A 140,896-nucleotide genomic window follows, 5' to 3' on the forward strand; every position below is an offset into this window, starting at 1 on the left:
TGATTCACCCAACTTTCACCTTGTGATTCCAAGGTGCCTCATTATGCCTCATTATGTGCCTCAAACCTGTCAGTGAGTTAGGGAGATATCTATCCCAAGCATGTGAAGATTTTCTCCAGAGGATTGATTGGATGTGAACATTGTTCCAGTATCCATGAAAAAGGCTGAAGTAGGCCTTGTGGAACATTTAACATTTGGTCTAACACTGAAGATGCTAAGATCATCCACTGCATCCTAGGCCTTAACTTTTGTCTTGCCACTGGATCTAAATGATTCTGGAAGAAAGAGTGAAGTTGATGACTGTGCAACTCTGCCTCAAATCCAATTCGGGAGCAAGACAAGATCATTACGCTATGATATTATTGATCTTCTTCCAAAACAAAGGACAAATAACAACCAAAAAAGATTTTTGGGAGCCCCTCATTGATTTCATAGCTGCAGCTCATGTCAATTTGTGTTCCCTCAGTTTTAGAGGTTTTCTGCAACATAAGTTCATTTAACCATTGAACAGCTTTTGCAGAAGAATATTCCATATTTCATCTCAGGCTCTGGGCAGGAGAGAGATAATGGGTTCACAGTTTTGATTCACTTCCTATATATCATGGTCCCACCAAACTCCAAATACAAATACAGGCCCTCTGGACCTGTATCCAGGTACCCTTTCTTGGTTTCTTCAATTGCTCTGGTAACAACAATCTATCTGGAATATTGTCCTTCATGGTTTCCATGGATCAAACTCCTGAGTCCAGAGACTCCTCTTGTGTCTCTCCCTAGAACTAAAAAAGACAAAATCAAAAACCCAAATTTGATTCTTAGGCCATGGGGTCTAAAATGGAGAGGGGGAAAACTCTTCTCTCACATCCAGCTCAATGCATGGTGCCTATGCTTCAGGGAAATAGCATCTTTACTCCTGGTCATGGCTGGAAAGAGAATGAGATAGTCTCAGTATGGTAGGTTTAAAGATATAACCTATTCTGGCTACATAGCTAATGGAAAGAGGCTGTTCCTGAAATGGGAAGCCTGAAGAAACTTACTCTCTCAAGGAGAAAGCCTCCTTGAATTGTGTCTCTGTACCCCACCAGAGGCAATCAGTATAACCAGCTTTATTCTGTTGGACCTGTGGGAAAACTAGGCTTATTTCTAAAAATTTGTCCCAGAAGAAGAAAGAAAAATCATTATTAGCAAGTTGGCTTTCATGGAATTAGAGAACAGAAAGTTTAAGAGGGCTAAACTTGGGTGGGAGAATTGGTAATTGTTTGTCTGCAACATCTGATTAATAATTTTGGGAACTTACTACATTTTAAAGAGGTACTATAATTTTGAAATTGGGGGAAATAATTTTATTGTTGCTTTGCACATGCTAGATTTAGTCTGAGTATAAAATCGTAAGAATTGTTTGAATATTGAGGCCTTTACAACTGAAGAAAAAAAAATTTTTTTTTTGCTTTATTTGGTTGGACTTCAAATTAAAATATAGATTATTAAACAAAATGCCAGTAGCTTACTTTAGGGAAGGTTGTGTTTATATCTCCCTACTTAGATGTTGGAGAAGGTTTGAGCAAGTAGGCATTGGAAGGTATATGTAAGGAGAGATTGGGAAAGAGAAAAGAGAGAGAGTGACAAGGACAAGGAAAAGGGGAGTCACAGAGAGACAGAGACAAGATGTGTTTCTGGGGAGATAATGTTGGTAAGAGAAACAGAAGGAAAAGTATGTAGCAAGAGGGAAAGAGGAAGTTGAGTAGAGGATTGGGAAGCCTGGTAAACTTGGTGAGAAACTTGATATTGGGAGAAAGTAAATAAACTGATTGGCTAAATCCCAAGAAGGATTCCTGCATTGGAAAAGAATTTTTTTTTTCTTTCTTCAAGGATAAAGATTTAGCTGACTTCCCCTTCACTCCTTAAGACTGCTTTTTTGAAAGTGAGGTGGGGGGAAGGGCAGCAGCAAAATAGTTTTTTCTTTTGTTTTTTTTTTTTGCCTTCATCCTTTTGAAAATGTTTTTGTTATGGACAATATGTAGTTTGGGATTTTTCTGTGTATTGGGTATTTTAAAAGCAAAATGACTGGTATAATATTCAACTTAATGAAATATCTACTTGGGTATGTAAGAATTGTGTGAACTTTCTGGGATAAATTTCTTACTGTTATCACATGGTAAATAAGTGTTTGGGATTTATCTGACACTTTAGTTCGTGGGATTTGTTATTGGATATAAAAATTTCTTGGGCTTATAGTTAATACTATTTGGGAGTTTTAAAGCTCTGCCCTCTGAACAGTTAGTGAGACAATTAACTGGAATAAAACTGAGTTAAAGCTATCTTATCCTGTTTTGCTGAAAGTTAAGTTTCAACTGCTTATATTATGTTTGCATTTTTCCTCCTATGACTGATTTCTATAATCAGAACAATGGTCAATAAAAAATTGTTAATGCAATTCAATTATGTCATACCTTGCCATTTCCAACCTGGTTATATGTAATCATTATATCCTAAATACTTGAGCAAATAAGTATTTAGTCTGATCATCTATCTATTACTGGATATTGTGTTTATGATATTTAAGTGTTTTTCAAAAAGTTTCCAACTAATGAGAGGACAATTATCCCAATGAGACCTAACTGCTATTTATATGGGACTACAGCTGACAGCCATTTGCCTGCCCTGTCAAGCAAACTCAGCTGCTGGCTCTTCACATTTGGCAGCAGTCTGGTGAACCAAGTCTTTCTGTCTCAGACTGTTCTAACCTTTATTTGTTAGATTTGGGTTTTTTTGGTTGTTGTTGTTCTAGATTTTGGTCAAATTACAGATAGTTGAATCTTTTCTGGGATATGGATCGGCCCACCTGAAGCTTTGGTGGCTGTCAGAACGCCACACCCACTCCCTGCATGGACTGAGAGCCTCTACCCATTCTCAGCCTGAAGCAGGTTAGATTGAGACCATCGCCCCTACTCCTGATGTAATTTGGACTGATATGGGGGGAGTAGGAAAGTGGTTGATGAATTATTGTTAAAATTACAACTGTGTTACTGTGTGTTTAAGATTGGGGATAGAAATTGTTAAATTGTGTCACTATTGCTGTTTTGGATGTATAGGAACTTTATATGTGGGATGGTTACTTGATGCTTTAGCTTTGAAATCCCTTATTCTGTTGGAATTGCTCTGGCAGACTATTCTCTGCCAGTTTTTAAGAAATCTCCAAGTTATAGATACCTATCTTGGGACTGGCAATCTCCAGTCCTGTAACACCAGTTTCTTAATTGGTATCTCAGCATTCTCAAAGGACATTGCAATTTTGAGATCAAGCCTCTAAAGTTCGGGGTTTGCCTGCCTTTATGGTCTAACTGTGCATATTCCGCTCAGAAATCTGGATCTTTTCTGGATCCTAGTAGCAGCTCCTGTTCTTCTGAACAGAGACAGGTGGAGCTACTCCAAGCCCCACTCTTTCTCTCCTTTGAAATCCCTGACAGACTTGGAGTGCCCCTCCTAGCATGGGCAGCATGACTGTCTTGAGCACTGTTACTCCCTATATAAGCAGAGGCTGAGTTAAGTGCACAAATGACTGCAGACCACCTAACACAGTGAACTGTCCATCTCAAATTGGATTCTCTGGCCGAGATGAGGGCCTTTGTACTGCTGATAACTCTGGGGTTGTCAGGAAGAGACTTGCCCTTGCCATAAATCCTTGCATTTTCTAGTTTTATTTTGATTTATTTGCTTCACATTGGGTTGGCCAAAATTATGGGGCTGAGACCTCCCAGGTATCTAGGGGGAGGTAATTCAATAATTCAAATATTCAGAAGGAGAGTGTGTAATGTTGTGCCTCAGTTTCCCTAGATTATTATCTTTATTTATCTTTGTATTTTTATGTCTGCCAAATGCCAACCTGTTCTGTGATAACTGTTTCCATGACAGTTGGTGGAAGCAACTCTTATGGTATGGACTTATTGCAATCAGTGATATTATTCTGTTGCCACTGTCTACCCTGTATAATTATATTAGTAACCAGAATAGTTCAATAGTCCCTGTCAAAGATACTGCATACAAGACAAGATTAGAAGGGAAGCAATAAACTGGGAAAATATTTTTACAGTCAAAGGTTCTGATAAAGGCCTCATTTCCAAAATATATAGAGAATTAACTCTAATTTATAAAAAATCAAGCCATTCTCCAATTGAAAAATGGTCAAAGGATATGAACAGACAATTCTCAGATGAAGAAATTGAAACTATTTCTAGTCATATGAAAAGATGCTCCAAGTCATTATTAATCAGAGAAATGCAAATTAAGACAACTCTAAGATACCACTACACACCTGTCAGATTGGCTAAGATGACAGGAAAAAATAATGATGATTGTTGGAGGGGATGCGGGAAAACTGGGACATTGATGCATTGTTGGTGGAGTTGTGAACGAATCCAACCATTTTGGAGAGTAGTTTGGAACTATGCTCAAAAAGTTATCAAACTGTGCATACCCTTTGATCCAGCAGTGTTACTACTGGGATTATATCCCAAAGAGATTATAAAGAAGGGAAAGGGACCTGTATGTGCACGAATGTTTGTGGCAGCCCTTTTTGTAGTGGCTAAAAACTGGAAACTGAATGGATGTCCATCAGTTGGAGAATGGTTGAATAAATTGTGGTATATGAAAATTATGGAATATTACTGTTCTGTAAGAAATGACCAACAGGATGATTTCAGAAAGGCCTGGAGAGACTTACACGAACTGATGCTGAGTGAAATGAGCAGGACCAGGAGATCATTATATACTTCAACAACAATACTAGATGATGACCAGTTCTGATGGATCAGGCCATCCTCAGCAACGAGATCAACCAAATCATTTCTAATGGAGCAGTAATGAACTGAACTAGCTATGCCCAGAAAAAGAACTCTGGGAGATGACTAAAAACCATTACATTGAATTCCCAATCCCTATATTTATGCCCACCTGCATTTTTGATTTCCTTCACAAGCTAATTGTACAATATTTCAGAGTCTGATTCTTTTTCTACAGCAAAATAACGTTTTGGTCGGGTATACTTATTGTGTATCTAATTTATATTTTAATATATTTAACATCTACTGGTCATCCTGCCATCTAGGGGAGGGGGTGGGCGGTAAGAGGTGAAAAATTGGAACAAGAGGTTTGGCAATTGTTAATGCTGTAAAGTTACCCATGTTTATATCCTGTAAATAAAAGGCTATTAAATTAAAAAAAAAAAAAAAAAAAAGATACTGCATACAGAGGATGCTATTAAGATGATGGGTCTCCAGAAAGAAGGCTGGAAGTATTAGAGAGGGATGTTTTTGATGGTGAGCTTGATAAACAATGTGTAAATATGTTAATTGATTTTGAATGGTGTGTAAGTTTTTCATAGAAAAATGATGAAAATAATTTACACATTACAGGGGGAATTGTGTGGAATGGAGAGATGAACTTACAGTAATGTATGAATTCTTTTTCTTTATTTTCATTATTCCTGTTTTTTCCCTATGACCTGCATAAGTACAATATGTGCAGATCTATATTTACTTAATCTAAGTTGGTGACATTTATCAATATTTAGTCTGTTAGTTTGACCACTGTCAGCTCGATTATCTAAAGCCTGAAGGCCTAAGCCAGAAACCTTCCATTCCAATCTCTCCGGATAGCAACAACCAATTAGATGCCCCCCCCCCCCCCCCCCCCCCCCCCCCCCCATGCTCTCTTACTTGTAATGTAATCTCTTCTAACAAAATCTATAAAAGCTGTGTATATTCACTGATTCTTTAGCCCTCCTGCTATGAGTACTTTCACTTTCCTTTATCTCTTGCAGCTGGACTGCCAGCCTCTCATGAGAGGCTACAATAAACAATCTTTCTGCTTTCTACTTTGAGTGATCTCTGAGTAGTCATTTTGGGTAGGGGTCTTCCACATCCCACACATTACTAACCTGCTTCATTGAGGACATGAGGAAGGGAATTAAGAAGCAGGTTAATCTATTTAACATGTATAGGACTGCTTGCCATCTGGGGGAGGGGAAAAATCGGAACAGAAGTGAGTGCAAGGGATAATGTAAAAAATTACTATGGCATGGGTTCTGTCAATAAAAAGTTATTAAAAAAAAAAAAAAAGAAGCAGGTTAATTACAACAAATTTAGGGAGATCACCCAAAGAGCTGAGGAAAATCCTGCCCTCTTTCAGGGCCATCTTGTAGAGGCCATGAGGAAATACACTCATCTGGACCCCACTTCTCCAGAGGGGATCAATATGTGCTCGGCATGCTTTTTACCAACCAATCTGCCCCAGACATAAGAAATACATACAGAAATTAGCTTTGAGGCTCCAGACTCCCATGACTCAATTATTAGAAGTCACTTTTGGAGTGTTCAATAATAGAGACTAAGCTGCAGCAGTGGAGGAGGATCACAGGGCCAAAGCAAGAAACAAAGAGCAGGCCCAACTTTTAGCTGCTGCTATTTCCAAAGAACACAGGGGTTCGTGCTTTAGGTGCAAAGGGCAGGGTCATTGGGCACAAAAATGCCCTTGGAAGCCCCTCCCCCCTTGCCCTGAATGCAACAAGGAAGGGCACTGGAAGAAGGACTGCCCAGAGAGGGGTAGAACCACCGCCTCAAACCTCGCACTCCAGTCTTCTCAGGACTGGACCAGGAAGGGGCTCGGGGTTCGCCAGGCCCTCCCTTATTCCATCACCGCTACTGAACCCAGGTTCACTTTGGACATAGCAGGTAGCCCATCTCGTTTCCTTTTGATACTGGAGCCTCTTTTTTTGGTTCTGCTCTTACACTCGGGTCCCACTTGCCCCTCCCCTAGTAAGGTAATGGGAATTGAAAGGAAACTTCAGAACTGCTTGGAAACCCTCCCACTGCCTTGCTCGTTTGGGGACCTATTGTTTCCACATTCCTTTTTAATTATTCCTTCCTGTCCCACCCCATTATTGGGGTGAGACTTGATAGTGAAACTGGGGGCCCAATTCTCCCTGCTCAAACCTCCAAATAATCTTTTTGTGCTCCTTTCAAGACCCTCCCACATTCCCTATGAAATCTGGGAGGGCATTGACTCCTCTGTCTGGGATCAGGGCATCCCTAGAAGAGCCCTCATTAAGCTTTAGGATCCTAGTGTATTTCCTCATAGATGCCAATATCCTATTAAACAGGAAGACAGGATAGGGTTACAACCTCTGATTGAAAAGTTCCTTAAGTTTAAACTCCTGATTCCCAGCAATACTCTGATTCTTTCTGTTAGAAAAGTAAATGGTGCATGGTGCAGGATCTCAGGGTAACTAATGAAGCGGTCATTCCAATTCATCCTATAGTGCCCAATTCATATACGATCCTCACCCAGATTCCTGGAAATACACAATGGTTTTCCACCCTGGACTTAAAGATGCCTTTTTCTGCATTCCTTTACATCAGGACTCCCAGTTTCTCTTTGCATTTGAATAGGCTAAGCCAGGAGAACACCCCTACCAAATTAACCTGGACTGTTCTACCTCAAGGCTTTTCCGCCAAGCACTAGCTAAAGATTTGAGAGACCTTGAGCTGCCCAGCAGTAGCTTTATCCAATATGTAGATGATATTTTGCTCTGCAGCCCCACCAGAGAGGAGTCCCTAAAAGCAGTCACAAAGACCCTAAATTTTCTAGCCTCTAAAGGTTACAGGGTCTCCCTACCAAAGGCCCACATAGCCTGCCAGTCTGTCAAATATTTGGACCACAATCTCACCCCTGCCTCTTGCTCTCTAACTAAGGAGAGGAAACAGGCTATCCTAAGCCTGCCAGACCCTGCCTCAAAGAAGCAGCTGCTAAGTGAAATGAGCAGAACCAGGAGATTATTTATTATACACTTCACCAACGATATTGTATGAGGATGTATTCTAATGGAAGTGGATTTCTTCAACAAAGAGAAGATCTAATTCAATTTCAATTGATCAATGATGGACAGAAGCAGCTACACCCAGAGAAGGAACGCTGGGAAATGAGTGTGAACTGTTTGCATTTTTGTTTTTCTTCCCAGGTTATTTTTACCTTCTGAATCCAACAAGAGAACTGTTCAGTTCTGCACACATATATCTAGGATATACTATAACATATTTAATATGTATAAGACTGTTTGCCATCTAGAGGAGGGGGTGGAGCAAGGAAAGGGAAAAGTTGGAACAGAAGTGAGTGCAAGGGATAATGTAAAAAACTGCTCATGCATATGTACTGTCAATAAAAAGTTATAATTATTAAAAAAAAGAAGAAGCAGTTGTGTACTTTTTTTAGGCATGGCTGACTTCTGCAGGATCTGGATTCCCAATTTTGGCATTATTGCCAAACCCCTCTATGATTCTATTCAGGGTCCTGATAACCTTCCTCTGGACTGGGGACCTGATCAGGCCAAGGCTTTTAAAACCCTGAAAGCCAAACTGACCTCTGCCCCTGCCCTTGCCCTCCCTGACTTACAGACACCTTTCACCCTCTATGTGGATGAGAGGTGTGGGCAGGCTTTGGGAGTCCTTAGCCTCTAAGACCTGATCCCAGGCCTGTGGCTAATTTCTCAAAGAAGCTGGACTCGGTTTCCCTAGGATGTGCTTCCTGTCTCAGAGCAGTAGCTGCCACATCCCTGTGAATTGAGGAAGCCTCCAAACTGACCCTGGGTCAGCCATTAGAGGTTTTTAACCCCCCACAGAGTCCAGAGCATTCTAGAAGCCAAAGGGCATCAGTGGCTCTTGAGTGGGAAGCTCATTAGGTACCGAGCCCTCCTGCTAGATACCCCTGACCTGACTCTCCTAGTCTGTCGCACTTTAAATCCTGCCACTCTTCTCCGTGACGTCTCTCAACCAGGAGAGATTGTCCATCATTGCGAGGAAGTCATAGATTCTGTCTACTCCAGCAGATCCGACTTAAGGGACACCCACCTTGAGAACCCCGACGGGGAGGGGCTCACAGATGGGTCTACTTTTCTTGGGAATGGGGAGAGAGAAGCAGGTTATTCAGTGGTGTCTCTTCATAGCCCCTTGGAGGCTAAGCCATTAGCTCCTGGGACTTCTGCCCAGAAGGCTGAGCTCACAGCCCTGACCAGAGCTTTAGAATTGGGGAAGGGGATGAGAGGCAACATCTACACTGACTCCAAATATGCTTTTCATATCTTGCATGCTCCCGGAGCTATTTGGAAAGAAAGGGGCTTGTTGACAGCGAAAAACTGTCCCACTAAACATGCGGGAGAAATTCGGCATCCATTGCAAGCTGTCCGTGAGCCCAGAGAGGTCTCGATCATGTTCTGTAAAGGGCACCAGAAGGGAAATTCTCTTCAGGTCAGAGGAAACGGGCTGCAGATTCAGCTGCTGAAGCCACTGCCCTTTCCCCACTGACTGTCCCTGGGTCTTTTGTTTCCTCCTACAGCTCACAGGATAAAGCTCTTGCGGAGGAAAGGGGGCGCAGCCTTTCTCCCTCCGGTAAGTTTTAAATGCCCTCGGACACCTCTTAGTCCCAGGGGCAAGTCAGTGGACACTGATCTCTGGTCTGCACCTGGCCATGCACCTGGGGAGAAACGCTCCGCAATCCCTGGGGAAGCGTGTTTTCTCGGCCACAAGCTGGGAGAACGGTCGGACAGCTCTGCCCGGCCTGCCCAGTCTGTGCCCAGGGGAACCCCAAGGGAGCCGTTAAACCTGCCCCTCCTGAAGCCAGTCCCGAGGAGAGGCCGGACCCTGGGGGGGATGGGAACCAGACTTCGCACAGACGCCCCTGTGGAGATTTTAAGCTGCTTCTGGTGTTTGCTGACACAGTCACTGACTGGGCAGAAGCTTTCCCTTCCAGGACTGAGAAGGCCCAGGAGGTATCTAAGGGCTCGCTGCAGGAGATCATGGCGGGCTTTGGCCTGCCTCACTCCTTACAGGGCGATCACGGCCGGCCTTCATTTCTCAGGTAACCCAAGGGGTCTCCAAGGCCCTTAACATCTCTCACCATCCCTGCTCTGCCCTCAGGCCCCGGGGAAGGGGGAGAAAATGAACCACAGTTTGAGAGTCCTCACTAACCTGTGCTTAGAGACTTGCAAGGACTGGATGAAGAATCTCCCATTACTTCTTAGCGTTAGAATTGCCCCTCAGGAGACCATCAAGCTGAGCCCTTTGGAACTCCGGTATGGACGGCCTTTCCTAACTACTGACATTCTTGTTGACCCAGAACAAAATCTGGTCACTCAGTTTGCCACACAGCTTGATGCAATCCCACAGGCCCTTTCTGAATATGCAAACGAGCATCTCCCTAAACCTACAGATGCTCATGCTCAGGTTGACTCCCCTGTAAATCCTGGAAGCCCCAAGGGTCTGACCCCAGGTATAAAGTGGAAAGGTCATTCTGACCACTCCAACATCAGTTAAACTGGAAGGGTCCCTCAGCTGAACTCATATCTCTAAAATTTAAAATGCTGCTTCTGTTACCTCTCCTTCAGATACCCCAGCGTATTCCTGTGAGCCCATAGAGGACCTGAAGTTTCTCTTCCACAAGACTCCTGGAAAAACCCTGGAGAAAGAAGGCTCTCACTCTAATCTCCTTCCCTCCTCATTATGAGGACTCCACTCCTCCTGCTCTCTCCCCAGCTTTCAGTCTTACTCTGTGGGCCCTCGCCAACAGGGTGACAACTTCCTGGTCTGACTAGGGAACTCTGGGAGGAATGGAGGCATCCAGGATTGCTGGTGTGCCATCACCCCCCCCTCATCCCCAGGGTGGCCCACAGATGTGGCCTAATGCATTCTTTGCAAAGGTCCCATTCCCATGTGTCACCATCTCCTCCCTGGACACTTCCCCATTTGCACTGGCCAGCCCCCAGGGGAACTCCTCTGACCCCACTGTCCCCCTGCTTCTTGGCTGGGAAAGATCTTGCATCTACACATCACCACACCCCAGAGACAGGGGCTGTCACTGTTTCCCATAATGGCCATCCCTGATGTGGGGACACTGACCTGTACCACCCATACTGTGGATGCCAGTGAGTGTGACCCCTCTCAAACCTGCCGCAATTTCACTTCAGCAACTTGTACCAGCTGCACAGGTGGGTCACAAGTTAGGTGCACTTATGATTATGCACCTCCCCAAAGGGTAACGGCAGGGAACCCATTCCCGGATTATCCTGGCAAACTCACTCACAATGCTTCTACATCACCTTCTATGAAGCTGCTTTATAACCTCCTGAAAACTAACATCCCAATTGATAGGATGCTATGGGGACAAGCAACCAGGAGACGGCTACAGAACCTGACCTCAGGTACCATCTGTGCACCCAAGGGATACACCTTTCTCTGTAAAGTCCTTCATTCCACCTCAATGTTTCTAAGGGGCCTGTTAGGGAAATGCCTCTGATTGGGACCCTCCCCCACCTGTAATTCTCTCCACTTGCTGCTTAACACTTTTTAAACACTATGGTCCTGCACCTTAGGTTACTTAAGTACCCCTTTCACTGTATATAATGCCAGCACCTCTTATCCTACTCCTTCAAGGAGACAAACTCGGGGATTTGGGGAAAATGTTCTATTGTACTTACAGAAAGGCACTTCAATGCTAATGCCCTGGGTGCTGTGTGGGAAAAGGTGAAGAATTTACAGATTAAGCACATATTGATCAGAGACTGTGAGCTAAAGTAGATCAAGCCTATAGACCCCAGTTTTGGCTTCTCTGGAGTCATGTGATTTTAGATAAGGCCTGGACTACATTCCATTGTCCAGTGTGGCTGAAGAAGCTGTACATCACCTTGTCTACTACATTCCACTGACCAACTAGGAGAACAATAGATTTATGTGACCAATCACAACATATCGAGGGTGGGATTTTGGAGGTTCTTTGTCTGAAATGTATAAAACCTGTAAGCATTTTCAAGGCTCTAGCCCTATCCTGCTGTGAAATTTTGCTCGCAGACCAGGATGGGGTCCACTTCTTGAGATTCTAATAAATAATTCTGCTTTCTATGAGTGATCTCTGCAGTAATCAAATTGGGTAGGTCTTTTTGTCCCGATCAGTGGGGTATTTAGAACATGAAAATGTTCCCTCCAACCTAACGGCCACCATCAACTAGACGGCCAACAAAACCACGTATTCTCTCCAGGAGATTCAAGAATCCCTAGATTCTCTTGCCAACGTGGTTTTAGATAACCTTATGACCTTAGATTATCTCCTTGCTTCTAGTGGAGGTGTCTGCACCCTGGTCAATACTTCTTGCTGTATATATATTAACAATTCTAGAGAGGTCCAGCTTCAACCAATTGAAATGAGCAATTTCCCTCATGGGTACCTCCATCATAAGTAATTTGGGCATACCAGGTAAATATCTATTTGATATCTTAGAGATGGATCACTGCTTATGAGGAGATCCTCATCTGAGGTATTAGATTCCAGTTAGGAGGGGGAAGGAAATTGGCAGACACAAGCAGAGGAGAAAACTATACACAGTGGGAATAAAGGACATAAGATGCAAGAAGCTGCAAGAGTTGTTCAGTCATTTTATTAGTTGGGTCTGACCCTTTGTGACTCCATTTGGGGTTTTCTTGGCAAAGATACTGCAGTGTTTTGCTATTTTCTTCTCCTGCTCATTTTACAATGAAGAAATTGAGGCAAACTATTAAGTGACTTGCCTGGCATTTGAAGTCAGGAAAATGAGCCCAGCACTTTGTATCCACTGCACTAACTAGCTGCCGGTTACAAGAATAGCTTAAAGAATTAGAAATACAGAAATTAAGGAGCTAATCAGAATCCACAAAGAATTCCCCTGCTACTTGAGGAGGCTGAGGCTGGTAGATCAGGAATTCTGAGCTGCAGTAGGCCAAGCCATTTAGGTCTTTTGCTCTGTCTTGTTCTAATCCCTTGTTTCTAGAGAATTCATTTCCATATGTAAACAAGGAGAATGATAAGACCAGCTTGCATAATCAGTCAGGATGAGTGAAAGTAAGAGCTTTATAATCTTAAAATGCTCTGTAAGCCATTTGAAACATCTTCCTTGTCTTACCTTACTACTATGGCCTCTGAAGGAGCAGCACTGGCACTTGGAATTTGATGTATATAATTTAATTCTGTGACATGGGATGCTTTAATTGTACATTGTGAGGAATCTGAGGTACAGCAGTGCCTCATATTGACTTGGATGCTGACTTCCCTAAGCTTCCAGAGAGGCTCCAGAGATTTGCGATTATGTCAATCATTCAGTAAGGGAATCCAACATCGACCAACAACCAAGCAGTCCAAACAGAGGTTTTCTCTGTTTTTTTTTTTTTTTTTTTTAAATTTAATAGCCTTTTATTTACAGGATATATGCATGGGTAACTTTACAGCATTAACAATTGCCAAACCTCTTGTTCCAATTTTTCACCTCTTACCCCCCCACCTCCTCCCCCAGATGGCAGGATGACCAGTAGATGTTAAATATATTAAAATATAAATTAGATACACAATAAGGATACATGACCAAACCGTTATTTTGCTGTACAAAAAGAATCAGACTCTGAAATATTGTACAATTAGCTTGTGAAGGAAATCAAAAATGCAGGTGTGCATAAATATAGGGATTGGGAATTCAATGTAATGGTTTTTAGTCATCTCCCAGAGTTCTTTTTCTGGGTATTAGCTGGTTCAGTTCATTACTGCTCCATTGGAAATGATTTGGTTGATCTCGTTGCTGAGGATGGCCAGGTCCATCAGAACTGGTCATCATATAGTATTGTTGTTGAAGTATATAATGATCTCCTGGTCCTGCTCATTTCACTCAGCATCAGTTCATGTAAGTCTCTCCAGGCCTTTCTGAAATCATCCTGTTGGTCATTTCTTACAGAACAGTAATATTCCATAATATTCATATACCACAATTTATTCAGCCATTCTCCAACTGATGGACATCCATTCAGTTTCCAGTTTCTAGCCACTACAAAAAGAGCTGCCACAAACATTCGTGCACATACAGGTCCCTTTCCCTTCTTTATAATCTCTTTGGGATATAATCCCAGTAGTAACACTGCTGGATCAAAGGGTATGCACAGTTTGATAACTTTTTGAGCATAGTTCCAAACTACTCTCCAGAATGGTTGGATTCGTTCACAACTCCCTGGTACATACTGTTAAGTAAAATCGCTTCCACAGAGGCTGCAGGATCCTTTCTGGCCACCATAGATGACTCAGTTTGTCAGTACCAAGATGGTACCATCACAACTGCACAATGATGCAAGATGGAGTGCTCCAGATTAAATCTTTGCCAGTTGGATTAAGAATAGCTAGACTACCATTCTTTTGAAAAATGGAATGTTAATCTAGCCTCCATCCCACATGACCTCCTCTCTCAGCCTACATTCAAAAGACATAGGTGTGCATCATATTATATCCACATAGAACATAATGAAAATAAGAAAAATGTTTTTAAAAAGTTACTAATTCCTACATGGACCCCTCTGCCTCCCACTTAACCTCTCAATTCTTGAGGTGAAATCGGAGAATTCCCAAATTTTCCTCATTCACAAATGATATAAATAAGGAAATAAGGGGAAGAGATAGCTATTTAGAAGGAAAGGCAGAAAAGTACTGGAATGGAGATAGGTTAACCATCTACAATTCATCAATTTACTGTGCTTTTTAACAGCTGACAGGCTCAGGTTCTTTGGGATTTTCTCTTCTCCTCTCATGCTAACCTTTTATCTTCTCTCCACGATTATAAATCACTTTAATAATACATAATACTACTCTTTCTCCCTGGGTATTAGTCACCAAAAAGAGGATATTGGGTCATGGTGATGAGGTTTGGTGCAGGGCAGAGAGTTGTGGGAACCCCTTCTGGTCAGCGCAGGTCCTGTGTAAAAGAATTTACAAACCGAAAAGTTAGACTGGCAAAAAGCAGTTTATTGGCACTGAGAAGTTGGCCTTTGCTAGGAGGCTGATTTCCTTAGTGGCAAGGTCCCGACAGAGAAGTAAAGGTCTAGCAGAGGAGTCCTGGCACTAAGATAAAGAGGGGTTAACGCTGAGAAGAAGGAGTCTCATCACAGTGGGCAGAAGGTCCTTGAAGGCAGCTATGCCACGAAGAGAGAGAGGTTCCTTGGCATGGCATGTCCCGCAAGGAGTTTAAGGAAACCTGTTATATGGGTAGCTCTTGGTGGGGGGGCTGGGACAGTCTGAGCTGATCCGACCAGGATTTCTCAATTGAAAGAGAATTTAGAATTTCAAAAGGATCAATGTGAGTTGATTTGCCCTTGAATAGTGTTGCTTCTCTCATCCTGGGAGGATGGGCCTGTCTCTCTGCTCCTTGGAGCCTGGGAGATCCTGATCTCTCAGATCAAAAAGGGGATACAATTTAATTTTAAGAGTAACATAGTTTCAATAAAGGGAACACAATTTCAGAGTGATAATATATATATATGTATATATATATATTTCAGAGTGATAATCTTAAAAGGAAGTTTCCCTCCCACGTCAATGGCAGCATTCAACTGAAGCTATCCACAAGTCCCAAAAAGTTAGATGTTAAATCCCACGATAAAGAAAATGCCGTATTACAATTAATTGTTCTTGTTCTTCTCTGACCGATTCTAATATGTATCCTGATTTGCACCTTTTTTCATTAGACTTTAAGGCTCTTGAGAGTCAGAAGATGAGAAATGGATCCATTCCCCACTCACCCCCATTATCTGAGAAGTCTCCCAATTTCAAAGACAAAGTCTCTCTCATCAACCCCTGCTTTTTTTCCTCCTAGTACCTAGCAGTGTGTGTTTTCCATATAAGAAGTGCTCCATCTCAAAAAAAAAAAATGTAGATAAAAACATACATAGACAAAGTTATAATTTGGATTTAGGCATTGTTTTAAAATTGGGCTGTTTATAATAGGTAAAATAGAATGTTAGAGTGCCTGATTGAAGCTAGCCAGGAGGAAGGGAAGATTGGGGCTTTATATTAGCGGCAGAAGCTAGCTTGGACCAGCTTTTTCGTTTTGTTTTGTTTTAAAGCAGTAGATTCCAGATTCACTTACAAGGAAACCTTGGCAGGGCACCAAAGCCTTCCTTTTTGTCTCATTTAGCCATACTCCTGTGTGGGACAGGTCGGGTGCGAGACCCCCTTCCCGCTCCAATTAACTAATCAGAGACATCATCAGGTACAAAGAGAAAACATTCATTTAATCCCCGCAGGGAGAGGCCCAGACACACACGCGGAAGATTTCCTGGGCTCCCGCCATGTGCTCCTGGAACTTGACCAGCTTCCGGCTTGTCCAGGGTTTAAAAGCAAAAGACTTGAGCCTTCTCATTGGATGGACCAAAAGGATGTAACCATCCTTGACCAATGGTCACTAAAGCTGGCTGCCTCCCACAGGTCATGTCACTTCCTGCAACTTCCTGTATCTCAGGTTCAAAGTTCATTCCTCCAGAGAGTAAATGACCTCCCCAAGGTCTCATTCTGGGAACTTGTGACTCAATACTGAGAAACACTTTATCCAATCAGTCCCATTCATTCCCAGCACATCAATACAACTTGGTACTTCTCTGTTTGGTTTATTGAGCTGCTTTAAGTACCAACTTAAATCACAGACCATCTCACCAGTAGCAGACCAGGCATCAGAACTGTATAAGAAATGATCACTGAATCCCTTGAGAGCAATGGGACAATGGTGGATCAATTCAACCTCCAGAAAGCTCTTGACACTCCAGAATTTACCCATTACTTTTTAATTACAACCATCCAACCCAGTCACTGCAATTCTATATCACTATGAAACTTGTTTAGTCCTGTCCACCTCTTTATGATCCTATAGATCTTGCCAATTGTTATCCATGGGGTTTTCTTGGCCAACATACTGAAATTGCTTGCCATCTCCTTTTTCAATGGATTAAGGCAAACAGAGGTTAAGTTATTTGCTCAGGGTCATACAACTAGTTAGCATCTGAAGTTTGACTCCCAACCCTTTGTCCACTGTGACATCTTATTGCCTCATGAAACTAACTCCTTAAAGTACTTGAATAGTCTGTTACTTGAAACTGCAATAATAAAAAAAAAAGAAGAAGAAAAAAGAGCTTTCACTCACATATCTTTTGAAGATAAATTGCTTTCCTCACAACACTGTCAAGTAGACCCAGTGCAAACTAGCTGCCTTTGATTAATTGAAGTATATGGTAAGAGCATAGGTGCAGGCTGTTTGTATATTTAGAAGGGTAAATCTAGTGTCATTTTATTAATTATCCAGTGAAGGGATGCAATACATAATTTGTCCACCAGATAGCACTATACTTCAGCTACCAGCCAGTGATTTGTCAAAGTCTTATTGACCTATGGACAGAAGGTCCCCTTTTAGTGTTAGCTGTTCACTTTGCCAAACCACGTGGGTCCAAACAGCTGGGTAAGAAAGAAATTCTTGCCACTTGGAATGTCTGTAAGAAGAGAGAGGAGAAGGAATTTATAACAAAAATTGCCTCTCCCCCTTTTTAAAATTGTTTTCTTTTTTTTTCTGGCTATACATGTACATTAATTTTTTAAAAATACACATTTCTTTATGAATCATGTTGGGAGAAAAAAATCAGAATGAAGGAAAAACCACAACAGAAAAAAAAAGAAGAAAAAGGAAAAAATGGACGTAGTATATGTTGATTTACATTCAGCCTCCAAAATTGCCTTTTTTTTTTAAATTAAAGCTTTTTATTTTCAAAACATACATGGATAATTTTTTAACACTGACCCTTGCAAAACCTTGTGTACCAAATTTTTTCCCTCCTTTCCCCTATCCCTCACCTAGATTTGCCTTTTTTAAAGTAAATTTTTAAGTTTTTTTTTTTTAACATTTTTATATTCTGCTGTATTTCTCCTTCTATCTCCTAACAGAGAGCTCTCTCTTTTTTGAATAAAAGAAAAAAAGTTGTGAAAAGCTGAATTTAACAGAGACTTTGCTCAACTGTTACCATTTCCTGTTCTATACTTGTCCTCATGGTTTACCTTAGTTTCAATACTCTGAGGTTGCTCATCAACAGAGGAACTAAGGACCCTCTCCACACACACACCTATATACCTCACCCCAACTTTCTCATACTTCAATTCCATCCCAACTCAAATCCTGAGGAACAATTCCAATTTTTGGTTTAGTCTAAAGTGGACGTCCTCTCCAGCAAAGGATAGGAGGGAAAAAAAAGAGTACCCAGAGTAATAAATATGAATCAGCTTTTGGAAAAAGGAATGTTAAGCAATGATTACCATTATTTGAAGAGCTTGAGAATCATTGAGAAGTGACATTTGAAAACAGATGTTTTTAGGACTTTACCTGCACTGCTTACACATCAACCCTAACTGGAATCTTTTTGTCTGCTAGTCTGTCTGTCTCCTTTCCTTTCCTTTAGGCTAGTCTTTGTCTACTGTTATTGCAGCTCCAACTGCTCCAGGACTGACTACCCAGTTTGGATACTTGGAAAGAGGAAGGCCTCTGTTGCCTTTAAAATCTCACACCTATGCCAAAGTCAAAGGAAAGAACACATAAATGGGAGTCAGCCCTATCCCACCCTAAATTCATCTAGGACAAAGCTTCTTAAACTGGGGTTATGGGGTCATGTAATTGAATGTGGGGATTATGAAATTATGATTTATTACCAGTAAATATTTGATTTGTATGCATATGTTATATACTTCAATATACCTGGGATGGAGAAAAATTTCTCAGGCAAAAAGGGGTCATGAGTGAAAAAAGTTTAAGAAACCCTGCTCTAGCAGGCCCATGAACTCAGGAATTTCAAGGAAATGGTGGAAATGTAATCTCCCAACCTGATGCACTGCACAGCCAAAAAAATCATCCTGATAATTCAAGACTGCCAGAGAAAAGAGGTCTGGGATTTATATGTACGGATATAGGATGGAGTGAACTGAACCAGAACAACATCTCAAAGACCAACAGCTTTGAAAGAGTTAAGAACTCTTGATTTCCCCTTTATATATACAAGTTTTGAACCAACAGTCAAATCTAAAAACTTTTTGTCATCATACAGTATGAAGTTCATTACTCATCATAACTGACATTCGGAGATTATTTAAGCCTCCTTGAAGTGTTAAAGTGCAAGGAGAGTATCCCTCTGATGTGTCTCTAGAAGATTTATCCCAAGGTTTCCATGATGTGAATGCCAAATGAGCATGCTCCAAAGGGTAGAGAAAAGAGGGCTATATTAAACAACATCTCACACCCAGAGTCTTTCACTTTTGCAAAAGAGGGAGAGGTATCTTTTTAAATTAATTTTTTTCTCTATAAAAATCTCCCTTTCCATCTCATCTCTTCTGATCACAATTTGAAAAAAGAGAAAAATCAAGATATTTATAACAAAAATACATAAAAAAATACATTCCTTCGTTGGCTTTGTCCAGGAAAAGGTCTCAATCTGTACCATAAGTCCATTTAAATAACCTATCAAGAAGTGGATATCGTTTTTAATCATTAGTCCTCTTGAATTACGGCTGGTCAGAATTCTTAAATCTTTTAAAGGTGTTTGTCTTCACAGTAGTGCTATTGTATAAATTGTTCTCCTGGTTCTGCTTATTCACTCCTTTTCGGTTCATACAAGTACCTCCAGGTTTTTTAGAAAACATTTAATAATTTATTAATATTTGATAATCATTTCTTACAGCACAATAACAGTATTCTAGCACACTCATATACCATAAGTTCCCATTATTTTCCCAATTGATGGGCAGAGAGGTATCTTCTCTGGTGTTTCTTTGGGGCCAAGCTTGATCTTTGTAATTCTACAGGAGTCAAGTTTTGTTACTCTTCCCATTTACATTGCGATAGTCCTGGTGTATGGTTTTCTTAGTGCTACTTATTTCAATTTGCATCAGTTCATGTATCTGTACTGCTTCTCATCATGTTGTTTATTGCAGCACAAAATATTATATCCACGTGCCAAACTTTTTTGGTCCAAGGGATGGGCGACGTTTCTTTTGCTACTACTAGAGTATTATTATAAATACTTTGATGTATATACCACCAGCCTTTCCTTTTTGTCACCGAGATAAGTGTTTTACAGAGGTTCTGGCTCAAAGAGCCTGGGCACATTAGTCACTTTTGCATAATTCCAGATTGCTTCCCAAAGTACTTGTGCCAATTTGCAATTCAGCTATTTATCTTATGTAAAGAAACTTTTTTCCAAAATCACCAGGCCTACTTTCACAAAGCAGAATGCACAGTTTGCTCACACTCGTGCATTTTAATGTATTTACACATTTATGTTAGTGAAACAGCCTTCATAGTTACCATAGAACTATTTATGGGTTTTTGAAACAAGATCGCCTGAGGCAACTTCACTCTAGCTTCCAAAGTTCGGCTGGTCCGGGGTGAATAAATTGGATTAAGGAAGCAGGGAAGAGGGGATTCCGCCGTGCACATGCTCATTGAAAACTCAAGATGAGATTGGAAAACGACTTCACACCGTACGCAAGTGTGCCCAGGGTGCTACTCGGTTTAGCCAGGGGTGCAGGGCGATAGGGGTGGAGAGATACATTGCGGGCTGATTTGTGCACATGCGCAATAACAGCAGTTCAGAAGCTTGGGTGGGGCGTTCTCTACTGGAGCTAGAGTGGGAAAGTCTTTTCAACATACAAGTTTGCTGGCGACGTCGACAGAGGAAGGAGAGGACGGCCTAACACGCATGCGCTCTGAAGGCGCGGACTTCCCTTAGGAGGGTGTGGCGAGAATGAAGCTCACTGCGCAAGCGCAGAGGCTACCTGGTTGGAAGAGAGTTTGAGAGGAGAAGGCGGGGGACGGGGAGCGGGGGGCGGGAGGGAGAAAACGCGCCTGCGCATTGTTTGAAGATTGGGAGTACTGGACGACTTCGGAGGAACAAAATGCGCAAGCGCATTATTCTATAGACGGGTGGGTGGAAGGGGGAGGAGCGGGGTGTGAACCGGTGCGCCTGCGTAGTGCGGGGGTGGAGTACGGAGGGGGTGGGGGGAGAAGAAGTGGAGAGCGCCTGCGCGGCTGTCAGACGGCTGCTTGGTTGGTCAGTGGGGAGCCAGCGCCTGCGCACTAGGACCCGTGTGCAGCAGCAGCGGCAGCGGCGGCGGTAGCGGCGGCAGCGGCAGCAGCAGCAGCGGCGGCGGCGGCGGCGGCGGCGGCGGCAGCAGCAGCAGTAGCAGTAGTAGTAAGCTTGGCGGTAGTGGTTGAGCTTGCGGCGGACGGACGGGGGTCCAGTCGGTACGTTCGCACGAGGTGAGGGCGGGTAGTGTGCGCGTGCGCAAATGCCCCAGTTGGGGAGGCTGTGGAGGGAATGGAATGGAGTGGAACGGAGGGGCCGGCGGACAGGCGGGGGAGGGGAAGGGCAAGCGGTCGCCTCATGGAGCCCGAGCTTGGGAGGGTTGGGGTGAGAGCGCGAAGGAAAGGGCGGGAGCGCGCGCTCACCCTGCGGGTCTGGCGCGTGGTGCGGCGGTTACAGTCCGGGCGGGTGACGTTGGCGCGACGCAGGGTTAAGGGGGGTGTTGGGGGAAGGTTGAACGGCGAGCGCGGGGCCGCCACGCTGGAGAACCTGAAGCAGAAGACCACGAGGGGACCGGAGATTGGTTTCATCTCGCGGGATGGGGAGGGATTGAGACCACGTGGGTGAGTCGGGAGGGGGGGGAGGAGGAGAGAATGAGCCACGCGGGACCGTTGGGCTTGGGATTGGGACTTGGGGAGGGATTTGGGGTCGCCCCACGCACACACGTGAGCTGGGGAAAGATTGAGTCGGGGGTTGGGCACGTGAGGGCCGTGGTGGGGCACGCGGGAGAGAAGGCATAGGAGAGCTAAGAGACTTGGGGGAGGGGCTTCTGGGGTACAGGAAGTTGGATTTGTGGGGGGGGCGTTGGGGGAAATCCCTCGGTTTCCCTCTGCTGGAGAAGGTGGCTTTGAGTGGGAGGGAGGGGAGCTGTAAAACCACATGGCCTAGGTTAGGTCTTGAGGGAGGGGGCAGGAAATCCAAGACCGGAGAGGGACCCCATGGAGGTGGCTAGAACTCTGCCACATCGTGGGTTTGAGACCTCTGCCAGAGGGGTGAGGGGCCCTGGGTAGGGAGAGGCACCAAAGGAAGGGCAAGGGAGAAAGTGGGCCATTTTCCTATCTCCCAAAATCCCGAGTGAGGGTCCAGAGGATAAGCAAAGAAGAGGAGGGAACATTTAAAGGGGGAGGTATATGAGACAAAATTAAGGGGGCTAAATTGGCGATCTAAGGTTGATTTTAACATTTAGTGTTTGAAGTAGACTGGACAGGGTCCTGTTCACATATGTTAACTTTACCACTTAGGCTTCATACCTATCATTATATAATCAATACCGGTTATTACCTATCTATCCCCTTTCTTTTTTGGAGTGAGGAATTTGTATTTTAAGTAGAACTATCCAAGAAATTGGAGAAGGTAGGAAGCATAAGGAGAACTATTTCAGTGTGATGATCAGGAAAGGAGTGGTGGTGACTTTACTACTTAAGCTCTGGCTAACTTAATCTGTGCACTATATAAAGGGGAAATGGAGCAGAAAAACATCTTCTTTAAAAGATTTTGGGCTAGTACTTGGAAACCTCTGTTGAGTTCTCAAACCATGACATAGAATATCCAGATGGCCACTGTTTTTCTTATATAGCCATCTTTTTCTAAATCAGGGATTTTTGCCTCCATGTTAAATGTTTAAATTTATACTTAGTGAAACTTTTTTTTACTACCACGATTAGATTAGCCCTTTGATTGGATTTGTACACCCAAACTTAGCCCATGTGCTGCCTGGGCCTGAGGCCTATTATAGTGCAGGTGCATGCTGGGAAAAGTGGGGGGAGGGCTCCTGGGGGGGAGGCCTGGTATTTGGGTTTTCTGAGGGAACTGTACCTGGTTGCTTGTCAGAAAGTGAGTGGACCTTTTTCCTTTTTTACTTTTACCCAGAGAAAATCTGGTAGGTTAGGTTTGGGTGGCTGGGAATCTCCCTAGCTAAAGTGGCTTGAGCATTCTTTTACCACTGGTAGGTGTAGGGGTATGTGTGACAACTGTGGGTGGAGTCCTAAACTCTTGAGTCTCCACCCAGTCCCCTAGCATTAGCCCAACTCCACCCAGTTGCTCAGAGCTCTTTAATTATAGCCCTGACTCCCTTTTGGGGGGGGGGGGGGGGGGGGGGGGGGGGGGGGGGGGGGGGGGGGGGGGAAGGGTGACACATGGCGGAAAGGGAAATATGTTTTTATAAGACTCTTCCTATCAGTAATATGACAAATCTCCCAAATTCACAGAAAGAGGTATCATTAGGGGAATAGACATAGGGAACCATAAAGAACTCTTAATAACACTCTTTATTTCTCTCTCCCTCTCAGTTGGAATAGAAGTCTCTCAAAATGGCAGATGACCTGGACTTCGAGACGGGGGATGCAGGGGCATCAGCTACCTTTCCCATGCAATGCTCTGCCTTGCGCAAAAATGGCTTTGTGGTGCTCAAAGGCCGGCCCTGTAAGATAGTTGAGATGTCCACCTCCAAGACTGGAAAGCATGGCCATGCCAAGGTCAGAAACTTTACCTCTTTTGTCTTTTGCTTCCAGCCTGCTTTGTTCTTCCAAACCTGTATTCTTTGCCAGAAAGCCTTCAACCATGCCATTCTGACTTCTTGGCTAATCAGTACTTCTTTACCTCAGTATTTTGCCTTTCTATTCCTCCATCTTAACCTTCCCATTCTTTTTCTCTCTTTCAACTTAATGGATACCTCTGAGAATCTTCTTTCCACCATTTGGCTTCATTCAGTAACCTCTTTCTATCTTACGTGATTGGAAGTTCATGGCTTTCTCTTATTTGCTGTTCTCCCCACCCTTCAAACCCTTTTTACATTCTTTTCTTTCTACTTGAGTAGCTTAGCTTTTTCTTATTCTTAGATGTAACCTTCTCTTTGTATGATGCATCGAAAGAGCTAAAGGAACACTATTTTTAATATATATTGAAATTCCAGGTTTTGTCTGTTTTACTTGTATTGATCCTTTTCTTAAAAGCTTCTCTGATAATGAGCCTGTTCAACATAGACTTTTCCTCAATATCATTCTTCTTACCTAAAACCTAATAATTTCTTTTAAAGCAGTTTTTCCATTTCTTGCCCAGGTTTCTGCTTTTCTTCTATTCCTTTAATTACTTCAGGCATAGTCTGTTTATTAGTCTCTTCCACCTTTTACCTCTTGGTAATCATTTCTCCTGTTCTTGGAGGTTGGAAACTATCTCAAACTTTGCAGTTTCCCATATTTCTAGAAACATATTCTTTCCCAAGTGTCCCAGTCTCTTGACTGTCATCCTTAAGTTTTGGTTCTACTCTTTCCATTATTTATATATGCTTTTCTTCTTTATGCCTCTTTTCCTTCTTGGGACCATTAATTCTGACATGAATCACCTGACTCATTTGGGGAAGGAGGGAAAGAATCTGTACTATCTTAATACACTCTATTTGATAAACACATATGTATATGTGTGTGTATAAATATAAATATATATACACATCCAGGTTCATCTGGTTGGTATCGATATCTTTACTGGGAAGAAATATGAAGATATCTGCCCTTCAACCCACAACATGGATGTGCCCAATATCAAGAGAAATGATTTCCAGGTATTTGAAAAGGGGTTGAACCCAGAACATCTAAGTTGTGGGGAAGTAAAGTAAGGAGATGTGGAAGAAAAAAAGTCTAAGGCTGAGTAAGGGGTGGGATTCATGATGGAAAGTGGAAGAATTGTTTAGATTATCCATCCCTTACTCTTTGTCCTTAGCTGATTGGAATTCAGGATGGCTACCTGTCACTGCTTCAGGACAGTGGGGAGGTGAGGGAGGACCTTCGTTTACCTGAGGGTGACCTTGGCAAGGAGATTGAGCAGAAGTATGATTGTGGAGAAGAGATTCTGGTAAGTCCTAATCTCGATGTCCTACCCTCATTTTTCATTTCTAACATTCATAATCTTATGGTAAGAAATTTAGACCCTGATCCCCTTTTCCTATAGATAACAGTGCTGTCAGCCATGACAGAGGAAGCAGCTGTTGCAATCAAGGCCATGGCAAAGTAACTGGCCCCCAGGTGGGTAGAACACTTTTCTTGGCCTGTGGGTTACCTCCACTCCCAAGTCCATTGCTTTATTTGTGTGTTGCTAGTATGTATTAATTTTTTTTTCTTTCCATATTCAGGGTGGTGGCAGCTGCAGCAGCAGCAGCATCAATCTGCTCCTGAAGAGGCCTTCCCTCTCCTCCCCAGCCTGGTCAGGCTTTGGCCCCGCCCTGGCTGGACGCCTACTCTATTTCTTTGATGTTTTATTTTGGGTTTTTTCTCTCAGTCCGGGGAGCTCCTCCCACCCCCTCCCCTTAGGTCCAGCCCTATCTCACCCCAACCCCTTGGACAAGATGGGGGCAGGGCCTTGGTAAAACTGCCCCCTTCTTTCCCCCACCTCACACTACAGCCCTGGTGGGGGAGAGGGGATGGGGGCTCCTTGAGATTTAGTGTTGTTGTTTTTTTTTTTTTTTTTTTTTTTAAATCAATCTGGAAGCAGAAAGCTGTGGATTCTGGATTCTGGCAAAAATCCTCTGCCCCATCTCCTATCTTCCTGTCTGGCCCCCTGGTTCCCTATACCTCACCTAGCACCAATCCCTCCTCCAACAGGGGACCAGACTATCCCCCCTCTCCCACTCTGCCTGTGTCTTTCCCCAAATCTCTAGTGGGAGAAGAGACAGGAGTGGGGAGGGGCTGTTCCCCTCCTCAGGCATCCAGGAGGGCCTCTAGCACCCATGGGCCCCCACCCCTCCTTGCGGTTTTCTCCCTGACACATTTGTTAAAAATCAAACCTGAATAAAACTACAAGTTTAATATGACTGCCCAAGTTTCATATACTTTTTTTTTGAATCCCAGGAAAGGATTCAAAGGTGTCCAGACGCATTTCGAAATTGGCCGTTTTCACAGGGGAGAACTAATTTAAAAAGAAACACAGGGAATTCAGACAGCAGGAAACAAGGCACTGATGACAGTATATAACTTTTATTAGTTGGAGATGGACATTACCCTGAATCAAGTCACTTGTGATAAAAACGCTGGTTCTGGCTGTGCTGAATAAAAGGGAGCCGGGGGCCTGATTGGCTGGTAGCTGCAAAGCTTGACTGTGGGGAACAAAGTAGGGAAGTATAAGTGTCAATAACCCCATTTTCAAAATTTTTTTGAGTACCACTTGAGTTCTTACCTTTCCTGATGGTTGCATCTGTACAGGAAGTTGGGGTGTCGCTAAGAGCCCGGGAGTTGGGTGCAGAGCCTGGGGGTGCATGGGGCGCAGAGAAGACTGTAACATACAACAATATGTCAAGCACTCCAGGATTATTAAACTTCATATAAAACTATCCCCAAGAATAAGATTCTCACCGAATCAGAGAAGCCAGACTGCTGATTAGCATGTTCCAGCTGTTTCTGAAGAGACAGAGCATTGCCAGGTTGCAGGAACCCTAGGATAAGAGGGGGAGAATCTCAGTGACAGTGAATACAGAGAAGAGAAATATGGGAGCCAGGTTAAAAGGATGCACATACCTGTTTGTGTTGGCTGATAGTGGCCATGTACTGCATAGGACTGTGGCTGAGGTTGTGACAGGTACTGAACAGCAGGAAAAGCTGAAGGAGCTGAGGGAGGGGAGGTGATTAGACATAGATAAGAGCACTCACATTTTTACAACCTTTTCATTTTAATTTATATTCCTTTTGGCCTTACCTCTGAGCTGTTGGCTGGGACTATAGCCTGGCTGGGTAGGTCCATAGTGAGGTGGGGGCTGGGCTGCCCCATAGGCCCCTCCAGGGCTACCCTGGAATTGCCCATGTTCTGAGGTTCCTGCAAAAGCTGTTGACCCCACAAAATGACGGGTCTGGAAAAGATTCAAAGATTTGGTGATCTTGAGATGACAGCTTGCAAAGCAATTTCTATATTTTAAAGAGGTAAGATAAGGGAACATAAGCAAGTCCTGGTTCTGGACACCTCTAAAGCATCTTTAAACTTCTTCAAAAGCTACAATTTATGATTAGATTCTTACCTTTAAAACACCACAATGTTGGCACTGATGTTGGGTATTCCTGTCCACTTACCGTGAGCACTTGGGGTCCAAACATCTGCTTGGCCCTATCAGCAGACATGAGAGTTCCTGGTCTGCTGTGTCCTCCAGGGCTTCCTATGATGAAGTGTGGGATTCTGAAGGCTGCAGGCTCTCGGGACTTAATATTCTCCACGATCTTTTCCCTACTTGTACCCACCCTCCCTGTCCACCTCAATACCTTGCATGCTGAGAAGATGTGTCCCTGTGTGCACAGCCAGGCCCTGTTGATATGCTGCAGATGTAAGTGTTGTCAAGTCACTAAAAGGGAAGTAAGATTACAGATTTAAAACTGGAAGGAATCTCATCAGAAGGTTACAGAAGATGAAATGAGTCCAAAGGAATTGAAGTAAATTTTAAAAAGTAAAATTAGATAAGTATAATACAGGTGGCACAGTTAAGATAAGAACCTGAGTTCATACTTCTTTAGTGTAAGCCTTGTCCCTCCATGTCCCCACCTTTGCTCCTTACGGCGCCTTTTCTCCTCCTCGTGTAAAACTTTCTTGAGTTGTAGGAAGAGCTGGTGCTTCTCCTCTTGTAGGGCCAGGAGCTTCTCTTGCAGTTTAAGGATCTGGGAGGAACACAAGAGACAGTGAAAGGAAAGTCTGCCAGAATGGGGGGAGGGCAGGATGAAGAACAAGAGGGTGTGTATGAGTGTGTAAATCTGCTTACCTGTTCTTTGGTCTCTTCCAATGACATCCTTTCTTCCATTTCCTTTTTCTTCCTCCTCTCCTGTTCCTCCTTCATTTTCTGTTCCATCATCTTGTCCACTTCCTCTTCCTCTGGGGAAGGAGCATGGGATTAAAACCTTAAAGTTAAAAGGAGTCTCTGACATCAACCCCCTCATTTTAAAATAGGCCTAGATATAGATAGGGAAAGTGACCCCACAATTTAAGCTCATAGTGGAAAGAGGCAGGAAGGTTAGTTTTCAAATCTGGCTTCAGACACTTCCTGGACAACTCAATAACCTGTATGTCTCAGTTTCCTTAACTATGAAGTGGGGATTCCTTTTAAGAATGCTTTATAGGAACTATTCCTCCCTTACCCACCGACATAACTAGGGGACAGATCTCTTTAACATGCAGGACTACAATGTGCTGCTGCTCCTTTGGAGTCCTGAGCTAGCCAGCACCCTCACTCACCCTGTCTCTTCCTCTCCCGTTCCATCATTATATGTCGATGCAATGCCCTAGCCATGGCATTAGAGAGCTTGGGGCGTTCCAGCAAGGCCGGCATGGTGACCGGCAGGGTGCTGTCACACAGACTGGGGTGTAGATCCTGATTCTTGATCACTGACAATCCAGTCCCCGAAATGAATCTGCAGAAATCTGGTTCGTTGGGGAATAAACATTATCACAGAGGTGTAAAGGGGCACCTGCTCTTCGGAAGGGCGGATCTGAGGGTCCTCCCCACCAGCCGGAAGAAACGAAGTGGGAAAACCAGGTTTCATCGCGATCCAACGGCCAGGAAAGAGGGAGGGAGCCCAGACCCCAGCCACCCCCACTACAGCCCCAGACCCGGACTCCCAAGGTTGAGGGTGGGGCCCGAGAGAGCATCTGGGCGACACCGCTGGGGCATGTGGGCAGGTCACGTGCCTCTCCCGTCAGGAGCCCCGCCACTCCCTAGAGTCCATCTCCTACTCTAGCCAGCGGGGTTGGGGTCGAGGGCCACCCTGGGCTCCCTAGCCTCCCCCACTTATCCAGAGGCTACCAGTAATGACCCCGTTTTGCGCAGGCGCGACCAGGGTCCGAAAGTTTTTAGACTACCTACCTCTTCTTCCTTCTTACTTCAGCCCTCCTACAGGCCTCATGGACATCATCATTTCCTGATTCATTCGCAAGTACTTCCGGGGGCACTGATGAGCGACCGCCAAACGTTGTACGCTGCCTGAGTTGGGAGGAGGGGAGGGGCGGAAGCAAGGTTTGGCAAACTACAGCGGCTGCGCGTGATTCAGAGCTTGGCGCGACCAAACTACGTCGCTTGGCCTACGTGTAGGACACGTAAGGGGCGGTGGAGTGGAGAAAAGGCTCCAAAGCGAATGGGATATTTTAAATGGGAGTGCCTCTCTTCTAGCTGGCGACCTTCCTTCCTGTACTGATGGTCTTGGGTCGGGATGGGGAAAATGGGAAGGGCTTCCTCCCCAAGAAAACCTAAATTTAGGTAAGTTCTCCTACTGGAAGGAAAGGGCAGACTCCAAGGAGCTAATAAATAAATTGGAAGAGATCTTCAAAGACATCGTTTAGTCCCATTCCCGTATTTTACAGATGAAGGCCCGGAGAGGTAAAAGAACTTGCCATAGGGGCCAAGCCAGGATAGAACACACCTCCTTTAACCATCCCAAGTAAACTACCCCCAGTGTTTCCCAGTCCTTTCACCCGGAGGCTGCCAGGGTTAAGGGGAGGGGGTGGGGGTGGTGGGGACAACGGATAAACGTTTCAAGAATAATACTATCGGAAAACTTCAGATTCTCGAGTTCTCATCACTGTTCTACCTCCAAAGTAAGTCTTATACAAGGCACGTATCTATCTGTTGCCCCTCGGGTACCAAGGAGCCAAAAGGTTTTTTTTCCATCTTGGGATGGGAGTCAGGAGAGGATAGCAGAGACACTGGTGCAAACAAAAGTTTAAGGTATTAGAAAAAAGGTCTTCCTTTTCCTGATAATTTTTAGGTGAAAATAGCATTGAGAGAAAAGACATTCTAACATTAAATTGTTAGAACACCAAAGACTGGGTATACATGCAGAAGAAAACAAATTACAAGATTCCTACACCTGGTAACAACTAGTATTCTCTTATGTTATATTGCTCTTTTTAGGGTTTACAAAATGATTTACATCAATGACCTTCACAACGGTTCACACAGCAGCTACTAAGCATAAGGCAGAATATGAACTCAGACCTTCTTGATTCCAAATCCCATACTTTATCTTTTGGGACATCTAACTTGTCTACATTTCCTTGGAACTCTGTTAGGATTTCTCTTAGATAAGTGCAAGTGGAGACTGGTACTGACAAAGTTGTATCTGAGACAGGACGTTTATTTCAGTTCTTTAAGAAATCAAGAGTAACAGTTGTATAAGGGTGGCTCTTTCTCCCCCACTATTCCTTCCCACTGGAAAAAGTTTCAACGGAGAGAAGGGAGACAAACTCCCCTTGGGGATTCACATTAACCAGAAACAACGGAAATAAATTAAATGATGGGAGTTTCCCCAAATCAGTGCATGAGGATAAGGGAGAGAACTAGTGGGTTCATTGAGAGAGGCCTTCCAAATTCAGCCCCCATGAACTTTTCCCATGTGTTCTGGACCATCACAATTTCCCCAAATATGTAGGCAACTCCCAACCCAGGAGAGCTACTTGCCAAATCCAGAACTACTCCAAACAAAAATCCAAAGCTCCTGGGAAATCTGAGGGAGGTCCCATCATGTTCCCTCTCTTTCCTGGGAATGGTTGGGGGAATGTATAAAATGTTGGTGCTTCCCAAGTCCATAAACCTTTCCTACTATTGTGCTTGGCAATATGGGCCTATATCCTCTCACTCCACTCGTACCAGCAAGGCATAGAGTAACGTGGCACCCTTTTCCTTGGTCACCCACTCCAGCTCAGCAGGACTAAAGTGAGGGTCGGGTGGACCCCCAAGGGCTGTAGAGGGTGGGCCAGGTGTGTAGGATCCAGGACGTACACACACCTGGAATGCCACCTGGGCCTGGTAGGGCCTTTGAGATTTGGGGTCCCGGAATCTAAAGACAAGAAAGAAAAAAAAGTCTGTTGGGACAATATGAGAACAACACATAGAAAGGAAATTGTAGAAATGTCATTCATATATGTCAGAAATGATATATCATAAAAAAATTGTGGGATAGAGGGAAAGAAGGAAGGGCATTGGGGAAAGCAGGAGGCAAGAAAAAAAATGGGAGTAGGGAAATTAGAACCAAAATGTGTTTAAAAGTGCTGGGCTCCAGGGACCTCCCTCCAAGGTTTCACTAATATCCCCATTACTTAGTTACTCCAACTTTTGTTCCCACCCTCTCCTGCTTTCACTTACTGCACTTTGGAAGCAAGGGCATCAGTTCCAGCAGCATGCCGAAGGGAGGGGGAAAGCAGCACAGGAGGGGGCTGTTCCTCACGAGGAGGGACACAGTTTTCACCAGATTCTCCATACCCACACCCTGGCTCTGCCTTTAAAGGCCGACAGCTTAAGATTGAAGCACTCCCTGAAAGTACAGTGGAATGGTCAGGCATCTTTCCCTTTATTTCCCCCGACCCTCTATAGCTTCTCCATACCCTTCATTTCAGGGAAAAGGAATACTGGTCTCTCCCTCCCCTCAATCATCCATTCTTTAACTTTTTCTTATCCTATTACCTGCCCCTAGTTCCCCTCGGTCCAGCACTCTTCGAACAGCCCCAACACTACTCCCATGGTAGGCCATGTGCCACTTCTTGGATAGTGCTGCTGTCTCCAATCGTGGATTCACTCTGGGGGAAAGAAACATATGCATGTCTGTCTAACCTTGATTACTTCAAAACCCTTTCTCTTAAAAGAAAAGCAAGATGGACTTATTGCATCCAATTGTCTTGCTGAAAACAGCCTAGTAAGAAAGAGGATACCAGGAACATACATCTGGAAAGAATTAGCATTCAAACCCAGATCTTCCATCTCCCAGGTCGGGGTACTTCTAATTGTTATAGTTTTTTAAAATTCTGAATTTAAAAACATCAAATTTTATTGACCTATTTCATAAGTATTTGCACTTATATAACAGAAAAGAAAAAATTGTATAAGAAGCTGTAGATTTCTATTAATGTACAGCTTGGTTTTTTTATTTTAGGGTGTTCAAAATTTTGTCCTGCTTTCCTGTGTTTTCTCAACTTTTGTTCTTTAAAAGTTTCTGCAATGACTTTTTTCCTCGTGGCACAGGATGAAATGGGGAAGAATGGTTAGGAGGGCAAAGGGGGAATAGGGAAGAACAGCAAAACAAAACAAAACAAAAACAAATAAGCTACATGCCTGAGATTGAATCGGCACCAACCAAAAGGCAAGGCATATTCTTGAGGTGGCTCCCCCCGCCTACGATGTGCCTCATCTCCACGAAGTTTCCGACAGGACTCACAGTAGCACAGGCTTCGCTTGGGGGGTGGGACAAAGTAATCCTCTGGCAAAAAAGAGAAAAGCTTAGTTTAGGGCAGAATCCTTATTCCTATATTTCATCTGTGTTCCAGTTTAGCCTGTCCCTCCTCAAGTATCAGAAATGAGCCTTACCTCTTCTGCCAACTATTTAGGAGTTTGAGAAAAGTAATCCTAATGTCACAAGAAAAAAGGTAGAATTAAGGGATGGAATCTCACCTGGCAATAGTAGCAACTCTTGGAATCGAGAACAGAGAGCATGGTATTCACAGCTCTTTAAAGGACTGGCATCCGGAGGTGGAGCCCAACACACACTTTCTTTGATTCCTGAAAGGTAAGGTTAAATCAATAGCGAAAGGGTAGAAAGAGAAGAAGAGTCAAATGGTGTCAGGGAGGAGGAGATGGGAAGAGGGCAAATTTGGGGGACATCTCTTGCCCTCAATGTGCCTCATTCAACTTCTTAAATGCCTGTTTGGGAAGTGAGAGAAAGGGAGGAATTAGGAAAAAAATGATCCTCTGGGAAATAAGCAAAGAATTTAACCATTAAGGATAGGTGTCTCAGAGAAAGGAGAAGAATTAAGAGTAACAAGGTTCCTCCCAGAGGGACTGTAGAGTACAGGCCCTCCCTAAGTCTCACCATCTACCACATCAGCCTTCTCCATGTCCCCCTGGATTCCAGCTCCCTCCCCACTGGTTGCTCCTATCTCAAGGCTCATAATTGTCACCTGGAAAAGAAGAAGGGTTGGTTTATCTTTTGTCTCTGCTCTCGTTTACCACAATGGATTTTCTCAATCCCACGGTGTACCCCACTCCCTCCTCCAGCACCCATAGCCCTTCAATTTCTTTTCCCCTTTAAATTCCCCAGTTCTCTCCATCAAACCCATAAAATCTTCACTATACCCCCAATTCTTTTAAGGCACCACCACCACCACCACCACCACCACGCTCCTCTAACTTCCTAGATTCCTCCCCACTTTCAGCACTATCCCTAACCCACCACCCCCTGCTGACCTGCTCACACTGGCCATAGAGGTCCACTAGGGCATGGCAGGGCTGGGGCACCTCAGCCACAGCCACACCCTGGTCCACACCATTGACATAGAGGTGCAGCCCCCCAGACCCGTCCAACCTCAGCCCCAGCACCGTGCCTTCTGGGCACGTGTCCAGGTTTGGCCCATACTTCTCGCAGATCTGGGGGACAGAAGCATAAGAATGAGCCACTTTTCAAAAAACCCCACCCCAAATATATCAATACCCATTCTCCAATATTATCATTTGGCCAATCCCTACCCCAACTCATATACTTCTTTACGCAACTTTACCCTCTATTCACAGGCTTCCCTTCTTATGATACCCTTAACACTTGTGCCTCTTCCTCATCCTTTGTGCCTATTTACTACCTCCTTCAGGTACACATTACCTTTGTATTCTTTCCCAGTTTCTCCAATGGCTCCCTAATTCCTATACCACTCCATATTTTTCTGGGCCCTTTTCCTGATATCCCAATCATCTCCATTTACTCCATCTGCTTTGCCTACAGGATTGTTCTCTTTCTTCACATGTCCTGCCCACCTTGAGGCCATTATGGAAGATACCCTGGCCCCGAAGTAACCAGGAGGCCCGTTTGAGGGCACAAGCTGAAGCTGGAAAGTTGAGCCGTTCAGGGGGGTAAGCAATGACTCCCAGGGCCAGGGATGAAGTCCACTGCCGGTTCAGGAAATCCAGCCGCACCTGAGGGGAATGGAAGATTATATGTCCTAACAGACATTGACACATAGAAAGTGGTATCACTGGGTATGATGGGGGAGAAGAGAAACAGGACATATCAATTCCTGTGCAGATATGAAGTGATTTAACTTTTGACATAATTTCCTCCTCAGAGAAGTACTATTCATATTAATTTTGCAGAATTTCCTCTCTAGATGAAAAAAGATAAAGCTCATGAATAAAGATGTCTTTGAGAAAGGGATTCTTAAAGAGTGCTGACTTAATTCCTCTCTGTGAAACAGAGATAATGCCCTTTCCTAACCATAGAGAAAAACCAACATTCTACTTCTTTTCTAGGAGGCTGTCAAATGTTTTAACTTCTTTATATTTTCTTTTCTAGGAGGAGGAAAATACAAGTAAGTAGGCCTTTTGTTTCTCTTTCTTAAGGATGGAAGCAAATTGGGTTGAAAGAATGGAGAAATGAGTTCTTCAGAGCAAGGACCTCCCTTCTGTTCAGGGAGGGATCAGGCCTTAGCCCACCTGGACCAGCTGCTGAGGAACCAAGGGCCGGTTTATTACAACTATGCCCTGATTGTAGCTGGCCACCCGTGTGGCTGTCAGGTTTCCATTGGACAAGAGGATGTTCTTTCCATGATTCTCCAGAAACTCAAGGGCTGCAGGGGTAACCACAGCTTCATTCTCACCCTGTTGGAAGAACCATATGGTTGTCAACTACATCTCTAATTCACCCTTTTCTATTCCACAGGTCCCAGTCTAATAAGGGAGGAGTACTTCCCTGTATTGAGAATCAATGAAAGCTAAGGTATACAGCTCTTGCTTACGTAAGAAAACAGGATGAGACACTTCCCCCATTTCCCCCTAGGCCCCAATATCTCAAGACATGCAGATATTGTTCAGAGAAGGTTGGCAGATGGCAGAAAGATGCAGACACTAGATCAACCTTCCTTGCCCCAAACCTCAGCTCTTACCATGGTGCCTGGTTCTTCATCATCCTCATCTTCTTCACCCTCACTGCCAGTATCTGAGCTGAGTGAGGGTGGCTTGGTGCCTTCAATCTCCTCTAGCATCGAGGAGCTGACAATGGAGATGACCTTCACCCGCCCGTACAGGTCCAGCACTACCCACACATTCTGGGGGCACACATGGGTGAGGAAGTGGGGTATTACAGCATACCTCCTCTCCTCACGCTGCTATTCTTCACATAAACCCTACACTCAACAGGGGAGAAAAGCTGAGGGACAAGACTGAAGAAGGTGGGATATCAAGGGTCTCAAACAGATGACAAAATTGGGGAAGGGGAAAAAGTAAGCATCAAAGTCTGAAGGTAACCGGGGTCAAGGAAAGAGTTTTAAGGAGGGGTGAGAGGCATGAACCAAAATGGGAGAAAAGGAGTCAAAGTAAGCAAGATAAGCCTGGTAATAAAGTTGAGGGAAATAAGAAAAATCCAACAGCAGTACCTTGGCAATGTCAGTGGCTGCAGGCCCCATGTCCTCACCATCTACTAGGATATGCATTGTGTCATCTGCTCCTCTACGTACTCCCACACGGCTTCCCACCTGTATGGATTTCAAATGGATTTTAACTCAACTACTTTGCATTCATTCTCTATGTTCTCCTCTCCTAAGTCCATCTTTCAAAATTCTGTCCTCCCCTTCCGTAATTTCACACCATCTCTCCTAACAACACTCCCTGCCCTTTCTCAGCCCTCCCAGGGATCTGTATCAAATCTTCCCCTTTTCCATCCTCCAGACCCTGCTCACCCCTAGCCTCTCCAGATTTCGTCCATAATTCATCCGCTGAAGCTGTCCATTACGTCTCACCTCACAGCCAGAAACCATCCATGTTGTCTTGGCCCGTAGCTCTGGGAGTGAGGTGGGCAGCCCTGGCCCTGCCCCAGTCCCTCCCCCAGGACCCAGGTCCCCTGGTAGAAGTGTTGTCAGCCCTACTTTGAATGAACCTGCCCACTTTTCATCCAGTTCTTCCACTTGTACCTGGTAGGGAGAAGAGGGAAATAGGGTGGTGACTCAAAAGCAGTAGGAAAGAAAGGCAGAAGTATAAAGAATGAATTGTCATGAGTTTCTTCCAAAGTTGTCCATTAACAGTTCTCTTTGAGACTGTTCCCTAGAGGCTTCCAACTCCATTCTCATCATTTCCTATTCCTACCTCAAAGATCTCATCAGTCCTGAGCTCCTTCATGCTGAAGACTAGACCATGAGCATAGCCAGCTACTCTCATGGCCCGAGTACCATCTTCTCCAAATGTCACATTTTTCCCACAGCAGCTGTGGAATCGGTGAGCCACACCTGCCACTGGGAAAGGAAGAGTACAAAAAAGGAAATTAGAGGCATAGAAAAATAAGGGAGACATTCTCTTCTACACTAGGAGCAGGATATAAATTCTGATATGTCTTTTTTTAGCTAAAAAGTGCTTAGGCACTGCTCACTCCTGAGATGGTCAGTGGCAAGAAAGCCTTATGAGGTCATCTCTTCACTAGAGAACCAAATTTAGGCTGCCTGCCTCTGCAGAAAGTGAGAGAGAAGACTCAGCAGATTATTTCCTATTCAAACAGGAAACTAGGAGGGGCAGCTTTCTCTTCTATAAGAAAGAAACAAGTCCAAGCTCCCCAAACCAGAAGTTGAACTTAACATTTCTTTGATCGAAAGATTGAAAGCTCATGAATTTATAACATCACTTTTTCAGAAAGAAAAAGCAAACACTGGTTATCCCTCTCCATTTCTTTTTGAATCCTTAAGTCTTCCTCTTCACCCAAAAATGCCCTGTATATAACCTATACTACTCAAACCGCCACTGTACCCTTAAGAATTTTTTCTCATTTAGGATCCTTAAAACTATTAGCTATTATCTCTGATTTACAATTCCCCCTGTCTCAAGGCCATCATTTTCTATAATGTTGCTTCTAAACTACTCGAACATGTATAAATCCTTTGTTTCCTAAAGTTCTCACCTGGCGAATGAAGTGGGAAAGATTTCTCAGTGGCATTGCTGGTTGATAGGCTGTTATCCATAGGGCCTGTGGCACTGGTAATGGAGACTTGGACACACTGGCCGTAGAGATCCACCACAGCATACACCTCTGGGGTCAGAGGGAGAGGCAGGGGCTGGGACACCAGTTGCCTGAAATCCTAAAGGGAATGAGGACTAAGGTATCTGAGTCCCAAAAAGGGGTGTGGGTTGAGAGGATGGCTTGCATCCCTAAAGGGAAAAGATTGGTTTGGAGAACTAGACACTAGAGGGTCAGACACTTGGATCCCTGAACAGGGAGGTCACCTTTCCCAGCAGGAAGGCCAGAACAGGCAGGCCCTTGGTCTTGACCATTGATGAAGTAATGCAGGTCACCCTTAGCAGTACGCATCATGCCAATCCGAGAGCCAGTGCCTAGAGAATCTAGGTCACAGCCATAGTTGTTTCGCATGGTATTTCCATCCTGCATGATAGCTGTGCCGCTATTGAGGGAAGTAGGGGAAAGGGAAGTTAGCTTCCCTAACAAAATAAGGAATCACACCACTATCAAAAAATTTCTTCAGGGAGAGAGAAGTAGTAAGACCAGGATGTTTTCCCAAACCTAGACCCTCATCCTATACCCCTCACTATCAATTTCCTTTAACTAAGATATCATTTTAGTAAAATGACCCTAGTACTATTTTCAACAATATCCTTTATCCATATGCCTGCTATAGTGTCTACATGCTATGGTGCATTCTTTTTTTCCTTCCATAAAAGTTTAGACTATTATTATGGAAATTCTCTATCAATGGTAGTTCTCTGCCCCACATTCAACAAAGCTTCTCCATAAAAAACCACAGTCCCTAGAAATGTTTTCCAACCCAGAAGACCTTTATCCCATCCCATGCGATGCCTGGCATAGTCCTTTGCTAAAAAGACATTCAAACAATAACAGTAGTAGTGAATAGATGAATAAATTGCCTCACACCTCAGCATCCATGTGTCATAGTCAATGTCAGTCATTGTGTTGGGGAACTCCAGGTCTTCCGGTCGTATGGCAGTTACTCCTGAGGGGGGAAAGAGCACCTTTATGGCTCAAGCAATCTTTATGGCTAAAATGTCAGTCTTCCCCTCGATCTCCTTAACCAACCTACCAGCCTCAATAGACCCTGACCAACGATCAACCATTTTCTGGATGACAATCTCAAAGAGTTCTCCCTCTCGAAGAGCCCTGCCAGAGAAAAGGAGAAGACTTAAAGACAGTTTCTGAAGGCATCAAGGATGCAAGAACCAGGCAGAGGAAGAGGGGGCAGGAAGGAAAGGGAAACTGATACCTTTATCCCCTATGGGACTGACCGGTTGGAGATGACGATGGCATCGTTGAATTCACTTCGACAGTTGTGCCTGAGTGCTGTGCGGCCCCCATTGGTGATGACAGCATTGCTGCCATGAAGCTGGTGAAATCGAAGATCAGTGGCTCCTGCCCCAGATGAAGGTGAACTTGGTGACAGCTGGTTATTTCCTTCAGAAATGTCATCAGGGAGTGGCAGCAACTCTAGTATTCGGGGTAGAGTGGAGAATCAGTTACCACATCTGTGTTTCAAATCTCATGTCTCTTTGTCTCAAAATTCCTCCCAGACTTCCCCTTTGAGCTCCACAAAGTGCTTCCTGCCTATCCTTATGTTCTTTCCTCACCAGAGTCATCCACAATGGTAGCTTGTGCAGCCTGGCCATAGAGATCAACTACAGCATAAACTCCCGGGGGCACATTCCATGCTGCAGGGCCTTGGGCCACCCCATTGACAAAGAAGTGGAGGGTGCCATCCTCACGACGTACCACACCCACTGTGTCCCCTGCCTTGGGAAAAGGAATAAGAAGTCAGCCACAGTTCCTGAACCATATTGAGTGAAGGAAAGGATGTTATCACCACCAACCATGAACCACAGTATATTCTCTCTTCCCTCAGGGGTGTAGTGAGGGAAAGAAATCATCTCCATACTCTAGCCCCACCTACTGTACCCCTTAGGGAACAAAGTCCACAATCCCTACCAGACCTTGAGTCGGTCAAGGTTGTGACCATACTCGTCCAGAATAGTTGTTCCATTGTGCATCACCCCATTCCCAGTCATCATCCAAGTTCCTAGTAAAGAAAGGTAAGGGTTGGAAAAAGTTCACATCATTAAGAGCTCTTAATGGGATATAAGGAACAAAGGAGAATGAATTATAGGACTATTATTTTAAATGTGAAGAATGGATTTTAATCCCAGATCTTTCTTTGATTCAAGATGTGACTGTGGACTAGCAAGTCATCACCTGTCTGGAACTATTTCCCTAAACTAGAGAGCTAGAGGAGCTAAAGATTCTATGGTTTTATAATACCTAGTTGAGTACAAGAGTCAAAGGTACTGAATGCCTCCTATTTTTCTTATCCTCAGCTCCTTCCTTCCCAGAACTTGTCCCTCTACCTTTCTTCAGTCTTTATGTTGCTTTACAAATTGTTCCCAAACCCTTATTCAAACTCATCCACTTCTAAACATTTCTCTCCAATTCTTAAAGCAGGAGCCTCTCTCACCTGAACGCAAATTGGTCATAGTAGAGGGCAGCTGCAGATAAGCTGGATTGTGGGTGGTGACCCCAATTTCGATTGAACCAGCCCATTTATCCACCATCTTGTCAATTCGAACCTGGAATAGCTCTCCATCCCGAAGGGCTCTGCTGCTCAACACTACACCATGATTGAAGTCATCAGTGGCACTGAGTGTAGAAAAGATGGGAAATCAGCCCTGTTCTTCTACCTAAGACTCAGCCACACTTCCAGCTGTCCTCAAATTCCAGTCTCCTTAGGGAAACGATTCCCCTTAGTCAGACAACTCCCAAATCCCAGTTATTCCTTAGGTGCCACTTTATCCCACTACTCTGAAGGACCTTCCCCCCTACCCTGACCAACTGAGCCCCTTCCTATCCCAGAAGCTATACTGGGGTCGAAGAGCAGTCCGTCCTTCATGGGTGATTGCTGCCTTCTGTCCACAGTTGGGGTGGAAGAGCAGGCGATCAGGCTCAGAGTGGGCAAGGCCAGGAGGAGGCCTTCGATGGGCACCTTCAGGAGACAGGGCCCGAAGGATAGCATTGTTTCGTCGAAGACGGTCACTGTGGTTATGGTTGTGGACAATGGTCACCTTCACTGCCATCCCATACAAGTCCACCACACCATACACTACTGGGGGTGTCACTGAAGTTGCCACACCTACCCAGGAACAAAGGAAGGAAGGAAAGATTCTAAAAGAAGGAAGGATGGATGAATAGAGTCATAAGAAAAGACAAACTTAGAGAGGCCCCAAAATACTAACAAAATCATAGAAAGGGAAGGAGGCATAGAATAAGTCGAACCTGGGCCCATTCCCATCTTTTATTCTCAAGCTCAAATCCTCTATAACCTCACAACATCAACATCAATCTCACTCCCAACTCTATTCAATTATTCCATCCTAGTAGATTTACCTTAGTCTGTTTTCTCCACTTACCCTGATCAATTCCATTGATGAAGAAATGTAGTGCAGAGCTGGCTTTTCTGGTGAGACCAATGTGGTCCCCTTCCTTTAGGGAGGGGAGGAAGGACAAGAGATGTCATAGTACTCAAAGACTTTCCACCCTACCCATATATCCCCAGAAGGTCCCATATCCAAAATGAAGTCAGAATCTTGGGAGTTCTCCCATTTAACTATATTATCAGACAGAAATTAGGACTCAGTAATAATAAGGGCAGACTGAGCAAAAAATCTTACTTGCTGAAACACCTCCATTTATCTAGTAGGGAGAAAATCTAGAGTATTGCCCCTCTCCCCTTCTACCTTTCCCAACTACCTTTTTAGTCCTGACCCTGGCTCTCACCTGCAGTTCATCTAGGCTGAACTCACAGTATTCCCGACGGGTCCCTTTGCCATTGGTAAGGATCCCACAGCCACTCATCATAATGGTGCCTACCGAAGAGAAACCCTACTCTCCTTAGTTATGACCTTGAGATCCTCCCTACCAGTTCCCCTAAAAGCCCAGCTCTCTAGTACCTGAGCGCAGATTAGTCATAGTTGCAGGATACTCCAGGCTGTTTGGGTTGTGAGTTGTTACTCCAATTTCTATGGAGCCTGACCATTTATCCACTAGCTTGTCAATTCGAATCTTAGGGTAGAAGAAAGTCAGCAAATGGGAGGAAGAACAGAATGGTGACGTAGATACACATCCAGACACCAAATATACATGGATAAACTGGAAAAAAAAAACCCACAAACAAAAACAAAACCCTCTGGTCCATTCTACAACCTCCCATCCCACACTTATTAAAAACATTGTACTAAATGTCTGGGTCCTCAAAAGGAACATCATTTAAGGAACTGAGACATAAGAAACATGAATTTCTGAAGAGCAAAGCTGAGATCAAGTCATCAGAGTTTCTACCTCAAACATCTCATTGTCACGAAGTGGGCGATTTGTCATGACTACTCCATTGTTGAACTCATCTAGAGGCCGTCGACGCTCAGCTGTCTTGTTGTTGTTGCTAAGTTTGATGAGGGTGCCACACTTTTCATGAAACAGCAGGGCATCGTTAGAGGTTAGGAGTGTTGGGGTAGGGAGTCCACTCCCACCAGCAGTAGGTCCTGACTCTTCTGCAGGTGGTGAGCCAAGGCTGACACTCAGGAGTCCCCCATTGTAAGCAGATAGGATGGCATTACTTACTACTTCTGATAATTCCATGCCTGAGAAACCTGTAGTCAAGAAATTGGCAAAGGGGTAAAATAAAGTTTTCTAAGGAATGTTTCCCCTTTTTTGAAAGCACTTCTCTTCAACTTCCCACCTTCTTTGTATTTACCTCTCTCTTCTTCCTTACCCCAGCCACTGTTCTTAATGCTTCTCTCCCTACCATTCTCTCTCCTTCCCCCGTTTCCACCTTAAGGCTTTAGGGAAAACTTGTCCAGCTAGGCCTGGGACAGCATGTGGGTTGAGGAGCAGGGTGGGGATGGAAAGAGTAAGGTATCCAGCTCTCACTGCTGATCCTCTCAATCAGGACACTTTCCCAGGTCTAGCCCCTTATGCCCAAAATATTCCTTTCAACTACTCTGCATGTACCAGTTTTTATTTTGCCCATATCCTTCTCTTTCCAAAACGCTTTATTATATATGAGATATATATATACTAGATATATACTATATTTTAACTTTCTTTTGTTTCTTATACTCTTCCACATCCCCTTAATATTTCACAAATACCAGATTCCCCCCAAAATACATTTTCAACTATTCCACACAAACTATATTCCCAGCTTTCTCTCCCATACACCAACTGTGCCAACCTCTACACCTCCAGCTGTTTTCTTATTCTCCCTTCCCCTGCATAAATACACAAGTTCCCAAATATCTCCTATGTTCCCAAACTGAAACCCTCTTCCTTTCATTGTAGTATCTCACCTTCATCTCCAGTAGCCCCCTGATCAGCAGAAGTGTCCCCAGCGGGGAGGGCAGGGGGAGGCGTAGGGGTACCAAGACCAGGTTCTGGGGGCAGCACGGTGATTTGAGTACACTTGCCATAGAGATCGACCACAGCCCAGACTCGAGAGGGAAGGCCAGTAGCAGCAACGCCACAGTCCCGCCCATTGACCCAGAGTCGAAGCTCACCAGCAGCTGTGCGCTCCACACCCACACGGTCCCCCTCACCCAGCTGGTCCAGATCCTGCCCATACTCTTCCAGCACTGAGCGCCCATCTCGAAGCACTGAGCAACCAGACACTACCCAAGAGCCCCCTTTCAGTCCCGTGGCGCTACTTGGGAAGTCCAACACACCCGGGTCCAACGCTGTTACTCCGATCTCAATTGATCCACTCCAAGAGTTCACCTAGACATGGACAATCAGGAGTTGAGTGGGAAGAGAGAGCATAAGAAACATTAGTTCAGGTGGACTTTAGGCCTTCCTAAATCTACTGTCCCTCCTCTTTTATCTGACTTCCTAATCATTCTCTTAGTGCCGTTGGTCCTTACAAACCCGGAGTCTTTTTCCACGTCTGAATATCTTCATTACTGAGATATAGCCTTGGAAAATAAGACAAAGAAAACATTAACTACCCTCTAAAGCCTCACTCCTCAGGGACTGGGTCTCTGGGGTCATTACCTCGGTGCAATCTGCTTCTCTCTTATTGGCCCTGAGAGCATCTGCTTCACTAGCTCGTTAACACCAGCCACCCCCACCCCCATCCTCATCCCTACCCCACCCCCCTCCTCCCCGTCTCCTGGACACCCCGGAATCGGCCCACACCTTGCGGTCAATCCGCACCGTGAAGACTCGCCCGTCCCTCAGGGGCTCCCGGCTCAGCACCAGCCCATGGTTGAATTCCTGGCCGGGTTGCTGTCTCCGAGCTGTGCGGCCACCCCCGGACAGACTCACCAGCCGTCCGGTGCGCGGGTGCAGTTCCCCGCCACCACCGCCGCCGCCGCCTCCGCCGCCGCCGCCGCCCACCCCGGCCCCCGGCCCCCCCCCCGCCCCGGCCGCCATCCCCAGCGCCGCCGCCGCCGCCGCCGCCGCCGCCGCCGCCGCCGCCCGCTCAGAAGCTGACACCGGGGCCTGCGCGACAGCTGTGCTTATCGGCAGCCTGGCAACCTGGATGGGTAATGCGAAGGGGAAGAAGCGAAGGTGGCAGATTTGCTTTACGGCACTGCCGGGCACTTTGGGTCGGCCCCGCCCACTGAAGGTGAAGCTGAGCCGGGGTAACAGGGAGAGGGAATCCGATGTGGGGCGGGGGGAAGGCGCTGGAGGAAGGATGGAGCGGGGGGGGGGGGGAGGATGCAACCAAAACGCGGAGGACAGTCTCGGAGTTTGCTTTACGGCACGGTGGTGCAATCGCTTTGCGACATCTGATAAGATGGCCCTTTCATTACGCTCGCTTAGGTACCGTCGCTTTATGGCTGAGAGGCGCGAGCTTAGTGAGTACTGTTGTTTCCAGATCGTGAAACAAACCGACCACTGGCGAGGCGGGGGAAAAAGGAAGACATGGAGACTCCGCCTTGATATCTGATTTATGGCAAAGACATTTCTCCTGTGGTCTGCCCCCAACCCTAGGACACCCCACAGCAAGCAACTGTTCCTTAGTTCCAAGTCCTAACTTGCAACACGAAAAACGATGCCATAGCAACACGAAGGCTTAAAATTGCTTTACATCAGAAGAGCCGTAGTATGTCAACTTTTTAATTGTTTTACGACAGTCGGGAAGCATCTTAATCGAGAGTTTGAGTGTTCTAAACCTGCGATGGCGATTCCTTTATTCCCACTCCTTTTCGCCTGTGACAGCCAAGAAATAACAATTCCTTACCTAAGGCAGCGGCTATGTAGGTACAATCATGCAGCCTATTGCTTTACGGCAACGGGACCTCCTAAGTAGTACTGTCGTCTCTTTACCGTCCCAGGTAAAAAAAAAAAAAAAAAAGAGAGAGAAAAAAAAAAAGCTGTCCTCCGCTTTTCGTGGTTTCGCTCTAGGACCTCATCTCCGGCTGTTATACTCGCATCTGGGATTACCCACTTGCTGTGCAATAATTGTATGGAGATATCTGCTGTCTTACGACAGTCGCTTCTAGGGAGTGTGGTAGATATTTTGCTTAAATTGCCTGTCATACTTTATTCCCATATCCACAGAAATTTCCATCTGCATCTCCAGAATCTTTTTCCTTAATCCAAAACCTTTGGATTTTATAATGAAGGCGTTACAAACTGTCACGGTAGCTATAGCAACGGATAATCAAAAATGAGACGTGAAGCTCCATAAGAATTATAACTAGAAGCATCCCTGCATGTTTCGTTATTTTGTACATAATAATAGATGAAGAAAATTAAGCTGGGAAAAGTGAAACTACCTCATCCAAAGCCAAAAAGTTAGTTCCATCGAGGCTAACATCGAAAGCACCCAAATATGTTTAAACTCAGGGATAACGTTATCCAAGGGAAGTACTTTAACTACTTTGATGGAGAGCATCCTTTTTTCCTCGATCAACTCCACTCCCCTCCCGCTAGGAAAGTCACAAAGACAAAAGCCCCTCTCCCAGGGTCCGGGCTCCGTGATTGGCCAAGTTAGGTGCTGGTGGGGCAGGGAAGGAGACTTAGAAAAAGGTTGCTGGGGAGTGCCGAAAGAGCGGGCATCCGCGAAGGAAGCTGGAATCCCGAGACTCCCACACTTGAATCGTGACTCCGCCCACCTTCGCTTCCCCGGTGGGAGGGGGCAAGAGGAAAGAACAGCCCCTGGGGAGAGCAAAGAGAAAGGGAGAGTGGGATTTATTTCCCCCAGCTGGCCGCGGTGCGGGCGGAGCCACAAGGGTGGGGCTATATGGGATGGAGGAGCGTGGTGGGGTGTACGAGGGAGGCTGCCTAGTTCGGGGAGGGGTAGAATGGAGAAGGGGGAGGCTGTAGCGGGGTTACTAGAGGCAGTGGCGCGGGGTTGGAAGGCTAGTACCTGCTAGGGTAGGGTCTCTGGCATTCAGAATGGGGCTGCGGCTGGCTCGCGCTTGCCCAGCTCCTGCTTGCTCTGCGCTGTGCTCAGCCCTCGCCCAGTCTCTCTCCCCCTCCCCCCGCCCCGCCCCTGATGCAGCCCCGGGACATCTTGAAGAATACTAGCCCCATCAGGGTGCCCGAGGGTCCCCAGTGGGGAGAAATACGGAGGCAAGGAGCAGAATTGGAGAATTGGGGAGGAAATGAAGGAAGCGCTTAACTCTAAAACTACTTGAAGGACAGATTCTTCCTGAATCCTGGTCTCTGTAAAAGATCCTGAGAGGCACCACCCCCATTGATAACACTCACTACTGATTAAGCTTCCTATTGAATTAAATAGACTCATTCAATTCTATTCAAATTCAGCGTAAATTGTACCCAGCCCCAACAACAGCAACCCCCAGCTTGAGGCAAGGTTTATAAAAGGAGCCAGTCTTAAACCCTCTCTTTACAGAGGACCTAACGTGTCATGCCATGCCAAAAAAAACTCTGCCCGCTGGGATGATATTCTCTTTCAGCTTTACGCTCTCTTTATCCTCACCTATTTCCCCAATGAGACTTTGTCTCCCTTTTGGGACTTTTATTATCTCTGTCCGGACTTTGCCACTAAGGAATTCAGTCTTTCTATTCATGCATAGCAAAGGCTTACATCCCAATGCCTATAATAAACTTTTTATCATTCTAGCTTTTTGAGCGTCGTAAATTTCTTTACAAAGTATCTCTGTGCCGCTAGAAGGGGGTTCCGCAAAATTCCGTACCCATGTCCAAATCCCAAGGGAATTTAGGGGAGCCAAACCTCTTCATTTAGTTCCCTGAACTCCTGTCCTGCCACTAACTTCATCATCTACTCCCTGCCCACCTGGAACCCTAATCTCATTATTTTGGTTCCCTGAATCTAATCTCATCATTTGGTTCTCTAACAATTCTAAATCTAGACCTCCTCATTCACTGACCGGGAATCCCAAAATCTAGATATCATTAGAAGGAGGGTTGAAAGGAGGAGAGAGCTAGGGACCTTAGAGTCAGCTGAGAGGGAAGTCCTTAAGGACTTATGGAAGATAAAGACTATGAAAGGAGTGTGGGAAGTTGAAGAATCAAGGGATGAAGAGTTGGAAGGGAAAGGACTTTAGTCATCTAGTCCCCAGCTTCTAACTCTGGTTCTCCATCCCATATGGGGTCTGGTAACTGAATATAGGAGGTCATGAAATTATGATTTACTATCAGCAAATGTTTAATTTGCTATTTTATATAATTATACCCGAGGTCATGTAAAAATTGCTCTGGTGGAAAAGGGTCAAAAGTGGAAAAAGTTTTACGAAGCCCTGAATTCTAGTCCAATTTCAGTTGAGAAAACAGACAAAAACTTAATTTGGGGGCAGTTAGGTGGGGCAGTGCATAGAGCACCAAGCCTGAAGTCAGGAAGACCTAAGTTCAAATCTAGTCTCAAACACAACATTTCCTAATTGTGTGACTCTGGGCAAGTCACTTAACTCCAACTGCCTCAGCAAAAACAAAACAAAAATTTAATTTGCCCAAGCTGTCAGTTTTAGACTTGGAATTATTTGTACCAGAAAGCACTTCCTCAGCCTAGAGTTTTCCATGTCTGCCTAGAGTGGGAAAGAGAAATAGGTCACAAAGGTTCTGGATTGGGTCTCATGAGATCCCTCTCCATGACTTTTTTATTCCAAGAAGTCCCAACATTGGGATGAGACAAATATCTTGGCCACTGTAATGCTGGAGAAACTGAGGCAAGATAGAGATTTTTAATCAAGAAAGTTTTTAATATTTTGTTTGAAAGGGAGAAATTGTCCTGGGGGCATGCTGCCCCCAGGGCTGATGTCCAAAGCATCCAGCAAACAACATGAGTTCTTAAAGGGTATGCATAATTTGATAGTCCTTTGGGCATAATTCCAAATTTGAGAATAAAGAATTTCTATTTGATTTTTGCATTGGGATATTAATCTGTTTCTTGTGCAGCATGATAATTGTGGAAATATGTATTGAGGAATTGCACATTTTTTAAAATAACTGTTTTTTTTTATTTTGAAAAAAATTTCTTTACAACATTATCCCTTGTACTCACTTCTGTTTGGACTTTTTCCCTCCCTCTCTCCACCCCGTTGCCCAGATGGCAAAGAGTCCTATATGTGTTAAATATGTCACAGTATATCCTAGATACAATATATGTGTGTAGAACCGAACAGTTCTCTTGTCGCACAGGAAGAATTGGATTCAAAAGGTAAAAATAACCCAGGAAGAAAAACAAAAATGCAAACAGTTTACATTCATTTCCCAGTGTTCTTTCTTTGGGTGTAGATGCTTCTGTCCATTATTGATCAATTGAAACTGAGTTAGATCTTCTCTTTGTCGAAGAAATCCACTTCCATCAGAATTCATCCTCATACAGTTATCTTTGTTGAAGTATATAATGATCTCCTGGTTCTGCTCATTTCACTTAGCATCAGTTCATGTAAGTCTCTCCAAGCCTTTCTGAAATCATCCTGTTGGTCATTTCTTACAGAACAGTAATATTCCATAACATTCATATACCACAATTTACCCAACCATTCTCTAATTGATGGGCATCCATTCATTTTCCAGTTTCTAGCCACTACAAACAGAGCTGCCATAAACATTTTGGCACATACAGGTCCCTTTCCCTTCTTTATGATCTCTTTGGGATATAAGCCCAGTAGAAACACTGCTGTTTCAAAGGGTATGCATAGTTTGATAACTTTTTGGGCATAATTCCAGATTGCTCTCCAGAATGGTTGGATCCATTCACAACTCCACCAACAATGTATCAGTGTCCCAGTTTTCCCGCATCCCCTCCAATATTCATCATTATTTTTTCCTGTCATCTTAGCCAATCTGGCAGGTGTGTAATGGTATGTCAGAGTTGTCTTAATTTGCGTTTCTGTTTTCTTAACTTTAAAACGAGAATAGCAGCTCTCAGATTTGTTGAGAGAATCAAAGGAGATATTTTTAAAACATTTAGTGTAATGCCTGGCACAAGGTAGGTTCTATATAAATGCTTATTTCTTTCCCCTTCCCCGGCAAGATTCAACAGTGCCTCTGGTGAGTTATTTGGAAGGCTTTGATTCTAAGCAATATAAAGGTTTCTGCCATAAAAATGTAGCCATATATTAAAAATCATTTTAAAATGTCCCTTGGTTTCCATGCCCTTTCCCCTGTCTCTCTACAAGGATATGGATTAAGTTTTTTAGTTTAAAAAAAAAGATAATTTTTCCAAAATATTTAAAGGCAACAGCAATATTACTGATAGATGGGAGCTGTGTTTTAATCCTAGAATGTGGAAATCTTACAATACGTTCTGTTCCCTATCCCATTCCCCAACTGTTTTGCTCTAGACATCTGGTCTAATTCTAGTCCTAAATCTACTCCTTCCTCTCTTCTTCCAACCAACCAATATCCTTTCCTGGCCCTTCCAGTTACCATATTCTAGATCTTTCTAGGTACTGCCCCCTCTTTCCCTTCCTACTTATGTAGCCCAGGGATCTCATCTGATTCCTCCCACCACAACTTCCCAGGCACAGCCTTAATCCAGAAGCACAATGGGTCCCCTGTGATATCTGGCTGGTGTCACTGGCTGGTAACCAAGGAACTGAACTGGAAGAGCCCAGGGACTTCAGACAAAGATGCTAGGAAAAGTCAGCCCCGCTGGGAGGACCGGAATGAAGGCATGAGTCATAGGGCGGTGTTGGGTCTGGGGTATACTGGGAGGTGGAAGGGAGATGGAAGGCTGCAAGTGAGAGGTCACAGTTAAACTGGGGTGGGGGCACTGGCAATTTTCCTTTCTCACTACATAAGAGGCCTTCTTACCCCAGTGTGTATATGATGTGCCTTATAACACTGAGCAGAAAGTTGATGTCCTGTGTCATTTCTGTGAGTTGGTGGATAGAGCAAAAAAGCCCAGGCTTAAGTCCCAGGATGGTCTCTCCCTAGCTGTAAGCCCAATGAGAAGTTCCTTTAATTCTCAAGTTTCAATTGAGTCATTTGTAAAAGGGGAATAATTATATATTGTCACCAAATAAATAATGTATGGAAAAATGCCTTATGTGTATAATAGGGTTCTCTGAAAACGCAGCATCATTAAGAAAAACAATAGAGATAAAGATGGGAGCTTCCCTCCCCTTTTCATACTTCTGATACTTCTGGAGGTATCCCTTTGAGAATGTGCAGGGTGTAGTCTATTCCCCACCCATCCCCAATGACTCTCCCTAATTCGAACTCCAAATAATTTCCCTCACCTTCCAGATGACACACTTCATCTACACTGGAGTCAGGAGAACACTGTTCAATGGAAGATGTAGTGGACTCATCCTTCAGCTGGGGGAGAAGGGGAGGGGGAGACACTACACACATCCCACCTATCCAGGTCATGGCTCCCCAGAGATGGACAATAAAAAGAAAGAGGAGTCAGGAGTCCAGGTGCATGGGATTCAATAAATAGGATGGATGCTGGGTAATAAGAAAGTAGTAGTAGAGCAGGAAGGGATCTTGAGAAAAGTGTGGAAGGGAAAACAGGACTGTACAAAAAGGTCCAGGAAGTGAGGTACATGGTACATTAATATTACATAGTACTTAACTATGGGTGTAATGATAATATAAAGTTGGAAAATCTGGAAACAAAACAGAGACTTGGAGAAATTACGGGAGTAGGAAAGAACAAAAGATGGGAATAAAGGACACAGAAACTGGGGGATCTGGAAAAGGAAGCTATATTACTGGGCAGACACCCTGGAAGGGGTGGGACCAGCTACTTCTCTTATCTCAGACCTTCTCCACCAATCTCAGGCCCCACCTTCGGCCCCTCCCAGTCAATTCTGACCCAGTTGGCTGAGAACCTCTTCATTTGTAGCCCCTCTTCCCCCTGGGGTTAGATAAACCTCTTCCCCAGAGTCCCTCCTGCCCCAGAGATAGACATTTTTTCTCCTTAAACTCTTACATCATTGGTTTCCTCCCCTCTGGGGAGAGCCTTTTCTGTATTTCCACTTCCATCCCAGAGAGATTCCCTCTTCTCCAGAGCACCCAAGATGACCGTCAAACTTGACTTTGAGGAATGTCTAAAAGACTCCCCCCGATTCCGGTAAGGGGGTGTGTGTTGGGGGGAGGGTTGGTAGTATAAGGGGGATACTGAAAAGTACAAGGACAGGGGAGAGTACCAAGTGATTTCCTGTACCCTTTTCAGAACATCCTAGTTCATGTTAACTGAAAAGGGAAGATGACGGGGGGGGGGCCAAAATGGGAGCTATTCCTAATTCCTGACATTTCATCCTATGGTCCTATGTGTGTCTGTCTTATTCTCCATAACTATCATACTCTCTTCTCTGAGCTCCCTTCCCCCCATCACCTGCTTTCTGGGGTGGTTATGCATTTCCTGTCCTTACCACATCCACCCTTCTCTTGATCCTTCCTGTTTGGCCTTACCCAAAAGTTTCTCTCCAGCTTATTCTAAATTCTATAGAGAACAAACCCCAAACCTAGAATTCCAATTTTTACCAAGAAGGAAACTGAGACTCAAGGAGGGAAAATGATTTACTAAATGTCACTGAGATAGAGAATAGCAGAGGCAGATTTCAGGTCTTCTGATTTAAAGTCTAGTTTTATTGTCATGTTCTTTTCTCATCTATCCTTTCCTACTTCTCATTAGTATGTCCATGGTGGTAGGCAGAATATGAGTTCAGGCCTGGAACTTCATGACCTCTTCCTTCCTAGGGCTTCCATTGAATTGGTGGAATCAGATGTATCAGAATTGGAGAATCGTCTGGAGAAGGTGATCACAGAGTCAGAAGAGAAGAAACTGAGTCAGAGGAAGGGGTTCTGGATAGAGGAGAGAGAACCTAGGGAAGAAGGGAAGTCAGTGCAACAAGTCAGTGTTTACTGAGTGCCTACTGTGTATACAACACCAAACTAAGACATTCAGGGTATACTAAAAAAACATAAAACATACATTTCTATGACTCTAAGATTTATAAAATGTTTCCCTTTTAAACATTATGAAGTAGTTTGGCATAATAATTATTATCCTCATGTTACAGATGGGGAAAATGAGGTAGAAAGCGGTTAAGACACCAAGCAAAGGTCACAAAAGTAATAAATAGTAGTCCTGAGATTCAAACCCTTGTTTTTCCAACTCTTAAGTCCAATACTTTCCTCAATTAAAAAATTTTTTAAAAGCCTTTGTTGAGGTAATTTTTTTCTTTTAAGGGAAAACAATAAGTATTAGTGTTCTCTTAACTATGTACTATATAGCTAGGAAGGCTTCGTGGTGGAACCAAAGCTGGTCTTTGAAAAGGAATATAGAATCCTGGTACATGAAAATGAGTTGAAGACAGGATGGGGAGATTAGAAAGTGATATGAACAAAAGCTCAATGCATTTGCAGAGAAAAGTGAGGAGGTTGGTCTAGTTGCCATATCATGGTGGGGATCTGTTAGAGTGATTGGTGAGATGAAGGGAAGATGATCTAGAGAAGGTACACCTGGAGAAGGAGGAAGGTGACACAAAGCCCAGGTCAAAGAATAAGATTTTGGGGGCTCTGAATTTGTTTGTTTATTTATTTGCTTTTTGCTGAGGCAGTTGGGTTAAGTGACTTGCCCAGGGTCATACAGCTAAGAAGTGTCAAGTGTCTGAGATCATATTTGAACTCAGGTCCTCCTGACTTTAGGGATGGTGCTCTATCCACTGCACCACCTAGCTGCCCCAGGGCCCCTAAATTTAGACACTTATGACCCATCTTTTCCTCACTCCCCAGCTCCTCAAACTTGGTTCTAGCCTGCTGGAGAGTGGGCGCCATTATCTTGCGACTTGTCGAGCCTTCATCAGTGGCATTCAGGAACTTTCGAACCTGGGTCCCCCAGAGCCAATGATGATTGTAAGTTTCAGCGACAGCATTAGAATGTCTGGGGAATGGAAGTCTGAAATTAGAGAATTTCTTTATAGAGAAGAAATCTCATGGGAGTAAAAGAGGTGAAGAAGGGAAAGAAAATCAAAGAATTGGGTAGTAGATGCTTCTTAAAACGGGAGGACAGCAAAAAGAATTAAGGAATAGGGGAGGAAGGAGGACATAAAAAAAGGGAAGAAATGCAGTCTATTTAAGATATGAGATTTTGGGGAATGATGAACACAATGAATGTATCATCACAATGACAGTATCATCCTAGAACTGTAAATCTTTACAAGCTGAAAGGTACTGCAGAGTTCTAGGCCAGAATTTTTTATATTAACTTAGTCACATCACTTTGGAATTGGAATTATACTGAATAAAATCAATAAATGATAAGTAACCTTGCCTTGGAATTAAATGGAAATTTTGGAGGGAAGCCAAAAATTGCTATGTATATATGTTTGTTACAGACATTTCATATTTAACATTTTAGTGGAAAACATATTGTTGGCAGTAACATTTCCTTAAGGAGGAACTCCAGTGTTCTTCAGAATACAATCTGAAAAATGCTAATCTAATTCTACTTTTCCCTTCTTTGCACACAAATTTGTTAAACTTGGAGATAAAGAGCAAGGGTCAGGGATGGAATGTTGGTGTCAAGTTATAGGGATGTGTACTTCACTGGAGTCTCACTTTACCTTACTTTCTTTTAGGAGTGCCTGGACAAATTTACTGAGAGCCTGAGTCACAAAATCAATTGCCATGAAGTAAGTGGAAAAGGATGGAGGGGTAAAGAAATAAGGTGGAAAAAAATCTCTCTCTCTCTTTTTTTTAAAGGAAGTGTTTCAGGCCCTAATCACTTCCTTTCTGCCAGGATCTCTTGAATGCTACCCAACAAACACTGAAGCAACAGATCCAGAGTTTTGTGAAGGAGTAAGGTTTTGTTTTGGTTTTTTTGGGCCCATTCTGTCTTCTCATTCCCCTAGTACCCTTTCTCCCTTGCTCCCTAACTACTCAAGGATATCTCTTTAAAGGAAAGACTCAAGTACTTCCCCAAATTAAAGGAAGGAGAGCATTACACAGCCTGATATTTTCCCCATTTTTAGACTCCAAACCTAGATACCATTTTTCATGATATAGCCCCAAAATTTGAAGGATTTGAGACCTCCTCCATTTCTAATCATATCCCAGAAGCCTCATGGTTAGAAATATATCAAATAAGTTTGGGAGTGAGTGAAGAGGGTTCTTCTAACCTTAACACCATGATTTCTTTTGAAGAATTGCAGTAAGAGTCTTTAATTCCTCATATCTCCCTTAGGAGTCTCCGTGGTTTCTGGGAGGCTCGAAGAGAGTTTTGGAAAGGGGCCGAATCCCTGGAGGCAGCTCTCAGTCACAACGCTGAAGTCCCCCGACGCAAGGCACATGAGGCAGAAGAAGCAATGACCACACTGAAGACTGTCAGAGCAGGCTACCAAGGGCGGGCATTGGACTATGTGCTGCAGGTGACACCCTCTCTTCTCCCTGTTCCCACCAGTGTGATTGGGAATTAGCAGTGCTACAGTTCCTCCCAGAAAATGGGAGAGACAGGAATGATGTTGAAGATATGAGGATATGAGGCTGAAGGGGTATCATATTTCATGGCCTCTGTTGAGGAGGTTGGGTTTCTAAGAGCTCTGGCTCTGACATTCTCTGATTCTGTGCTTATAGAATAGTTCTGGGGATTAGAAAATCTTTGCTCCACCTGCTCACTCTGACCACTCCCTACCCTCCTCTCCCCCCTGCACTTTTCCACAAGTGCTCTTGAGTTTTCAGGAAGATTGGCCTTATTTCTATATTTCTCAGATCAATGTGATCCAGGACAAGAGGAAGTTTGACATCATGGAGTTTGTAAGTTGGGGCAAAAGGGCTTTGGGAAGATGGATAGGTTAGAAAGGGAATGGATACGTGAAAAATTGAGGTGAACTCATGCAATGTGAGAACAAACATCTGATATTAGCTTTCTGATAATAGTAATCAATGAATGTAAAATCAAGATAGAAGAAAAGCAAAGAACATACTAAGTTCTCCTCTCCTCCTACCCCCACCTACATCCCTGTATCAGGGAACTAGTGATAGAAACATCTTTTGCTGATCTTGTGATTCAGAATTGTCATCACCCAGACCTTTGTCATTCTCTCTGCTGGACATTCAGGCAACTTTCAGTACAGCATAGTACAGCATGCAAAAAAAGTGTTCCTCCCTGGACGCTTAAACATAGAACTGAAGACAGAGTCAGGGAAAAGCTACCCAAGTAATTAAAATCTACAGAGTCAAACTATTCCATAAAGAGTAACGACTTTTTCAATATACTTAGCTTTTATACAAAGACAGCTCAAGATCTTTTTACTGTCCATGTTTTATAAACTATCTACAGATAACATCAGGGTAGAAAAAAGGTTAGTGCCTTCATGAGAGCTATAAGGTAGGAAGCCATTACTTTCCTTTTCCTACAACTCAACAGCTATGCTTTCTCGATTGTGCATTTCCTCCTTCTACCCATCCCTTCAAGGTACTTCGATTGGTAGAAGCTCAGGCAATATACTTCCAGTTGGGTCATGAAGAACTGAATGGATTAGCAGTCTACCACAAAGAGCTGGGGGCCCAGGTGAGGGATGCCTGGGGTAATAAGTGAGGTGAAGGGTTAAGAAATTGAAGGTAGAGGAAGTATTAATTTTGGGGGAGAGGAGTTTCAAGAGCAAATGTAAGAGGCTATGGTGTGGGTGAAGGAATATATACAAAAGTCATTGTCACAAGGGAAGTATGTATAAGAGACTTTTGTCAGGATACAATAGATGAGGTCCTCCTTCCAACCTTTCTCCCCTCCCCATGCACACTTTGTCCCCATTCCCCAGGAATAATGGGAAGTTGATGACTATAGCTGTGATGTCTTTTTACCCTTTACTTCCAGTTGCACAAGCTTGTCCTAGAGTCTGCCCGGGAAAAAAGAGACATGGAACAAAGGCATGTGTTGCTGAAGGAGCAGGTGATGAAGAATGGAATGAGGGATGGGAAAGTTTCTGCTCTCTGACCACCAGGACCATCATATCCTGTATATGTTTGGTCTCTCTAGGAGCTAAGTGGAGAGGAACCTGAACCAGGCCTGAAGGAAGGACCAGGGGGGCTGGTGATGGAAGGACACCTCTTCAAAAGGGCTAGTAATGCCTTCAAAACCTGGAGCAGGTGCAGTCACTACCACCAATTCCTTTCCCTCCCCCAATTCCTTTACACTTGCAATAGACTCCTCTGAATTCTACACTAAGCTTTCCCACTGACTCTTTTTGACTTCTGTCTAGTCATTATCCCTCTGTGGTTCTCAGTTTCTTTTACTGTAGAGTAAGGGATTTAGATTAATGATCTCTAAAGACTTCTCCAGTTTTGACCTTCTATGATTCTTTGATTCTAACTTTGTTGGGGTGATTTTACCCCATGCCGTGTAACTCCTTTCTTTGCAAAGGCAGATAGTTATTCCCTCCCCCATTCTTCTCTTCCCTCAAGTATTTCCTTATGCCCCTTTTAGCCCTTTGTTCAGGTATACTGAATTAAGAAAAATAATCTTATGTTCCCCCACTTAGCTAGTTTCCCTGAATTCCTTCTTTCCCCATCCCATCCATTTCATCTCACTCTAAGTTCCCCATCCTAGACGCTGGTTCACTATTCAAAACAACCAGTTGGTTTATCAGAAGAGATATAAGGTGAGTAGAAGTGTTTGGATACCTAAAATACACAGGGGTTCCTAAAATGGGAAGAGACAGAGGGGTAGGAATTGGCTAGTTGTCAATCCTTGGTGTCAGGTGGGCAGAAGGGGCATGAGAGATGGCTAGCAGACCAGATTCCTGATTTTACATCCCTCAGGATCCTATGACTGTGGTTGTGGATGATCTTCGACTATGCACAGTGAAACTCTGCCCTGACTCTGAAAGAAGATTCTGCTTTGAAGTTGTCTCTCCCAGCAAGTGAGGGAAAAAAGGATAGAGTGGGGTGGGGAGAAGAGGCTAGGATGAGGGCCTGTCCTCCATCATCACTCAGCCCTCACAGGTTTCTAAATTACATTCATCAGAGTTAGCTGTGTACATGATCCCTTTCCCTACTTTGTTCCCATTGTCTGAGTCTTGAGTTTGGGACTCTTGATACTTACTAGTGATGTGACCTTCCGCTTCCTCTAAAGTAAAAAGGAAATAATAATTGTAATGTTTATTTCATAGGAGTACTATATGGACAATCCTTTGTAAGCACTAGCTAACTTTCTAAATTTGAGATGGTATCATCCTCATGGGCAGCTAGGTGGAACAGTGGATAGAATGTCAGGCCCTTTGGGCATGTCACTTTAATCTGTTTGCCTCAGTTTCACCATTTGTAAAGTTAATTGGAGAGGGAAATGGCAAAGCACTCTCCTGTCTTTACCAAGAAACCCAAAGTGAGGTCACAAAGAGTTGGACACGAATGGGCAGGAATGAATAACAACAATCATTCCTTTGCCTCTCTGTGCTTCTATTTCCTTCCTACCTTGTTCCTCATTTCCTCAGGTCCTGCCTCCTCCAGGCAGATTCAGAGCAACTTCTTCAACTTTGGGTCAGTGCTGTGCAAAGCAGCATCGCTACTGCCTTCAGCCAGGCCCAGGAGGAGAGAGGCACTCTGGACCAGGTAGGTGAGCAGGGCCTACATGACAATGGAGAGAAACATGGTATTCTGCAATAGAAAAATAGCTAGATTCTAAGTTAGAAGATTTAGATTTGAATCCCACCTCCTACCACTTAATAGCTATGTGACATTCAGCAAATTAATTCCTCCAGCCTTCCAATACTTGATTTTCAGCAAAGGATCTTCCTATTTATAACCCCTCTGGGAAGCTACACCAGGTTACACGGGTACAGCATCCCCTCAAAACTGAAGGTCCAGAATACATGGAACTTTAGCATTGTGTTTCTTTTTACTAGGCTGACCAGAAGGGAATAGTTCAAAGCAAAAGACATTTAATCCAATAGCTAGGTGACAAAGTGGATAAAGTGCCAGACCTGGATTCAGGAAGACTCATCTTCCTGAATCCAAATTTGGTCTCAAAGATTTGTTAGTCGGGTCACTTCACTATTAATCTGTTTCCTCATCTGTAAAATGAGCTGGAGATGGACGTGGCAAGACACCCCATTATTTTTGCCTGAACAGAGTCATGAAGTCAGTTAAAACTGAAAAGATGGGACAAGGCAAATCAAGAACCCCCAAATCCCCACAAAATTCCACCCCTTTCTATGCAGACAAGGCTGAGTCACAGCTCAGTCCTAAGAGTAGTTTCATATGTCTGATGATCTTCCACTAGTCATCTTTGGGGGCCATTCACTTCTCATTGTTACTACCTGCTGGGTTATTTATATATAACTAGAGACCTAGTGAGTTTCTCCCTTTGAGTCAAGAATTTGAGGAAATAATGAGCCACAACCAGGAAGCAGCCTAGTTCCCAGCAGAGAATTTTAGGTTAGGATTAAGTTTATTCTTTGAACTGACTCAGTTCCTCTGTCCCTTCTTCTGGTTCTCTGGTCTGATCTGATTGCTTGCTATATGCAAATCCATTTTAGTTCTTGATCATACCCACATCCCTGGGCCCAGCAAGTATTCCCAGGGATCCGTGGAGTGAAACTAATGGGGAGATTCATATGGAAATATGTTAAAAATGGATGTACACATATAATATATCAAATTGCCTATTAGTGTGGAGGAGGCAGGGAGGGAAGGACAAAAATTTTTGCAACTCAAAATTTCACAAAAAGTGAATATTGAAAAGCATCTTTACATGTAATTGAAAAAATAGACTACTAAAATACATTTTCTTAAAAGAAAGAAATTAATGGGGAGATTACTTTTATCTATCCCTTTTTGCCCAATCCCATGTCATAGGTAGGTATTCTATGCAATTTACAAGAGTTTGTGATCATTATCATTTGTTGATCATTGCATTTCCATGGACTGTTCAAGTCAGCAACTGAGCAATCTCTTAACACTCCAGATTTCAAGCCTCCAATTGTTCTGTCTCACAGGAAAGCATTTTGTAAGCCTTAAAGTCTATATAAATGTGAGTCATTGTTATTCATCTTGGACTAGGAGGTACTTGGCTGGAAGTTAGGGGAATATAACCACTTTTAATCTTTTAATTAGTCATAAACCCTCCAGGAGTTTGGTGGGTTATCTTCTGAGATATCTTTTTCTTACAGGGCCCCTCTCACTCTCCCTTAGGCTTGGCCTCTACCTTAGCTTGTGGAGGAGCAACCAGGGGGTCAGGCCGAGGGTCCGGTGTAGCAGCCCAGGTACAGAGTGTGATGGGGAATGCCCAGTGCTGTGATTGCCGGGAACCTGCACCAGAATGGGCAAGCATCAATCTGGGTGTGACCCTCTGTATCCAGTGCTCTGGAATCCACAGGTCACAACTTTTATCTCATAATATTTATTTTTAGAATATCTCCCCATGGACCTCCTTCCTTACTATCCTGTTTCTACCCTTAACACATTTCCTGTTTCTCTATACTATGGAAGATCCTGCTTACTTGGTTCCCAAATCCCTTATATGAGCCCTTTGGAACTCCTCTGCCACCCCCTTGGTCTATTAGACCACAACTTTTATCATAGAGGCCATTGAGCCCATCTTTTTTTTTTCCTTACCAAAAAATGGCTACACGTAAAAAATGTTATTTGATACAAGACTTTTGCATTTAATATTTTCGAGGGAAAAGATCACTGGCATAGACATATTTGCACAGAGCTCCCATTCACATCACAGCATTCCAAAGAACAGAAAGAAATGCTGATCTTGTCCAACGCCCTCATTTTACAGAGGAAGAAAATTGAGACCCAGAGATGCCTTGGATATATTATAACTTCTCTTCCCCTTCATTTTCCTTGCAGAGCTTAGCACTTTGTCCCCTCCCCTCTGTCACTTTACTCTTCTCAGACTGTCTTCCCCTCCATTTGTTTGTTCCTCTGTATCCATGTATCTGCCTCTTCTCCACATTGAGGGCTGGAGCCAGAAGGGTTCTTATTAAAGGGGTCATTAGATAAACAGGAACCACACCTCTCACTAGGTATGAGTCTGAGGGAACAAAGAAAGAAAAATAATGACTGGAAAGCTCAATCCAAAAATGAAGAGAAGAAGGTGAAATGAAATAATAGCAGAAATTGATAAGGGTTAGCTGTCACCATCTTGTCTGGCTTTCAGGTCAATTCACTGGACTTGACTCCAGGCCTGATGAGTCTAAAAAGTTCAATGTTGGATGCCAAGGAGAGACACCCAGCAAGAGTCTGTAGACCTCAGAGGATCTTCATAGCTTATTTAGCAATAAGATCATAAAGGGGTACATTGCATGATTTCCCCCTGTTTTCAAAGCTACAGTAGACTTTTCCAAATAATTTACTAATACAAAGCACAAAACTCTAGCCAGTTATATCCCAAGAATCTCAGGTTTAAAAATGCATGATAAAAGTTTAAAGTGACTAGATAAAAATTTCACCAACAGATCTAACCCCAACAGGAAGCTAGAGAAAAAAAATTTTTTTTTAAATAACTTTTATTGACAGAAGGCTAGAAAAAATTAAATGACTCTTTGTTGGTCTCTATCTCTCATCAGCTTGAACTTTCTTGACTGGGGAGTATATGTGTATACCCACTCAAATACTTTCCCCCCCCCTTTCTTCATGAACTCCCCACCAAATTTGTTCCCTCTTACCTACAACAACTCTGACTGGCTTTGTCTTTCACTTGTCCTTCCTATACAGGAGCCTAGGGGTTCATTTCTCCAAAGTCCGATCTTTGACTCTTGATTCCTGGGAGCCTGAACTGGTGAAGGTGATTACAGCTAGAAAGGAGATGGGATAGTGGTGGAGTGACAAGCAGAGGGGCAGAGAAGCTTTCAGAAGCTGGGGGAATGTGAGGGAGGGTACTGGAGTCTCTGTAATTTCATGTCAATACTTTTATGTTATCTTCCACCATTCCTGAAGTTGATGTGTGAATTGGGGAACTCTGTCATCAACCAGATCTATGAAGCTAGGATACAGGAAATGTCTGTGAAGAAACCTGGGCCAACCTGTTCCCGGTAAGGGGTTGGGAAGTGTGAAAATAGGAAAGGAATAAGCAGACATAAGAAGCATAGTTTTAGTTTGCCTTTTTCCTGGGGCTGACTGAAGGTTTAGATGGAAATGAGGGATCCTGTGAAAGGAAGGTATTTGAAAAGATTAGGAGTCCTAGTATTAGAGGGGAAATTTATCCTATTTTCATTCTTTCCTCTTCCATTATACTTCCTTCCCACCCATAAGGCAGGAGAAAGAAGCATGGATTCATGCCAAATATGTGGAGAAGAAATTTCTGACCAAGCTGCCTGTGGTCAGGGGACGAAAAGTGGGGAGAGGCCACCCACAAGGGCAACCTCCATTGCCACCCAAACCCCAGCTTCCACCCCGACCAGGGAAAATGGGGGCCAAACCAGGTATGTACACAAATCAATCAGAAGGAGTTCTTCAATCTTCTTGGGAAGACATTTCAAACTGTTGGTACGGCACTATAAGGATACTACTATTAGTGATTGTCAATCCCTGACCTTAATGATTGAAATAGAAGGAATGGGAATTGTAAAACCAAAATAATGGGAGAAAAGTTCAAAACTGTAACTTGTAGAGGACTGCAGATATTGGGGAACTCTGAGAAAAATATACTTGAAGCAAAGATACTTACAGCATGGTGTTAAACTAAGTTTAATTAATGAGATGATGGTTCTCTACTTCATATATACTGACCCTTGTAAACTTATGAGACCAGCCTCACAGGATTAGAAGGTTGATATTGGGTGCAAAAGGAAATATGGTTGGAGAAGTTATCCAAGGTTAAGGAAGTTAGGGAAGGGTCATTAAATCCAACCGCTGTCTATATACTTGACCTTGTACACATTTTGCTAACCATGATTTTAGAAGGTCTTTTGGAGCTCTAACCATCCTTCCTTCTATTCCCCTGAGGGACTTTGACCCCAGCACCTGGACCTGATTGTCTGCCTCTCCTACTATAATAAATAATCCTCAGAGGACTTCTTCATAATTTAGCCTGGATCTTCAGGCTGTACTATCATTTCTAATACAGGGTATAGAGGGCCAAGGGTAAGGGACAATCCCCATACTAATGGTTAAATTCCCAACAGCGCTCACCGCTGGTGAATTGGGATGCTTACATCCAGGGGCCTTGCTATTCTGGGCAGCTGGGCCACCCCCATCTCTTCCCACCATGGCCGATGCCCTTGCCCATGGAGCTGATGTCAATTGGGTAAATGGGGCACAGGAAAATGCAACCCCACTCATCCAGGCCACATCTTCGGTGAGAAATCCTTTGATTTCTATCTCTTCTGCCTGAATTCTCCCTTTTCCCCCATTCCAATCCAATTCCATCTTTATCCTGATTCTTCTTCCTTCTGTTCATCCCTGTTTCCCCAGACATTTGTCTTCCTTTTGCCCCAGCTCCTCCCTTATTTCCTTTGATAGGGAAAACATTATGAATAGTAATAGGGTGAGTTGGCAGAAGTAGGGGAAGGAATAAGTTGTTTATATAATATAGTACCTACTATGTACTAGGCACTCTGGTAAGTATTCTTGAAAATATTATCTCATTTGATTCTTACAAGAACTCTGGAAAGCAGATGTGCTATTATCCTTGTTTTACAGATGAGGAAATTGAGACAAATAGACTTTTAAGTGACTTTCCCAGAATATACATCTAAGGCCCAATTTAAACTCAGGTTTTTCTGATTCCATGCCTGATACATTCATCCACTTCACTCACCTAGCTGCCTCAGCAGAGAACAAGTATCTGTTAAATGCCTACTATGTGCTAGATACTGCATTATTTTACCTCATTTAATCCCCATATGAATTCTGGGAGAATTCATTATTATTATTATCCTTTTTTTATAGTTCAGAAATATGACTTAATCAATGATGGACTAAATTTTGAGCTTTGTTATCTGAGAGAGATATGGAAAAGTTAGAAGCATTAAATTTTGGGAAGAGTTGCTGACCTCAGTTTCAAAATGCTGAGTTTGAGGTATTCCTGGGACAGCCAGGTAAGCTTCCCTACAAACAGACAGTTGTTGATGTATGAGTCTGAAATTTAAAGAAGAAATAAAAGGCTGTGGCTTTGGGAGTGTCTCCTGCAGAGGTGATCATTAAAACCTTGAGATCATCTATATAGGTCATAGAGAAAAAAGAGGCAGAAACTTAGGGAATACATAAGGGAGCTGCATAAGGAGGAAGAGGTTAAACCAGTGAAACAGGACAAGAAAGGATGGTCAAGAGGAAGAGCCTGTGTCTTGGAAGTCCAGGGTGGAGAGAGGGGAAATAATTAAGTGTTGATTGCTATTGAGAAGTCTAGGAGAATGAAAATTAAGAGAAGATGGTTTAACAATTAAGATAGCAATAGCACTAGTAACTTTTAAGAGCAGTTTAAATTGTATGGTCAGAAGCCAGGTTTTCAGAGATTGAGGACAGGAAGTAAAGGCAGGAAATGTAGGCTGCCTGGTTTTGGGGGTTTTTGTTTTTAGGTGTTGTTTTTTTTTTTTTTTTTTTTTGCTTTTTACAAATTTTGTTTTAACATATGGTACATTACTCCATACTCCTTATAAATATGATCCCTGAAAACAGTTTAAAAAAAAATCAGTATCAAAAGATGATTGCATCTGTCCAGCATATGTTTTAATAGTTTTAACTTTGTTAAAACAAATGAATGCTTTGTAAATTAGTGCCAATAGTATTTTTTAATATTTTATTTAAATCATTGCAAATCAAACAGTTTCTTTTAAATGGTTTAAAATACTTTATTTAAATAATAATGTTACCTATGATTCATTGGGATTTACTTTGTTCACTTTCATCTAATTTGGATATTCAGTTTTCCTTATAATTCAATAACATAGTATTATGTTAAAATACCTTAATATGTCCAACCCTTCCTAAATTATTAGTCTCATTATTTTTCCCTCAAGCTATGCTCTAACAAATTGTGCTGCTCTGAATATTTTCACAGAGATTAGTCCTTTCTTGTTAACAACCTCCTTTGGCAAGATCACTGAAATCAAAGATTCATTGTAATCTAATCAGTTCATACTAGTCTAATCAAGTTTCTCTGAAACCATCTCCTTCATCATTTCTTATAGCATTATATTTTTCTATTACATTTTATATCATAATTTGTTCAACCATTTCCCAATTGATGTGTATCCTCTCAGGTGTAGTTCTTTGTCATCACAAAAAATAAAAGAGCTGCTGCTATAAATATTTTTTCATGCTTCATACTTTTCCCTGTTCCATTGGTCTTTTTGGAATAATGTTCAAAACTTTTAGGTGGTTATTGTTGCATTTCTTCTTTTAAATGTTGCTTGTTAATATCACAAGGTAAACTTGTGATAATAACACAAGTAAACACAAAGTTATTATAATCATTTCTTATTCTGTATTGCATATCTACTCTATTGCTTGGAAGGATGAGGAAAATAGTGCATGACAGTCAGGGTCCAGGAAAACAGTTAGGTAGAGCTTTGGACTGAATCTAATAAGGCAAAATTCAATAGAGCTAAGTATAAAATCTTAACCTGAGTACAAAAAAATTAACTTCCCAAGTATAAGGTAAGGAAATATGATTAGAAGTTCTTTTTTATTTTTTCTTATATTTGAGTTCCAAGCTGTTTCCTTCCCTCCCTCCCAACTCCGCACTAGAAAAGGTCAACATTTCACACACACATTACATTACATTATTACAATACATTGTTTTTATATCAGTTCCTTCTCCGGAGATGGAATAGCATCTTCCTTTGTAATTGATTTGAATATTCATGTAATTCAGAATAGCTTGGTCATTCATATTTACTCTTTAAACTACAGTGTTATTACTATATACACTGTTCTTTTGCTTCTACTCATTTCACTCTTCATTATTTCATACAAGACCTCCCATGTTTTTCTAAAATCAACCTGCTCATCATTTCTTATAGCACTGTAGTATTCCATCACAGTCATATGCCACAACTTGTTTAGCCATTTTCCAATAGCTGGGCATCCCCTCAACTTCCAGTTCTTTGCCACTACAAAGAGAGCTTTAATAAATGTTTTAGAACATATGTAAGTTCTTTTTCTTTTTTTGCTGGCCACCTTGGGAAACAGACATAATAGTGATATCACTAGGTCAAAGGGCATATGCAATTTTATAACCCTTTGGTCATAATTCCAAATTGCTCTCAAAAATGATTGGATCAGTTCATCGTTTCAAAGTGTCCCAATTTTTCCACATTCCCTCCAGCATTTTTTATTTTCCCTTTTTATCATTTTAGCCAGTCAGATAGATGTGTAATGGTATTTCAAAGTTGTTTTAATTGGCATTTTTCTGATCAATAGTGATTTAGAGCATTTTTTTCATATGACTATATGTTGCTTCGATTTTTTCATTTAAAAATTGTCTCTTCATATCCTTTGACCATCTATCAGTCAGGGAATGACTCATATTCTCAGAAATTTGACAAAGTTCTCAATATATTTGAGATAGGAGGCCTCTTATCTGAGAAACTCTCTATAAAATTCTCCCCTCCCCCCAATTTTCTTCTTTCCTTTTAATCTTGGCTACATTGGTTTTATTTGTGCAAAACCCTTTTTAATTTAATTAAAATTATCTGTTTATACCTCCCAGTGCTATTTATTTCTTATTCATAAATTTTTCTTTTCATAAAGCTGATGGATAATGGGTTTCATATTCATAAATATGAATATACATATTCAATAAATTATTATTATATATAGATATACATATATATCTTTATGTTTGTCATGTGTCCATTTTGATCTTATGTTGGTAAATGGTGTAAGATATTGGTCTATACTTGCTTTCTGGCAGATTGCTTTCCAGTTTTCCCCAAAACTTTTATTAAACAGTGAATTCTTAACCTGAAATTCAAAATTTTTACCTTTATGAACACAGTATTATTATAACAATTTATTATTGTTTATTATATATCTACTCTATTCCACTGACCCACTATCCTATTCCTTAGCCAGTATCAGATAGTTTTGATAATTACTATGTTATAATCCAGTTTTAAGATCTGGCACTGCTAGACCTCCCTCCTTTATATTTTTAAAATTCTTTTGCTATTCTTTCTTTCATTCTTCCAAATGAATTTTGCTATTTTTTTCTAGCTCAATAATTTTTAAAAGAAATTTGACTGAGATTGCACAGAATAAGTAGGCTAATTTAGGTGGAGTTATCATTTTTATTATATTGGCTCAGTTTACCCATGAACAATTAACATTTCTCTAATGTTTACAATCTGATTTTATGTTCATTTATCTTGTTGTGGCAGGTATGGTTCCAGATATTTTATATCAATTTTATTATTTTAAATGAACTATCTCTTCTTGCAGGGCTTTATTGGTGATATAAAGAAATGATGATGACTTATGTGATATTTCATATCCTGCTACTTGGCTAAAATATTTAATTATTTCAATTAGTTTTTTTAGTTGAATCTCTAGGACTTTCCAATTATGTCATCATATCATCCACAAAAAGAGTTTTATTATCTCATTGCCCATTCTGATTCCTACAATTTCTTTATCTTCTCTTACTACTATGGAAAGCAGTATTGAATAATATTGGTGATAACAGACATCCTTGTTTCATTTCTGATTGTTTTTGGAGTTTCTAGCTTATCCTCATCATAGACCATGTTTCCTGATGGTTTAAGGCAGTTGCTTCTAATAGTTTCAAGGAAAAACACATTTGTACCTGTGCTTTCAAGTGATTTTATTTTGTTGTATTTTTGTCAAAAGTTTTTTCTGCATCTATTGATAGAATAATATCATTTTTGCTATTAATATAATCAATTGTATTAATAGTTTTCTTTATATAGAATCAGCTCTGCTTTCCTGATATAAATCTTACATGGTTTTAATGTATAATCTTTGTGATATATTGTTGTAGTCTCCTAGCTAGTATTTTGTTGAGGATTTTTGCATCAATTTTTGTAATTGAAATTGGTCTATACATTTTCTTTCTCTATTTTTGCTCTTCCTGGTATAATATCAGCACCATATTTGTTTCATAAAAGGAGTTGATAGGATTCCTTTTTTGCCTATTCCAAACAATTTATTTAATATTGAAATTAGTTGATCTTTAAATGGTAGAAATTACTTGTAAATCCATCTGGTCCTGATGTTTTATTTCTTAGGAATCTCATTTATGACCTGTTCAATTTCTTTTTTTCTGAAATAGGTTTATATAACTTATTTTCTCATCTGCTAATCTAGCTAGTTTATGTTTTTGTAAGTATTCTTCCATTTCACTTAAATTGTTAAATTTGTTGGCAGAGCAGCTAGGTGGCACAGTGGATAGAGCATCAGTTCTGGAGTCAGGAGGAGCTAAATTCAAATCCTACTTCAGACACTTTACACTTATTTACTAAGGTGTGTGACTCTTAGCAAGTCACTTAACTCTGCCTTGCCAAAAAAAAAAAAATTATTCAGCAAAATAACTCCTAATAATTGCTTTAATTTCATCTTCAGTGATGTATTTACTCTTTTCTTTCTTAATATTAATGACTTGGTTTTCTTTCCTATTAACTGATGGATGGTTTATCTAATTTTTTTTTCAAAAAGCCAACTTCTATTTTTATTTATTTATTCAATGACTTTCTTACATGCAATTTTATTAATGTTACTTTTAATCTATCAGAATGTCCAATTTGGTATTTATTTGGAGATTTTTAATTTGTTCTTTTTCTAGTTTTTTCTTTAACTTTTATATATAATTCATTGATCTCTTCTTTCTCTATTTTATTTATGTAAGGATTAGAGAGATATACATTTTGCTCTGATTACTGCTTTTGCTGCATCCCATAAGTTTTGATATGTTATCTAATTATTATCATTCTCTTTAATAAAATTATTTATTGTTCCTATGACTTGTTCTTTAACCCATTCATTCTTTATGATTAGGTTATTTAGACTTTAGTTTTTAGTCTGAATTTCCATAGTCCTGTATTAAATGTAATTTTCATTATATTATAATATGAAAAGGATAGATATCATAGTTTTGCTTTTTTCCATTTAGATAGAAAGTCTTTGTGATCTAATGTAAGGTCATTTTTTGTAAAGGTGCCCTGTACCACTAAGAAAAAGATACATTTCTTTTTGTTTCCATTCATTTCTTTCCAGATGTCTATCATATCTATCTTATCTAAGATCCTATTCATCTCCTTGACTTATTTCTTAATTTATTTTTTGGTTAGGTTATCTAGTTCTTAAAGGAGGTTAAATTATTCCCCTTTATTATAGTTCTGCTTTTTAATTCCATCTGTAATTCATTTATCTTTTCCTTTAAAAATTTGAATGTTATAGTATAGTATTGATAGTATTTCATTATCTATGGTACCATTTAACATAGTGTAGTTTCCTGATTATTTCTTTTTTTTTAATCTGATTACTACTGAAGTATAATAAATTATAATCTGGGTCTTTATTTTTTACTCTTTGTGTCTCTCATTTTAAAATGTTTTCTTGTAAACAACATATTGTTTCTGATTTTTGATATATTCTGTTATTCATTTTCATTTTATTGGTGAATTCATACCATTCACATTCTAAGTTATAATTATTTGTTGTTATTTCCCTCCATCCTATTATCCTCACTGTTTATCCTTTACTTTCTTTTACCCATCCTCCTCAGAAATTTAATTTATTTTTGACCACTACCTCCCTAATCCACACATCCTTCTAACACTATCTCCCTTATCCTATCCTCTTGCCCTCCTATTTCTCTCTAAGTTAAGAAAACTTTTGTACTCTACTAAATGTGTATGTTATTCCTTCTTTAACCCAGTTCCATTGACAATAAGGTTCTCCTGATCTCTGCTCTCCATCCTATCCTTCCCTCCACTGTGACAATTCTTCCATTCATGACTCTTTTGTATGACTTAACTTATTTCATTTTACCTCTCCTGTCCAATTTTATTTTTTTTAAGATCATCCCATCATAATCAACTCAATCCCAAGCCTTAATCAACTCCAGTAATGATAATGTTCTTGAGAATTACAAGTATCATTTTCCCATATAATAAGGAAACAGTTTGACCTTATTAAATTCATAATTAGTCCTGATTCTTGTAAATCAAATTTTCTCTTCAGTTGTGGTCTTTTCCTCAAGAACGAACAAATGTCCTTTAGTTCATTTAGGATCCACTTTTTTTCCTTGGAGGATTACACTCAGCTTAGGTGAGTTATTCTTGGTTCCAAACTCAGTTCGTTTGCTCTTCAGACCCTATTATATTCTATTCCCTTCAACATTTTAATGTAGACACTGATAAGTCTTGTATTATTCTGACTGTAGCTTCACAATATTTAAATTTTTTCTTCCAAATTGCCTGCAATATTTTCTCCATGACCTGGGAGTTTTGAAACTTAGCTATAATGTTCCTGTGAGTTTTCTGTTTGAATTCTCTTTAAGGGGTGATCAGTGGGTTTTTTTTTCCTTAATTTCTATCTTACCTTCTAGTTCTAGAATGCCAGGGCAATTTTCCTCAATAATTTCTTGAAGAATAGTGATTAGATTTTTTTAAAAATCATAACTTTTAGGTAGTCTGACAAAGGTTTAGTAAGATATTTCGCCACAACTTCTATTTTTTCATTCTTTTGACTTTGTTTTATTATTTTTCAATGTTTTATGAAATCATTAGCTTTCCCTTGCCCAATTCTAAGTTTTAAGAAGTTATTTCCTTGCTTAAGTTTTTGGATCTCTTTTTCCAATTGGTTGAATTTCTTTCAATAATTTTTCCCAATTTTTATTTAACCTTTATCTTGTAAAATTTATTTAAACTCTTCCAAGAATTTTCTTTGAATTTGTGACTATTTTATATTTTTCTTTGAAATTTTACAGAAAGCTATTCTTTTTTCTGAGTTGGAACCCTGATCTTCACTATCACCATAGTAGTTATCTATGGTCCAGTTATTTTTCTGGGGTTTTTTTTCCCTCATTTATTTAAAATGGCCACATGTGCTTGAGTCAAGCTCTTTCCAGGATGTGGGGGATGTCTCAGGCTTCAGGTTTTTTATACTATTGGTTTCTGATCTCTATCTGGGAACTTTTGATCTCTCTTGGCTCTTCCAGTGTTCTATAATTTAAGGCTAGATGTTACTGCTTCTTTAGCTCACTCCTTGCTCTGTAAGTATCCTCAAATACTCCTTTCTACTCCTGAGCCTCAACCAGGGCCCCTAGCTAGCATTGCTGTTGCTACAAATTCTCTTGTTCCCTGTGATCCCTCAGGTGGCTATGTTAGTTTGTGCTTCTTTCTTGGAATTAAAACCAGGAACTCTGTTTCTGTTGCCAGTGACCATAACCAGTAGGGCCCCCAACCTTCGGCAATCTCCCTTACTAGTATGTGCTCGTTCCTCCTCACCTGCAGGTATATCTTTGGCTGCTAACCATAACTTTGGTGCCTGGACACCAAAATCCAGCTCTAGTGGAAGGCTCCCAAAATCTTCTCCATATCAACTTTCAAACCTCTCCTTCATCTGTGGGGCACAAACTCCTGAAGCTAAGGCTGTGCCTACACAGCTGCCAACTGTGTTGTTGATTCTACAGTATCTGCCTCGTGTTATATGCATTTCAATCAGGTCAGATCACTACCCTGGGAGGTTAGGTCTTTCCCAATGTCCAGCCTATGTTGCTTAGGCTAAATAACTTTTACTTTTAACTTTTTTAATTCTGATTTTTAATTATTTTATTTTGAGGCATTAGTTTGTTATTTGTAGAGGAATTAGGGAGAGATGGGTAGTTTCCTGCCTTATTCCATCATTTTCCCACAATTCCCTTTCTAATTAAAGTTCTAGGAAAAAAAAATCTCTTGGTTTTAATGAATGAAATCCAAACTCAATATGAATGAACACTGTAATATAGCAAACCAAAAAAATAAGATAACGATCTTAGGCTACTATTGTATTCAGTTCTGAGCACCATAATTTAAGATAGACATTAATAAACAGGGCAGTATCCAGAGAAGAACAACCAGGATGGTGAAGGGCCTTAAGTCCATGTCACATTAGGATCAGTTGAAGGAATTGGGGAAGAAAGGACACAGAGGGCACATTATTTCAAATATTTAAAAGGCAGTTATAAGAAGGAAGGATTAGACTTGTTCTTTTTGGCTCTAGAAAACAGAACTAGGAGCAATGTATACAAATTATGAGGTCAATTTAGGCTCAATATCTAGAAAAACTTCTTAACAATTAGCTGTCCAAAAGTAGAATAGACTATCTTGAGAAGTTGTGGGTTTCCCCATCCTTACAGATCTTCAAGCAGAGGCTAGATGACCACTTAGCATATAGTTGCCGTCCTATTTATGTATGTGTTGGACTGTATTGCTAAAGGGACCTCTTTCAACTTTTTGTGATTGATTTATAACTTTCGAGGAAATACCTGATTTTGAAATCTATTAAAATATAAAATAAAGGAAGTTTTTTTGTCAATCCTTTGTTTTATAATATCTGAGAATTACTTTCTCATGAAAGTGTAGTATGCCCAATAGGCTTTTTGGTAAAGGGGTTCATAGACCTCCTCTGGTTCCCAGTGACTTGGATCTAACTTTAAGATGGTAAGACTCAGGATGAGTTGCTTAGCTTAAAAAGGCCAAGGTCTCCCATTGCATCCAGGGCCATCTCCAGTTGTCTTAATCTATATTTTGCCCCTGTACCCAGGTGGTTCTGGAGGGGAAAGTGAGGCAGGTGACTTTGCCCTCTCTCACTTAAATCCAATTCACTTGCATATTGGCATCCCCTCCCAGATGTCATGGTCCTTTTCGAAAATGAAGGACAAATAACACTCAAAATAACAACTGCCTTCTTTAGTCCACCTCACATTTGTTCTCAAAGCTAGTCAAGAAGACACAAAAGAGAGAAAAGGGAAGAAATATTTGAGATACCTTCTAATTTATAATTTACATTCAAGCCTAGCTTTCCTTATTGAGTTTTGCTTGATTGTTCAATTTGCATTTCAAAGACCCTTCCCAGTTCTGGATTCCTCAGCAGGAAAGTACTATATTTTCTGACCTTATTGAAGAACCATGTATTATTGTGAACATATTCAATTTTGTAAGCTAAGTAAAATTGCTGCATAAATCAATTTCCTATGTTTCAATATATCTCACTCAACATTAGAAAAAAAAAATCTATAGTTTTCATTGAGTGTTCATGTGGTTTTCAGTCATGTCTTCACTCTTCCTGACCCCACTTTTGAGATTTTCTTGGCATAGATATTGGAATGGTTTGCTATTGCCTTCTCTAGCTCATTTTACACTTGAAGAAACTTAGGCAAACAGGGTTAAGTGAATTGTTTGGAGTGAGACAGAAATGTCTGAAGCCATATATGAACTCAGGGAGATGGTTCTTCCTAACTCCAGGCCCAGAGCTCTATCCACTGAGAGTTATCTAGCTTCCTGAAAGATTCTCTCTGAGGATCTGCCTCTGTTGGCATCCTATGGATTCTTATCAATTCACACAGGATCCTAGCTCTAAAAGCTCAGAAGTCATTTAGTTCAATCACTCTTGTTTTATAGGCAAAGAAACTGAAGCCCTGGGAAGATGAATTGATTTGTCTAAGATCACACAAGTAATAAGCATGAGAGAAGCAGGAAGACTCCGAATTCAGATCCTCTGACTCCAGTATTAGCACTATTCTATACTAGGGTGGTTAGTGGACACAGTGGACATTATTAGGCCCTAGAATTTCAAATCCAGCCGTGAAATACTAACTGTGGGACTCTTATTTGCCTTAGTTCCTTATCTGTAAAATCTAATATCTTTGCCATGAAAACTCCAAATATGTTCATGGAAAGTCAGGACTGAAATGACAAACTCTGAATCTAATACTTGAGGACATCTCTCTTCAGTGAAAATTTCCTAAGAGAGGAGTATTAGAGTTTTTAAAAATAATTTTCTAAAAAACAATTCTTATTGTTTCTCCAAGCTCTGTCTTCTAGCTCTGTTGCTTTTTGTACTAAACTCTGTTGCCAATTGAACTGAGCCTTAAAATTAAAAAAAAAAAAAAAAAAAAAAAGATTTCAGAAAATTAGGATTTAGTAGGGAGAGCATTTCAAGCATGGAGGATGAATTTGTAGAAATGCATGGAGGCAAGAGAAGACATAACAAATTCTGAATACAGCTAGTAGTACCTTTCCTCTCTCCAACTTCTCCCCTACTATCTCCATCTCCGATCCCTTTCCCACACTCCCTCTCCCCAAGCTCCTATCTGATGTTATCCTTTTTACCCCTTTTACTTCTCTTTTTTCCCCCCAGAACTCTCTGCTTGCTTGTGAATTTCTTCTCCAGAATGGAGCAAGTGTGAACCAGGCTGACAACATGGGAAGGAGCCCCCTCCACCACGCCACTATCCTTGGCTACACTGGGTATAAGCAAAGACACCCGGGTCTCCAAGGGAGGAAGAGACAGATGGAAGGGAGTGGACAGCTAAGAAATGGAAGGGCTGGGAGGGAGGATTAGTCGGGCAATGAATGATCTGAATCTTTGTTCCTTTCCTTCAGCTTGGCCTGTCTGTTCCTAAAGCGAGGGGCAGACCTTAGAGCTCAGGATTCTGAAGGGAAAGACCCTCTGACTATTGCCATGGAGACTACCAATGCAGATATTGTCACTCTGTAAGTCCCTTGAAGTTGAGGATGGCTCTGGGAAAAAGCATGACCCAAAGTCAGAGGGAAGATTACTGGAATGGTGTCAAGAACTGGAGCCTGAAAAGGGAGTAGAACTGATGCTTAAAGCCCAGATTTAAGGGATCCATGTAATCAGAGTTTTGAGGCAGAAAATAGGGAAAAGTGGAGCTGTTCAGAAGAAAAGATAAGATGTAGAAGCATATCATTTTAGTTCAATAAACATTTGAATGTTACCATAAAAAAAACACTATACTAGAAAGAAGTTTATGGAGAGAGAAAAAGGGGAACCAAGAAGAGCAAAAAGAATGAGATCATCATATCCACTCCCTTATTTTACAGATGAGGAAATGGGCTCAGAACAGTTTAGTGGTATCTGAGGAGGGATCCTGGAACACAGCCAGATTTTGATTTCAATTCCACCACAATGTATTCAGAGCTTTTAACCTGTTCCACAAATGATTTTCTGTCTGAGGAAGGCAGCAATATGCTAGGAATACTTTACAATTTACAAATCCATTTCTTAGTTGCATCTCTTGTCCCTCACACCACCCACTTAGACGAAGTGTCCCTAATTTTACAGGTAAGAAACTCAGAAAAATGAAATGACCTGCCCAACCTGGACTAGAACCTAGTTAGTCTCCTGACTCCAAAGTATAGTTTTTCATTAGTACAAAACTGGAAGTTAAAGAAAATGTCCCAGGGTTTCAGAAGAGGATAAAGTCACTCCTACTTTGGGGGAAGGGGAAGAGTGAGGAAGTGTTGGGATCTTCAGAGAATATGACCTTTAATAAAGTGGGCCTTTATGAGTGATTAGGATTTCATTTAATAAATATACAGGAAAAGAAAACATCAGGTAAATGAAGTCCTTGACCCAGAGACAGGAAAGGCATGTGTGGAGAACCATAAAATTAAGTGCAATAGAATAGAAATCTAGGAAGGTAGGTTAGGGTTTGATTGCTGGAGGCTGGGAATGGCAGGCTATGCAACTGAGAATTTTGTCATGAAACAGTGGGAAGCAATTGAAATGTTTAGGGAAGAAAAGTGACCTGTTTCTCCATGGACTTTAGGAAGCTTTTCTTATTATTTTCTTAATTTTATTTTTGAGGCAATTGGGGTTAAGTGACTTACTCAGGATACCCCCTAGAAGTATTGTCTGAGGCTGGATTTGAACTCGGGGATCTCCTAATTTAAGGCGGGTGCTCTATCCACTGGATCATCTAGCTGCCTGGGAAGTTTATTCTGTGCATAATCTGGAAAATAGAGGCCTGAGAAAGGGACTAAGGAATTATTATGGTAGATGGTAGCCCAGGCCCAAGATAAATGGGTCAAGAGCCTAGGGGGTGACAGTACATTGGAAAGATAGTTAACTGGAGGAAGCTACAGGACTTGGCAGTTTATTGGTTAGAGTGTGGGTGTGGGTAGGGTTGGGGAGAGGGATGTTGAAATGACACAGGTATTACAAAATGGATGAGTTGTCAGAGGAGGAGTCTGGTTTCAGGAAGAATTCAATTTTGAACCTGTTGACTCCCTAAAGTATTGGAGAGAGTGTTTAAACATCTGGAACTTAGAGGAATGCAGGTGTGCAGGACTGGCAATGGATAGCAAAAAACCAGAGGATAGGATAAGACAAATCCCAGCTCAGGAAAAGGAGCAGGTTCTGAGGAAAGCAAGGAGTGTCTGAATTGTATGGGCCTGTGGCCTGAGCTGAAGAATGAGGAGAATGGGAACTAGGGAGGGAGTGGGCTTAAATTGCTCTCCTTCTGCTTTAGGTTACGTTTGGCCAAGATGAGAGAGGTTGAAGTGGCCCAAGGGCAAGCAGGTGAGCTATCTAACTCCCAGAACTGTGTATGTTTCTCCTTTGAACCCTATGCCTTTTGTAAATCAAGGCTTTTGGCTGCCTGCCCCCCAGATATGTCCCAGTTTTACTCCTCAGAAATTTCAAAGAAGCCTCCAGCTTCTCTCTCTTCCCTCCCATCTCCCTTACTGCAGGAGATGAGACATATTTGGACATTTTCCGAGACTTCTCCCTCATGGCTTCTGATGATCCAGAGAAGTTGAGCCGCCGCAGCCATGATCTCCACACACTTTGAACCAGAGAGCTAAACCCTCAAACTCCTCCCTTTGGAATAATTCACATTAAAATGATCTCTCAGCTACCAACATGTCTCCACTGTACCTATGTTGTGATGGCAGTGAAGGGGGTGTGTGAACTGAGGGAAGGATAGAAGTGAAGGTCGGGGGACCTGAAGCCAAGGAATTCTAGGGCAGATTTTGGGGACTGTAGGTATAGAGGCCCACCAGCTCAAGATGTTTCAGAAGACCCTTAGTTCTAGGGTGAAGCACACGTAGTGAGACATGTAGTCACCAGACTGGTTGGTCAGGTAGGAAGTGTCAACTCTTTCCTCCTGGGTAGTGAGATTTCCCCATCTCATAGAAATAGAGTGGGCTCAGCTAGCCCAGGTATCTAGCCCCAGTATCCAGCCCCGAATTTTTCCCTTTTTTCCTAGAGGCTGAGGCATTTATCTTCCCCATTCCTTGCAAATCTTGACCCCTTCCCCAAAAGGGAAACACATAGAAAGTACTATTTCCAGCGTTACTTTCAGGCCCGAGGCTCCCAGTTTCCCTAACCCCATCCTCCCCTAGATACTCGAAATGTGATGTCTCAGCACTTCTGTCTACTGTAATTCCACGTCCCTATCTTCCCCCGGGGGAACTTTCTTGAAACGAAACCCATTAGCTCCAGTCCACTGCAGTCTAAAACTCTAAGGCCTTTAGAAACACTGGGGAGGCTGGGATGAGGAGCAGCCGCCAGGCGGGGGTGGTTTAAGTGTCCCTAGGCTGACCCAAATGCTTTCCGAGTTGCTTTTGAGCGATCGGTGCAGTTGGCCTAACAGACTCAGAAGAGGAAGGAAATGCAGAGGCCATCTAGGCATCCATTCCAAGCAACCGTAACTCATTAAGAATCCCCTGGTACGACTTTAGCGCGTGATAATCTCTTGGCTGCGAGAAGCCCGGATTACCGGGAAACCTCTCTCTCGTCCCCTTCGGTACCCAGACTTGGGGAAGGGGGAGGGAAGGTATCTGATCCAAACTTCACCCTCCTCCCCAGCCTTCAGGGAATCACAGCTCATTTCAAATGCTGCCTTTTCCCTAGTCCTTCCTTCTCTCCTCCCCTCCCCTCCCCATTCTAGGGGCGGGAGAGCACAGTCCGGCTTAAGCAGCTAAACTCTTGTCCCCAAAAGGGAGAACTAGCCCAAGCGGCTGGAGTAGGGCGGGGGTGAGAGTGGGGGTGGAGAGGGGTAGGGCTCCAGAGGGCCTGGCCTGTCTCTTAAAGGGCCCATCACGTCTGCGTTGTTACTTTTACTTCCTGAAGAGCAGAGGACCGAGCTTGCTGAAGACGCTGGGGAGCCCATCCTGAGCCCGGGTCCCGAAATTCAGGGTCCAGCCCGGCTCTCTGACACCATTCCCACTCCTGCCGAATTTGGAGCGAACCCTGAAACCGACTGCAGGGACGGCTTGGCCACCCCACCCCATCCCTGAAGTCACTGCCCTTTCCAGCCTCCCTCCGGCACCCCACCTCCCTGACTTGGAAATTGGAAACGGCTAGAAGTTTGGACTTGCTCCCCAAAATATCGACGCTAACTCTAGGACATCCGCTCTTGGGAACTAAGGACATCCTCTGCATACCACTCCCCCCACCCCACCCCAAAAAAAGACTGCATTGATTATCCAGAAATCAGCCTTTATATCGCCGATCTGTCGGCTGGAACCCTGAAATTTAATCTTCAGGTACCCCAGGAAAAACCCTCCATTCATATCGTGGAGTACTCGGAGTCTAGCATTTCTGGACCAACAGGCCAGCTGTTTTAGCTGGCCTCTGCCCCTAATTTGGGTCAACATCCCAAACCAGCTGAGCTGAACCCAAACTGCTTTTTTTCCCTTGAAATCAGCCGCGGGACTGCTCTGTATTCCCAAACTTTATTGAAAATATTCCCTGCTGTAGATTTAGCCCGGCTGGGCCGGGGAGGCGGCTTCTGGGTACCCCTAAACTTATTCGTTACTTCGAAAACAGCTGCTGTGAATCTACAAATCAGTTCCTCCCCAGACTCCCGCCAAAAGCCCAGCCTCTTCCCATCTGTGCATCTCTGGCGCTATTCAAAATTCCTCCTCCCCCAATGCCCTCCCAGGCACCCTCTTTTGGGGGGCCTGTGACACTAAATGTGGGAGGAACCCTGTATGCTACTACCTTGGAAACTCTAACTCGATTCCCAGACTCAATGTTGGGAGCCATGTTCAGAGAGGGTGCGGCACTGCCCCCCAATTCTGGCTCTCAAGGTAGCAACTACTACTTTATCGATCGGGATGGTAAAGCCTTTCGTCACATCCTCAATTTCCTGCGCCTGGGCTGCCTGGACTTGCCTAGGGGTTATGGGGAGACAGCCCTCCTGAGAGCTGAGGCTGATTTCTACCAGATCCAGCCCCTACTAGAAGCACTTAGGGAATTGGAGGTAACTCAGGGAACTGAGGTGATCACAGCTGCCTTGTTTCATGCAGATGTGGATGCTACCCCCCGACTGGTCCACTTCTCAGCTCGTCGAGGTCCCCACCACTATGAACTCAGTGCTGCTCGAGTTGACACCTTTAGAGCCAATATCTTCTGTACAGATCCCATCTGTCTTGGGGTACTTCGAGCCCGGTTCGGAGTTGCTGAAGGGGAAGGAGAAGGAAGTCCCCATTTCCATTTGGAATGGGCTCCCTGCCCAGAAGGACTCCCAGAAGTTGAGTATCGACGTCTAGGATTGCAGCAACTATGGGTAGTAGGAGAAGCTGGTGAGAAGCGGGAGGTAGTAGGGACATCTGGGTTCTTGGAGGAAGTGCTCCAGGTGGCTCTAGAACATGGCTTTCGACTTGACTCTGTCTTCCCTGATCCTGAGGACCTGCTGAACTCCCGATCGCTGCGTTTTGTCCGACATTGAAAGAAAAGAAGGCAATAAAGTTGGGAATGCAATCCCTCCATCCTCTTAGAGCCAAAAGAGATTTAGTACTTTATAAAATGACTTGGAGGAGGTCGGAGCTATGAGAGTTAAGGGGGACTTCCAGTCTATCTCTTGACTGAAGCTTCAATTCCGAAAGAAATAGGAAATTGGAAAAACCACCCCTCCCTCATTTCCAACCTAAGATTTTATCAGATTACTTTGAAGGGTAAGAGAGTTTTGTGGGGAGGTACCCCTATGGTCTTCTGACTTGAGAAGAAAAAATATCTTAACGGAATCTCAAATTGGGGGTTGGGGTGGGGGAAGGTAGGCTGTGAAAAAACAAGTATTATCCATAAACTCTGGTGTAACAAATACTGGTTGACTGACTAATGGGTGATTCCATACTCCACCTCACCCCTATGTTTCATGCTGACAGGGTGTGGGGGAGCTGAGGTATTGCTGGGTACAATGCTTTATGTCTCTGAATGGCAATAGAATCTGTCATTTGTCTTTTGATCTCTGACTGTGCTCCCTTTCCAGTTTTTGGACTTGTCTAGGCCTGTTCTGGAAAATACCTATAACAATGTTGTTCCTTTATGTGAAATGACTGGATTGGCACAGGGAGTATGCATTTATGTTCTTTCAGTGGACAGGGGAAAGACTTATTTTTGAATTGTAGGGTAGCCTTTACAGCCCTTTGTCAACATGGAGAGAACCTGAGAGAGCCTTGAGGCAAAAACTACAGGCCTAGTTGGGCTGATGAGGCTATTTTGTATTTATTGGTTGTTGTAGCAACCCTGGTGGTGATGCTAGGATTCACTAGAGTGAAAGGAAGAGAAATTTAATCCAACAAATTTATGAAGGGAGGGGGGGAAATGGAATATTTACTCTCCTATTTTGCACAGATTCTTTTCCAGGAAGAGTCACTATTTATTGTTCATATCTAATAAATAAGAAATGCCTAAAAATAATAAAAAGAAAAAACTTTTTGAACTACAAATTTGTGAAATCTGTGGGGGATGGGGAAGAAATCAGAGTGGGTATATGAAGAGGTGTATTGGGAATTGAATATGCTACTGAGTTGGGACTAGGTGTTTTTTCACTTGGGACAAAAACCTTTGGAAAGGGATAGTGGTGACAAAGGACAGTATGACCATGTTTGCAGCTGTCAGGAGAGGGAGTGGCTCTACTCTCATTTGAAATGGGAAGGAAGGGAATCTTTTGGGAGTGATGAAATGTTGAGTATATTGGATAGAGCTAGGTGAGAGAGTAGACAGAGGTATGGTAGTTTCTGAACTACTACTAGGAGGAAGTGTACCCTTTTATGCACATCCTGAACAAAGCTCCAGCTGCCCTATCCTAGTTACAATTCTATAAACAAAAGTATCTGTGGGCTACTCTGGAACTTACTAGTATAACTTGTGTTTCTACTTGACCTGTTTCTCTCCTTAAATTGTTTTGCCCTAGATCTGGGGAGATGATTCACAGAGAAAATGACTAATAGAAATACAGCAATTTCTGATCATCTTTGCATGAGAAATTCATTAACCTCCTCTTCCTTGATTCAAGTGTAAAATCATAAATTAGGCTAGGGTAATGGAATATGATCTATCCCATTCTTTCTTACCCTATTCCACCCCATCCCCATATCCATTCTACTGCTAAAAGCACACATTTGTACTTTGCATATTTTCTCTCCCATAACATTGCCACAACTGTGGTGCAGGCCCTTTACCACCTCAAGCCTGCACTATTAACAATAGCCTACTGGAGGGTCTGCCAGCCTTATGAGTCTCTACCTTCTTACTCCATCCTCTACTCAGCTATAAAATTTATCATCCTAAAGTTCAGTTTTACCATATTATTCCATGTCCCTCAACTGGCACCCTCCAGGGTCAAATACTAAATCTTTTATTTAGCTTTTAAAGTCATTTATGCCTTGGCTCCTTCCTACCTTTCCAGTTTTCTTAACACTACTCCTTTCTATGATCCATATTTCTAATCTCCTTGCTATTCCCTGAAAGACATTCCATCTTCCAACTTTGTCTTTTTTTCTCTGGTTGCTCCTGTTGCCTGGAATTCTCGCTCTCTCCTCATCTTTGCCTCCTGGCTTCCTTCACCGTCCATTTAAAAATCTCACCTTTTACAAACAGCTTTTCTCACTTCATACAGACCCTCTTTTAGAAGATACAGAATAGTCTTTTCTGCTTGAGTAAAAATCCCTGGAAGCTCCCTGCACCAATAAAATCACAGGTCAAAAGAACAACAATGAAAAAGCACTTTGTGTATATAGTATTTATTTAGAAATGTAAATGTCATTTCTCCCAGTAGAATTTCAGGTCCTTGAGGTCAGAAATGCGATTTTGTTTTATCTTTGTAGCTCCACCATGTAGCAGAGTGCTTGACATTTAGTCATAATGACTGACTGCTATTTTTTGGATATTCCATTTTGTGCCCGAGTTTAATTTTGGATCCTTTGAGAGAATTAAAATGGTCACTACTGCTTAAAGACTTCTGTGGGTATCTCTAAGTATTGTTGTGAGGCTCAAATGAGATATTTATAAACTTAGCACAATGTCTAGCACGTAGTTGGCAATATAAAAATGATTATTCCTTTCCTTTCCCCTACTGGCTGTGGGAGATCAAACCAGGATTTTTGATGCTGCGCCCCCTCTGGTGGCCAGCAATTATGCTGCAGTCTCTTAAATTTTTTTTTAAATTTTTGTTTGTTTTTCCTGCACTTGAAAAAGTGATTTACACAGCTGGGCTCTTGTTTCAAATATAGATGGACACCTGCTGGCCGATTCAGTCAATTTATCAATCAACAAGCATTTATTGAGCACTTATATGCCAAGAACTGTGTTAAAATATTATACTCACTCACAGGAAAATGGAGTGACATTGTCCTTACAGGCTTACATAAGGCATCATTGACCAATAGAACCAAAGGATATCAATGTTACATAAGGTACTGGGATTATAGAAATCTAGGCTTCCATACTATGACCCCAATCCTTTCTGGCACCACGGCTTCCTGAGACCTCATCCACCCTCCCCCTAACCTTCAAGGTGGAATACTTTCGGGCTCTAGAACCCAAGAATAAAGAGACTAGAGTTCAAGTTGACAGAATATTCCAAAGTGCCTCCCTCCACAGAAAAGTAGTGTCTTATATTCTAAACAAGGTTCTCATTCTGGTCTTCATGTGGGTCCTAATGCTTGGCTATCTTTTCTTAAGCACCTCCCAAGCCTGTATCTTCTGCCGCCTCCCTTCTAGAGACCTTTCTGCACGCCTGGCTCATCTCTGTGAACAGATAAGTTCAGAATGGGGAGACTGTAAAACCAGCTGGAACTTCTCAACCTTTGCCTTAGGTGGGACCTAAGAATCCTTTCCTCTAGTCCCTACTCTATCTCCTCCAAATCTCTCAGGTACCTGAATTGAAAGCCATCTGTTAGAATAGTTCTTCCCTCTTCTCATTCAAGTCCTTAATTCTCTTTCACATCACCAACCAATAAATCTATTGATAAGATTTCTCTTGAATCCTATTAGATGATTTACTTTTACTGTAGGCCCAGGAGATCCATGAAGGAAGACTAGCTCCCTTGGAAGTTGACTCTATCTTCTAGGATCTATAAGATTTTCTCTAGAACTTTGTCATCTCCTCTTCTTCTCCAGATGAAGTATCCATGGATAGAATTACAGAAAAAACACACAGAGTCATGACAGTCCTTGGTGAGGAGATAAAGTGACACCTTAAGTGGATAAAGAGGGGAGAATGATCTATTTCAAAAGATAAAGGTAGAGGGCATGGGATAAAACAAGTACTGATTGGTGATCAGAAAAGTGGAAAAAATATGATAAAAGGAGAGGGAAGGAAGTGGGGAGAGGGGAATGAGAGTGGGAACCAGGGTTGGGGGCCAAGGAGAAGTTTTATGAACAAACTATTTGCTGCGCTTTTCCCCAGAAATCAAAGGTTATCTGTTTTCCCTTCCCACCTATTGGCAATGGCTTCAGAAATCTAAACTTCCTGAATATATGAGGCAAGGTATCAGGCATGAAGGGTGGGGAGGGAGAGATACCTGGAATCCTGATGGATATGAAGCATTGGGGGTGGGAGGTGGGAGACGGGTGTTGGATAGGGGACAGACACTTTTCTCCTTGCTTTTCTCAGCTCTGTGCCCTCCTGCCTGCCGTGAGTATAGCCTATGGGTTGAGGGCAAAGGGGTAGTTTGACCACCTGGATCTCTAAGAACAAAGGTTGGGTGGAAAGGGTGAGGAGAGAATTAGAGATTCTCAGGAGACACTTTCATCATAACTACTGAGGCCCTAAGAGGGAGGGAGCTGGACTCTCCCTGAATCATCACCTCCAGCCAATCTTGCAGGTGGAAGGACTACCCTGTACAACTGCTCCACATGCAAAGCTGTTGAGGTTCATTGCTGGGCTCTCAAGCGTTGTAACCCAGGTCAACCTCACATCTAAATACCTTGTCCACCCTTTCCAGAAGCTTCTTCCCTTGGGGATCCAATCTTGTGGCCCTTAAATTCTTATCTTGGGTTTAATTTCTTCTCCAATGACTTCCCACCATCCTCTCCCTAGACTTTCTTTCAAAAAGAGGTACTACAGATTCCTTTGCAGCATGGCAACTTTCACTCTACCCTTTTTCCCATAGGAAAACAGGACCTAAGGGAAGCCAAAATTCTGCTCCTGTTTTTTTCAGCTGCCTCATTAATTATAGGTTTCATCAGCTGTATAATAGAGTGAGTTTGGGGAATGGGTCTGAGGTTGGGAGTATGGAGCATGTGCCATTCTAATCATTATATTCTCATCTATCCCATCATAAACTGGTCTTTATTTCTTCCATTTTTCCTTTTATTCCTTTCTTCCAGATCCAGATCTCTCCTTGCAGAGCGACACTCTTGAAGAGATTCCAAGACCTTCCCCCCAATTTCCACCTTCAAAGTCTTCCTGTTGACTCGGTTCTGGCAATTCACAGCAAGCATTCAGCACTCCCAACCTCCAAGGACCACTCACATACCTAACTTCCCACCACAAATACCACCACCACCACACTAGTCAGTGACTCAAATAAATATAGATGGAATTAGAACCCCCCATACTATGCCACCAGATCCTCTTTCATCTAGACCCTGAAAAATCAACTGGAAACATTGGCCCTGTGGTTATCTCCAGACTTTTTTTTTCTCATCAGCTGTGGATTTTGTGGATTCTCAGAGAGTCAACCTTCTTTGAAAATTCAATCATTTTTGGAAAAATCTCCCTGCCACATTAGAAAATCCATGTTGGAGGTGACATTATCTTGTTTTAAAACTAACGAGGTATGTTTAATTATGGGTGTTTGTATATTCATGTACATTCCGACTCAGGGTAAGACACCCCTCATCTTCCCTGGCATTTTTCCTATTGTCATTAAATAGCTTTATTTTAATCCCTTCACTTATTCTGGTCTTTAATCTACAATACTGGAAAATGACAGTTCTGAAGAGTTCTCACTTTCATCAGGGAGATAGTCTTTATCCATGGGGAAACCCCTGCTATATTAAGGAAATTGAATCTTCACCTTTGAGGAGTGTAAATGACAAGATGTCTGAATCTGAAATCATGGGGTTTTCCCTTAAAACTACAATAGTTACCATTCTTGGGTTCTCTATGTTTGACAGTGGCACCCTCATTTTGAAATCTACATCTTAGTCAACCTTGTTACTTTCTTTTCCCTTCTCTTCTGATCGCATCACCAAGTTCTATTGATTTTTCCTCATGTTTCTCAAGTCCAGTTCAGTTCCTCCTTTCCAGTTCTATTGCTACCAGACAAGTTTAGGTCTATATTACTTTTTATCTGGATTATTTCAACTGGTCTCATTTCCCTATCTCCAGTTTCTTCCTTCTATACATACTACTGTCACAGTAATCTTCCTAATCAAGGTTTAATCAAGACACTCATCTCTCTGCTCAAAATCCTTGATCCCTATATAAGCCTAATCTAGCTTTCAAGCATTTGACAGTCTGTTTCTCAAATATATTTCTATTCTTAGTCATACTATACCCATTCAGTTCCTTAATTATATTTTGCCTTTTCTCCCCTTTGTAACTTGTACATGCTAGAATAGTAAACTCTACATTTGTACTAGCTGAAAATTTTCCCTTTCTTTAAACTAACATGTCATCTCCTCCATAAAGTCTTCTCATCTCCTTCCCCACCCATAAGTGATATTGCTCTCTCCTCAAATATCACACCATCAGTTTGGATCTCAACCATTACTTCCTTTGTAAAGCTGTCTGCCTTCCTAGGCTTTTAATGCCTAGAAGACAGAGAACCTGGTCATTTAAAAAAAAATTTATATCCCCTGAACCTTGCCTGAGGTCTTGCACATCTTAGGTCTTTAAAATTTCTTGAATTGAGTTCAGAATCATCTAACATATAACCTTTCCATTTTTCTATTGTTGTCTCCTACTATATCTGCTGAATTGGTTTATTCCCTTTTCCTATCATTACTGTATCTAGGCCTTTCTTCCTACTATTTCTACTTCTAGGCTTATACTCATACCTTTTCCTCATTCCTCTATGTTGCTAAATCTTTTTTAAAAATAATAAAATTAATATTCATATTCTATTTTTATATAAAATACATTTGCAAAATACATACAAAGATAGTTTTCGACATTTACCCTTGCAAAACCTTGTGTTCCAATTTTTTTCTCCCTTCCTTCCCGTAGATAGCAAGTAATCCATATATGTTAAACATGTACAATTCTTCTAAATATATTTCCACATTTATCATGCTGTACAAGAAAAATCAGATCAAAAAGGATAAAAAAATGAGAAAGAAAATAAAAAACAAGCAAACAACATATCTTGCTAAATCTTAACCTTCCTGTTAGCCTTAGTTCAGAGTTCTTCCATTACATCTTATCTGTGTAAGCGCCTGATGTATAATTCTATTGTCTTTAATCAAATAGTTCTTAAATATAGTAAAATAGACTATGCTCTCCTTTATATGTATGTCCTCTCCCTTTCCCCCAGCCCCGATAAGCTGTAAGTCCTTTCTGGCAAGGGGGAAGGCTCTACAACTTTTCTTTGTACTTCTCTATATCTCCAGTGTCAGACTATTAAGTACCTCACCTGAGTACTATCATTCCATCTGGGATACTTATACCAGAGACAACTAGAAGACTCAGTGGATAGAATGCTGGGTTCAGAAGGAAGATCTGAGTTTACATTGGTTCACACTACTTCTATGACTCTGGGCAAGTCATTTAACCTCTCTCTGCCTTAATCCACCAGAGAAGGAAATGGCAAACCACTCCAGTATTGTCCATGGACAATATTGTTGCGCTATGGTCCAAGAGGTCATTAAGTATTCTGACATAGCTGACCAACATGCCATCTGGAAATGATCAGGCCTCAGCCATTCCCTCTCCTTTTAATTTAAATTCAACCATTATAAATTGTTTACATATATAAGACACTCTGCTAAGATGCTGAAAATACAAAAATAAAGAAAAATATCCCTGACTTCAAGGAGTTTACAATCTAGTTGACAATGGCACCCTCATCTCGGGGTCAGCATTGTTCCTTTCCTTTCCTGATCTCATCAATAAGTTCTTTTGATTCTTCCTCATGCTTCTCAAATCCAGTTTAGCCTATCCTCTCCCCTGGGCCTACATTATTTTTTAAAATGGATTATTTTACCTAGAGTGTGAAATTCAACATTTACAAAAATGAGTAATCATACAATGTAATTTGAGGAGTACCAGAATTCCAATTAAGAGAATTGGGACAAAAATCACAGATGCATCAACCTACCTGAGCCTTGAGTAAGTATAGGTAGTAAAGATGAGGATGGAGTCTGGTAAATTACCTGAATAAAGACTAGAGGCAGAAGTTAGAATGTGCATATAATATGCAGTGAGGATTACTATGAAGTTAGTCTGGAAAGGTACATGGGAACCAGAAAGTGAGGATCTTTAAATGTTGGTTCTACCCTTGAGAGTGGTTTTGTGGATCACCCTAATTTAAGGATTCTAAAATTGAGAATTTCATGACCAGACCTTCTAGAGACACAAGGAGGTTTCCTCCCACAGTGGAGTCCTTGGAGAAAGAAGAGAATAATCCAAATAGTTCCACAGCACTGTAGCCAATGACATTTAAGAAAGAAATTATTTGTTCAGCAGTCCCAAAATATGTTTGCCTTATGAAGGGGATTCCAAACCACAGGGAGACACTATGAGAGTGGGAGGGTTAAGAATCTAACCAGAATGTCAAACAGTTGCCCTGATGTCAATTCCAAGTTCAGTTCCTTTCTTAAAGGATGCTTTATGTATTTCCATATCGAGCTACTGACTTCCATGAGTCCTCTGCTTGCTTCACAGACAAATGTCTGTATTGTGTTACCTATATGTTATCTATGTTATGAGTGTCCACATGGACACTCTAGATGTGGTTGGAAGAGAGACATGAACATACATCTCTAGGGTCCACTCTTCTCCAAAGAAGATTCTAATTATTGCCAGGAATAGTAGCAGAAGGTTTGGGCCAGAGGCTGGCTACTTTGTTCTCATCAAAAAGAGGGGTTATTAAGATATCTAGCTGCCTCTAAAATTGGAAATGATTTTTAAGTTTAAGATAAACTGACTACTTCATTAATGGGAAAGGAATACCCCAAATTATATATCCAAGGTTTGATTCACTTACCACCGAATGCCAGTTTCACAAAGGAATATAGAAAATAGCAAATAAATTAATATAAGCCAACAGCTTACAGAAACCAGGGAAGATATAAAGATGAAAATATACCAGACAATACATAGAATAAATGAATTATTCCACTGAGAATGAGACATTTCAGTTCATCCAAGAGACTGAGTCCCAGATCTAACCCAAAAGAAAATTAGCCTGGGTTAGTTAGGGACATGCTTAGGTTGCTAGTTCCTCTACACATCCTTATATTAGAGACTTTCTCTCCCTTAAGGAACCTAAAGAGAAGATGGAAATTTGCATCTTTCTGGAAGCTGGGAGTCAGAAGACCAAGATTTATCTTTTCCCCACACTTATCCCAACTTTTCTCCTTAGGTAGTCATGGAGCATTTAGTAATTGGTCTTTACCAATGAGATTTTATATGTTGAAACTTGAGTTGAATGTGTTTTTTTATTCCTGTTTAGCAATCATTGGAACTGAATAAATGAATAAAAAAGCATTTAAGTGTTCTTTCAGCAAGGTTAGATATACCTAAATTATATAAGGATATCTCTGCCTCCAAATAAATGTGTCCTGTAAACTCCTTGGGTTCATTGGAAAATATCAAAACCAATCAATATAGCTGCCCAAATAATCTTCTTAACCTGGTCACCACTTGACATAAAGATTTTAAGAAGCCCTCAGATGTCAATAAGATAAAAAGGCTATCTCTTTAATCTGGACTGATTCCACTATTTCATTCTATTTTTATAACCGAAGCAGCTAACTGGCACAGTGGATAGAATACCCAGCCTTAAGAAAACATCTCTCTGAGTTCAAATCTGGTCTCAAACACTAAGATGGGCAAGTCACTTAACCCCTATTGCCTCAGTTTCCTCTAGCATAAAATGAGCTAGAGGAGGAAATGGCAAACCACTCCAGTATCTCTGTCAAGAAAACACCAAATGGAGTAAAAAGTTGGACACAAATGAAAAACAAATTTTTATAATTAACTTTATAAACCAGGAAAACAGGACAGTTTGCTATCTCTCCTGTCTCTGGTTTCTCAGAGACTATCTCCTATGCCTATAATACATTCTGTTCAAGATCCAGCCTAGTTGTATTCCTTAATCACTCCTTCATATTTCCAATAGCACTTAGAATTAATCCTTCTTTGCCTTTATAATAACTTAGATATAATAGAGTTTAAGGATATGATTCCCTTTACCACCAACTCTCCCTTCTGCCCATACACATATACACATGTAATTTAGTTGGGGTCCTCAAACTACAGCCCGCGGGCCAGATGCAGCAGCTGAGGACGATTATCCCCCTCACCCAAGGCTATGAAGTTTCTTTATTTAAAGGCCCACAAAACAAAGTTATTGTTTTTAATATAGTCCGGCCCTCAAACAGTGTGAGGGGCAGTGAACTGGCCCCCTATTTAAAAAGTTTGAGGACCCCTGCAACTGCTACTGAATTATTTCCTTATTCTCTTCTAGAGTTCTAAAACAAGAGGTATTTCCTAATATTCCTCCATAAATTAATAGAAATGTACAATTTTACTAGTTAAAAGGGTTACAGAAAGTGGTTGGCAGTGGGGTGCCCTCAAAATGAGGGCTGCCAAACTATATCTGTGGATCCCTGCTATATATTAACTTGGAAAACCACACATTAATATTATTTACATCTTTTTTATTTTTGTTAATTATTTTCCCATTACATTTTAACTTTGTTTGACTGAACTCTAGTATGTTGCAACCTGAGCAGGACTGTGATTGACATCTCTGCATCACAGCACTTTTGGTGGAACCGTGAAGTAGTCCAACCATTCTTGAAAAATAATTTGGAACTTTGCCCAGAAAGTGGCCAACCATCATACTCTTTGACAATCTGTAACACCACTGGAACTATACCCTCCAAGAGATCAAAGAAAGAGGAAAAGGTTCTCTGGCAAGGTTTTGGTGCAGATAAAAGAACAATGTATGCAAAAAATGAAAACATCATTGAGGAAAAATGACATGTAACCCGTTCTACTAAGTTATTGACAGTGACTATGCATGAATGAAGGAGTGAAAAAAAAAATTGAGCAATTTCTATATGTAAGCTCTACTTTAAGAATCCCAAAAGAAAATGAGAGAGTCCCTGCTCTCAAATAATTCATATTAAAGTGGAGAAAAGATCACACATATAAGACTTACAAGTCAGATGAAAAGGTTCTATCATATTTAAGGTTTAGCAGCAAACAATAATGCTTCTTTTTAAATGTCATTTCCACTAATAAAGATCTCTTTCTGATATTGAACCATTTTACTGTGTCAAAGACTGGTTGTGAGAACTTTCTTGTTTGGGTCTATAGTGACTATTGCTAATATAGATACTGTTGCTATATCTGAGAGCCATGAAAGAGAAGCGAAATATTGAAGAAAAGATAATTTGGCCTGGGAGTTCAGAGTTACTGTTGTAATTGGCTTGCTGTAGAGACAAAGAAAATGTATTGATTTTTATTTATGAGGATCTCACAAGTTCGAGGAACTTGTGAGAGAAGAAAGAAGATAAAGAGGAACTTCTTTCTTTAGAAAACTATCTTGGGGCAACTAAATGGTGCAATGGATAGATCAGATCTAGCTCTGGAGTCAGGAAGATCTGAGTTTAAATTTAGCTTCAGACATTTAACACTTCCTAGCTATGTGATCTGAGCAAGTCACTTAACCCAAATTGCCTCAATTCTTCATTTATTTTATGAATTTATGAAGAAATATGAGAAAGATAAGTATAAGAAGAATCTATGAGGAGTTGACAATTTAAGTGTATTCTGGAAAGATTATTTCTTGTAATGATAGAAGAGAGTTTGAATTTAACTTTTATCTTAAGGAGAACTATAAAGACAGTAATTGGGAGAATATAATCAGCATATGTCCACACATAGCCCCTTGAATTACACTAGAATTTGGAGTAAGATTAAATATAAGAATGAAATCAGCCTTAAGGTGACCCGTAAATCATGTTGTAAGACTTTATAATTCTGTTTCATGAAGAAATTTGTAAGAAAAAATAATTCTTTTAAAAAATTATTGTAGTATTTTATTTTCCAAAATACATGCAGATAGTTTTCAACATTTACCTTTGCACAACCTTATGTTTCAAATTTTTCTCCCTATCTCCTTCCCCCCACTTCCCAAGCCAGCAAGCAATCCAATATAGGTTAAACATGTGCAATTCTTTGAAACATATTTCCATATTCATTATGCTGCACAAACAAAATCAGATCAAAAGTGAAAAAAATGAGAAAGAAAAAAAACAAGCAAACAAGCAACTACATTTCTGAAATTACTATGTTTTGATCCACATTCACTTGGATTTATTTGCTTGGCTCTTTCCAATACAAGTCTATTGGAATTGCTTTGAATCACCTCATTGTTGAAAAGAGCCAAGTGCATTACAGTTGATCATCACATAATTTTGTTCTTACTGTGTACAGTGTTCTCTCAGTTCTGCTCACTTCACTTAGCATCAGTTTATGAAAATCTTTCCAGGCTTTTCTGAAGTCAGCTTGCTCATTATTTTTTATAGAACAATAATATTCCATTACATCTATACACCATAACTTATTCAGCCATTCCAAAAGGGGCATCCACACAATTTCTAGTTCCTTGACACTACAAAAAAAGGCTGCTACAAATATTTTCACACCTGAAAGTCCTTTTCCCACTTTTATGATCTCTTTCAAAGTGATCACTTATACCTCAAAAATCAGCATATATAAAAAAGTCAGGCATTGATTTATTATTTTATTGATTATCACTCTACACTTAAGAAAGTAATGGAGAAAATGTTAATAATGGCAGATTAAGCCTAAAAGTGTGTCATAGGTACAGTTTCCTCATAAATACAATCCCATTTTCCATAAAGAGCCAGTTGCTAAAATTTACTGGTACTCCTCTCATTCAAGGTAACTTTGGCTATGAATGTTCTCAAACCTTATACATAGCAAATAATTATTTAATATTTTGATAAATAGTATTAGCAATAACTTTGATGTACATTTAAGCTTAGGAGGATTTTTTGGAGGAGTGTGTGTGTGGGTGGCAGTATAGAGAGAAAGAAGAGCAAAAATGGGAAAATAAGTTTCTGCCTTTTCTTTTGTAACTGATATTTAATAAACTGGTGTGGTGGTTTAAAGCCAATTGTTCAATTAAAGAGAAAGATGCTGCAATTTTACTAAGATAGAAACTGTAGAGCATTTCCCAAATTACCTTACAATTCAGGAAGAGAACAAATAAGGACAATGAATAAATAGTAATGAGAGAGATAGGGAGAGAGTACCTCCACATGGACAAGTGGGAGATAAGTGGACTACAAAACAGTAAGAAAGATCATAGCCAGAATCATCTACTGCAGCTTTCAGTTTTTTAATCCTAAAAACACAGTTCTACCATTCAATTTTCTCAGGATATCAAAATCAGGAATTTTCTTTAGGATTCCTTCTCCACAGTAGGGATGAGGATAAAAGCCATTTCCATTAACCTTCAGCCTAATCTCTTGTCTTGAGAGAAGGAAAGTAACCCAATTCCTTTAACAGGAAGCACTGTTCTCTTCTAAACTGCCACAGGCTTTGAGAGAACTTCAGTCAGAGACCAAACTCTTATGAAAACCTATCTGAAGTCATTCTTCAATGCTTACCAAACTCCTTTGGACATACTTTCTCCATTCCAGGTGATGGGGTTCTAGTGGTAGTCAGAGAGTTGTGGTAATCCCTTTTTGCTGGTGCAGATCCCTCATGAAAGAATTCATGAATCCGATGAATTTAGGTGGCAAAAAGGGAAGTTTATAGTTGGATGAGAAGCCAACTTTGCTAGAAAGACTGACTTCTTCAGTGGCAAAATCCCAGCAGAGAAATAACAAAAGATTTTTTGCTGAGAAGAGGGTCTCTCCACATCGGGCAGAAGTCCTAGCAGGCTTTGGACATTCTGCAAAGAAGTGAGTTTAAAATTTCCCATTAACAGGGAATCTTGAGATTCAGGTTTCAGGTTGAAAAGAAAGCCAAAGTCCCCAGGCCTAGATGTCCAGTTGAATGGAAATCAGGCTTCAGGAATTTGGAATTTCCTGAAAAGGGCCTGCATCCCCAAAAGATCAATGGGGTGATTTGCCTTAGAAAAGCCCAGCCAGGGTGATATGCTGTCTCTCATAGACTCTCTGGAGTCTGGGAGACCCCAATCTCACTTTTTTTGCAGATCAAAAGGGAACACAATTTCAGAGTGATTACTTTTACAGATTAAAGGGAACACAGTTTCACACCCTCATCATTCATATCTGCCACCTAAACAAAATACTGGTAGATGTCTATCAGCCTCCGAATACTCCCCTTCTTTTTTTCAATGAGTTCAGTGTCTTTCTTTCCCCCAACTCCTATCTTCATACTAGGGAACTTCAACATTCACCTCCATAGTGATACCTCTCCCTCTCAAACATCTTAATGTCATATTTCCTCAATTTATTAATTTCACATGACCTACTCCTCCACCCCAGCTCTTCCACACAAAGTGGTCATAATACTGATTTTGCCATCAACCATAAATGTACCACTTCATGGTATACTTCATGAATTCTCAAATTCTCTCATGTAATCATAATCTATTGTCACATTGATAAGGTCTAGATTTAGGAAACCAAAATGAGAGTACGGTTTCTGGTGGTCAGAGAGTTATATTATAAGGTCTAGTGGCAAATTCGGGGTTCAGGGAACCAAATGGAGAGGTTTGGCTCTCCTGCAACCCCTTGGGATTCCACGCAAAGGTAGGGAGTTTTGGAGACTCCCTTCTGGCAATGCAGGGATTCTCTGTAAAGGAATTTACAAACCCCAAAACCTAGATAGATAATTAAACTTATAGGGATTGGGAAGGAACATTAGAAATCCTGATAGACAGGCATAAAGTCTCATTAGGGAAATAAGTGAGGGTAAAGAGAGTGTGGCACTGGAAAAGAATATTCCAGTGGACAGAGGCTCCTTGGCATAGCATGGCATGTTTGGAACCTCTGCAAAGAAAGGATTTTAGTTTGGCTCTTTTATAATAGGAGCTTTGGCTACAAGCTGAAGGGAACTTGTGGTTGGAGTCCCAAGTTGGGTCATCGCTGGGTTTCAGCTTGAGCTGGAATTTGAATTGAATGAATTTCTTTCTAGACAACAGAATGGAAGTGTTTGTCCCTCAGGTGGGGTCCCTCACTGAGGCAGAGTTGAAGGAGATTTTCTCCTTCAAGGATTTTTACAGTTTCAGTGTCCCTTCTTCAATTCTACCTCTCCTTTGTAACCCCCAAACCTATTCTTAATTCACATCATCACCTCCACCCTCTTGACCCATCAATTTTTCCCCAGGCCATTACTCCTGTATTAACTAAATTCTCAAAAGAAGAGAGTAGTATGGAGTTGAACTTGTTCACCAAAGTATCAAGATGAGGAAAGGAGGGGTGATGGCCTGGTAAAGAACTGAGGAGTTGAGGGATTAGGAGTCATAGTGTGAACGAAGAACAGGATTTGTGATTTCAAGGTAATTTTTCACTGTCCTCTTCTCTTGAGTCCCTTAAGAAATTGTCAATTTTGCCCTGCAAAGTATCATCTTGGATTACTTTCACCATCTGCTACCTCCATACCTACATATGTACAATGTTACAAAAAAAAAAGTCACAAAATAATCTTGCTTAAATCTGAAGCAGGAGGGAACTGTTTCCTTTATTATAAGCTGTAGTCTCTTTAAGAAACTGTATTTCCTTTTGATCTGTGATCCCTTTCAGAGTCTCAGCCCCTTCTGGGGAAGGCATATCTCATCACCCCTCCTCCCCCGCCCCAGATAAGTTATCTTTCCGGGATGCCAGAGCCTTTGATTCAATTAGAAATCCTGGTCAAAAAAGGATCTCTTTGAAGTGTTGTTAATTCCAATAGGAGATCCAGGCTGAAAACTGATAAGAATCTAAGCCTGGGAACCTCAGCTCTTGAAGCCCCCCACCAAGAATCCTGGTCTGATCTGCCAGGGGTGTCCCAACTCCCACCAAGATACCCATTATAACAGCCTTCTTCAACTAAGGTCTTTGCAGATGACCTATGCACTTTGCCAGGACCATTCTGCCCGCTGAGAAAGCATTCTCTCAGTGCCAAAACTCCATTTTCCAATAGATCTGCCACTATAGAAGTTGGTCTCTTGGTAAACTGGTTTCTATCCAACAATAAACTTTGATTTTGCAAATAATAATTCAGGAATAAGTGAATTCTTTCACTCCTAAATCTGCAGCCGATTAAAGGGGATTCTTAACAACTCTCTTATTGCCACTGACCTCTTGACCACCAGGAATTGAGATCATTCAAATTACCTATCAAGTCCACTACAAATATATGATAAATAACCTCAACTGGGTCTCCACTGCTGCAAGGAAATCCTTTTACATGTTTCTAATTAGCTCGCTATCTCATTCACTTTCCCTCCTTTCCTTTCAACTTAGAACCTTGTCTTATAATTTACTGGAAAAACTAAGGACATTCATCTTGAGCTCCCTGTTATCCCCCTCTCATTTCACATCACTCAAATGCTTTCTGCTGCTATCTTCTCTTTCATTCCTTTCTAATAAAATAAGGTGATTCTCCTTTCCAAGACAAATCCCTCTACATGCACAAATTATCACATTCTATCCCATCATCTGCAGCAGACTGTCCCTTCTTATTCCCATTCTTACTTATATACTTACTGACTGCTTCCCTACTGCTTACAAACATAATCTTGTCTCCTCTATCCTCAAAAACCCCTCACTTGATTCATCCATTCCCATGAACTGTTATCCCATATGTGTTCTGTTTTACAGCTAAACTCCTTAAGGAGGCCACTTTCAATAGATCCCTCTACTTTCTTCTCACTTTCTTCTTAATTCTCTGTAATCTGACTTTCAACCTTATTATTCAACCAAACAACTACCAACTTCTTAAATGTCAAATCTAATGGTCTTTTCTCACATCTCATTCTTTTTTACCTCACTGCAGCTTTTGCACAGTGAATCACACCCTTCCCTTTGTACTCTTACTCTGTTCTCTATCTAACCTATCTAATCATATCTTAGGGATATTATTCCCATATCTATCCAACTCTCCTTTGCTAGAACTTAATATAGGTCATGCTCACTAACTGTGGGTGTCTCACATGGATCTGTCCTGGGCTATCTTCTCTTCTCCTTCTATACTATTTCACTTAGTGATATCAACAACCATGGATTCAATTATATCCTTTCTAGGCCAATGATTCTCACTTCTACTTATCCAACCCTAACTTCTCTGCTTATCTCTGGTCTCTCACCATCAACTGTCTATTGGACATCTTGTCCAAAACTGAACTTATCCCTGCCTCACCCCCACTCCAACTTTGCCTTCTTCCAACTGTTCCTAATTGTTCCTACTCTCTTTTTCTCTTATTGTTGAGCATACTACAATCCTCCAGACACTCTCACTTCCTTAATTTCTCTGACCTCTATATTCAATCCAGCCAAGACCTGTCAGTTTAATTTTCATAACATCTATCCCTTTTGCTCTCTCCTCTGACATTTCTACCATCCTGATAGAAAATCTTATCAACTTATACTTGGATTATTGTAATATTTTTCTGATAGGTTTCTCTGCCACAAGTTTCTTCTCATTCCAGTCTATCCTCCATTCAGCTATCACAATGATCTTAAATTGAAAGTCTTTTTTTTTTTTTAAATAACTTTTTATTGCCAGAACCCATGCCAGGGTAATTTTTTACAACATTATCCCTTGCACTCACTTCTGTTCCGATTTTTCCCCTCCCTCCCTCCACCCCCTCCCCCAGATGGCAAGCAGTCCTATACATGTTAAAGAGGTTACAGTATATCTTAGATACAATATATGTGTGCAGAACCGAACAGTTCTCTTGTTGCTCAGGGAGAATTGGATTCAGAAGGTATAAATAACCCTGGAGGAAAAACAAAAATGCAAACAGTTTACATTCATTTCCTAGTGTTCTTTCTTTGGGTGTAGCTGCTTCTGTCCATCCTTGATCAATTGAAACTGAGTTAGATCTTCTCTTTGTCAAAGAATTCCACTTCTATCAGAATACATCCTCATACAGTATCATTGTTGAGGTATATAATGATCTCCTGGTCCTGCTCATTTCACTCAGCATCAATTCATGTAAGTCTCACCAATCCTCTCTGTATTCATCCTGCTGGTCATTTCTTACACAACAATAATATTCCATAACATTCATATACCACAATTTACTCAACCATTCTCCAATTGATGGGCATCATTCATTTTCCAGCTTCTAGCCACTACAAACAGGACTGCCACAAACATTTTGGCACATACAGGTCCCTTTCCCTTCTTTAGTATCTCGTTGGGATATAAGCCCAGTAGTAACACTGCTGGATCAAAGGGTATGCACAGTTTGATAACTTTTTGGGCATAGTTCCAAATTGCTCTCCAGAATGGCTGGATGTATTCACAATTCCACCAACAACGTATCAGTGTCCCTGTTTTCCCACATCCTCTCCAACGTTCCACATTATCTTTCCCTGTCATTCTAGCTAATCTGACAGGTGTTAAATTGAAAGTCTTAACATGTCACTGCCTCCCTCAATAAATTCTAATAATTATCAATTACCTTCAAAATCTAATTTAAAAAAATATATTCATAACCTGCTCTGACCCTCAAGCTTTCCAGTCTTCTTACACTTTCTACTGTACTCCTTCCATACACCCTCTTCAATTGTTGTTTCTCTAACAAAAAGCTCCATCTCTTAATTCCAGGGACTTATCGGTAACTGTGCCCTATGCTTAAAAAGATCTTTTTTCTTCATTTCTACCTACTGGCTTCCTTCAAATCAAAGCTAAAATCTTACCTTCTATCAGAAACCTTTCATAATCTTCTTAATTCTTGGATCTTTCCTCTATTGATTATTTCAAATATATACTGTGTATATATCTTGTGCGTATCTTGTATTATGTAGTTGTTGCCATGTTGTCATTAGACCAGGAGTTCTTTTGAGAGCAGGAAATATCTTTTGGTTTTTGTTGTTGTTCCAGCATTTAATATTATTCCTGGAAAATAAACACTTAATAATTGTTTATTTGCTAACTGACTAAAATGCATAAAACTCAGTTCTATCAGGAAATTTCTCTTCATTCTTTATTTTTATAATGTTTTTGGAGAGTCATTTGGGGTCAAAAGACTTGCCCAGAATCACAAAGCTATGTGTTAAGTGTCTGAGGCTGGATTTGAACTCAAATCCTCCTGACTCCCAGGGCTAGTACTCTAGTACTTTTTAGCTATCCATCTTCATTTTTTTCCTCAAAGAGAACAATATACTTCCTCAGTATTTTAAGAAAGAATTTGTTTTAGTCCTTTCCCAATGTGTCTCTTCATACAAGAAATTATTCTTCAGATGACATTTAAATTTCCCCTCTCTCCAGGAGTCAATTGCCTCTTTTCAAAATCATTTATTTATTTATTTAAACTTAAATGCAAAATAGGAAAAGAAAAAAAAAAAAAAACAGTGCACAGTAGAATATGAAAGGATTCAAAATATAAAGCAATAAATTTCCATCTCAAGAAAGCCTATATAATTTTATATATTTTGTTCAGAACAGTCTGTCTTTCCTTTGCTTCCTTGTTAATTTTCTTTTGGTCTCTCTCTGCTGTGCACCTTTTACTTTATTTTTACCCCTTCCTCTCCCACTCCAAGAAAACTAGAATTAAGTGAGTATATATACACATATGTGTATATATGTGTGTGTACATACATACACATACATATACTCATCCTTTGTCCTTTGTTCTCTAAGAGTACCATGACATTAGGGAGGTGATACCATGACATGCAAGTGAGTTTGAATCTAAGTGAGGGAGGGCTTTGCAAAGTAACCAACTTCACTTTCTCTTTCAGAGTCATAGATTCAGTGGCAAAATATAGATCAAGATGACTGGAGATGGCTCTAGAGATGGTGGGAAACAACAACACTAACAAAACATAAATACATACATACATACATATACATAGATATCTATAATCATACACATATAAACACATATAGATTCATATACATCTATGTAAGACCAAACTATGCTTGCTTGGTATTTGTTTTCTGAAGGTGTATAATATCTCCCTTCATAAGTCCAAGTCTTTCCATATTTTTCTAACTCTACCAGCTCATCATTTCTCACACCACAGCAATATTCCAACCTTATGTTGTCTAGTTATTTTAATAGTCTAGAACAATAATGATTAATATGAATTTCAATGTAGTTTACCTACTTTTCTCTTTTATTTAAATCTATTTTAAAGCCTATTGTCTCGTAAATAAATGTCTAGGAACAAAATCCATGTTCTCTGTGGGAAAAGCTATTAAAGTTGGCTAACAAGCAACAAATCTGTAATTCAAATCAATACATTTTGGTTCCAGATACATAATACTTTTTGTGATACCACTATTTTCTATCTATGCTATATCATATTTATGTGTGTGTATATATATGTATATATATATATAAAATTCCATATATATAATTCCATCTATTTATTCACCTGTAAACGCTTTAAGGCCAGGATTTTTGTCACATCTATCTTTGTATCCCGAAGTTTTGATCCTTCTAAGTTCTTTTAACCCAAGGAGGAAGGGAAAAACACATCATAAATATAAGTTTCACATACTATCAGTGTCTTACATGTCAGGAGTGGTATAAAACACATCCATCACTGAATCATCTCCAATAATCATTTATTAAGTTCTTACTATATATGTATAAACTCTTTGTATGTATGTGTGCTTTAATGGGAACAGACTATAATATAAATGAAGCATAAATAAAACTTTAAAAATCAAGAACATATTTCTAAAAAATAAGATGGGTTGGTCATGAGGCAAGAATGATGGGCAGCAGATGGCAAAGCCCAAATTACCTAGAAGTCAAACCTACCATGAGAGAAATCTGTGAGATAGCAGTCTATCCCTCAAAATGTATACTTGGAGGTAGCTCTTCTGTGGATAGCTATTTCAAAGGAGGGGAAGAGCTAGAAACAGCTATATTGGAGACAAAATCTTACCTTCCATGTTGTTACCCTTTGTTGTATTGTTCTTCACTAGTACCCAGCCATGAAATTCATATTTTTTATTTTAATTTTTTTTTGTGGTTTTAACAATGGGAAATACTGGTTCAATGAACACCAAGATCCTTGGATACAAAGAAGAATAAAAAAAAAGATGATTATACATGAAGCTGAAAATTTCTATTAGGTATAACTTTTTGTAATGCACACATGCCTACAAACACTTGTGTATGCATGCATGCTTGTGTGTCTGTGTGTATGTGTGTTCAACATGTTAATTCCAAGTATAAACAGGTTGAATCTCATCCCAAACTTCCTTCTGTTCTCTTCTATCCAAAATTATTTTTTCATTGACACTCATTTTTTTCTTTCCTTCTTTTTTTAAATCCTTCCCTCCCTACTTCCAAATTTTTTAAAATCTCCTTCACTGTAACAAATATGCAGAGTCAAATAAGACAAATCCACACATTGACTATGTTCCAAAATGTGTCATCCTGCACCTCTAGCCCATCATTTTTTTCTGTAAAGACTACACTCATGATACATTAATAAAAGCAGGGAAAGGTCTCTGGAGCATTAAGTGACTTCTCTATGGAGGACTTAAATGAAAAGATGAACAAGAATCATAAAGGATGTAAAGCTCTGGAGGACTTGAAATCTGCACCAGCATTTCATCTGCCATGTATATATAGCAAAGCCTAAAGAGTTATAAAGGTCATTCCAATGAAGCATGAACCCAGGGCTCCCTGGAAACTTCAAGGGACTCTGAGGACATGATGATTCATTATTTTGACCTTTGGGGGAAGACAAACTTACTGGCTATCGCTGACCAAATAGTGGTCCAGTACATAAAGGACTTGGTACTTTAGAATTACATTAAAAACTCTGAGCAACAAATCTGACAAATATTGCCTGAGTGATTCCTTAGTCCATCCCAAGTTCAAGTCCAGTGCACACTGCACAGGGACATGTGTTCAGTCATTCAGTTGCATCAGTTCTTTGTGATCCTGTGGACCACAGCATGAAAATGCTACCCATTAGAATTTTTTTTTTTTTTTTTTTTTTTTTTGGCAATGATATTAGAGTAGTTTGCCATTTGCCATTTCTTTCTCCAGTAGATTAAGGAAAACAGAGGTAACCTAGCTAGTAAGTATCTGATGATGAATTTAAACTCAGGTCTTCCTGACTCCAGGCCCAGCACTTTATCCACTGAGCCGCCTTGTAGTTTCATAGGTACTGGGGACTAAGAGAAGAAACAATACCTAGTTTGACCTTTTAGCAGTGACTCTCCAGGTGGCATTATGCTAATTCCAGTGAAGGATACTAAAAACGGGGCCTTTCTCCACCTTCATGCAAAATTGACTTTGCTGCTGATACTCAACTAGTTGGGCTTGTGCCAGATACCTGACTGTCTTTATCCTTTTTTGTTTGTTTTCTTTGGATATTCATGGAATATATTGTACTAATCTAGAATTGGGAATGACCCTATGAAGTTAAGAAGTTCAAAGGTTTACTTCAGGCCTATTCAGTTTGAGCTGATTGGTGGCAGGGAAGGGTTCTTTGGAGAGGATGGCTATTGACAAGATGACTGGCCCAAGCCTAGGCTGGATTGAGGCTTTATTGAGGGATATGTACTGAGAAGTTTTTGGTTGTTGCTCAGTGAGGATAAACTGCCTAATTAGCAACTTGGCAAACTGTTTTATGTTTGAAGTTTTAATATTCACATCCTATCTGTTTATAACAGTAGTTATAAATAAGTTCATAATTTCTTGTTAATTCATTCTGTTAATAAGTTTATAATGCAAGGACTCTGGACATTGGGGCCAGTCCATATTATTACAGGCGCCTTGCTCTGCTGATGCCATCCATGTGGACTTTATTCTAGTCTCCTTATCATGTGAAAAAGGGGAGTCTTTCAACTGGTTGCAGAATTTAAACTGCATTCAAAAGAAATTAACCAGCCAAAGTACAATCCTGGCTGTGTTCAAGTGAGGAGGCAAGGACTGATAGAAGCCTTCTAGTGGGAAAAAAAAAGGAAGCTTTGGACCTCTATTTTCTGAACCAGGCTGCTATCCTATGTCCCATGAAGGAGTGTCTCTAATGTTGTTTCTTTTCTCTGTTTTACATATTCTTTTCTGATCCTAAGTGAGGATCTGATGCTGTAAAAGCTTTAAAGGTTTGGGAAAGAGAGTCACTAGAAGTCTGGAAGTCAAGTTCAGATTCTAAGTTTGTGATCTGCCATGAGAACCATGAGAAGTAACTGGGATCCACCCCAGCAATAGATTGACCCATAGAGCCAAGATGCTGGATCCAATAACAGGACCTTAGAACTTTGGTTCACTCAGAAGAAAATTTATTGAGGCAAATGAATTTTAGAGAGTGCTTGAACTCTGAGTCCACTCCTTAGGGATGGAGTGGGAGATGGGAAAGTGTGTTTTTTTGGGAAGATGGTGGTATTCCACAATCCCATATCTCCAGTAAACACTCCACTGAGGTTTAGAGATGTAGCATTCTGGTAAAAGATAGAAAACAATCATGTTTAGACTCCTTCACCCAACCTAGGAATCCACAGAGAGAACTTTGGAATACTACAGAAATCCTGATCTACATAGATCAAAGTTTAGAAGAAACAGCAAAATGCAGGATCCACATGGCCCCTGGAATCTTCAAGAGGATTCAATGTTCCTTGCTTGAGCTACTAAGCATCCAAGATCAGATCAGCCCAACCTACTCTGGATCCTTTGGCTGTAAGAGTCAAGTCAGGTAAAAATTACTTCAGGGTCTTTGGGAAAGTTCCAATGTGGCAGTTCCTATCTGAGCCAAGCACAAAGACTTCCAAAAACCCATGGCTTCAGAAGTCCAGTTTGAAAAAGAACAATTTTAAATGATAACGGAAAGAATGTGGGGTAGGGGAGATGGGGAAGGTTGAGAGGCAGGACTTGGTCCAGTATAGTAGTAATTCTGGCCTGAGTCAAGAGAACAATCTCAAATCATTCTAGATAGGATCCACCTGCAGGAGAAAATTCATATGCAAAATTATGTCCCTGAGGAGCTCCTGATCCCCAAAGGGGAAAGATCACAGATAGATGAAGAAACCATCAAGTTTTGGAGCAAGAAGGAATCTTCAGGTAAAATCCAGCAGTTGTACATACTCAGAGAAGCCTCCTTGAAGAAGAAGTCTATCCTATCTCACTTTACATAGGACCAGGTAGGACACTGACAATGCTCCAGTTGTGGAGGTTGACCACAGTCAACACAACATATGTTTTTTCTTTTTTTATTAAAACTTTTTATATTCAGAACATCTGCATAGATAATTTTCATCATTCACCCTTGCAAAATCTTGTGTTCCAATTTTTTTTCCCTCTCTTACCCTTACCCTCTCCTTAGACAGCAAGTAAGCCAATATGTTAAATATGTGCAGTTCTTCTATACATATTTCCACAATTATCATGCTACACAAGAAAAATCAGATCAAAAATGGGAAAAAGGGAGAAAAATGCAAGCAAATAATATAAAAAGTGAAAATGTATGTTGCGATCCACACTCAGTTCCCACAGTCTTTCTTCTGAATCCAGATGGCTCTCTCCATCACAAGACTATTGGAACTGGCCTGAATCACCTCACTGTTGAAAAGAGCCACATCCTTCAGAATTTATCATTGTGTAATCTTGCTCCAATACATAATAGATAAGATGATCAAATCAAAGAAAACTCTAAATATCATAAGAAAACCCTTGGTTTGAAAGATATCCAGAATTGTAAGTCTTAAAGAAAAAATAACATCATGGCTCCTGTTATTGCCTCAGAGGGTTAAAAAAAAAAAAAGACTCCTGGTAACAGGGAATACAGGAATACTCAAAAGAAATAAAACAACAGATATCCAAACTAAAAGCTAGGAAAAAATGATAGTCAAAAAAAAAAAAATTTAACATCCTAGGTGATGAAAAATCTCACAGAAAAACTAAAAGTTCTGAAATTAGAGTAGACCAATCAGAAAACTTATGAAAACAATGATTCAATAAGAAAACGAAAAATATTAAAACAAAATCAAAATATTGGGAAAAGGGATGAATCTATTATTATATAAGAAATGTAATGTTAAAAAAAAAAAACTTGTCTGGAAAACAGGTGTAGAAACCATCTAAGAAGCATTAAGACTCTGAAAAACATGATTAAAAAAAAGGCTGGCTACCATATTTCATGAAATTATAAGTGAAAATTTCTCAGAGTCTGAGAATTGGCAATCATAGTACATGAAAACATAAGCAATCTATCAGTTTCCTTTGGAAATCCCAAAATAAAAACTCCTAGGAACATCATAGACAAAATCCAGAGCTTCTGGGTCAAAACAAACTCAAAAATATTCTAAGCAGCCAAATAATGGAAGGAATTAAAATTCAGTGGAGCCACAATATGGATCACATAAGCCTTAGCAGCTGCCACTTTAAAGAATAACCTTGGAATGTACTATTCCAAAAAATGAGATAACCTATCCAGCAAAACTAAAGATAATCCTGCAGGGACTCTTAATGGAATAGAGGATTTCCAAGCATCCTTCATGAAAAAGTTAAAACTAAGTAGATGTTTAGAAATGGATGCCAAGAGAACCACAAAAACATTTGTTTAATTGAAAGGGAATATGTGGGGATAAACTATTGCATAATATTGGCAGGGTGGGGATAGAGTGGAACTAAGATTCATAGAGAGGTTGAAATAACCAAGATTCTAGTGGTTTTGTTCTGTTTCAATGGTCATAGGAGAATGCATAAACGGGAAGAATAGGTTGACGCAAGGATGAAGAAGAGAGGAAATCTCTGTTGCATAATAGAGATGAATAAGATGAAGGGTGGATAGTCATTGAGGAAGGGGAATGAAATGGGTATTCTATGAACCTCACTTTCTATAATGTCCAGGCTAGCTCCCTGGAGGGCCTCAGGATCAGTCAGAGTCAGGATTAATCAAAGTTCTTGGTCTTTAAGGAGAGAAGTGAAGGAGGCAGGCAAGCTGCCATGTGGCTTGCCAAAGATGTGTCCTGGATTCCAGAGTCTAAAGTCTCCAGCCTCTCTCTTCCTCATCCTGCAGCCAAGTGACTCTGACTTCTCTCCCTCAGCCCTCCAATCCTTGCCTACAATTACCTCACCACCAAATAGTCAGCAAGCACCAAAAGTGAGGAGAGCCATCACATTACCATATCATCTAAATATATGTATAGAGAGCTAATATCTCACATCAAATCAGTAATTAGTCTTAAGTGCTCTGCTGTCTGATTCAAGCATACCTTTTCAGAGTTTCAGCCCTTTACAACTTTCATTGAATTAGATCAAGGAGGATAGAGCATAATTATACTCACACACACAGATTTTTATACAGAAAAACATTTAACTCAAAAGGGAAATTGGAAGGGGAAAGGTAGGAATAGAAATGAGTCAGAAAATGAGAGAAATGAGTAAGAAGGAGGGCAGAAAGAATTTGAATGTTGAAATTTTGAAAGCAAAACAAATTTGAATCTTGAAAAGAAGATTGTAAAGAATAAATTAAAAGGAAGGAAAAAATAAAAACATGGAATAAAGGGTAAGGGTAAGAGAAAGAATGCAACAGAGAAGATACTGTTTCACTTATAAGATCATAAGCATCAAACAAGTTCTCTGCTACTACCTTTTTGTTTGTAAAGTGAGCAGTTGGAACACAGAATGGAAAAATTACAAGAAAGCAAAGTGGATAGAAATATAAAATCAGCAATCCTAACTGAATGTAAAAGGAATTAATTCACCCATAAGAAAGAAGAGAATTAAGAGAAGCAGAATGAATTAGAAAGCAGAATATGACATTAAGTTATTTATAAGAAACTTAATTTGAGGCATAAAAATTTATATAAAGTTATAAAGCAAACTCCATTGAACTAAACAGCAGCAGCAGCAACAACAAAAACAATAACAACAAATCATGATTTCAAATAAAGTTACAGTAAGCATAGATAAGATAAATAGAAATTGGCAAGGAAGTTACATTTTGCTTAAAGGAAACATAGATAAGGAATCTATGTCCATACTTAATATATGTGAACCTAATGACATAGCACTTAAATACTTAAAAGTTAATTGAAAGAAAGACAGAGAAAATAAAGATAAAGCAATAATAGTGGACTACTTCAATATATATTTTTCAGACCCAGATAGATCTAACCAAAAAATAAAGAAGAAAGAAGTTAAGAATCTGATTATTACTTTAGAAAAAGTAAATAGGTTATATGTCTAGTAATTATTAAATGCAAATAAAAAGAAATTTATGCTTCTTAATCTATACATGACTCTGTACTAAAACAGAGCAATTAGAGTAAAAAAAATAATCAAAAATGTAGAAAAGCAGAAATTCTAAACACATCATTTACTGATCATAATTCATAAAAACTATGTTCAATAAAGGAGTCTTAAGGAATTTTTTTTAGTAGAGACTAAATAACAATTTAAAAAATCGAAAGATCAAAGGACAAATTATAGAAACAATAGAAATTATAGAAACAATAATGAGACATCATATGAAAACTTACAGGATACAGCTAAAGCAGTTCTGAGGGGAAAAATTAATACCTTTAAAGATATTATAAGGTATTCATAAGCAAAAGAGATAAAGAACAAACCAGTGAATTGGAAACTATATTTTTAACAACAATATTTGAACAACAAATCCAAAATCTCCAACTAAATAACAAAGTATAAATTATGAAAAATTAGAGATTAAATTGAAATTAAAAAAACTGCTGAATTAATAAATAAAACTAGGAACTGTTTTTTGTTGTTTTGTTTTTTTTGATGAGGCAATTTGGATTAAATGACTTGCCCAGAATAACACAGCTAGTAAATGTTAAATGTCTGAGTCCATATGTAAACTGGGGTCCTCCTGAATTCAGGGGTAGTGCTCTATCCACTGAACCATCTAGCTGCCACAACTAGTTTTTTTTTTTTTTTAAGAAAATTAACAAAATAGATAAAAGGTAAGTTAATCTTCTTTTTTTTTTTTTAAAGCCAGAGGAAAATCAAATTGTTTATATAAAAAGTGAAAAAGGTTTGCTTCTTCTGGCTCTTTTTTCTCATAGTTTTTCTCTTTTGTTCTGATGTTTCTCTCCCAACATGATTCATATGGAAAAAATTAAAAAATGAATAACATATATAACAAAATTTTTTTAACTGAAAAAACTCACAACAACTAGAAATAAAGGAAGTTACTAGAATCTATTTTACCCAATTATATACTAAGAACTGATAACCTAGAGCAAATAAATATTTACAGAAATGATAAAATACACAGATTAACAAAAGAAGAAATAGAACAAGTCATAAAACTTATTCTCAAAGGAAAAAATCTCAAGGATTCAATTGATTTATATATTAATTTTACAAAATATCCAAACAATTAAAATTTAATACTACATTAACTCCATCAAATAATTAAAAGAGAAGGTATCCTTCTAATTTCTCTCTATGTTGCATATATAATCTTGATCCATAAATCAGGGAGAAACAAAGCAAATTATACACCACTATACCTAATGAAGACTAATGCAAAAAAAAGTTTTGAATACAATGTTAGTATGTAAACTAAAATAACATATTAGAAAGATTTACACATAATTATTAGTTTAGGTTGATACCAAGAATACAGGGTTGGCTCAACATAAGAAAGAGTATTAACATAATAAACAATATAAATAATAAAAGACATATAATTATACCAAAGATGCCAAAGAGCCTTTTTTGACAAAACCCATCACTTTTGAGGTTCTAACTCATATCTTTAAGTTGAGATAACAAAAGAGGAAAATGACAAATGTTCAAGGGACTATGGAAAAACAAATACATTCATGAACTGTTGGTGGTCCAACCATTCTAGAAAGCAATTTAGAGCTCTGCTCAGAAAATGATCAAGCTGTATATACTCTTTGATCCAGCTATATTACTACTGGGGCAGTTAGGCGATCCAGTAGATAGAACCTTGGGCTTTTTCTGAGTTTAAATCTGGCCTCAGACACTTACTGTGTGATCCTGAGCAAATCCCTTAACCCTCTTTGCCTCAGTTCCTCATCTGTAAAATCCTCAAATGGAGAAGGAAATGAGAAACCAAGAGCCAGAGACAATTGAAACATCAATGAATAATAATAAAAACCACTACTAGGAACTATATTCAATAATATTTTTTTTAAAAAAAGGGGAAAAGGATCTATCCAACCCTCTCTTCCCTCTGCCAAAAAAAGAAGCACTTTTCATAGTAGCCCTGCTACTAAACTAAAGTGATGCACTCCTAATGTGGATCAGCTAAACAATTTGTAATATATGAGTATAATGAAATACTATCATAAATTATGAAACAGTTTTATAGGAAATGTGAAAGACGTGAATTGATGAAGAGTGAAATGAGCTTCAAAAAGAGAATAATGAATACAATGAAAATATAGAGTAAAGCAACTTTTTTTTTCAAAATAATGATAAACCACTAGTCCCCTCCCAAAAAAAGCAGTTGAATCATGCCTTTTTAAAAGAGAGAGTGCCTCCTCTTCCTCACCTGTATCTACAGTTATTAGGAGGGAATGTTTCTTTTTCTGTTCTTGCTTAATCTTGTTAACTAAATATTCCCTAGTAAAAGCTAATTGATATTATTTGATTAAATGATAGTGAGATACTAATAATTGTTCATTGTTATTTGAAATTTGGAAGCATATTCTCATTTTTTGTTACAACAAAAAAATTTAAGAAATAAATATCTTCAAGTCTAAAGGTCTTTCTAGACTTTTTTCTTTAGAAAAATATGTAAAAGATCAAGAAAAAAAGCTAGAGACCAAGGAAAATGGATTAACTTAGATCAAGTTTAGTTGAGATCTTTCCTAGAAGGATCAATAGAATTGGAAATTCTTACTTTCCCCCAAACAGGGATTTTGTTGTTATTTGTTTGTTTCCATGTCCTTTTGTGACCCCATTTGTTTGGGTTTTTTTTTTGTTTTGTTTGTTTGTTTCTCTGTTTGTTTTCGCTTTTGGCAAAAATAATAAAGTGGTTATCCATTTCCTTCTCCAGCTCATTTCATAGATGAGGAATTGAGACAAAGAAGGTTAAGGGACTTGCTCAAAGTCACATAGCTAATAAGTGTTTGAGGCCAGATTTGAATTCAGGAAGACAAGGCTTTTTCTAACTCTAGTCCCTGCATTCTAGGCATAATATCTACTGTACCACTGAATTGGGATTTTCCCTAAAAGAAAACAAAGCTGTTCCTGGAACCTGAATGATCCCTGTTTTACTTGACACCAATTCCTGGTCTCAAAAGGACATAAAAGTCCCACCCAAGTGAAGTTGGGGCCCCTCCAGCTTGTTGTTTGCTTGAACACCACACGAAATCACTGTACCCTGTCATACTGCTCAAAAGAATTTCCACATGGAAATAATGGGGGAGGAGATGGTTTGCTAAGCTTCTATAGAAGCCAACTCTATTATTGTTGTATATCTTTGCTATGTTAGCACTAAGTTAATATTATTTTAATATCTGTTCAATGACTTACAAGTGTCTCATTTTTGTCCCTAAACAGAACCTAAACCAAGAAGACAATCCTAAGAGCTCCCATTCTTTTTTGAAAGGCTTCAGTTATCTAGTAGAGGAAAAAGATCCCTTTGATTACCTGATAGTTTCATTAGAGCTTGTTAGTGGAATGGTTAAAGAAAGAACTAAAAATTTAAAGATGGAGTGATTGAGTAGAATGTTAACCTCAAACTATATTTTTTCTTCTTGTAATTTTCCAGTTTAATGTTCCTGCAAATTACCTTAAATTATCTATTGTTAAAGAGATATCCAAGCACACATGGGGTGGGGTCTAGAAAACCATGTGAGTTTGGACATTTCTCTTCTTAATAAGTTGTTTCTGGAATATTTGTGCCAAAATATAAAGTATTAATAATTTTTCTCTGACAAAAAAAGAGACACAAGAGAAGAAAGACACCCTTGATCCCTTAGAATTATAAATGAGAAGGTCTAGTCTTTCTCTGAGGGATACTATATCAGTTAGAATTTGAGTTAGAAGGAGTATCTCCATAAAGGCCTCATTTTATCAGATATATAGAGAGAACTGACTCAAATTTATAAGAATATAAATCATTCCCCAATTGATAAATGATCAAAGGATATGAATAGGCAATTTTCGGATGAAAAAATTAAAACTATCTACAGTTATATGAAAAAAATGCTCCATGGAAATCACCACTGATTAGAGAAATGCAAATTAAAACAACTCTGATGTACCACCTCACATCTATCAGATTGGCTAATATGACAGAAAAGGAAAATGATGAATGTTAGAAAAGATGGGGAAAACTGGTATACTAATGCATTGCTGGTGGCATTGTGAATTGATCCAACCATACTTGGGAGCAATTTGGAACTATACTCAAAAAACAAACTATAGATACCCTTTGATCCAGCAGTCTGGATCTGTATAAAATATCATAAAAGAAAGAAAAGGACCCACATGTACAAAAATGTTTGTAGCAGCTCTTTTTGTGGTGGCAAGGAATTGGAAAATGAATGGATGACCATGAATTGGGGAATGGCTGATCAAGGTGGGATGTATGAATGTAATGGAATACTGTGATATAAGAAATGCATAAAACTATCTTTACCTGTAATTGGAAAAATAAAATACTATTTACAAAAAAGAATAAACAAAAATAAATGTGTATTTTTAAAAATGAGGATCTCTAACATATATGTATATGTATGTGTGTGTATGTATGTATGTATGTACTGGCAGTTGTTTGAACAGATATTAGTTGAGGTGAAGTGTAAAAAAGATTTCAATTTTATCTTCCCAGCCGATCATTAACAGTGATTACTTGAAATACTGAATTCTATTTAATTAATTCAATTAATATGTGCTTGTAAGTGTCCTATGTGTAGCATTTTTCCCCTATAGGAATAAATTACCTGAATCATACTTTGACTCATATTGTGCACTGTGAACTTCTTTACTCTGTCTTTGAGAAGACAAGAGAAAGAGTTGTGTTCCCTATTTTAGGTGCTCGATGTTTGCTGAATTGAGGCTTCAAATATTTTTTTAATAGTGCAATATAAGTAAGGCAAATATGCTGCTCAAACAATAAACATTTATTAAGTGCCTATGTATAGTATCCTCTGTGCTAATCATTGAGGATTCAGAGATGAAAGTTAAATAGGCCCCGACCTCAAGACCTTAACTGTTCTGTTCTCAGCCCTGTGCTTTCCCTTCTTCAAAACTAAATTCCACACTTTCTTCTTCTAGGAAGTCTTCTGGCATTGATCCACACACATCGATCCTCACTGCTTCTGTCTTTTCCACAGCCACACTGAGAGTATACCAGAGGCTAGTGATTTTGAAAATTTGGGAGAGTAACTGAACTGAAAGTTCTTTGGAAAGATAGTGAAGTAAATTGTAGTAATTCTGGACTTGTTCTAGGTTACTAACTATAAGTTAGGAGAACCCTATTTTCAGCTGATTACAATAACTGAAACTAGATATTCCTTGAAAAAAGATCTTAAATAATCTAGGCCAGTTTCTTTGATTCATTCTAGTTTGATCCTTATGTGTCTTTGACTTCTGCAGTAATGGCTTCCATTGAGAGAGAATGATGCTTAGTGGGGAATTCTTGAGCCCGGTTCCCTTTGAGGTCATATGGTCCTGTGAATACAAGATTTTCTTTACCTAGGAAAGGACAGTTTTGTTACTTGAGACTCTCATGGGTATTATTATTATCAAATAATCATAATTATTGTTATCTTTGCCTGTCTTGGCATTTGTTCTTTCATTTTAGGTGACAGAAGAACAGTATGGATATATTTCAGTGTCTGCTTTTTTGCAACCAGTTTCAGCATTAATGACTGAAGGGGCAAAGATTGACCTTTGGAACAGGTTGGTTGTAGGTGAGACAAGGCTTCATCAGGCAGTGGTGTCAAATATATAGATAAACTTGATGAGACCAAAGCTTGGCAAGAACTGAACTAAGTTTGAACTTATTGTCTTTTGTTTTCCTTTTTCCTGGGTCCACCTCTTTTTCAAATTCTTTCTCCCTTCCCCTTTCTTGATTCTTGTCCTTTACTGTTTATCCTTTTTCTAATCTTAATATTTCCCCCACCTAAGTTTTCATCGCTCTTGCTTCCATTTGTTTCCTTTGGTCTCGATGTAAATTTCCCCACTCTTTTTATTGTTTTCAAACTTCATTTTTTTCTTACTTTCTTTCTCTTTTGTTAAATAATGCGTGGCAGGGAAAGAGTTTTTTTTTTTTTTTTTTTTTAATTGGACACATTCGGGGTAGAGTAGGGGACATTATCTGAGAAGGCATCAATGAAGGTTACTTATCTGTGGCTGTTCTACTAGTTTATACACTCAAGAGAAGGAACTATGCTATTTCTTTCCCTCCTATTACCAGCTCCATCTCACCTCCTCATTACGCCACAATGTTTTGTGATGCAGCGGCACCTGATTATCGAACTAGATTAAACTGGGCAATCCCAAGGAAGGGAATGATCTGTTACCCTGAAATCAGGGCTTTTCTCATCTGAAAGTTATTAAAGAGATTTTTGGAGGATGTGGTGTAAAGAAGAATCTAAGTTCCAAGGGAGGGATTTTTAGGGTAGGAGTAGAAGCTGGAACTATATTAGGAGTGGTTTCTTAATTAGGAATCTCAGAAGAGGAGGTGCTAGGGTTTTCTGTGAGGATTTTTTTTTTTTTTTTTTTGGTGAGAGGGAAAAGGAAGAGATATTTCAAGGAGATGGATTGCTTTCTCTGAAAAATCATCCAGTGGGGAATTCTGAGGGAGGAGAGTTTCCTTATTTGGGAGACAGATGTCTCAGCTGAGTATGTTTTCTTCTACCACCTCAGTGGATTAGGAGTTTTCCCAGCCTAGAGGTGGTATCTCAGAGTATCAAGGTGTTCTTTCCCTGGAACATATGGAAGGAGCATTTCTTACCTGGGGAAAAAAGAATGACTCAAAGAAGTAGAGTTTCCTTATTTAGAACTTTCATGTTTATTTTTATTATTACCATAGGTTATCAAAAATGGAAGAAAACTTCTATTGCTCCCCCCAGCCCCTGCCAAAGTACTTCCCAAGGAAGAGATCCTATGTTTGCATCTGATTTGGAAGTCCAATGGGTTCAATTTTACTTGCAATGATTAGCTTGTAATGCCGGAGAAAACTGAGGCAAGATAGAGATTAGAGAATATTTAATAATTTATTAAATGGGAGAGATTTACTGGGACCAAATGGATCCATGGTTTGGTCCCAGAGCTGAATGAGACTATCATCTCCAAGAATCCAGCAAACAATGTGAGTTCTCATGACTTATATACACATGACTCAGACTTGGGGTATACTGAGGCAGAGGTGGAGTCAGGGTGCTGAGAGCAGGAATGGGACTCTGACAATCCGGTTCTGACAGGGCATGGGGGATGGGATGACCTAATGGGGGGAGGAACCCTGGAGATGGGGAGAGGCATCTTGATAAGAGAGTATCTGACATTCCACTAGTTTGGGAGGAGGAGAGGCATTCTGATATTCTAAAATATAAGATCTTTTATCCTTACTGATAAAGAGGGAAGGGAGGTTTTGCAGGACTGAGCTTTGAGTTGATAATTATAAACTGAAGCAGAGAAACTGAGTCAGAACTGGGTCAGGATAATTAGGGAAACTGAGACAGGACAGTAAAAGAACTATAGCATAATAGTTTAACATTTCACAGTCTAAGTACTTTGACTTCATGCATCTGGACAGTAGTGAGAAGTCCAGTTAATGATCTCTTATGCTTCTAGTTCCAACTCATAAGGTCCCTCATCCTGTTCCTCTAAACCCTTCCCCCACCCCCTGAGGCAACTGGGGTTAAATGACTTGCCCAAGGTCACACAGCTAGGCAGTGTGTCTGAGATCAAATTTGAACCAAGGTCCTCCTGACTTCAAGGCTGGTGCTCTATCCACTGCGCCACCTAGCTGCCCCTCTAAACCCCTTTAGATCTCAGTTTGATGCACTCCACTCTAGGACATCTAGATACCTTCTTTTTCCAAATTCTATTCCCTTAATATTCCATCAGTGGAAAGAGTGTTAGACTTGGAAATAGTTGGTTAAAGTTTAAATCTGACTCTCTCATTTAACTACTAGTGTGACCTTAGATAAATTTTATAATCCCTCTCAACCTGTTTCCATTAGATGATCTCTAAGGTCTCTTTTAGCCCTGGATTATATGATCTTATATTTCTAACCTTAAACCCTTTTCATTCCCCCAAATCCAGAATCTCTGCTGACTATCCCTTTATATTCTTGCCCCACTGTTGAATGAAACCTTAAAGAGACATTGGTCAATGTTCAAACCTAAGAATGGACTCCAAGGTGGGGAAATGCAATGTTTCAGGAGATCAAAAGTAGAGGGAATCAATGCATGGGTTATCCCAGGGAGTGTTTCCAAGGCTTTCATAATGTTTTTAGGTCTTAGATAATTAGGCCTCTGAGCCAAAGAAATATTTATTCATTCCCCTCCCCAAAATTTTCCTTCTTGGATCCTAGAGTAAGAGGTATCTCTGAAGTAGCTGATTCCAGTTATGTACTGGGGAAAGAGCAAACTATTTTGGTAGGGTTCACCAAGAGCTCTGGACTGCACATGAGGGGTGTGATAATAGAATTTCTAGACACTCTCCTTTCCCGCTGTTTCTGAGCCCCTTTATTCTCACTATACTTCTTTTCAGGTTCTTCTGTTTACCCAAGATGCTGCCAGACAACTTGGATTCAAACTTTCCCAATGTGACTTTGAGCCAGTCATATCCTCTCTGGGCTTGAGTTATTTCAGGTATAAAATGATAGGGTCAAGTTAGATACAGTTTAAGTAACTTGGAGCTCTAAATGATGCCCTGCAGAATAAAGCTTCATTCATTCCTAATATCCCAGCTGCTTTCCTGAATGCAGTCCACTTCCTTTTTAGTCTCCAAGCCCTAAAATCTACTGTTTTTCTCTTCTACTGTCTACTCTGTGCTTATGTCCCAGTGTCAATGAAGTCTTTTCAGGATAGCTCAGGAGGTTCCAAAGGCGCATTCCTTGGGCAATGTCATAAGATTTCATGTGCCTAAACTTCATGACCCCACGAAGGATCCCTTCTCCAAATGGTAAGGCAGGTTTCTGATAATCCTCCAGCTCCTTGGGACTCTAAAGAATGGTTTGTCAGTAAGAGAATGAAATGCTTCTTGAAATGCTGTTGCAAGAAGGCAGGAAGTTAATGCTAGGAAGGATTTCCAGGGAAGGAAAGGAAAGATGGCATTATGAAGGTTTCTTATTTCCTTCATCTCCTGTGAAGGATAAAATCAATGCCACTGGGCTGCCTGTACTCTTGGCTTGTTCCCTCAGCTCCCAACATCCTAATTTCTATGTGACTCTTTTTTCTGTTCCTATCCCAAAAGGCAGGGACCAGAACCTACATCATAGGTCTGGGAGGGAGTATATGATGATCTGGATACTCAAAACTTGTTCCTCTTCTCTCCCTACAAACTATTAGGCTGGCTGACTTTGGACTAAGAGTTGTTACATCATGGTGGGAATCACCATGGGATTCCCCTTTGGATAGCAGTGAGATGGAGATAAGTCAGAAACCTGGAAAACAGGAAAAGGTCTTATAGTAGATTAGTAAGAGGAAGAAATGAAGGAGGGAAGAGAAAACTTGACAAGGATTATGTGGAGCAATGAATGGGACTCTAGAGTCACACTATCCCTTATCACCCACCAGATATGCTAATCTCCAGGAATATTCTTCTCTACCTTAAATATATTAGACGTTTGAAGTAATGTTGTGGAAAATGTTCTCTGAAGGAAAGGAATCTTGGGCTAGGGTGCTGACCTATTTGTTCATTTAGTGACAGGGTTATGGTGGTACACAATTCTTTCAGCCTCCCCTCTACTCTCATGACTATCATGCTGTTGCTCTAGCTATTGAATTCCTTATCCTTCCTACTGATCAAGTTTCCTACATCTGAAGGGCATCCTTCAAGAGATCAATCCTAGTTTCTGAAAAAAATCTTCCCCATCTCCTGCTTCCTCATTTTGCTATTCTCCTCCCTCCATTTCCCTTCTTTTCCATCACACATTCTTTCTCTACTTCTCTCTTCTATTTTGCCTTCTCCTAGTCTCTTCCATCCCAAATTCCCATTTTCTCTTTTCTTCCCTCTTTCCCCCCACATCTTATCCTCTTGATTAGATGCAAAGAAAGGCTTCAGGACTCAGTTCAGGTCCAAGAGAGAAAAAGGCATCAATTGAAAGTGAAAAATGAGGTTGTAGCTGCTGAAAGCCTGGAATCCTGCAATCCCAAAGGGGAAAGGGATCTGGAGATGGTTTGGTAGGGCTCCTGGAGTCTTTAAAAACATCTGGGAAACCAGGCACCCAGGTCACACTAAATTCTCTACTCTCCTTTCTATATCTCTACAAGAATCTCCATACAAGAATCTTAGTCAGCTCTCTTTCTGGGTACTCAATCTTCAGGAAATGGCTCCAACCCTTCAAAAACCCAACATTCTATTGCTGTACATTACTGGAGCTGAGTGATGCAATAGAAAAAGTCTTGTGTTCAAATCTTGCCTCAAACACTTAATATTTATGTAATGTTGGGCAAATCATAAAATCTTTCTTGTTCTGTTTTTTTATCTGTAAAAACGGGATGATAGCCATCTACCTTATAGGGGTGTTGTGAAAATCAAACAATCCTTCACATATGTAATGGGTTTTGCAAACCTTATGCTGATATATAAATGTTAAATATTATTATTATTATAGTACTGATCCTTTCCTTCTTACCTCTCTGCATCTTCTCTAAAGTTCCAGCCTAACCGGACCCCCAGTGAGACTCAGACCCATGGATGTGTTAGTAAATGTTTAACTGGTTCTTCAAAAATGTGTACATAACATATTTAAATCTAAATGTGTACATAACATATTTAAATCTAATCTAATATGAAAATCTAACATTTTCAATCACTTTCTTATATATAGAAAATCAAGAAAACAATAAATCAAGTATTGGTTTATAACATCTCCTGATTTCTAAGATGTAAAGCTCACACTGAAAATTTAACAACTGATTCTTGAGCTAGTAAGAGCACACTTTCTCTCATCGTCCCTTTCCCCTCCCTCCCCCCTCCTTCCCCTTATATATACAAGGAAACCAGACAAAAGTACTTGTAGTCCGTGTGAGACTTTGCCCTGATTTGGGTTCCAGAGGTTAAAGAATTTGAGGCATAGCAATGATGGGCAAAGAGGACAACATATAACATATGAGTCTGCCAGGGGAGAAACATCCGATGTTTTCATTGCTTGTAAATGCAGCTATACATTCAGAGCGACAGGTAATATGACTTCTGCTCTCTAGAACCCTGAAGATAAATTCTGGCCCACAATCAGAAGTACACCAGCCTCTATCAAGCTCCCAAACCTCCAGGGACCTGAGACTTCAGCCTTTCTCTATCCTCCAAGATTCTTCTCAGAAAATCAAGGAAGTTATCCAAGTCTTCATTGTACCTATTCACTTAAGTCCTTCATTCTCTCTCCGACCTTTCTTCTTCCTGAAACTGAAGGCCCTTGAAGCATACCTCTGATTCTCTTTCCTGCCCTCTACTCTCCAGAGAGATCCAGCTCCCCACCCCTCCAACTCTTAAGTCTTTTGTAGGTTTAACTTTCATCTGAACAACTACTCTAGGGGTAACTGCTGGCAAATCCTAGAATGCTTTCAATGGAACCTCTCTGTACCATGAGCCACTAGGTCAGGAACAGGTTTTGACTTCAGGGCAAAATGTCACTATGTCCCTTCAAAGATATGACAAAATGACTATCTCCACTCTTTACAAAGTATAGAATGACTTTCAGATGGACTGCTGTCAGGGGATGAAATCTTCACCGTCATTTTGCAGCTTTGATGAAGTATGACAGACCAGAAACCTCCCCATGGGAAGGGAGCTTCACTTGGAACTAATAATATTAATGATACTGAATTGACCTTTTTCTTTCCTCTCTTACTGCAATCCAGGATAGACTCTGCTATTTAAGGGAACAGACTTGGTACCCTAGAACCTGCCTGAGAATGACAAGTATAAGATATGCAAAAATAGGAAGGGCACAAGATTGGGAATCAGAAGATTTGGGTTCAAATCCCAGATTTGCTGTTAACTATTTGATTTCTTATAAGTCTTCACTTCACTTTTCACTTTCACTCCTCATTTTTGAAACAACAGAAGCTCAAAGGCTTCTTCTATCTCTAAATTCTTCTTTTTTAAAAACCTCTAAATTCTAGGACTAAGGCACATTCATTTGGCTCTGCTTAGTTTGCAACACCCCCCACCTAAGAAGCAGGAACTTGAGCTTTAGCATCCTACTCCATCCGCAGGAGCCTTGCTTGCTTCCCCACCCCACTGTAAAATTAAAACTGAAATATGTGGAATACTAGAGATCATTCAAGAAGCTTTCGGTGCTGTCATCTTCAATTGGGTCACGAAAGAAGGTATCTTGGCTTATAGGCAAAGGTCAAAAAGGGTAGTTGTAAATACCTTTATATTATGTGGGCATAGTCTTCTAACTTTGGATCATGGAGGAGTTCTCTTGGGACTTGGGGTGAACATGGTCATAGTTGTCTTGGCTAAAGGTAACGTTGGGAAGCAGCTCTTTCTGACCTTGGCAGAATATAGACCAACTGAGATTTTAACCAATTTAAAACAGGAGCTTGTCTTCAATTTTCCCTTGTTTCCATACCAAGCCCCCTCTCCAATCCCACATATGAATCTTCTAATTTTCAAAAAGTTAGAAAGCTTTTAATATATATAATATATATGTGTATATCTATTTATATGTACATACAATATATGTAAACACACCATATAAAAAAATATTATCCTCCTTGGTATCCAGGCAGAGGAAGTTGGAAAAATGTAAAATAAAGCATAAGAGAAGCTTCAATAAGGATCAGCTAGGGAAAGGGCAGAAGAAATAGCATTTGGGGACCTGACAGTCAGGTACTGGGGCTCAGTCCCCAAAAGGGTATGTGTGGAGAGTTTTTTAACCTCCTCTTTAAGTGCCATGGGTCTAAAAAGGGTTTGAGGGCTTGGGTTTCACTTAACCAAGGAAGAAAAGGTATGTCATAAAATGGGGGGAGAAGGGGGAGAAATACCATCATGAGAGCCAGAAAATCTGGGATTGATCCCTGCCCCCTAACACCAACTCACTATGTGACTTTGGTCAATTTACTTTTACTTGACCTCAGCTTCCTCATTTATAAAAGGAATAATCAAAAAGGTGCATGATTCTAGCATTTTTGAGGGGGAGTGGCAGATATAATAAAATCCCCCCCTTTACATCTATTTTTCCTTTTGATATTATGATGCTGGGATATAGGATGGGGTTAGATTAGAAGCACTAGAAACAACAATGTAAATAAGGAGAAGGGGAAGATAGCTAGTGCCTGGAGATAGGAGAATAGGGGATAGAAAAAGAGAGAGAGATACCAGGAAAAGAGGAGTGAGAATGGTATGGTGGAACCTTTATGGAATAAGATACCAATGAGAAGTAGTAATAGCCACCATTGGGAGTTTGGGGTTATGTTGAAAGAGCCAAAAGAGGATGAGATCTTAAACAAAAACTCTTTTAGCATTCAGCACATGCAACATTTGTTCATCCCCATTCCTTGTAGAAAACAGAGCCTCATTCTTCATAATGAAGGCTTCCAAAGTTTCTTTGGGGTACCCAAGCCCTAGCCTCCACTCCTAGATTTGTCTCCTCAAGGCACCATCATCTTGAAGAGTGGTAGCGGCCATCTTTGATCCTGGGGCCAGGCCAGGGTAGTGGCAGACGTCTTGGAAAGCTGTGGCCAGGATACCTATCTTTGATTACATGGGCATCTCTAACTGGTGATGACTGAGGGCCCCGAATTGGCATCTCCTGGCTTCTCAAAAAACATGTAATCCTGGGGAGGGAGCCAATAGGGAACCAATAAGAGGGATCCTAACATAGAATAATTCCCATCCATGTTTTCCCAAAGGTCTGTCCCTCTCCATTTGCCCATTTCTTTTCTCACATAATCCACCCTAAATCCCATACCCTTGAAAATAAACAAGACACCCCAAAAGAGATGAGAGAGAGCATAGGATATGAGCACTCACAATGAGAAAGGCTGCCCCCAGTAGCACAGCCTTCAATCGAACATCAAGGTCCAGGGGGAACTGGAGGCCAAACTGGTCTGCATCAGTGAGGGCCTCTGGCACAATGCCTCCCCACTGTTTACTGATCCGACCCACACTCCGAGATTCATCCTTGGTCTTCACCTGATGACCAGGAGGGAACTGATGAGCCATGAGGCATGAAAGAGAGTATTTTCTGTATGAGAAATCTACCCCCTCTTGTCCCTTGGCTAGAACACTGACAGGTCCACAATGAATTGCTAAAAAACAAAAAAACAGGCTTTGGACAATCTTAAATTTATGGAACTATTATTTATAAACTGATCTAAGTCCCTCAAATATTTTTGTACTTCTTTGGAGTAATTACCTTCATTTACAGCACAGATATGGTGTTGCAAAGAAGCTCTTTTATTTATCCCAAAGCTACTGCTTTTGAACTGATTCTTAGAGTTCCTGAAAATTCTTCTGTTTGGAGATAATAGTGAACACAGTCACATTTCAGCTCGACTATAGCCTTTGCCATTTCAAGCCCCACCCTTCCCATTTTGTTTTCCTCCTTAAACATTTTCTAAAACACTTTATCCAGAAATCTAACTCTGGTTCCATAATATGTAATTCTGTATCATACTTATTTTTGGTATACATTATATCTCATCATTAAATTATAAGCTGAGAGCAGCTATTTCAGCTAATACAACAACATTATCAAAGATATAAAGATATCTTTGTATTCCCAGAATCTAAGTTTGAATCTCAGTTTTGCTACATACTACCTATGTGATCTGGCACAAGTTAAAGTAATTAATTTTTAACTATTTAGTGACTGAATAGTTATTAGTTATTGATATTATGATGCTGGGATATATACCTGGGATCAGTTCTTTAATCTTAAAATGAAGGGGTTATATTAGATACAGACCAAAATTCTTTTCCAAATCTTGTGATTTTGGTGATGAGTAAGTACTTTTTTTTTTTTTTAATTAAAAAAGGAGAAGGATTAAATACTTTTATGAATCTCATCAGTCTTACCTGTAAAATAAAGGTTGGACTAGGTGGCCTATTACGGTCATTGCAGACTACTAAATTGACTTTCTTATGAAATCAATTGAATGCCAATGCTTGTGAGCTTGTGTACTGCAAAATGGTTTTTCTTCCTGGCAGATACTGGACAACCAATGGAATGCTAAACCAGTATTATTGTAATAAAAATCTTCTCTAAAAAGACAGCAAAAACTATAAGTTCTTTTTCCAAAGTCCATTAAAACATCATTACCAGAAAGTAGCTACTTTGACAAGTATTGGCATGTTACACAGCAGGTCACAGAAATAGCCATTGTATTGGGCTGTAGGGACTACCGTCTTATGAAGGAAACTATCTTTATTATAGTGGCAACCATATTGGATTTTGATGTTGGTATTAGAGATCTTAGAATTGGCTGTCTTGCTTTCTAGGAGTGACCATTTTAGATCATCAAGATAAGTATGTTAGACTGTTGAGTACTTCTCTGTTTACAGAAGGGAACAAGACTGTTTTATGTGGTATACAATATTAAATCCCAGAGTTCTCATTGGTTCTCTGAATTCCATTGTCATAATTCCTGCCTCTTAATCCCTACCTCAAAGTTGGTGTCACTGCCACAACCACAGGCACAGCATGGCCCCACAACTCGAAGCAGTGTCTGGCGATCTGCATCCTGAATTGAGAACTTGGGCAGGAAGGGATGCCAAGTCTGTAGTACATGCCCAACAGTTGTGCCAGGGGGAGCCTGTACTTCCAGCTAAGGCCATGAGAAGACAGAATCACTATAGGTTTCAAGCTTTCCAGTCCCCAATCCAGGCCCCAGTTTCTTTGTGGGTCTGTACTCATGGTAGAAGAAGACTACCAGATTTAAGACCTCTCAGTCTCTCAATCTAGTTCCCCCAGCCTCAACATCCCTAGTTCTAGACTTCCATCTCCCAGATTCCAATTATTTTTCCCATCACTTTTTTGGATTCTACCTCTAAGTAGTCCACAAACCCTAGTTCTCCTAAAGTCTCAGACATCCAGGCCCACCTCCTGAAGGCAACAGGGACAGCTGCAGGACCCACAATGCAGAGGTCGGATTAAGTGCAGGACCTCACGATTCCTGGGATCAGCCACACGGATACGCATGGGCCGGCGAGCCCCACAGCAGAGACGGGCACAGCAGCTGCTTTCCTCAACTGCCTGGCCCAGTAGTATCCCTGCTCCAGAATGTAGCTCATATCGGTTACAGATATCCCAGCCAAAAAATGCTAAGAGCAAGAGGCAAGATGGCAGTGGGGAGAAGAAAATACAGGGACATTAGCACTAAATTTCTGAGGTTACTTCCATTCATTCATTCACTCATTCAATAAGCCTTTACTAAGAACTTGCTATTTACTAGACATTATGCTGATTATGAAACAAGGATAAAAATTAAATTGTTCCTGCCCTCTGGGAATAGCAATCTATTGGGAGTTGTGAAGAAAAAATATGAAAAAAAAGTACCAAATATAAGCAAAGAAATATCTGATGATGAGAGAACAAGTCAAGCAGGTTTTTCATACAAGATTGAGCTTAGCATGGAAGGAATTTAGGGATTCTATAAACTAAAGGTAAGGGGGAAATTCTAGCAAAGGCAATGAGGCAGAAGATATAATGCTCTCTATGAGGTAACAGAAAGCAAGCCAATTTCTTGGAACAGAGTTTGTGAAGAAGAGTAAAATGAAATAATCCAGGAAAGAGAGACTGGAGTCAGAATGTAAAGGGCTTTAAATGACAATTATCTAAGGAGCAATTGAGAGCTACTGGAACTTATGAACAGAGGAATAACAAGGTCAAACTTTTGGCAGAATTGTAGATTGGGTGAGGAGAAACTGGATGCAAAGAGACTGATCAGAGATTCTTGTGGTAGTTCAGGCCAGATGTGATGAGACAGATGGGAGAGGTGTGGGAAAGGTAGAATGAACAAGATTTGGCAACTGATTTGCATATACAGAGTAAGAAAGAAAGAAAAGGACACCTCTGAAGCTTTGTCTATAAGAGTGGTATCTTCAGCAAAAATAAGGATATCAGAAAGAATGGAGGTTGGGGCAGAGAACAGATAATGAACTCTGTTTGACAATTGCTAACCTTAAAATGCCCATGGGATATCAGATTGGCAATGTGCCGTGTGGGGTATAAGAACAGTGGAATATTACTCTGATATAAGAAATGATGTAAAGAATATAGAGAATCATAAGAAGAGTAAGATCAATACACACAAGCAAAACCAGAAAAACAGTATTCATGAATACTTAAACAATGTAAGTGGATAAAATAAATTGAAACTGAACATTACATTGAAATATATATAATGTAATTTCCTGTCTTTTTAGAAGTGAGGAGTGTGGAATGATGCCAACAACGTTGGACTTGGTTTCTATGTTGCTTAGTTTTGCTGAACTACAACTTTTTTCCTTTCTTTTTTATTCTTTGTTATTAGGGATTCATCACTGAGGGGAGGAAATGAGAAAATAAAGCATTGTAAAATGATGGTGATATAAAAACAAAAGATATCAACAACAAAAAAAAATTTTAAAAGAAAATGTCCAATTGTCTATTAGGAAAGAATACAACTGAGGGATTCTAGGACTATAGATATACATATATCTGGGAGTAATTGGCCTAAAGATGATAAGTGAACCTATGGGGAGCTGATAAAATGACGAGAAGAAGATGCAGGTTCCCCTCATTTTTATCCTACTAATTTCTAACCATGAAATTTCCTTTCCCAGCTCCTACTTCAACCATTCTCCAATCTATCATTTTCTATATCTGGGCACAATCATAACCCACTTACCCTTCACCCGCTCAATCTTCTGATGAATCAGGATCTGATCAATCTAGGAAGAGACACATATACAGACATGCTTCTCTGCTACCCCACAGAGCTAGAAAGAAAGCCTAAATTTCCAGCTATATTCCCTATTACTTTCTCTTTCATGCACTTTTTAGTTCTTCCTCCCCAACTTGTGCAAATTCTATTCATCCTTTAAGACTTTAGCTCTTCTTCCTAGAACTTTTTCCTGATTCATTACTACCACAATCTCCTTTCAAAAGTAAGTTTTTCTCCTTTTTATTCTCTAGAACTTTATACCTCTCATGTCACTTACATTATACATGATCTTATCTCTTTTATCAGAGTATAAACTCCTTGAAGCCAAGGACTATAATATATATATATATATATATATATATATATATATATATATATATATATAATTCATTTTGTATCACTGTTCCATCCCACCCAAGTAACAAACTACAATCTCTATTTCCTTAGCTAAAGCATAATATTTGTATTTAACCTATTGAACACTGTAAGGATTACATGAAATAATGTGATCTGGATCCTAAGTCTCTCACAGAACCTTCCTCCCTCCTATTTCTAACTCACTTATATAATATTTGGATTTAACCTATTGAATATCACAGTGTAAGGACTACATGAAATAATGTGTGTGAGAAAAAGACTTAGGATCCAGATCACAGAGCCTTCCTCCCCCATATTTCTAACTCACCTGTATAAGGAATTCCAGGCCAGAAGGGACTCCAGGCAACTGCAGAAAGGGAACAGTAACTGGTTCTGGTTCCAAGGGGGCCACAGGGCCAGGGGAAGGGAAGAGGTTGACAATGTGGCCTGGGGCAGGTGCAGGGTTGGAATATGAGGTCACTGGGTATGGGGGTGATGGGGCATAGCCTTTGGGGGGTATATAACCTGTAGGAAGGTGACATGGAAGAAGGAAACAGTGAGTAGAGCGACCTTCTTACCTTTTTTAAGTTCCCCACAGAACTAAGGGGAAAACACACAGAGGAAGGAAGAAATTAAAAAACAATTAAACACCTGGAGACAAAGATGGGGGAGGGAGAACAGAGAGAAGATTCAACTACGTTCTCAGAAGATGTCTCCCTTGATATCCCATTCCTTCCTTCACCAGCTTTCAAGTCAAAGGTTAAGAGATAAGAGAATGAAGGATAACTGGAGGTCTGCCCATCCTCCCTTATCCCTCTGATAGAATCCCTCCCATCCCTGTCCAGAAACCATCCTGCCCTAGGAATTCCTCCATGGAGGATACCCTTACCTGCCATGGAGGGGGTGCTATCAGTGGGATGTCGATGTCCCTCGAGGAGTGTCTTCTAGAGAAAGAGCCGAGGAGGAAAAGTGTACAGAGAAAAAGAGAAGGGGGAGCCAGGAGGTGTAGCAGAGGTATAAATCTGGGACCAGGAGAAAGGCGGGGTCGGGGCTGCGGCTCGCTCAGAGAAACAGGAAAAGTGGACGCAGGAATCCGAAATGTCGGCGGGGACTGGAGGTGGGCAGATGGGAGGGAGAAGCAGCAGCCCTACGAGGGACCCGTATGTCCTGGAACCCCTGGGTCCCAGCCTCGCCAGTCCTAGATCCCTCCACTGGCCCGTCTCTTTGTTCTCTTATCCCTCCCCCCCGCATCCCTCCCTTCCTCCCCCCCGTCCCGCCCTGCTCGACTTCCCTCCCCGCCCTATCTAATGGTCCCGGCTTACAAAGGGCAGCCCCGAATTCCAGGTTTGCCGGGAATCCCAGGAGGGTTCGGGAGGGGACAACTATATCCAGATCCTACCGAGCCCTCCAACTCTCCACCGCCTACATGTCTGGCTAGGCCAGAACTCCAGGGCCGGCCCTCCGGGCAGGGTGGGAAAAGGGAGGACACGCAGCCGCCTGCTTGAGTCCCTTCCCACCCTTCCCCTTCTTTCCGGATCTCCCCCGCCGGCGGGGAGAATGGAAACGGGAGGGAGAGAGGTCGGAGCAGGGAAAGGAGGAAAGACCAGCTCTCCCTGCCCGCAGCCTCTCTCCTTCTTCCTCTTCTGCTCTAAATGTGTGAGGCTGTGAGAGCTAGTGGCCAAACACTCAAGCAACTGAGCCGCAGACATCAGGAGGTGACTCGTTTGGGGAGCGCCTGCAGGCACCTTGGTTCTTGCTCAGTGAGTCATTCTAGTAGTGCAGAGGCGGAAGGAGGGGGAGAACACACATTTGAGACATGAATCAGCCAAGTTGTATTTATTTAGCACATGCTCTCTGCCTCGGACGAGAAGAGCCAGCTTTGTAAAAGGGGCAATGAAAGGGTCGGGGCCAGTTTCTTCTGCAGGAAGATGGTGCCCCTCCCCTCCCCCGGTACTAGGTTGGGGGTGGCGGCTTATAGAGAGCCCACCTATGCTAACTGGCCAACCTTAGGGTGTTGGATGTCGATATGCAAATTGACCAATCCTAAAATGGAGGGCGGGATACTGATATGCAGAAAAGGGAGTGAGTTTTCTGGAAAAAGTTACTGTGGTTTGGAGGAGTCGCCACACTGTATGCATACTTCCATCACATGACTGCAGCGTCCCCTACTGGTGAATACGGGAACTATGACCTCTGAAACCATTTCATGTATTTTGATTCCCTTCCTAACTCTCACATGGCGCTTAAGAGTGAATCAGTCAATCTTTATCAACCACCTACTATGTACGTTTCCCACACCCATATCTGCTGGTCTTTAGCTCACACAATGAGACTATTTTTCCCTATCCTACAGACTCCCCTAAGTTGTACATCTTTATTAAAAACTCAAAAGAGGTAGTGTAGAAGATCTGAAAGGAAATTTGGAAACCTGGGTTCTTGGAGGCTCTAACTAGGTGGATGTGGTCAAACTGTTTCTTCTCCCTGAGCTTCAGTGATCTCTTCTATAAAATAAACTAAGCAAATTGTCATTGAAGACCCTTCCAGTTCTGATATTCTGAATCTACATAGAATTCTGTTGGCTCAGGTACCACCTTTTTCTGACCTCCCCAATTGCTAGTGCCCTTCCTTACTGACAACTTTATTATTTAATAACTGCATTTAAATTGTATTTATTCAATAGATTCATGTAAGGGGGGGAGGGATAAGCATTCATATAGTATCTACTATGTATGTGTCAGGTATTGTACTAAGTAAGCCCTAGAGTCAAAAAAATCTGAGTTCCAATCTGGCCTATATGTATGACTAGTTATGTCTGGGCAAGTTAACTTCCATTTGCCTCAATTTCTTCAACTTTAAAATGGGGATAATAATAGCACCTACTTACCAAACCAGTTGTCAGGATCAAATGAAATAAAGTTTAGAATAGTGCATAGGAGGCACTATGCAAATGTTAACTATTATTATTACAAGTATTAGCTAATTTCTTTTTTACAAATATTATCTCATTTGATACATCACCTCATCTTGCTCATCCAATGGCCAGGTTCCCTTTAATTGCAATACAGAAAGTGTTCTCCCAGGTGTGAACATCATGTTATCTCATTAGCACCTCTGTGATTAACCTGTGATAACATCCCTCAATGTTAACTGTGACTGGAGGGAGAGGGAGAAGAAGGAATACCAGATACCCAATTTCTTTCATATATGTACATGTTGTAATCTCCCTCATGCAAATCGAGAATCTTCAGAGTAGGAATTATTTCACTTTTTTGTATCCATATTTCCAGCCTTTAGATGTGTCTGGCACATAATAGCTGCTGAATAAATACTTCTTATTGGTTTATTGGATACATCTAAAATCAAGATATTCATCTTCCTTTTTAGGCTATTATGAATTCTTCCATTTCAAGGTTAAACTTGTTTGCAATTTTGGCATTTTTTCCTCCTCTTTCTCTTCCACCTTCAAGTGGAAGTCTTGTCCATTCTGTCTTTAAAATGTTTCTAGGACCAGCCCTGAATTCAGGAGCACCTGAGTTCAAATCCGGTCTCAAGACACTTCCTAGCTGTGTGACCCTGCACAAGTCACTTAATCCAGATTGCCTCAGTAAAAAAAAAAAAAAAAAAAAAAAGTTTCTAGGATCTTAGACTTTTGTCTCTATTTTCATAGCCCCCTTTTTTTTTCTTTTGCCAGGAAATTGGAGTTAAGTGACTTGCCCAGAGCCACTCAACTAGTAAGTGTTAAATGTCTGAGGTCAATTTTAAACTCAGGTCCTCTTGATTCTAGTGCAGCTCTCTGCACTGAGCCATCTAGCTGCCCTACCTATTTTCATTCAATTACATTGATTCTCATTTACTAAGCACTTACTATGTGCAGGCATTGTGCTGGAGGGGAGTGTAGTGGAACATAAATATGTCAGGGGAGATGTGACTCAAATATAAACAACTGGAATCAAGGTTGAGTGTGAAAATGGAAGATACAAATATGAGAATTCAGACAAGGAAAAGATTGCCATGAAGGAAATTTCAGGCCAAAGAAATACAATAAGCAATAATGTAATAAGACAGGAAACTGTAGCAGTTTCAAGGAATTGGGATGGGATGTAGACTATAGGAAGGGGAATAGAGTAAGATAAGGGTGGAAAAGCAAATTGGAATCAGATCGAGCAGGATTTAAATATCAGATTAAGAAGGCTAGACTTTATGTAGTAACTTTTAGGGAATCACTAGAGGTTTTTGAGAAGAGGAATGACATGATTACACCTGAGCATCTGATGATTACTCTAACAGTGGTAACACAACTGAATTGAAATTATGAGAGACACTGAGCATCAGGAGGTGGTTGCAGTAAAAATAGAAAGGAGGGCATAGATGTAAAAAAAAAAAAATTTTGTGGAAATAGAATTCACAAGGACATGCCTCAGATTCACTTCAACAAATGTTAATACTTACTGTATTTATTTACTAGGTGTCGAGCATATAAAAGACAAAATAAAATTTAAAACTTCCATCATCACCCTCCCACCCAGGAACTATTAAACATGAGATTCAACATATATAAGAGGAGGGGGGAGACAACTTGAGTCTATTGTAACAAAGCAGGCTTTTGAAGGAGGTGATATGTGAGATGATAACTTAGTTTAGAAGATTATTATTTTGGGAGGTTGAAATAAGAAGAGAGTACAATCCAGATGAGAGAGTTTGTTTAAATGCATAGAAGTGAGCAATGGATGTGAAATGCCAAATTGGAGAAGTTATTAATTCACTTTAAAACAGATTGGGACATGAAGGGGAAGAATATGAAATAATGTCAGGGTAGGTTAGAGACAGATTAGGGAAGACCTTAAATGCCTGTCCAAAAGTTTTTATTTTGTCCTAGAAGCTATAAAAAGTTAAGAAAGTGATGTGGTTTGTCCCTCCCCTACAGACTCTGCTTCCGAGGTCAAGGGGTAAGGGAACTGCAAGAGAAATACCCATGAGGCAGAGAGAGTCAAGAAATGCAGAGGAAGGAAGCTAGAAAAGCAACCAGCTTATTTAGCATATATCCACAACCAGAAATAGCTCTGGTGAGTAAGGGATCCCATCAAGGATGGTCCTCAAGTAGAAAGTAAAGAGAGATTTGTCATAAGGTGAGCCATAAAAAATAAAAGAGCCAGACTTGTTTCTCCAGAGCCAGAACTCTGGAGAAGTATACTTGAAACAAGGTGGTAATTCAGATGAATTTTTGAGACAATGGTTATCTAGTTTACATATATACTTGGTACTTAGCATGGTGATGTAATGGTTCTCTGTGTTCACCCAAAATCAGTATGCTGTAATGATGTAATTACAATAAGGTATATGAGCCGACAAGGACTAAAAGAGAGACATTCCATCTTCCACCATCCTGGTGGCTCTCCTGCCTCCTACATTCCTCCACTGAGACCAAGGCCCATTTGAAGGTCCCCCAGAAAGCTAGCCTGGCCTCAGGCAAAGGAGACAGATGGTAAAGGAGATAATAAAGACTTTGGACTTTATACCTGACTCTTCTGGTGGTGATTATTCTGCTGAAACCAAGGCCCATTTGGAGGAGCTTCAGAGGGCTAGCCTGAACATTATAGGTTTCTTCTTTCTCTAATTCTTAATCAAGAGGATTAGGAATGGTCAAAGACACCAAATGAGCAGGCATACCAAAGCAGCCCTTCTGAGGTAGAGGTGGAGGGCTACCTAAGGTTGATGATAAAGGGGTTCTTGAGCTTAGGTCTTGATATACTAACCAGACAACTTAAAACATGTCAGGAAAGGATGCAACTGTGAAAGGGATGGGGCATTTGGAGCACCCCAGATAGATGAGCCAAAAGTTACAACATTGTCAAACCTCTGCCATCTTCTGCTTTCTCTGTGCCTTAGAATGGGTAGTTCCCTATGTTTGGAATTTATTTCCAAGTAGCTTAAATGCTATCTCCTTCAAAAGGAGGTTTTCTTAACCCCCTGGCCCTCAATTGTTTGTGTTCTTTTCTTCTTGAAATTAATGAATAAATTTATCTATGTACATGTCAAACTCTCTTCTTATCTCACCCACAATAATAAGCAGGAGCTATTTGCTGGAGGTATTTTGAAGACAGAATGGACAAGATTTGGTGCACAGAAGCAGATGAGAAAGGAAACAAAAACACCAAAGTTTCAACCTTGACTTTAAAAATGGTGGAATTAGTAACATACAAGAAGGAAGATGAATATATTAGCTTTAGATGTAGATTCACAGAATGTCAGAGCAGGACAGATTTCTAAGGCACAGTACTTGTTTGAACTAAAGATTATTTTGGGAGCTGTCTGAAGAAAGGAGAGACTGGAATCAGGAAGGTCAATTAGGAGGTTTATTACAATAACCCAATAGGAGGTGATGAAGTCCTGGATTAGTAGCAGTTTGAATAGAAAGAGGGAATTGAGTATGAGGGAGGTCAATGAGGTACAATTGATAAGACAGCAATTTGATATGGAGTTTGAGGAAATGGAAAAAGATAAAAATGAATTTAAGTTTACAAACCTAGACATCTGGGAGACAGAGCTACCCTTTATGGAAAATTTGAAGACATGATATGTTCTTGGGAAAGATTGTTTTAGACATGCTCAGTGTGGTAATGTAGAAATATCTAATGGGAAGTTGGTATGGTAGGTTTGGAATTGGAGAGAGATTAATGAGAGTCATTTGTGTAATGTTAGCAGCTGAACCTATCAGACCAGACAAGAAAACCAAGGGTGTAAGGATAATAGATGATGCTAGCCTAGAAAATGAGATCACCAAAGGAAAGAATATCCTGAAGAGAGTCCCTCAAGTCAGATTCCTCCCACACCCTGCCACCCCATGAGATCAATAAAGATGCCAAGTTTTCTACACTCCATTTTTAATTGTCTTCTCATTCTGAATCTCCAAGCAAAACACAAGCAAAGATGGAAAAATCAAGTTCCCAGCATCCCATCTGACACTGGCTTCTCCCAGGAACAGTACCTTTACAAAAATTGGCTCGTGGCTTCATTCCTAAAGAGGATAGTCTGAAGATTGGTCCCTAGGACATCACAGGGGAAGAACTTCAAAGAGTTAGGGCAAGCCAGCCAAGAATAAGCAGGCAGCCCCCCACAGGGGCAATTGACATTGCCTTAGTGTCTTCTGTCAGGGCCTGATAATAAAAGCTGCCACAGAAGAATGAGATCCCAGAGGTAAGCAGAGTCCCTGCCTGGGAATAAAAGGAAAAGACAGGAATGTGAAATTATGAAATGCAGGAACTGGGAATACGGGATTACCAGAGGTCTATTCCTCCTGTGATATGAGAATCTTCCCACAAATCTTCAGTCTTTGATTCATTCCTCCATACTCTCCCTCTCATTGGCTCATTCCTCCAGCCCTGCCCAGTCACAGCATTCGCTGCCCCAATAAAGGTATCTCTTGTTCCTCTCTGAAAATAAGCTTTTGGTGGAATGGACATCTGGGCAGGCCAGAAGATGAACAGGTGTGGAGGCATCCTGAAACTTACCCAAACTGGCTTGCTGCAGAGGGGGACGCAGAGCAAAGCCAGACTATGGAAGAAGTGGTGTTTGTTGGTTTTCTCAAAAAGCTAAAAGATGAAAGGAAATACAAGAATTGCATTTTTCTCAGGAATTCATAAATGTAGATCTATAAATTCCCTCTCCACTGTCCTAAACCTTCCCTAGTCTATCACAGCCCGTGGTCCTCCTACCTTCCCTAAGAAATAACCAGGTTTCTAGAACCCCTCCCCCACGGAGCAACAGGCAAGTAGTCCCACCCCCCCACCCCCCTCCACATTTTGGTTTATCCATCCCAAATTCTTTCGGTGGCCCCAATAACTAGGGCTTCTGGGCTCTTCTCTTCAGAATTACTGCAGAAGAGGACTAACACCAACTCCCTCACTCCCCACCCCCAAGACCCAGGACAGCAGCAAAAATGGGGCAGCTCTTTTTTTACCTCCTTATGATATGAATCCCGGATGTTCGCACCTGTGAAGGAGAAAAGCAGAAATTTATACCGATTCACCAATGCAAGCACTTTATGAAATCGAGACCACGCCTGGGTTTATAAAGGGAACCTTCAAATGGGCCCCGACTTGCAGGCTTCTGATTAGGCAAAAAAAAAAAAAAAAAAAAAAAAGGGGGGGGGTCTTTTGTTTCGAAACCTCTTAACCCATAAAGGTGGTCAAGGACATGCTGGAACCAGACTTTTAAATCCACCTTCACTTAGTTTAATACGCCCTAAATGCCCATTTGATCCTTTAAAGTCACCCCCTTCCAGACCCCTACTCCCAGCCCTCTCCCTCTCAGATCTACAGCCATAACTGAAGCCTCGCCCAGGCCCCCTGACCATGCGCTCCGTAAGTGGCCAGCCCCAAGGCACTGGCTCCGGACACAGCGCCTAAACGGCGAAAAGCGGCACCGAGTCCAGCCATGGCACTAGAAGGTCACCGGATGGAGGAATTCCGGATCATAGATCCTAGAGTCTGGCCAATCCCAGTCATCTATGCAAATGAGGTCTTCCACTACCCAATCCCGACTGTGCTAATTTTAGCGTCTACCACCTTCACCCCTCAACCAAGTAGAAAAGATTGTTTGTGAAGCTGCTGATGAATGGCGGAGACGCCCTGCGGGCGGAAGAACGGAAAGCCAATTAGAAATGGCAGGGGGTGGGCGGGAGAACACCACCTAAGGCTGGACTCGTCCAAGTCCTCCCCTGCGAAACTCCCCCCACCAAAAACCCAACCTTTGGAGAGATTTTTGGTTTTCTTTTAACTCCACCCACCCCCTGCCCTCCTCCTGCCCAGAGGCCAAGTCCTTTTTCCTCCCCCGGCTCCCCCAGTTGGGCGCCCTTGCCCTCTACCAAGTTCGGGAGCCCCAACACCCTGTCCTGTCCCTCCCCAATCCCAATCCCTAAGGCCCCCAGTGTCTAGGGGGGAGAAATGTCCAAAAGAAACCCCCTTCCCAACCAAGCACCCATCTTCTCACTTCAGCCCCACTTGTCTGGTGCCATTTCTCCCCATCTCATCTCTCCCATCCAAACTGGGCCCATTCAACCAAATTTTATTATTCACTCCCCTCCCCTTCCTCCTTTCTTCACCTCCGTCCCGCTCCCCTTCCACGTTCAAAAACAGTGGGAAAAGTAAAAAAAAAGAAAACACCAAACCAAATATGAAGAAACAAAAGAAAAAAAGGGAAAAAAAAAAAATAAAACAAAAAAAAATCAAACGAAAAACCTCCTATAAAAAAGAAAGAAACACTCCAAAATTAAAGAAAACACTCAAACCCTCTCCTCCCCCCCTCCCTCCCAAAATGAACCCGGCCTCAAAAAAAACCCCCCCAACACCAACCCCCCACCATTCCCCTCCCTCTACCCCACCACCCCAGGGAACACCTCCCCCTCTCCTTCCCCATCCCAACACCTCTAAACCAACCCAATCCCCTACCCGGTTGGAATCGCAACCCAAAAAACACCTCAATCTCCCTGATTTTCCCCCTTACTCGAACCAAGTGTCCCTTCTCCCTCTTTACTAAATTCCAACCTAACTCTCCCTTCAATTCAACTTTCCCCCCACCCTCAAATCCCAAAACTCCAAACTCTCCCCCCATCCCCATCCCTAAATCCGAAAATCCCCACCCTCTCCCCATTTTCAATTCTTCCTCACCAAATCCCATCGAAACCCCCCCCCCAAAACCTTCCAAAATCCCGTCTCCAATCCATCTACTCACCCCCTTTCCATTCCCAACCCCTCCCAACGGGTCTGCCTCCTTTCCCCCCTCCCCCTCCCCTCTCCCGAAAATCCCAAATAAAACCCCCCCTCCCCTCCCCAGAAAAGCCTTCCCTTCTCCTTTAAACTCAACCCCAAAACCCTCCCCCTCCCCACCCAACCCCAAAAAACCACTTCCCCTTTGAAAATAAAAACGAAAACCCCAAAAATCTCCATTTCCTTCTCACATTCCTTTTTCCCCATCCCTTCTCTTATCTTCTTTCTCCCTCTTTCTTTTAATCCCCTTTTCTCTCCTCCAGCAAAAATCCTAAAACCCCTTTTTCCCATCTCCCCCTCCTCCTCCCCCTTCCTGGCCAATCCATTTCTCCACCAAGAGGGGAAACCAAAAACCCCCTCCCCCAACCCCTTTGGGTTTTAAACCAAACCTACTAAAAAAAAGAGAAAAAAAGGAAAAAGGTAAAAAAAAAAAAAAAAAAAATAAAGAGAAAAAAAGAAAAACCAATATAAAAAACAAAGAAAAATGAAGAAAAAAATAAAAAAAAAAGAAAAAAAAGAAAAAAAAACCAAAAAAAAAAATTAAAAAAAAAAAAAAAATAAAAAAAAAGAAAAAAAATGAAAAAAAAAATGAAAGAAAAAAAAAATTTAAAAAAAAAAAAATAAATTAGAATTTAAATAACTTAGGAAAAAAGTTCTAAAAAAAAAAAGGAATGGGATGGGAAAAAAAAAAGGGAAAGAACTAAAGATTTTAAATCTTAATGGTGGGAGGGAAAATGAAATACCCAATCTTATTAAACCCAAAAATCAGGGTCCTAAAATAGGAGGGAAAGGAAAAAAAGGCAAAAAATTAACTTATTAAATTCCTTTTTCCCCTCTCCCAAATAAATTGATTTTTCCTTGTCTGGAGGATGCAAACACTTGGTTAAAAGCCCAAAGAAATTTTGTCGCAAAAAGCTTTGGGTGGAGGGAGGAAGGGTATGTAAGAAAACCAGGTATCGTTTCCCAAGATCCTGGTTTTCCCCTTACACCCTCCTTTCAAGGATCCAGGGTTTTATCCACAAATTTATGGTATAGTTCTTTTTAATTGAACGGGAGAAAAGAAAATGGGAACAACAGCTTTTTTGCCTAGAAAGGAAAAGTCTGGGGGCAGTGGGGTTTTTTATTAAACAGGGTAAGGCTGTTTTGGTCCCCAGGCCTGGCCTCCATTTTTAGGGGTTAAAGAGTAGGGTTGGGAAACTAACATTAAGGGGCAGTTACTGTGTTCATCGAAAGCCTTCTATCCCACCCCACCCCCACCATTCCAGCATCAGTAGTTCCCCCTCCCTACCTATTCACCAGAGTCTGCAGGCCTGGGTCACTAGTGCTATACTAGGATTGGCCAACAAGGGGGGCAAGAGGAGGAGCCTTCAGGTTTCTCTGACACCCCACCTTACTCCCCCCCCCCAACAATACAGGCTCTTTTATTTTAGCTCTAGGGGGTGACAAGGAACCAGGAGTCTGGTGTTCCAGTCCTTGGGATTTTTTCCTCCCTCTCACTCCTCCAACCCCCATTCCTAGTAAGAGACCCTAGTATCTTTGGTCCCAAAGCTCTTCATGGCCCCTTCTCCACCCCCTAGCCTCCTTCCAGGGTTAAAGCTGCAGCTGGTTGCCGCGGTAACATTGCGGGGCAGCATCCGGTTGTCTTGACAACCAGCACCAGGATAACACATCCCCAGAAATTGCCCCCCCCCAACCCCCATATAAACCCTCCTCCCCAGTCAGAAATCTAGGCTTTCAGTTGCCCAGTCCCTAGCTCACTGGAACGCTTGAACTTTAGGGGAAAGAGAAAGAAGGCAGCTATGTGAAAGAAGATGGGTGACAGCTGGAGGGCTGGATAACTAAGTCCCCTTGGTTACTGAGCAATGGAGAAGAAAAGAAGCTGGGGGCTTGGAAACTGGGTCCCAGTCACTACCTTAGACTAAGGGTGGGAGTGGGGAGTTTGCTGTGGTGGTTAAATTATAGCTCCAAAGTAATTAACACAGAGAAACAAACCACCACTTCCTGCTAATTAATGAATTGGTATTTTTATTTTCTTCTTGAAGTCTATTTCCTCCCCCAGACCAATATTGTGTGTGTGTGTGTGTGTGTGTGTGTGTGTGTGTGTGTGAGTAAATCTGGACTCCCCAGTCCCTGGGTATGGGGCTATAGGAAGTATGGAGGCTCTATGTGGGGACCCAAAGAGAGTTACGCTGTAAGGCTTCAGGGACCTGAATCTATGCTGACTTGAGCTCCTTCCTGAGTGCCTTAACCAATTACTGGTCATAACCTGGCTCCTCTTATCCCTTATCTAGTGTCTGTTCTGGGGGTGGTAGGGTTGAATGGTTGGTGGGAGGGATGGGAATAATGCAGAATCTGAGTTCTAACTAACCACTTCTCTTCTCTCTGTTTTTCCCCTCCTGTTTTGCTTCTATTTTAATCTTTTCTTCTTCTTCTTCTTCTTCTTCTTCTTCTTCTTCTTCTTCTTCTTCTTCTTCTTCTTCTTCTTCTTCTTCTTCTTCTTCTCTTCTTCTTCTTTCTTTCTCTCTCTCTCCTCTCTCTCTTAATATTTCCTTCCCTCTTCCTTTCTTTCTTTTTCTGTATCCCTCTGTCTCTCCATCCCCAAGCTGCTCTTTTATCTTTCTAGGTCCTGCCATCTTCCCCCACTTACCATTTACCCTCCCCCATTCCCCACCCTTTGCTCTCTCCATGGAGCGCAACAGACCTCTCTCCTCCCCGATCTAACTCCCCCTCCCTCCCTGCCCCCTTTCCTTCCCCCTTTTCCCCTTCCCCATCCTTCCCCCTGGGGAGAGGGGGGGACCTCCCTCCCTCTCCCCCCCTCACTCTCTCTCTCTCCGAGGGGGGGATCCCAGGGAGGGAGGGGGGTCCCCCCCAATCAGCATGTGGCTCTTGGTGCTGTGTCTGGTGGGGCTGGTGGGGGCTCAAAGGGGAGGAGGGGGACCAATAGGGGGTATCCCAGGGGGTCCTGGGGCTGGGGAGGAACGATTCCCAGTGGTTGGCACTGCGTATGGACGCGTGCGGGGAGTTCGCAGAGAACTCAACAACGAGATCCTGGGCCCAGTGATGCAGTTCCTGGGGGTACCCTACGCCACACCCCCTCTGGGGGCCCGACGCTTCCAGCCCCCAGAGGCACCAGCCTCTTGGCCTGGGGTGAGGAACGCTACCGCCCTCCCGCCTGCCTGCCCCCAGAACCTCCACGGCGCCCTCCCAGCCATCATGCTCCCGGTCTGGTTCACGGACAACCTGGAGGCTGCCGCTGGCTACGTGCAGAATCAGAGTGAGGACTGTCTGTACCTCAACCTCTACGTACCCACTGAGGATGGTAAGGGCAGAGACTGGTGGTGCAAGTCTGCCCCCTTTCCTAGGTCTGACATACACGTGCCCCTTCATATACAGATCCCATATTCCACCCACAGGCACTTATTCATCCAGGCAAATAATCATCATTCTCTCTCTCTCTCTCTCTCTCTCTCTCTCTCTCTCTCTCTCTGTCTCCCTCTTCTTACTCCACATCCTTATCCCAGAAAATACATGCAAACATTTCCCATACATGATCAGAAACTATCAAAGCATATTATATATATATATATATATATGTATGTATGTATGCTTCAGCACTCCCAGAACATATTATACCTATATGCCCCACACCATCATATATACTTACTTCGTAAGCGAATATGCCACTTGGACTCTCTAGTGTCCTAAAGAGAAAACCAAACTATTTGATAAAGATAATTTTTCTATTTGAGGAAACTCTCCTATGGCTCTCCCTTCCCATTCCCTCTCCTTCCTCTTTTACCTGCTTCCAACTGTCCTGCCTCTCTAACCAAATATTCCTAAAGGATATAGGCATTTTCTGAACTACTTACCCACTCCAAAATTAAATAACCCCCCTGAAAATCAGACAGTTCCTACTAGGCACTTATATTACCTTTAAGATAAAATACCAACCCTGAGCTAAGAAATCAGTCTTCAGTACCCTCTTTATCAAGGAAGCAGAAAATACACTCTAAATACCATATGTCATAGGACCAAACCCCACTAACTCCTATCTGAACATTCACAATTTACTCTCTAAATGCTTTTTATTCAATCCAGTCCTAAAATAGCCAGAGTAAGACCTTAAATGCTTTTTAACTTCCTGACACAAACCACTCCAATTCTTACATATCATCTATACAAGTACATAAGCTATTTTTGACAATCCCTCCAAACATTATCTATTCCCAAAATTATCTTATCATTCACACAATTTAATCCCATGCATTTACATAATCTAATTCCCATATGCACTATTTAATTTACACTACCACTCCCCTCCATACTACCTGTGATGGAAGTTCAATTTATTCTCCACATTCCCCCATATTCAACCTACCCTTATATCTCCTCAAACATATATCATAGTTCCCTATAAAACTATTTCCGTATTCCCCTAAGTCCACAAATCTACTTTAACACGTCCCAGACATGCATATATTTCCCAGCACATAAATAATTCCCTCATCCACAATATACATACTACTTACCTCCATAATCCACTTAGTCACATACACAATTTATCCCTATAATATCTCATACTCACACAAAGAATCCCTAGCTTACCCTAGCAAAGAGTCCCTACAAAGACACACAATCTTCCGCTAAAACTATAGGCCCATATAATTTACCCCCCAACATTGCTTCACATAATATCCATCAATCCTCTTGCACACAAATGCCCCCTGCACAATCTGCCACTAATAATCTTCATATACATATATGCAGTTTATCTCCATTATTCCCAATTCAATAAGAATATCTCCAATGTCCTCATAATTTACCATTCCAAACATACAATCCTACCACCTAGACACATACAACCTCACATATACATTCTGTAGCAAAACTTCCTTTAACATATCTCAACTTCCTCCCATGAACAATATATCCCATAAATACTTCACAGTTTACCACTCAAAATTTCTCTTTGCCTCCACAATATCACTCAGACCCAGAAATTGCACTTCCTCCAAAAGGTATTTCACTGATGTACTCCTATACTAAAGCAAACTTATTTGTTCTGTAGAAGTAGTCCTACTCTGTAGGAGCCATCTCCCCTGTCCCATCACCAGAGAATACTTTTTTCTTAAGTTCAAGAAATCTGCCCAGAATTGTGGTCTCTAGCCCATGAATCATGGTGCTAGATGATTGGCTTTCCCTATGAGCTGGGACCCTGGTTTCTATTCCTCTCCAGTCCTTATTCCCACCCCTTTCTTCTCTGGAGCTATACCTCTCTCATTCCATGCACTCTCTCCCAGAACAAAAAGGCCCCTTCATCTTCCAAGTCTGGGTCTCTGAGAGTGTGGGGTTTGGGAATGACATAGTTGATAGGATTGGAAAGTTGGGTATGAAGCCTAGGGTTATGGACTATTCCAGTAGGCAATTTCCACTTTCTCCTTGAAGAGAGCAGTATCTTGGAAGAGGGTAAACTGATACCCCAAGGAATGGCTTAGATCCCTGAGAGAAAGTAAAGGAATGGTACAGGGAGGACAAAACTTAGATTATCCATTTTTTCTGTTTATCCCACCTTGAGTTGAAGAGAGGGCTCTTGAAGAAAGGGGCACTTGGGCTGGGGCTATGAAGTTGGAGAAACCAGGCTTGTGAGTCAGGAAGGAAGGGAAATGCTAGAAGTAAAACTGTTGCTGACCTGAACCCTAACCAACCTTGGGCAAGTGGTACAGAGGGCACAGGGTCATGCTTCCTGCCTTCCATCTCTTGAAGAGAAATGCTTAGGTTTCCTTTTACTTTACCCTTCCCTATACCTATTCAACTTGGGAAGGGAGAGAAAAAGGTGACATTATCATTTGCAAAGTGGGAAGGGTGATAAGGAGCAGGGTCTCCTAGGCAGGACTCCCCCTTCCTTCCTGCCCCATCTCCTAACATCATTGAATTTTCCAGCAATGAGCCAACAGACTGAATGAAATAAATCCTTTCCAATCAAATGCAACATATCTCTTATGACAGGTTTAAGCCCACCCACTTACCTCCCACCCCAGGCCTAGCCACACCTGCCTCCTCCAACCCCACTCCCACAAAAAAGAATAAACAGCCTTTTTTGGGTGTGTTTTTTTTTTTTTCCCGAGGTGGGGGGAGCAAAATTGGGATGTAGAAGCATTTTTATCTTTTCTTGGTTTCTTTTTCTTGCAAACACATTTTGCTTTTTTGGCTCGTTTTTTCCCCCCTGCTTTCCCACCCCACCCTCTTTTCTGCTTTCTCTCCTTCCCCCCCATCCACTACCTCCCCGACCCACCCCCCCATCTTTCCCCACAAAATTGTCCTTTTTTCTCTGTTTTGTGTTCCCGGTCTTAGGTCCGATCACAAAAAAACGTGACGAGTCGACGCTCAATCCGCCCCCGCCAGACACAGGTAGATTTTTTTAAATGCCGCTGCTGCATGTGGTTGCCGACAATGACACACAGGATCCCTGGCCTACCATACCCAAAACTACCCAGACTAAAATCTCATAGTTCCTAAGGTCCCCTTTACAATCATTCTTTACAGTCAGACATACACATACATACAGAGAGAAAAGGAAAGGAAAGAAAAAAGGAAAGGATTATGAGCAAGGGTTTTTTTTTTTTATTTGCAAAAAAAAAAAATAAATTTTTAGATCCAGTTGAAAATGTGGATAAAAATAATTTCTTAAAGATGTTTAATGAAAGGCCATCAAAAGAAATTATAGTGTTAGGATCATGAAAAGAATCGAGAAAATTGGAATATTTTTAGAGTTTAAAAGAAACTGGCAAAACGTTGGTACTTTAGACATCTTTGGAAATGTAAAACCTTAGAGGGATTTAATTTGGAGTCAAGTGGGAAATTTGGAAAAACTGGAAATTAGGGAGAGTTTGGGGGAAATGTATAATTTTTTTAAAGAAATTAGAAACTGACACAATTTGAAGTTCTAGAGAATAAGTGAGATTCAGATAACAGTGACATTTGAAAACAATCATAAAAAGTGGGAACTTTTTATAAACGGGACCCAAATTTTGCTGCAAAATTTTGAAAATGAAAATAATTTTTTTCTTTTTCTCCCCCCCCCAAAAAAGTTTTTGTTTTTTCTTTTCTTGTTGAATCTGGCCCACGATTTTCTTGCTTTTGGGGTTTTTTTTTCTTTCTTTCTTCTTTCTTGATCTCTTTTTTGTTGTCATTATTGTTTTTGAATTCTTCTTGCCCCTTGCCTCTACCCTTCCCTGCCCTGCCTTGCACCCCTCTGCCTCCCCTTTCCCCCCACACTGGGAGAGTGGTGGTGCTGGGCTGGGGAGGGCATGTTGGGGAGAGGGGATGAGCACTAGGAACAGAGGGTACAGATGTGGTTTTGAAGAAAAGGTAACTGATTTAAAGAAACAATCCTGTGATATAGTAGATGGTAGATGGGTAGATGGGAGGATTTGTGTTCTTCATTGGAAATGTTGATAGTTGGGAGAGATGAGTTGGAGATAGAAAGCAAGTGAAAAAACAGGAAAGTCTTATTAGTAAGAGCACTGACATGTGAATCAGAAGGCCTGAGATGTAGTTTTTGCCGCTAAGTCACACCCAGTGTGGACATAGAAAAGTTACTTCTCTGGGCCTCTGCTTCCTCTTTTGAAATAAATCGTTTAATTAGAAGATGTTTCTAAGGTCCCTTCCAGCTCTGACATTTCTATGCTTCTCTGACCTAGAATGAAGAATTGGGAGAGGGGAGGTAAAAAGACAAAGGAAGGTATAGATAATGAGAAATGGTTCAGTCTTGTCCAAGAGCAAGGTGGAAGATGTTTCCACAATTTGTTGAAGATGATCAGGAAGTTATAATAGGAAGTGCACTTTAGGAATTGGATGAAGTTTTAACAAGGAGACCTAAGAAAGCAAGTAGATAAAAATTTGTG

The 140,896-nt window shown here is 41.1% G+C and overlaps 9 protein-coding genes and 1 long non-coding RNA gene across 28 annotated transcripts in view; 5 read left to right on the top strand and 5 right to left on the bottom strand.

Moving 5' to 3' along the window:
• The first annotated feature begins 21,030 nt into the window (after positions 1-21,030).
• On the top strand, positions 21,031-25,788 carry EIF5A (eukaryotic translation initiation factor 5A). 8 transcript variants are annotated; one of them, XM_031965412.1, is made up of 6 exons: positions 21,031-21,163; positions 23,276-23,461; positions 24,439-24,543; positions 24,702-24,833; positions 24,930-25,003; positions 25,111-25,788. In XM_031965412.1, the coding sequence occupies exons 2-5, from the start codon at positions 23,297-23,299 to the stop codon at positions 24,990-24,992; spliced, it is 465 nt and encodes a 154-aa protein (XP_031821272.1). In that variant the 5' UTR covers positions 21,031-21,163; positions 23,276-23,296; the 3' UTR covers positions 24,993-25,003; positions 25,111-25,788. The 8 variants fall into 8 exon arrangements, with proteins under 8 accessions (XP_031821272.1, XP_031821271.1, XP_031821274.1 ...); XM_031965411.1 differs by having other exon boundaries at positions 21,040-21,148; XM_031965414.1 differs by lacking the exon at positions 21,031-21,163 and adding an exon at positions 21,384-21,550.
• A 143-nt stretch (positions 25,789-25,931) lies between these two features.
• On the bottom strand, positions 25,932-29,431 carry GPS2 (G protein pathway suppressor 2). Its single transcript, XM_003768773.4, has 11 exons — positions 28,810-29,431; positions 28,182-28,367; positions 27,712-27,821; positions 27,498-27,610; positions 27,221-27,300; positions 27,035-27,117; positions 26,667-26,817; positions 26,489-26,578; positions 26,327-26,406; positions 26,151-26,246; positions 25,932-26,070 (listed from the first exon to the last, which is right to left on the bottom strand). The coding sequence occupies exons 2-11, from the start codon at positions 28,273-28,275 to the stop codon at positions 25,987-25,989; spliced, it is 981 nt and encodes a 326-aa protein (XP_003768821.1). The 5' UTR covers positions 28,276-28,367; positions 28,810-29,431; the 3' UTR covers positions 25,932-25,986.
• A 624-nt stretch (positions 29,432-30,055) lies between these two features.
• On the bottom strand, positions 30,056-44,108 carry NEURL4 (neuralized E3 ubiquitin protein ligase 4). The gene is given in 31 exon segments (XM_003768795.4): positions 30,056-30,778; positions 31,084-31,252; positions 31,402-31,514; positions 32,047-32,191; positions 32,383-32,490; positions 32,801-32,888; positions 33,175-33,354; positions 33,736-33,894; positions 34,411-34,575; positions 34,860-35,021; positions 35,349-35,447; positions 35,652-35,882; positions 36,055-36,200; positions 36,857-36,985; positions 37,180-37,355; positions 37,844-37,922; positions 38,010-38,086; positions 38,212-38,410; positions 38,551-38,713; positions 38,911-38,996; positions 39,429-39,610; positions 39,833-40,100; positions 40,378-40,450; positions 40,745-40,833; positions 40,918-41,029; positions 41,306-41,613; positions 42,313-42,736; positions 43,154-43,375; positions 43,377-43,438; positions 43,726-43,858; positions 44,052-44,108. Coding segments are annotated over 31 exon segments (4,809 nt in total). The 3' UTR covers positions 30,056-30,573.
• Positions 44,109-44,879: 771 nt separating this feature from the next.
• LOC116423233 lies at positions 44,880-45,437 on the bottom strand. The gene is made up of 2 exons (XR_004233750.1): positions 45,336-45,437; positions 44,880-45,124 (listed from the first exon to the last, which is right to left on the bottom strand). It is a non-coding gene; the product is annotated as an uncharacterized LOC116423233 (long non-coding RNA).
• Positions 45,438-48,908: 3,471 nt separating this feature from the next.
• Positions 48,909-75,189, top strand: ACAP1 (ArfGAP with coiled-coil, ankyrin repeat and PH domains 1). 2 transcript variants are annotated; one of them, XM_031965419.1, is made up of 22 exons: positions 48,909-50,480; positions 51,110-51,263; positions 52,148-52,267; positions 52,993-53,046; positions 53,154-53,212; positions 53,598-53,781; positions 54,122-54,166; positions 54,828-54,923; positions 55,227-55,301; positions 55,389-55,498; positions 55,959-56,010; positions 56,171-56,271; positions 56,842-56,959; positions 58,519-58,724; positions 60,074-60,143; positions 60,296-60,390; positions 60,611-60,780; positions 61,483-61,655; positions 72,662-72,771; positions 72,907-73,017; positions 74,799-74,848; positions 75,019-75,189. In XM_031965419.1, the coding sequence occupies exons 1-22, from the start codon at positions 50,428-50,430 to the stop codon at positions 75,117-75,119; spliced, it is 2,307 nt and encodes a 768-aa protein (XP_031821279.1). In that variant the 5' UTR covers positions 48,909-50,427; the 3' UTR covers positions 75,120-75,189. The 2 variants fall into 2 exon arrangements, with proteins under 2 accessions (XP_031821279.1, XP_031821280.1); XM_031965420.1 differs by having other exon boundaries at positions 48,913-50,480; positions 51,110-51,167.
• A 1,915-nt stretch (positions 75,190-77,104) lies between these two features.
• Positions 77,105-83,459, top strand: KCTD11 (potassium channel tetramerization domain containing 11). The gene is made up of 2 exons (XM_031965421.1): positions 77,105-78,231; positions 82,892-83,459. The coding sequence occupies exon 1, from the start codon at positions 77,205-77,207 to the stop codon at positions 78,003-78,005; it is 801 nt and encodes a 266-aa protein (XP_031821281.1). The 5' UTR covers positions 77,105-77,204; the 3' UTR covers positions 78,006-78,231; positions 82,892-83,459.
• On the top strand, positions 80,252-83,459 carry TMEM95 (transmembrane protein 95). 2 transcript variants are annotated; one of them, XM_012548752.3, is made up of 7 exons: positions 80,252-81,375; positions 81,680-81,736; positions 81,969-82,049; positions 82,176-82,196; positions 82,387-82,467; positions 82,675-82,762; positions 82,892-83,459. In XM_012548752.3, exons 1-7 carry the CDS (start codon positions 81,207-81,209, stop codon positions 82,923-82,925), a joined length of 531 nt encoding a protein of 176 aa, XP_012404206.1. In that variant the 5' UTR covers positions 80,252-81,206; the 3' UTR covers positions 82,926-83,459. The 2 variants fall into 2 exon arrangements, with proteins under 2 accessions (XP_012404206.1, XP_031821283.1); XM_031965423.1 differs by lacking the exon at positions 82,387-82,467 and having other exon boundaries at positions 80,254-81,375.
• A 6,897-nt stretch (positions 83,460-90,356) lies between these two features.
• PLSCR3 (phospholipid scramblase 3) lies at positions 90,357-124,485 on the bottom strand. 7 transcript variants are annotated; one of them, XR_004233753.1, is made up of 10 exons: positions 124,118-124,485; positions 123,557-123,753; positions 122,836-122,878; positions 121,047-121,267; positions 120,610-120,771; positions 118,976-119,137; positions 117,371-117,493; positions 98,276-98,922; positions 96,593-96,791; positions 90,357-91,668 (listed from the first exon to the last, which is right to left on the bottom strand). XR_004233753.1 is itself a non-coding variant. In XM_031965424.1 (8 exons), exons 1-7 carry the CDS (start codon positions 124,122-124,124, stop codon positions 117,407-117,409), a joined length of 879 nt encoding a protein of 292 aa, XP_031821284.1. In that variant the 5' UTR covers positions 124,125-124,485; the 3' UTR covers positions 97,757-98,922; positions 117,371-117,406. The 7 variants fall into 7 exon arrangements, 3 of the variants coding, with proteins under 3 accessions (XP_031821284.1, XP_012404207.1, XP_003768822.1); XR_004233754.1 differs by lacking the exon at positions 90,357-91,668 and having other exon boundaries at positions 96,241-96,791; positions 98,276-98,347; positions 98,795-98,922; XR_004233751.1 differs by lacking the exon at positions 90,357-91,668 and having other exon boundaries at positions 96,233-96,791.
• Positions 124,486-130,092: 5,607 nt separating this feature from the next.
• Positions 130,093-131,709, bottom strand: TMEM256 (transmembrane protein 256). The gene is made up of 4 exons (XM_003768776.4): positions 131,579-131,709; positions 131,186-131,217; positions 130,737-130,817; positions 130,093-130,439 (listed from the first exon to the last, which is right to left on the bottom strand). Exons 1-4 carry the CDS (start codon positions 131,661-131,663, stop codon positions 130,296-130,298), a joined length of 342 nt encoding a protein of 113 aa, XP_003768824.1. The 5' UTR covers positions 131,664-131,709; the 3' UTR covers positions 130,093-130,295.
• Positions 131,710-135,787: 4,078 nt separating this feature from the next.
• NLGN2 (neuroligin 2) overlaps positions 135,788-140,896 on the top strand; it is a 12,443-nt gene continuing 7,334 nt past the window's right edge. The window contains exons 1-2 of one of the 4 annotated variants that reach the window (XM_031965431.1): positions 135,788-136,311; positions 139,344-139,400. In XM_031965431.1, coding sequence (XP_031821291.1) covers positions 135,870-136,311; positions 139,344-139,400 — 499 coding nt within the window. In that variant the 5' untranslated portion in view covers positions 135,788-135,869. Of the gene's footprint in view, positions 136,312-139,343; positions 139,401-139,638 lie in introns of those variants that run through there. The other 3 variants (XM_003768771.4, XM_031965430.1, XM_031965432.1) reach the window with 3 other exon arrangements.

The sequence above is a fragment of the Sarcophilus harrisii genome, chromosome 4, assembly GCF_902635505.1.
Source record: "Sarcophilus harrisii chromosome 4, mSarHar1.11, whole genome shotgun sequence".
Taxonomy (NCBI): Eukaryota; Metazoa; Chordata; class Mammalia; order Dasyuromorphia; family Dasyuridae; genus Sarcophilus; species Sarcophilus harrisii.

Excerpts from the sequence above, each read along its gene's own strand:
- EIF5A (XM_031965412.1), top strand. The coding sequence starts at position 23,297 with ATGGCAGATGACCTGGACTTCGAGACGGGGGATGCAGGGGCATCAGCT. Across the intron at positions 24,544-24,701 it reads TCAAGAGAAATGATTTCCAG|CTGATTGGAATTCAGGATGG; the intron begins GTATTTGAAAAG and ends CTTTGTCCTTAG. Across the intron at positions 24,834-24,929 it reads ATTGTGGAGAAGAGATTCTG|ATAACAGTGCTGTCAGCCAT; the intron begins GTAAGTCCTAAT and ends CTTTTCCTATAG.
- GPS2 (XM_003768773.4), bottom strand. The coding sequence starts at position 28,275 with ATGCCGGCCTTGCTGGAACGCCCCAAGCTCTCTAATGCCATGGCTAGG. Across the intron at positions 27,301-27,497 it reads AGGCGCCGTAAGGAGCAAAG|TGACTTGACAACACTTACAT; the intron begins GTGGGGACATGG and ends CTTCCCTTTTAG. Across the intron at positions 26,407-26,488 it reads CTATCAGCCAACACAAACAG|GGTTCCTGCAACCTGGCAAT; the intron begins GTATGTGCATCC and ends CTCTTATCCTAG.
- ACAP1 (XM_031965419.1), top strand. The coding sequence starts at position 50,428 with ATGACCGTCAAACTTGACTTTGAGGAATGTCTAAAAGACTCCCCCCGA. Across the intron at positions 56,960-58,518 it reads AGAGAGGCACTCTGGACCAG|GGCCCCTCTCACTCTCCCTT; the intron begins GTAGGTGAGCAG and ends TTTTTCTTACAG. Across the intron at positions 61,656-72,661 it reads TCATCCAGGCCACATCTTCG|AACTCTCTGCTTGCTTGTGA; the intron begins GTGAGAAATCCT and ends TTTTCCCCCCAG.
- KCTD11 (XM_031965421.1), top strand. The coding sequence starts at position 77,205 with ATGCCCTCCCAGGCACCCTCTTTTGGGGGGCCTGTGACACTAAATGTG.
- TMEM95 (XM_012548752.3), top strand. The coding sequence starts at position 81,207 with ATGTGGGTCCTAATGCTTGGCTATCTTTTCTTAAGCACCTCCCAAGCC. Across the intron at positions 82,050-82,175 it reads TCCTGAATATATGAGGCAAG|CTCTGTGCCCTCCTGCCTGC; the intron begins GTATCAGGCATG and ends TGCTTTTCTCAG. Across the intron at positions 82,468-82,674 it reads TCTCAAGCGTTGTAACCCAG|GAAAACAGGACCTAAGGGAA; the intron begins GTCAACCTCACA and ends TTTTTCCCATAG.
- PLSCR3 (XM_031965424.1), bottom strand. Across the intron at positions 122,879-123,556 it reads GCCTGGAATTCCTTATACAG|ATTGATCAGATCCTGATTCA; the intron begins GTGAGTTAGAAA and ends GTCTCTTCCTAG. Across the intron at positions 121,268-122,835 it reads GAAGATTGAGCGGGTGAAGG|CATTTTTTGGCTGGGATATC; the intron begins GTAAGTGGGTTA and ends TCTTGCTCTTAG.
- TMEM256 (XM_003768776.4), bottom strand. The coding sequence starts at position 131,663 with ATGGCTGGACTCGGTGCCGCTTTTCGCCGTTTAGGCGCTGTGTCCGGA. Across the intron at positions 130,818-131,185 it reads GGGATTCATATCATAAGGAG|CTTTTTGAGAAAACCAACAA; the intron begins GTAAAAAAAGAG and ends TTCATCTTTTAG. Across the intron at positions 130,440-130,736 it reads TCTGCAGCAAGCCAGTTTGG|GCAGGGACTCTGCTTACCTC; the intron begins GTAAGTTTCAGG and ends TTTTATTCCCAG.